The sequence below is a fragment of the Tenebrio molitor genome, chromosome 6, assembly GCF_963966145.1.
Source record: "Tenebrio molitor chromosome 6, icTenMoli1.1, whole genome shotgun sequence".
Taxonomy (NCBI): domain Eukaryota; kingdom Metazoa; phylum Arthropoda; class Insecta; order Coleoptera; family Tenebrionidae; genus Tenebrio; species Tenebrio molitor.
In genome coordinates, this window is record NC_091051.1 from 8,054,554 (window position 1) to 8,179,993 (window position 125,440).

A 125,440-nucleotide genomic window follows, 5' to 3' on the forward strand; every position below is an offset into this window, starting at 1 on the left:
TAATCTTGAATTCGTGCTTCAAGAGTCTTATGAAACATGTCTTTTAATATATCTACTACATATTTCCACATTTCACGAGTACAACGCAGTACCTAAAGTCGGTCTTACACCAAGGCAACAATTGGCAACATGTTGCCGGTCATTACTAAAAAATGTTGCAGGCAACATGTTGCCAATTGTTGCCTTGGTGTAAGGCCGCCTTAATGCTTCCAGCCATATTTGTGAAATTTATACTGTCGATTTTGCTGGCAAAGCAAATTTTTCACTTAGGTATACGTTTGTTGTTATACCCAGGCCCTTTCTATAGAGTTGAATTCGCAATAATATGGCGGGAGTTTTAAAACCTCAACTCCATATTGTTCGAGAAGATTATCAACAACACATTTTTTTCTCTTTGCCTTAGTGGTTTAATTTCTTGCCACAGTTCAATTTTTGTTATTTTGCCTTCAATTTGAATGTCCCTATCGAGTAACCATTCTGTCATTTCCTGCTTCTTTGATAAATAATTCGGAGGCTTATCGATTTCAACAGAATGATAAGGGGCATTTTCCATTGTAACTACTTTTTTGCTTGGTAAATTTTTAAGGGCTGATTCTTAATCCAGCTCGCAAATCGCTCCCCGTTCATGGTTTTATGATAGTCTCTATCGTTGTTCTTTTCATGATAGTCTTTGTTTATTCAATTTTTTTTCGACTGCACTGTATTAATCCGTAATGCAGAAAAACGTTTGTTTATAATGAAAGAAGTATCGTGCGATCAACAATTATTTAGATCAAAGAAGCCTTTGAGATTTTGGACGTACTATGGCGGACAATAAATTTAGGCCAGCAAATTTCTGACATTTCAAAAAAGTCAATGCAAGCGACAATTTATTGTCATTATGACTGATGTGTCAGTTTGTCAAACTGAAGGTTTTCAAGCTGTTTGGCGTTGCCTTCGCCCTTTTCGTAACTTACAGATCATGACGCACTAGCATAACTGATTTGTAGTAGCACTTCTCTAAATTTATTGTCCGCCATAGTACCTACCTATAGTTGACTCAAGTTGCAAAAAACCACTTGTCATTTGCAACAGCATTTTTTCATATTTTTGAACCAAATAAAGGCACAAAGGGATCAGAAAATCATAGTTTGGGTTGAATATTTTCCATGTAAGTACAGTTTAAAAGTAATTTCAAATGACTAATGCCATAAAAGTGCTGTTGCAAATGCAAAGTGGTTTTTTGCAACTTGAATCAACTTTATTTCCAAATCTAGACGTTCAGATGCCCTGGATGCATGGAAGTATTTTTGGTTGCATATACAGTTTAAATTTTTCCCGAAACTCAGCTAAACTTGCATATCGTCCATTCTCCGTTATTGAAAACACCATTACGAAAGTAAGATTCGATGATCTTTTATGTTCTGAAGTATAAACCATTTTTGCGTAAAAATTTGATTAATGGTGACAGTTGTTTGACGTTTATTAGCTGAGTTAGCAAAGATATGAAAAATCGGACACTGTCAGGGTTATAGCCTTCCTTATCCTTATCTAAGTAATTGTTGCTCGCACGGTATATAAGACCTTGAATAATAATTCTTTCAATCACTGGGCCAACAGATAGTGAGACATTCACCAAATTCTATTGTTGACAGTTCTAATATCTTGTATTTCTTTTTTTGTACGCTGCATTAACGAGTAATTCGGATATTTATTGATTATTTATAACTTCAAAATTAAAATATATGTTTTTTTTTATACCAAATTTCAGCTAGCTGGGGAAAAAATTTTAAACTTCAATGCTTTTCAATTACTGTGACTGGACTAGGCGAACAAAGTTAAAACCATGTTAACATTAAAATAATTTTATTGGCATCATTTTCACTCTTGGCATCACTTGTAAAAATACGGAGTACAATGTAAATATCACCAAAAATACATTAAAATAAATTACTTAAGGCATATGCGCAAATTTATACTCCTTTTCAATGGGGCCAATTAAACTGCAAATTTCTTTTTTCAACCTGATCACTTCTTTCTCGTCGTCTACGTGTAGATTCTTCACATTCTTACACACATCTGCACATTTATCATACGCCGCTCTGTACTTCGCTAAAAGGTTTTTATCTTCAAAATTGTACATCGATCTGACGCAATACTTGATCACGTATCCTTTCAATTCAGCGAACTTCGAGAACCGCTGATCTTCCTGTTTATTTTCTGTGGCATCTACAAGGGTATTTTTAATCTCGCCGTCGCTCCTACTTCCTCTCGTGTACACAATCTTTAAGTCTTTTGTTTTATTACTTACAGTTTCGCGAGCCGAAACCTTCAAAATACCGTTCTGGTCTATACTCATAGTCACCTCAATCGTACATTCTCCCGGAGGAGCCGGTGTCAGATCACTTATTTCCAAAACGCCCAAGAAGTGGTTCTTTTTAGCTTCTAAGCGTTCACCTTCGTATATGTCGAAAGTCATACTCGTCTGATTGTTGTAGACAGTGATCCGTCTAGTTTTATTACTGGTGGGTATGGGAGTGTTACGTTTTATTAAAAATGTCATCAGATCGACAAAATTACTTATTCCCAAAGATAAGGCAGTGACATCAGTTATTTTAATATGAGTGATCTCCTGTGACGAGTCTTTCGACAGCATCGCTGCTTGTAATGCTGCACCTTCGGCGACGCATTCATCGGGATTTATAAACTTGTTCAGAGCTTTTCCCTCGAAGTAGTCAGTAATCATTGCTTGTATTTTCGGAATACGAGTCGAACCCCCGCTCAATATAACCTCTTTGATGTCATCGTTGTCCAAATTTGCTTTCTTCAAACACCTATCGACAATATCTATTGTTTTTTTAAACAAGTCTTGCGCCTTGGTCTCGAATTCTTTTCTAGTAATTGGAATTTCGATAGTGTTTGGATCCGTCAAAAATGCGGTAAGTATTATGACTGTTTCTTCACTGACGGATAAAATCTTCTTGGCTTCTTCGCATTCATTGCTCAATCTTCTCATATTCCTTCTATCGTTCTTGGGATTGTAATTGTACTTTTCGATCAGCACTTGGCACACGTGTTCCACTAGCAGATTGTCAAAGTCGTGTCCTCCCAAATGAGTATCTCCATCAACCCCCACGATCTTTATATCTGAGTCGCCCTTTTGCAAAATGGCGACGTCGAAAGTGCCGCCGCCCAAATCGTACACCAAAGAGTAGCTCTCGTCTTCAGTGCTGCGATTGTTTTCGTAGTAGTAACTCAAAGCAGCCGCCGTTGGCTCGTTCAACAACTTGAGCACTGTGAAGCCCGCGCGATTGGCGGCGGCTAAAGTCACCTCTCTTTGGGCAATGTTAAAGTAAGCAGGCACCGTAATCACAGCCTTGTCGATGGGATGACCCAATTTGGCCTCGGCATCGGTTTTGATCTTCTCCAAGATGTAAGTGCACAAATCCTGTGGAGACTTCTTGATTATTTGATTTCTGCACTGGATGACGACTGCTGGTTCGTTTCCAATGTTCTTCACTTGAAAGGGTAAATAGTTTAAGTTGTTCTTAACGTAAGGATCGTCGTATTTGCGCCCCACCAGTCTCTTGATCTCTAAAAAATCAGAATAAAAATCGCGTTTGAGTTTTTGGTGACAGTACCATATATTCCGTATTCTGGTTTAGCATCCGCCATACGCTTGGCGTACTGACCCACGATTACTGCATTTTGATCGGTGAAGAAGACGTACGACGGAGTTATTCTTCCTCCTTCTTTACTCTCTAGGATCTTTAACCTGTTGTTCATGTGCACGTAAACGCACGAATTTGTTGTTCCTAAATCTATACCGATTGCTACTTCACTCATGGTGGAAAGAAATGCGCCTGCAACAATAAATCAATTTCAATTAATCTGAATTACGAAACAAAACAAAAATTCACTGTCCGATGATTTATAAAAACTTTTAGAAAATCTCTACTGTAATACATAATCAAGTGTTCATTTTCCTACTAAAGATTATTTTAGGGCGAAATATAAATTCGTAGCTATTAAAAAAGACGAGAGTACTACCCAAGCCTCCAACGAAAGCTTCAAAGGAACAAATAATAGAAACAAAATCCAAATACATATCTAACTTTGTACTACAATGATTACGTAACAAAGAAATACATATGTACAAAGAAAATGAAACGGCACAATTTTATATGTAATCCTAAATGGGCTCAAATATCCTTTTTAGGCAAATATTAAAGAATTTGACTTTTGCAATGTACATGCACTTGCAATTTTGTTCATTTTATAAATATTGTAATGTTTTACCGAGAAGCCGCACCGTTTGGAAGAGTTACCTATTTAAATGTAATGATATTTCACTTAAATCTTAAAAAAAATATAATGTCTTGGTTCAAACAAAATTTATCAATACATTATTTTTGTTGATTTTTTGACTTAAGTTTTCGTCTTAAGAAAATTTTATTTCTCAGCCAATGAATAAATGAGTTTATAAACATTAAATTTCGCAGTTGAACCTCTCGGTCAAGTTTGGAATAATGTATAATGATGAAATAAATAAAGCTTTCACGTATTAGCACCGATCATAGTCCCCCTAATTATGGCGATGGCTTACACTTTGTGCTCTACGTGGAACATACCTTATTGAGAACAATGAATGGCGGAGCCTCTCAGACTACGAGAGCTCCAAGGATCAAATAATAATTCGTAAATAATCTTTCAAAATTATTTTTGAAGAGGTCGCCTTGGCGAGAACATGTTTCCCCAATTGTTCAATACCAAAGATCACATGTTTCGCTGTAGCGATTTTTTAAATTCATAATTTTAATGATTGAAATTTTACAACACGTGGACACCATGGAGGTACGATTAACAAGAGGGAGCACTATTTGAAAAAGGTGGAAAAGTGGGACTAAATACAGAGCGCCCAGTGGCGTTTTTCACTCACTTTGCAATCCTGCTGAATTACAAAAAGTTGAACAATAACAAACAAATAATAGCAACAAAGACAATAACACGACACCCAAAAACGGAGAAAATTCACGCCGGAACCACTCACACGTAAAGCCGAAACTAAAATGGCTGAAATGCCCAAATTCCCCAATTACCCCCTGTTGACACGCCACTGGAAAGATCCCAACAGAGGGCCAACAGTGTCACTAACGCTGGCGCGTGGTTTGAAAAGAGTCATAAAGTGGTACTATAGAGAGTGGTATAGGGAATGCACCGTTCTGACTAATACTAGGTCCATGGTGGACAACAAAGACTGCGTCCGCTACTGTCGGTCGGTGCAAAATTCGTTCTTTGTGTTTCCATTTTATACACCAAGATTTGAAATTTGAATTTTGTTACGACCAGGCCAAATTTACATTAAATTTACCTACATTTATTAATCCAATATTCTGACTGGAAAAAATAATTGTGCAACAAAAAAAACACACACAAATACCTAATCACTTTTGCAATGTAATTTTATCCATTTCTCAAATCTAAGAATTGTTCTATTGTTGTTTGAATCTCCCGAAACCTGAAAGTTTAAAAAAATTTCACTCATTATTATGAGTTTGAAGTCTTCATTCATTCTCTCACTTTTTGTTTCTACAAATTAAATGATTAATATCACCGTTACCTTTTTTAATTTTCTAACTGATTTCGGCTGAAATTACTAAAAAATGTATTTTCAATTTAGCAAACCAATGTTTCTCTCTATTCCAATTAAAAATTACAAAAGTCCTTTCCCAGGTAATGCCATTTATAAATTATCATTAGATTTTTTTAAACTTTATTTTCACATAATGTACATTTGAATCTAATTATGTAATTACATTTCTTACATTCTTGCAAAGAATAAATTTAGGTTTTTACTTTTTAATGAACACTTCTGCAACCGACAATATAACGGGGAAACCCACATTTTTTTTATCAGAGGTGATTAATATACATATGTACTCATATTAGGATACTTATTAATTTTACTACCTACGTCAATTTTCATTACTGGTTTTAATTTTGAGTTGTACATTTTTAATAATTCAAGACATGCTCTCTTCCGTGGTAACTTTGAGGTTAGGTCCGGCTACTTTGGAAGTTAAATGAATTTTAACAAAAAAACGTATATAACATTTGTAATGTAAATCCCTGCTGGGTAGTTAAATTGGACAATTACTTATCGAAACAAGATAAACACACTTTAAGTTATCATTTTTCGCTAAGGGCGTTCTTGGGACTATAAAATGAAACTCACCTATTTATCAAAAACAACAAACTGGTTAACAAGAATTACGAATTTATACAAAAACAGTAATAAACAATAAAATTATGTATCTAAATAATCACTTCGATAACGAATGATCTGACCATCACCGAATTGCAACAACAACAAGAGCGCGTTCATAAAATATGGGCGAAGGTAGAGTGTGGGGAATATCACGTGACTGCAGTGTCACTCCGGCATTATGAACGGAATCGGGTAAACGCGTGTTTTTTGTTTTTGTAAATGTCAACATTGTCAACTCACATTTAATTGTCATCTATTTACCCACCTACTTAAATGAAGAACAAGAGATTAAAAATGCAATTTGACGAAAGAAAAAGAAAATTAATTATTTCTGGGACAATTTGTTCTGCAAAAAACGTTTTTCCCCTGTAAATTTGTTATCACCGGATTCAATACAGGAAGGGGAAGAAAAGGATATAAGTGTGGTTGCACAAGGAATACCTTTAAGAATTGTTGGATATGTTGAACGGATTGTACCAACAGACAATTTCAAATGCATTTCAGAGTCGGCCGTTCCAGTTTCGAAAATTTTCTCCCCATTATTGAAAACAATTAAAAAATGTATAAAAACACCTTAGAACATATTTTTTTCACGCAGCCGCCGCTTCACTGCCGTGGGATATTTGACAGACGTCAAATCTGACGTATGGGTAATTTCTCCCGCACCGCTAGACATCGGTAACATGGGCACACTCCTTGTGTCACTCTAAACATTTGTGAACGATCTGGGGTAGCGTGATTATTCCCCCAATTTTAATTTGTGAACGGCGTTTGGGTAACCCACGGGTAACCTTTATACCTACCCAGAGTATCTATGAACGCGCTCCAAATGTTATCAATTGTCAAAGTAAGCATTTGACATTTGACGTTGATGTATCGATTGGCAACGCGGGTAGATGTCGCTACTGGCAGAAGTAAAAACAAATAAATGAGAAAACTACACAAATATGTTGAGTACTTGAATGAAAATCAACAAATGACGTGAGCATTGTGTGATAATTAAATAGTCTTGTGTCATTTGATCAGCTGACCCGAATTTGTGAAGTACTAGAAAATCGTTAAAAATGTCTTCAAAGGATAGACTTGCGATTTTCCCCTCAAGAGGGTATGTATTTGCTTAAAACTGAAATAAATCAAACACGACAGAGTGACAAACTGCTTATTTGTAGGGCTCAGATGTTGATGAAAGCAAGATTGAAGGGGGCCCAGAAGGGCCATAGCTTGCTGAAGAAGAAAGCTGATGCTCTACAAATGAGGTTCCGCATGATTCTGAGTAAAATTATTGAGGTCAGTTGAAAAAAATTGATTAAAAACATAACTATTTTGTGATTAAACTGTAGACCAAAACCCTCATGGGTGAAATAATGAGAGAGGCGGCGTTTTCTTTGGCAGAAGCAAAGTATGCAACGGGTGATTTCAATCAAGTTGTCCTGCAGAATGTGACAAAGGCCCAAATTAAGGTCAGAACTAAGAAAGACAATGTGGCAGGTGTCACATTGCCTATATTTGAATTTTACCAAGATGGGTCAGATTCTTATGGATTCACTGGGTTAGCAAGAGGTGGTCAACAAGTCACCAAACTGAAAACAAATTACCAGAATGCTGTGAAACTGCTAGTGGAGTTAGCATCACTGCAAACTTCTTTTGTTACTTTGGATGAGGTGATTAAAGTTACAAACAGAAGAGTGAATGCTATTGAACATGGTAATATATAAATAACTTGTTTCCCACTTCATTACATAATTGTTTCTCAGTTATCATTCCCAGGATTGAGTGCACTGTGGCTTACATTATTTCTGAACTGGATGAACTGGAAAGAGAGGAATTCTATCGCTTGAAGAAAATTCAAGACAAAAAGAAAATTTCTAGAGCTAAAGCAGATGCTGCAAAAGCAATCCTCAAAGAACAGGGACGGTTATTAGAGCTGCAAGAAGAAGAAGAAGAACGTAATATGTTAGATCAAAAGGATGAGGATATTCTGTTTTAACTGCTAACTATTTACTCTGGCTTTATTAGAACAGGTACAATTTGCATGTTGCATTATTATAACAGCTATTTTTTATTGGAATATGTTGTAAAAATTATTGAATTATTGAATGGGTAGTGGCAATTTTAAAACAAGTGTATATTTTGTTACTTTTAAAAAATAATTATATTGTATATTGTGATTTATGTTGTTTAAAAAGTGTCAATAAAAAAATTAACAAAGCTCTATTTTTAATAAGACACCTTGAATATAAATTATTTATTATATCATGATTCCATAACTTAAACTTTTCATGTCACGTCAACTAAAACGACTCAACTTTGTTTATTTAAACAAAATTACAAAGAAATTGTTGTAGTTGCGCTTGAGTGGCAACCGCTAAGCTACTTTAGCAATAAACGAAAACGACTTAACGTTTTCCGTCACTTGAGACAACTTCGTTTTCCTAATTGCCGACGAAAAACGAGAAAAGGAAAATTACCAGAACGAGCATAAATCAGCTTTATTAATATTTCAAGAAAAATCGACGCCGTACTATTTACATTTCTTACTCACAGTGTCAACTCCGTTCCCACATTCAATAATAACACCAATTTATCCGGCATAACTCATCCAATTCCGACATGGTTCTAATTGGACGAAATAAGATTGTGTAAAGCCGTCTGGAAAAGTTTATTCGTTTCTTTTGCACACACACAATCCAATTAGGATTAATCCGGGCCTGGAAACCAATTCCCGGGCGTTGCTAGAAGCAACAGGATCCAAGAGAGAACAGAAAATCACGTTTAGTGAATTTAGTGCCACACGAAAGCTCGTTGATAGTACACGTGAAGCTCAGCATCAAAGGTTAGTATATTAATAATCCTCTCAAACATCTGTAACGTGACTTTTTTTATGAGGACAATTTATTATCTTCGAGCTTGTCGGGCCGAATTATAAATCATTTAGCAAAAATTTTGTTTTTTTTTTTGTAAGACGCTCAAAACATAAATTGTTTGTAATTAATGCTGATGCTGGTAATTAATTTTACAATTGAAATTATTATCGTGTAAATTAAAGACATGAATCATAAGTGCTTATTGGGAAAGTGCGGATTTTATGTTGATCTACCATAAAACGAAATTATTGTTAACTTTACGGCGTTTACAGGATTATTGTTTGTATAGACTGCTTGTAAAATTTATTTTTACGCGTCTGGATGATCGAAGGACATTTATTTTGTTGGGTAACACGTTAAAGTTTAGGTACCAGTTTCAGTTTATTTTTCAATTAGGTATGTCTCACGTGAAATATTTTGCGAATACATAGTGGTATTTACAAGAGATTTAACAACGTTTAAAATGTTTATTTAAGGTTTCAATCCATGTTTGGCAACTACTGTTATAGTGTATTACTTAACAATAAACTGTCATGGAAAACTTTGTTCTATTAACACCAAATCTTTGAAGTTTTTATGAAGGAAAGATCTTAAATTACTCGTCTCGCTGCATGTGTCGAATATTTGTTTAGCTACATCGTGCACATGTAAAAATTTAAAACAAATTGTTATCACATCCTTTTTTATGTTCTATTTTCTCTGGATGCTGAAATATAAAATTTAGAAAAACGAATAAAGACTTAATATCACAATTGCAAACCCCGCGAACCCTTCAGTGTTCTGTGGACCACCCGGTAGAAGTAGTATCTCCAGGTAGTCGGCAACCGCCACTAAAAGTTACATAATAAATTCCATTCAAGGTGAAGGTCGTGGTTGTTTTAAAAATATTTTACGAAGCTGGGGTAAAAATGTTTGAATATTTATAATAGAAAAATAAAAACTGGCAGGAATATTTAAAAGAATTATGTATTGTATTTTTATGTAACAATTAGAAAAGTTACAGATGTTAAAGTGTACTTTTATCTATTCAATTCAAAAGTAGCATTTTAACCGCAAGGGTAGATAAAATGCTACTTTAACAGCAAGGGTAGATAAAGTAATTTTTTTAACCCTAACATCGCTCACACTAACGAGATTTTAAAACCTGACACAATTAGTAATGATTAAAAAAAAAAATTTAATAACAAAATACGAATGTTATAGAAAAAAATTGAATATTATACACGAGGATTTAATTATCTTCTGGAGCGTAATTACCTCTCGCTCTCGACGATATAAAATACAATTTTATCGTCTTGTAATAATAAATAACTAATAATGCTAAAAAAGTAAAAGATTTTTTATTCTATTGTGAATCAAAACTCTTCAATGTTTAAAATAAAATGTAAAAGTTCCACATATTTTTTCCTATCTCGAGTCGATCATGAAGACAAGAAAATTTAAATCGTGTTATTTATCTCTGCTTAGTAAGAAAAACCGCACATCAACTTTTGAAACACTTGTTATGTTATTCAAAAAATCTTGAATAGATTATACAATATTATGGTTGCTTCATCTCACCCTATTTTGGTCCAATTATGAATGTGTAATTTTCAAAGATGAACCAAAAGTGGTGTAAATATTGTAGATGACGAAATGACGAATAACGAAAATAAAAAAGAGTGTGTGCTTAAGACCGCACGACAGAAGTGAAAACTTCTATGATGCTCGTTACTGATTTTAAGTAATATCTATGTACCTATTCTATAAAAAATATATCATTATGGATGATAGTACTTGGGGAGCAATAATGCTATAATGCTGTTTTTAAATAAACATCAAAAATCTGTATTTTTCAATAGACACTGCAAATAAGTCCGCTTTAGAGGTACACTTACACTCTGGCAAAATTTGTGAGGTTAGGTTTGGATGTTAAGTTTTGTTTTCTTGATGATATTGAACACAACACAAGTTTTCATACCAATACCAATACCCTGTAATATGATAATTTGTCCATTTTTCTCTTCACATTTTGCTCCACAAATTTTTCCAATAGATGGATAATTGTTGAAGCCATATAATTGAGAATTAAATTAAATTAAATCCTACATTCATCTGTAAACTTACAAAATTTGTCGTGTCTTTATCGTTTATATTATATAAAACTATACAGGGTATTTCACGAGTGATAATGAGCCTGACGGAATAATAAATTCAACCCACAATACATTTTCAAAAAAAGCCGGACATTTTAGTGACAGTAGCCAGCTTTTTTCGGAAATATAATGTGGGTTGCATTTAAAATTACGTCAGGCTCATTATCACTCGTGAAATATCCTGTATACTATTGGGGACACGGAAAACTGGGCAGATGTGTCATTCAGTTGTCAAAATTTCTAAATCATACCCTAGCTACTCATAACCAAGCTCAAGCTTAAGTTAATTTGACAGTTTTTTTGAAAATATCAATCATAATGACAGTAAAGGTGCATTTACATTGACACTTTTTGAAATGACAATAGCAGACTGCCCAGGATTCCGTCCCCCATTGTACAGTTGCGGCCGTTGAAAACTCAGACACTTTGACAAAGCCAAACTTTTAGCTTTGTAAATGGTATTGAAAGTGACGTTTCTCAAAATGTCACTCAAACATTATCCACATTAATTTCTCTCGCAATGGCTCTTATACTCACACCGTCCCTCAGTCAAACACATTTTTGCAAATCAGATAATTGCGGCATTTCAAAAGTTACGCGCGATTCTGACCTAATATGTCAAATACTGACGATGACTTTATAATCCTTGATGAGATTTCAACGGCCGCAACTGTACATACAGTTACTCCTGCAGCTCTGCACTGAGGTCAGTCAGGTCACAACACAACGTACAATGAAAATTTAAAATTGACAAGTGACGCACAGTTGATTGTTTTTCGCTCGCTCCGCTAAAAAACTCGACTCCCTTGATTTTAGCTTGCCGTGTCGTGCTGCGAACGATTTTCGCTGATCTGCGAACGATTTTACCGTGTCGCATGAAACTAATTCACTGCCCGGGTACAAAATGTATGTGGCGCGCCTAAAGAAGTTTTCGCTTCAAAAAAGAGTTACATCATTTTTCAGTTGGACGTAAATTAAAATAATGTTAAAACCTGGTAAACTGATATAACATACGATCCCAACGGCACCCTAAACTTGACAGTCAAATTTATTGCTGCAACAAAACACATTCCCAACACCGGTAGATTTATTGCGAAGAGCAAAAATATATTTTACTTTTGACCAAGCATGTCACGATTTTGTTCCCCCGATTTGCTGCAGAGGGAAGAGTCTACAGGTTTATTTTTTAATCACGTTAAATCCATACAGAGCCAACATGGAATACGGCCCTATCCCTAGCTCAAAATTCGAAGAGGTGATCCAACATTTACGTCACAATTTCCCAGATGAGCCCCTGAACGCCTCCGTGGGATTATGCGTGCACGGGAAGCCTTGCGAACTTTTAGAACATCACGATTTATTGACTTTGCAAGATGGTCTTTCTGTGATGGCTCAGGATAAAGCGACGGGCGAAGTGAGTTAAATAATTTTCGCATCACAACAAAGCGTTTTATTGAAATTCGCATGTACTGTCGGACTGGAAGCAATAAAACGCGCCGTAGTTCAGCGTCGGAATTCGTCTCGGCTTCCAATTTAATGACATTTTTCAGATAGCTGGGGTAGCGCTGAATGGAATCGCTCGACGGGGAGACGTGGAGAAGGCCTTGGAAGAAATGAAAACCATCGATAACATCAAGTACCAACGAATTTTCGGCCTATTAAACAGCGTTAATAAGACCGCCAATCTCTTCGGCAAGTACAACGTCGACAAAATTTTCGAGCTGAGGATCCTTTCGGTTGACTCGAGATTTAGGGGAAAAGGAATCGCCAGGGAGCTCTTTCTCAGGAGCGAACTCATTGCCGAAGAGCACGGATTTAAAGTAACAGTTTAGCCAATTTAAACCCAACTTGCTTAATTTGTAATTTGTTGCAGTTGGTCAAAGTGGACGCTACCAGTCTCTTCACGCAGAAGGTGGCCGAATGTCTCGGATTCACGGTCGAGAAAAGCGTCAAGTATGGTGACTACAAAGACGAGAACGGCCAGAAAATTTACGACACCAAATCTCCGCATGATTACTACAAAGTGATGATAAAGTTGATCTCCGCCAAGCAAAATGTCGGTTGAAGAAGAACGAACGCGACGGCCTTTCAGTTGTGGTTTGATTTTAATTTTTCCATTCTTTGGAAAATGTTAATGCTGCCACTGCCATGCAGAATTAAACATTTCGTTACGAAAATATAGTGCTGGCCGCTATAAATGTTGTTAATAAATGTGCGACTAGTATCTTAAGAGGCAATCATAGCCGAAAGGGGCTATTTTTTAACAATGATATGACATGAGAAGACGTTAATAAACGCGTACAAACCATACAGAGTTTTAATTAGTGATGGTACTTTACATCCCAATAAGTGACGAGAAATAGGTCGAAGATCATTGAAAATGCTGTAGAACGTTGCCTAGGTTACGGTCAAGGATCTAATAAGCTCTGGAATTTTTCGCGTAAAGCTCAATTAGTGGTAATTATCAAGTTCTGGACAAAAACGCCATCTTAATGAGTTCCGGGAGAACTAATCACGAGGATCAGGTGAACGAAAGTCATCCAATAACAGCAAGTCGATCATTCCTCCTCTTGTGACGGAATTTCGGTCAAACTATTATAACCGTTATTGATTAATCATGAAAATGCAGTTCGAAAGGAACTTGAGCCGTCAAGTAATTATGAAGCGGTATAAGACCTAATGAAAGTGCCATCAAAAGCTTCATAAGGAATTATTAAGAAAGTCTCGACATATCCTGTTCGAAATTACTTTAAGAGCTTTTATTAGTTTTTACCAGAAAAAATATGCACTTGCAATGAATTCTTTTTCGAAATAAAAGTCTTAAAATACACTTGGTTTTATCATCGTTTTATCTTTATCGAGATATAATTCCAAATACAATTTTTCTCTGCAGAAAAGAGAATATTATTTTCTTTTGTTGAAACGTTAACAACCGTCTTTATTAAGAATCACAAAAGAAGCTGTTTCTATGAGAATAAAACTGAAAACTTTTTACGTTAATTAAACTGTGAGTGCAACTGACGGACGTTTTTAACAATAGAACGAAACTTGAAAGTAAGTACATATAATATAATTAATTTTAATTTTTCCGACAGTTTTCTTATTACAAATAAAGTAATTAATTCGTATTTACGCTGATGTAGGTTTATATTATCTAAATACTTTTGTTTGAATTTAAAAAAACACAGGATGTGATGTAAGACAGCGACGACATAATATTCAACGCTTGTTGTCGGCATCGAAATACGTGACTTGAATAGAGATACCTAGATCTGCCTACAATAATTTCTTGAACAAATTCATTTTTATTGTTATATAAATTGATATATGTATTTTCATTCGTAGCTTCATATTTTTTAATGAACTTAATTATATTTCTAAAATAAAAGAACAATTTGGTTTTAAAAACGGAAAACAAACCAAAATATCTTTAAAATAATCCATGAACATTTGTTACATGCGATATTTTTTCAAATAGATAGGTACCTACGATTAAAAATTGTACTTTTGCTGAAAAAAACAATTCAAATAAGAAAAACAAATTTCACTTTCAATTATTATTTATCCATCATTAAAAATTAACAGTAGGTATGCACCTATGACAAACATTGAGTGGGTGACTGGGTGTGTTGGTTTCTATTTGGAAAAACTTTATACACAACTTTGTTTTCTATTTCGTAATATAATTTTTAATAATGTAATGTTAAATGATGCATATGACATTTTTTAGTTCATAGAAGAAATGCACTTAGCATTAATGCCCAATGGGTAGCTCTACTTAGATTATGGTAGAAAAATATTGTAATAAGTTCCCTTTAGCTTTTTTACTTCTTAACTAACAAAGAAAATTACAAATACAGACATTATTGGATGTATCAGAGAGCAAATCAACACTTTTAGGCCTCAATTCATAAAATTCAACTGAACTATTATTCATGTCAGAACACTGCTTAAACTCTATGTATGCTTCATCAAGTGATATTGTCATATGCTGTCCTTGCTGATGTCCTTTATTGTTAGTTTTTGTTAATAATTTTTCACTTTTATTTAAAACTGGATTATTTATTAAGTCACTCTGAAAAACTTTTTTGATAATAGTTTCAATTTCTTCTCCAACAGCTCTGTTATTTTCATTTAGTCCACCAGAACTCTGTAATAAATTGTGTTCAACTGATCTTCCAGATTTTAAAGCTTTGAGTCTTTCTCGACATTTTGTTTGCCTCAATCTGTCATTTTTACGTTTTGCACTCAGCATATCTACATTTTGGTGCAATAACACTTTCATTCTCTCCCTTCTATTCTTGTCTCGAACCTTTTCTTTCTCAAGGTGCTCTTTCCATTTTTCTGGGTCTTGCCTTATTTTTATTCTATACTTTTCCGTTCTGTTCTTATACTTATGTTCCATTGTCTAAAAGCGTACATAAGTATTACATTACAAGACAATCATATCTATAATTGTCACGCCTGTTACGAATTTATTTCATGTAATGTAAAGTTACTAAGAGTATAGAAATATTCATTTTGTAGCTACAATAATTTTTTGTTATCATGTTTGATGTAATATAATAAAGTCATAGGAAATGGATTGATGTGTTGGAAAGTGTTTGTTGTTTTGCCTGTAGATTTTGTAACGGGTGAAGGCTGTCATTCGCTAATGAAAAAAGTACAAAACTTACTCAATGTTTACCACTGTTCTTAGCTCTTGTATAAACTATTTGAATAATTATTTTATTGTTAATAAAATTGTTCGTCGTGAATTTTTGTAAAAAATACCGTAGTGAGCTATTGTCATCATAAGTATGCAACCAGTTATACACACTAAGTTTTTGCACAAATTTCCGCTTTGAAAGTTGTTTACTAATGCAATAAATCAACATAGCGATAGCAGATCATTACTTATTATTTATTTATTTATTTGAGAAAGTGAATGAGTCTTTATCTAGCTTTTCTCAATTGTGCGATTTCGCCAATGTAAGTGACCTTGAGAGTAAAACACGTAAAACAGCTGATCGATTTGATCTGTCAAAGAATGGTTTGTTGTCGACAGCAATGGTTGCTTTAATGACAAAAATATAAATATAAGAAAGAAGTTGAGGTGTTTGTGGTTTAAAAAACCATCTGAGAAAGTTAAAATGTGTGTAATGTAATTGTCAAAGTAGTTGTTGCTGCGCTTGCAATGTTTCTAACCTCAATCATCGCCCTGGTGGTGTTGACGAAAACATCTACTGTCGGTGCTGTAACCAGTGAATTTCCGCTTTGGACAGGAAGAGTGGACAACACCTCAGCTCGAATAAAGTGTCCAGATTTTGGACAAATTGAAAATGGTATTGTTAGAATGAATGTTGAAGCCAATGATCAAACTGTCACAATTGAATGTAATGAGGGATATGATATCGAAGGTACCCAGAAAGTGCAATGTATAGAGGGCAAATGGGAGCTGTTACAGCGTCCTCAATGTAGTAAACGCTGTTATCCTCCTCCTGATTTAAAATATGGATCACTTGAAATTGAAGCACTGAAAGATGAAAAAGGATTGTATCATAAGGGGACCTTGGCCACATACACATGTGGTGAAGGTTTTCATTTGACACCAAAAGAGAGCAAGTATCGGGTTTGTGAAAAAGGAATTTGGACAGGAGCTTATGCTACATGTGAACCAATCAAAAGAATCACAAACTGTCCAGTACCAAAGGATATCACCAATGGATATTTTGTCCATGAGAAGTCAGGGGAGTATGATGGGTATCATGTGGGGCAAAGGCTACATTACAGTTGCAAATCTGGTTATGTTTTGATTGGTACAACTGTGCAACAGTGCTTAGAAGATGGAACTTGGTCACCCAAGATACCACCAATCTGTTCCCTTCAAATTGCAGGTGAGTCCAGCTAGTTCTGACAATTAATTTAAATGCACATTTTGAAATTTACCTCTCAAATGACAACAGATTTCTATAATGTGTAGTCGTTGAACTTGCTACTAGATGGCATAAATCGTTGAAGAATAAGATTTTTGTTTTTACATTAATAAAAATTACTGAAGAGGTTTATAATGCACAGAATTATAATTTTTTGAGTATTAATGTTCGTACCCAACACGTAGTGTTATTTTGTATCGGAAAAATCGCTTTTCGCGGCTGTGTCTAAGATGTCGGTGCGTGTTTTCGATGTTTACCGGTAGGTGTCGGGTGTCCATTTTGTATCTAAACATTTATTGATTCGCCGGCGAGATTTTCACGATCGACCCGTCCTTTTCTGTTGAATCAGTAAGAGAGTTAGTTGAGTTGTTAAATTTTTGTGGAAATCCGTTGTAAATAGTGTGTGATTAGTGCCAGAAGTTGGGAATAAAATGGCGGGTCAAACAATAAACGATCGTTTACTGGCGGCGAAACACAGTTTAGCAGGTCAGGGTCTGGCCAAATCGGTATGTAAAGCCACAACTGAAGAACTCTTAGGCCCTAAGAAAAAACATTTAGATTACTTAGTTCATTGCACAAACGAGCCTAACGTGTCGATACCACAAATGGCCAATTTGCTCATAGAAAGGTCACAGAATACAAGTTGGGTGGTAGTTTATAAAGCTCTAATTACGACACACCACTTGATGTGTTACGGGAACGAAAGATTCACCCAATATTTGGCTTCGAGCAGTGTGTCTTTCCAACTTTCAAATTTCGTAGACAAAACGGGGGTACAGAGTGCAGTAGGGGCCAGGACCGGTTACGACATGTCCCCTTTCATACGTCGATATGCCAGATATTTGAATGAAAAAGCCCTCTCGTACAGAGCTGTAGCTTTCGATTTTTGCAAAGTAAAACGGGGAAAAGAAGAAGGCACTTTACGCACCATGAATTCAGAGAATCTCTTGAAAACCTTGCCAATACTCCAAAATCAGTTAGACGCTCTCTTAGAATTTGACTGTACCGCAAATGATCTCACAAATGGAGTCATAAATATGTGTTTCATGCTCTTATTTCGCGATCTCATAAGATTATTCGCCTGTTATAACGATGGTATTATTAATTTATTAGAGAAATATTTCGAAATGAACAAGAAACAATGCCGAGAGGCACTAGACTTATATAAGAAGTTCCTCATTCGAATGGATCGTGTAGGCGAATTTCTCAAAGTTGCCGAAAATATCGGCATAGATAAAGGCGACATACCGGATCTCACTAGGGCACCAAATAGTCTTTTAGATGCACTGGAACAACATTTAGCCTCCTTGGAAGGCAACACTCCAACGGCCGCAAGCAATCAGAAGAATCTCAAGTCGGGAGTGTCTGTTCTGTCTAATACCAGCAACGCCTTTGGATCTGCCGTTGACGACACTTTTCAGCAGGCTGCTCTGGCAGAAGAAGAAGCCGTGCTGAATCAGTACAAGGCCAGTGTCGGTTCACCAACGGCGGCCAGCACCAATCCGTTCTTGAGCGAAGAACCTGCCATAAAAACCGAACCCATATTGGATCTGTTCGGTTCGGAAACGGTAACAGCAGCACCGCCCCAAGCACAGGCGACAAACGCTTTGGATGACTTACTGTCGTTGGGTAATCCGTTTGCCGACTTTTCAGCTCCGACATCAGTCGCTTCCGCCAACAACGGAAACCTATTCGGAACGGCAACATCAACCGCCCCCCCAGCATCGACGGCTGGAAACATGTGGGCCAACGGTTTTCCTTCGACGGCCCCGTTTCAGTCACCACCGACCCAAACCACTTTTGCCACGAACAATCTAAGCGGTCTATTCAACACTAACGAACCATCTGTCTTTGATCCCATCGCCAGCGCCGATGCGTCAAAGCAACCACAAGTCATGGCCCAATCGGTGGTGCCACCTCAGAGACCATCACAACCTTCCAAAATTTTAACCGGTGATCTAGAATCTAGTCTGACGTCTCTTGTCGAAAATTTAACTATGGATGCCGGGAATCGTACCAATCAATGGAATTCGCCGAAGAATCAACCGAAAAGTGCAGGCGGGTGGCAGCCGCAGCCCATGGGGGCCACCACGGCGGCCTCGTATAGACCAATGGCACAACCGGGACCGCAACAACCCATGATGGGGATGGTGATCGGACAACCTATGCAGTACCCGATGGGTGGCGTTCAAGTTCCCGTACAGGGCAGTCCAAAAATGATGAATCCTCAAACTCAGCCGCCACAGCCCGCCAAACAAGAAGTCAACTTCGATCCATTCGGAGATCTGTAGTAATTTAATGGTCGTAGCGCAATTTTTACTTTATTTTTGTATATACCTACCTAATATGAATTGTATTGTTCTAAATCATTATTTATTGGATTTTTAAAAGTATTATCTAGGTTTTCAACTATTTATTTTGTGAAAATGTGGATAAACTTTGTAAATATTGAAAACCTTATTGTTTTGTTTATGATATTTAGAGAAATCTCATTTTTTATTATTGTGCTAAAGGCAATTATAACGATTATTACATTACATATAGCGAACTTAAAGTGCAATGTCATAGTACTCAAAACTTAACATTAAGTAATATTCCTACTCAAGAATACCGCTGATTCAAAAACAACTGATATTACGATGTCGAGAGAGGTACTTGATTTTTAAACAAATTGTGTTGTTCGGCTTTAATTGTTTTTGTTTTATGGAACTTGTACATTCCCCAGATGAAGATTTGTAATATTTATTATAAGTTTGTAAAATAATGAACATAAATATTATTTTTCTACTTATTAGAGCTAGTCCATTGTCTGTGCATATATTTTTTTTTAATTTTTAAAGTGATATGTCGAATTGTTCCTGGTTTAATTTATTGATATTTGTCTTAAGTTTATGTACATAATATTAAAATGGCTCTACTATGCAGTTATTTAAACTATATAATTTGTATAAGTGTTAAATTGTTATATCAAAAGACTTATGTGATTAGGTTGCATTACAATTATTAGTGAGATTCTTCCAGTGGTAAAAACTCTGATTTCACTCGTGTACTGATTGCAAAAACACTAGAGCATAAGGAGCATTTAATGTCGATTGTTATGTGGCAATGAGCCATGTCGAATAATTCATTTTTACCCAATGCAAGGTATCAAATACCAAATATCAGTAGCCATCATTTAGGTTTAGATGTTTAGTTTTATTTATATTTTAGCAACATCTGTATTATTATTGTAATCAATTGTGACAATATAAAATGAGACAAAAGCTGTTGGATTGAATAAATTATGCTTATGTGTTTGTTGCGTATGTTTTTCAAGCACCCACTCTACCATCGCTAACAGCTGGGACTCGATGAACACACAAATATTGTTTTGGGTTTTTTTTTACACACCACTTCCTACATTTTAATTATTTTTTTTAATGAGTTTGGAACAATGAAAATTCAATTTAATTTTAGTGGAGCACCCACTCGTTTGTCAATTCAGTGTGGCTTTACTGCGCTCGATTGTTCCAACGTGCAGATTAAAATTGCGGCATTTAAAAATTTTAATCAGATTTGAAATGAATGTGTCGTCATACCCACCGTCATCAACTGTCTGCTTGGTCTTATAAATATTTCCAATTCGGTTTAAAAAAATGCGCAAAAAGATACCAATGTACGAAAGTAATGTTTTTCTGTTTAAATAATTTTTAAATTAATTACTGTTAATTTATGTTTATTGTGTCGTGTTAAAATGGGGGTCAAAGCCCTGAATTTATTTTCAATTCTGTATCCAATTTTCCTGAGGTGTTTGTTGGATGTTATTGTGGAATCGCTTGGGGCGAATTTTGAAGGGAGGCCGTCCTGTGCAGTTAAAGTGTTACAGAAAGTCAATTTCGTGCCACAGGATAATGAAAATTTATTGCAAATTTTGTACTTGCAAATTGTAATATCCGGTCTAAAGCTCGATTACCACCGTCAGCTGCCCATAGAATGCGTTAACTTCATGCGCGACGTAATTACAACGCCATACATGAACAAATTGGTAGGAATTAATACAAGATCAACCCTCGTACCCATCTGCGACTACCGAAAAAAAAAAGAACGTCGACAGAGAACAAACTCGAGTGTGTTTGTCGAGGAAACACTTATCAGCTATGCAAAACGTAATTAGAAGTGCCATTCAAGATGTCAATTAAGCTGATGTTAATTGGTACCATCGACTTTTTCTGTCGCCGGAGACGTGCTCGAAAAGTGAAAATCGTATGTTTAACGACAGGTACTATAGGGTCAGCAGACGGACGAATGTGTGTGATGAAGCTGGTCTTTCAGCACGGGTCTGGTTCGTGGTTTTTGAGTAAATAATAACAAAGGTGACCCCGAAAATTCGAGACAATGTGTCTCGCCTCGCTTAATTATTTTTCTTTATGGCCGAACTGGGCGTACTTTGTATTAGAAAATACGATGCGGAGTTTATTGCATGGTGAACATACCGTATGCAAAATGTCCCTCGTGGTAATACGCATTCCTTGCAGTGTTGTAAATTATTCCTTGTTAGCAGTTTTAGCATTATATGCAAATGATTTATTGCATGTCGGGTAATTATAGGTCACACGGTTCAGCGCGGGTACTTTTAATTGATTTTAAGTTGAGTCCTTTTAATTTATATGAAAGGCTTTAATTCTCGATTGCGATCTGTTCGTCCGCGCGTACGAGTATGACAAGTTTTGTAATAAAAGTGAACGCGCATACGACGTGGTTTCAATGTTCGCATCAGAAATTTTGTGTCTTCCATTGATGTCATTCTTTACACAAAGAGCCGTAGTATCGCTTGTTCGGCTCAATAGCGGGTAATACAAAAGGTGCGAGATAATCACCATTCTTTTACACAATGAATTGATTATGTAAGGTCATCATCGAGTCTTGTGGAGTCGCGCGCTAAAAGTTTTTGTCCTCACCTCGATGGCTATCTACAGTGGGAAACATAATTAGACAATGTAACTTGTATGTCATCTATTAAACACTCGAGCGTTATTCTTTCGAAAGGGAACCCATTAATTCGTCGCTTCGAGTGAGACGCATTGAGGATTTAACATTTCGCCGGTGTTCGACAAAAGGACCATTTCTTCTAGCGGAGCACGCTCCAGAGGCGACGGTAATTAACTCGATATCCGTGAAGAGTAAAAAGCCTCATCGCCAAACTCCCACGTCTCTAACTATCCCGTGATCATCAATACGTTATGAAGACGCGCGCCTTAATTAAGTTAGACACCGCATAATTACCACTCATTAGACCAAACATGTCAACGACTAACGAAACAGACTGTATGTCGTGTGATGAAAGGTTTAGGCAGGGCCCTGTTCGTGTCGCCTCTTATTTGTAATCAACGAACCATTGTTTTGCGTTTTCGACGAGGGTCAAGATCGGGGAAGGTCCACCGATACAACTGTCACTTGGTCGGGGATGCGTGCACAATGAGGAGCAAAAATTCAGAACTTGAAAGGAACTTTATGCAAGAAGCGTCTAGACTACAATAAAACAGGCCACGTTCATAATTTATGATCAAGTAATAATTGTAATTATCGTGACTATTGTACTTGATGAAAGGGTTGGAACAAGAGATTTACAATTTTAATTTTTGTTCATATTGACCTGTTAGCTCTAGTGTTAAATTATAAATTTAACACAATATAATTAAAATAAAAATTCCGGACGGGCGAGTCTTTTTAGGGCAAGCAATTTTTTTAAATACTGTAATTTGACATGGTTAATTGGCGTTATTAATTGTTGCGGCAGCATTTTGCACCCGTTCTCTTAAAACTTCAATTGTATTAATTCGGATGGAATATACCAAGTCCTTCCTGTACCCCCACGGAAACTCTCTGGGCTCGAGGGGCACTCCCGCACGCTTCACCATACGCCAACACAACATCTATGTATTCACTATTCGAAAATAAACGCGCCATTTTCACAAAATTTTAGCTTAAATTGCAGAACCAACACGTGCCTTTTGTAGTCGGATAAAAGTAAATAAAAATGTAATCCTCTTGTCTCTACTTCGGCCACGGAGCGTAAAAACTTTACAATGTTTTGCGGTGATTTTACAATTGTATATTAAAAAACGAGTTTCATAAGGAAGTGTTTATTTCATGAGTGCAGGTTTATAAAATGACTCACGGAACGCTAGTTTTATAAAGGACGAATGGAAAAAACGTCTTATGAAACGAGTTTTTTAATATTATTTTTTCTATTTTGCACTTTTGAGTTACTGAAAAAAAGAGGATCATTAAAAAAAATTGACCAGTGTAGTTGCAGTTAAGTAGATTATGAAACAATCGCTACAGAAGGAAAAAATGCATCTTATTAATTAAAAATTATTCAATTTTGTCCAGAAAATGCAGAAATCGTCAAACCAAAAAATTATCAGTTCACGCAAATTTTGTTTGAGATTTTCTGGATAAAATTGAATAATTTTTAATTAATAAGATTTACTTCAATTTCAGATAACATTGAAATGAGATAAATCGTGAGCAATACATTCTCGTATTTCCACCATTTTAAATAAGTTATAAATATTATGTATGTATTTGACACTTTCGTTCTAAATATGTATTTTAAAATTCCACAATACATATTTCTTTATCCAGAGCTGTCAGATGATTGATTTAAGCTTACAAAAATTCAATTTTATAGATAGCTACAGTATTTACATGATGAAAGTGCTTTTACACGAAGAAATAAAGTTTCCAAAACAAAGAATGTCGTGCCACTGGATCAGCATTATTGCATGATATTTCCATGATGTAGAGTTTTTAATCAAATTAAAGTACATACTTTATCAAATTCATTTTCATCCTGATTATGCAAAGAAATAAGTTATTTTTCTGGTGCAACATTTCTGTTTTTTTTTTCGTGTTATGTGCATGAATATTTTTTTTATGTCAACCAATTGAACAGAAGGACAAATTCCCAAAAACTTTAAACCAAAAATGATTCATTTACTGGTTATTTTTGTCGTAAAATATAAAAAAAATAATTGCAGCATTATTCAGTTTTCATTGAACGTATCAAAAGAGATTAAGAGGGATATAAAAAAAACCTACTTTTTTTTGCAATAAAGCATTGTATTTTAACATACGGTAGCAGTATGTTGATCTGATAAGCTCGTGTAAAAATTTGGGAATGTTTACGTGATTGTGATTTATTTGTGTCGGTGTGAGAATTGATTTTTACTCGCAAGTCGTTTACTAACGAACCAATTAGAATTCTTCTGGATGAACGCTATCTGTGTCTGAAATATTAATGTCCAGGTCGGACAAGAAAATAAGAATTGCACGAAGTAGATAACTTTTCGCACCTTTTCAATCTTGATATAAGTTGTTAAAAAGCGTCCGGCCCTTAAATAAAGGATACACGTCCGCCCCCACGGTTCTGCTCTCTAACTTTGCTCGAGTTTGCTTTACAAGCGCCGCCGAGCTCTTTGATACGGCCGCTTGCCTTGCTCATGATACATTTTCAACGTGGGAGGGCCCAAAATATTCATTATTAATATTCCAGTACTGGAAGTGTTCCTGTTTCTTACCTTGTACTTATTGAAATATATGTCGACAGTTTCATAAATTCATGGTTGTGATGGCGGCAAGCTACAGACAGTTTTTGGCGATTTTTTTTAATAAACATCGACTCTCTTATTTAATACCTGTACGCGTCCACTTAAATTACGAACAATAATTATCGTCACATTTTTAATACGAAACCGCATCATTGTTACATTACGTGACTTTATCGAGACAACAGTTTTAATGAAGTGTTGATCATCAATCCCCTTAATGAGATTATAATGAAACCGAAATTCTCATCAAATTCCACAGTGTTTACGCCTGATTAATTCAGTGTTTTTTATTTTCATTATAGAAGATCCCAATGATTATCCATGCTCGGCCTCGCCTACGGTTCCCCATAGTTACACGACCGTCATCCAAGGATACCAATCCGAAAACGTTGCCATACCAGGAACGGTGGTGCAAATCCGATGCTTCAGCAAATACAAAAACACGAAGGCGCCGTGTCAACCCGGCAAACTCCGGTGCATCGGAGGAAGATGGGTGGGAATTGCCCCGGTCTGTGGTAAAATCCCATCACAAAGTATCATTTACAAAAGTGAAATGGCATAATTTCAGTGGCGGCACACGATTGTGACCCACCTCCAGCTGTCTCTTACGCCGTTATCTACAACTTGAATCCAGAGCTTCACGATATCTCATTTACCAACAAGTACCCGATAAAATCTCAAATTTCGTACCAGTGCCTGCCGGGTTACACTCTTCAAGGCAACGAGATCTTCGCCTGTTCACTGGGAGGCTGTTGGTTGCCGGTGGACCCGCCGACCTGCTACCGTGCCCCCAGTAACAATTATTTTCGTAAGTGCCGCACCAAATTCGATACGGTGTCAGAGTTGTCGATTTTTCAACGTTGCAGTGGAGGTGAACAGCGTCAATGCCGTTCTGGTTTCCGGCGCTACAGGAGCCGGGGTTTTGGGTTTGTTGTTGGTGATCTGTTTGATCACGGTGTGCAGACGCCGCAAGCCCTTAACCAGGGCCGTACCGATAACCCCGCCCGTGCAGAGATCGGATCTTGGAGATCACGCCACCCTTCTTCACCATCCGGATCGGCTGGCTCTAATAGCATTCGCTGATGGAATGCAGAGTGAACAGGTATTTACAAAAACAAAAATTCACACAAGCAAGTCGCTAACGTTAGTACCAGAAGGATGTTCAGTTTGTTTTATTGATTAGCTACATTAGTAAGTCCGACTGTGAAACAGAAGGTGATTGTAAATTGACACTGGCAAAAGTTGCACTTCGCTTGGTCGAAGAATTGATGTTCTATTTTATGTACACAGATTTGAGAGAGTCGGGATAGAAGAGACTTAAAAACTTAGCACTTAAGTACGAAATCAGTTTTCTTGGTTACTTTCATTTTTGGCCATGATTTGAGACGTGTTGTTTTTATTTCCCTTTTAATTGATAGGGAACAGGTATTGTGTTACAGTTTGTCGCAGAATTGGGTCACGGTTGTTGGTGTTTTCTACGAACGTGTTATTAATGGGATTAATACATCTTGTGTCGCATAATGTCTTGACGTAATTGTTTAATCACCTTTAAATAATGTAAATCTAAACGCCACCCGACAGCTTTCTTATTTCACGTTGTGTAAGATTTATTATTAAATTAATATTAGCAAGTAGATTCGTCTGGTGTGTTAGGGTGGGGTGTCTGATTTTTCGTCGGGAGTCGCCTCGTTCGATCAACAGAAACAGCTGATAATTGCGTCGGAATTTGCCCTGAATTATCAAGTGCCACCGGTTTCACCTGTCGTTCTATGTTATGAAAGTTGGCGATAACAATTCAATATATAATATATATTATATATCTGATTAGAATTGTGTGGCCGTGGTACAGAAAACTATCGCCATATAGGGAAGACGTTTGCCTAGTTTGCTCCGTCGTAATTATTACCGATAGCCGCTAATATGCATTAAGATCAAGAATTATCATCATTTCACTCCTGCTTTCAGTTCATTCACTGTGAGATCGTACCGTTTAAAAAAAATCCAACTCTTTTTGAAGAACGAGAACATTAAAAAGTCTTTTCTTTCAATTTTGTTAGTTTGGAGGTTATGCCAATTAATTTTTTTATTTAATGTATATACCGTTATGTAAAAAAGGTAATCAGTTGTTTAAATTAAATAACCAAAACTTGGATGGTGCTGAAATTGCGTAATTTTTGTAAAAAAGGACAAACAAGTCTAGACGATTTATCAAAAACATATTTTGTTAACAGTTCAATGAACATATTTTGGGGCACATCTTCAATATTTTATACTTTTACATGAATTCTTTCATAACTGATTAACATTTCTTTATATTTCCAACTGGACTGAATTTTTGACCTTTTATTTAGATGAAAGGTTTCTTACAGTTATCTGTGACATTTTTATGTATTTGTCGATAATGGCTTCTTAAATGGAACTATTTAGCTTATTCTTTAAGGATGAACTACGAGTATCTACGTATGAAGAGAAAGAGTATCCATAAATATCATCCAAAGGTTTTGAACAGTCTTTTGATTGACCTTTCTTTTTCATTAACTTAATGACAATATTATTTCCAAATTTTAGTGTTTTGATATTTCAGTTATGCGTGTTACAGTTAAGTGTGTTATAAGCGATTAGGTACGTCCTCGTAAAAGAAGTTTCCAAAAACGAGACGAATAAGTTTCTTAATTACTTTCATAAGTGTGCCTTTTATGGTCGGTAGCAAAAAAAAAGTATATTCAAAGCTAACAGAATGGAGGCATTTTGAAAATAAACTTGATTTTTTTCGTTTTCTTTTTAATCTCGTTTGCCGAAAAAAATACATAGAAAAATAAAATCTTTACGTAATTCTGGGACTGGCAACAATAGTCAATCGGTACGTAAATCCTTGAATTTATTAAGTTAAGTCACATAAAACGTTTTGTTTTAGCATCACAACTAAAAGAAAATTCTATTACATTAAAAAAACTATTTGAATTTTTTTTTCAGAAACGTAAATACGTGTCTCAGAAATAAGTACTTAGGTACATTAATTTTAACTGGTAATAGAACTTGTTAATAAAAACAATACATGTAAGCATTTAAATATATTTTTTTCCTACACCAGTTATCCAATTAACTGCTAACTTGCAACTTATGCATAGCGGCTAACTGCCTGCACCCGTTACTGTGACATAGAATGATAAGGGTGGAATAGAAAAAAGAGAATCATATACAGCATGATCAACAATGACTGAGTCTGTTGGCAATGAAACAATTGAAAATACTGGTGATTTTTGTCTAGTAATTGGCACTGACAACGCAATGACCGAATTTTTTAACTTGAGATGGCATTAAAAACATTCTTGGTTATGCAGGTTATGTTTATACTATTACAAAAATGAACCTTCGTTGGTAAATTTTAAATTTGCCAAATTTCATTGTTACCAACAGACTCAGTCATTCTTGATCACTCCGTAGTAGATATTAGATGAAAACAATTTTAATAATAAATATTTTAAACTGACTCTAATGAATCGCCCATACTTAAGATAATGACAAAATGTCTCGTAAAATGAGTGTATTAATCCGTAAAAATTCTCATGAAGTAAACAGAGTAATCACTAATCATTACACGAAGTGTTCAAAGTGACCGCCGTTATTGTCAATACAATAATGAAGGCGCCGACGAAATGATTCTTCCACTCTTTCCAACGTACCTCTGTTATTGCGAATTGTTGTGGCAGCATTTTCCACCCGTTCTCTTAAAACTTCAATTGTATCAATTGGAATCGAATATACCAAATCCTTCGTGTACAAGAAGAAGTTCCACGGAAATTCTCTGGGCTCGAAAAGCACTCCCACACGCTTCACCATACACTACACAATATCTATGTATTCACTATTCGAAAATAAACGCGCTATTTTCACAACATTTTAGCTTGAATCACAGAACCAACACGCAAACACCTGCCTTTTGGGGTCGGATAAAACTAACTAAAAATGTAATCCTCTCTACCTCGACCGCAGAGCGAAAAAACTTTATTCTAAAAACACAATGTTTTGCGCCGATTTTACAAAAACTATTATTTCACGGTCACTGTCATTGGCAAATAACTAGAAAATAGACAGCTCATTAATTTGTGGGGGGATAAAACAGTGAAATGAAAATTATATTTCGAAAAAATTGTACATAACAATTTTGTTTTTCTTGACTAGTTAAAATTAATGTATATACTTATTTCTGAGACACGTTGTGTAGTTCATATTTAAAATTTGTCTGGAAATTACTGTTAATATTAGATTAAACGATTTTGACACTGCGTTGCACATTTATAGATAGATAAATAATTAAAATAAGTAAATTCTTCGTTTTCTGATTAATGTTGATCGTTCTTAAGGGTTACAACAAACACTTATGCTTTGTTTGGTCGTTTTTAAACGTTACAACAAACACTTGAACTTTGTTTAGTGTTTTAATTAAATGTTTTACTAACATTAAGTACATTAAGTAACTGTTACAAAACCAAAAATTTTTCTTTCCTTGTGTTGCTTTGGTCCACATTATAAAATATTTTTCTTTTGCAGTAGAGTCTACGTTAGAAATTTTGGGTAGCGATAATGTTTAGATTTACCAACAAAACTAAGATATGTAGTGTCAAATGTCAAATTATGTGTATCGATTTATTTTATCTGAATTTTACATTCACACTATTTTGGATTTAAATTCTTTTTCAGTGTTCAAATTTTCTGATTGAATTTATTGTCAAAGTGAAAAAATAAAATACCTTACAGCGTTTCTTCGCTTCTTTTTATTTTCCCTAAGATCCACTGGAAGAACATTGGAAATAGATTAGATACATTGTGACGTATTAAAAATAATTTTCACTCAACACCCTCCCACGATCGAATCTCCTCGTGTGTGGCAATTTCGGTCACGACTCTCTAATTGTCGCGCATTGTTTTTGGGGAGACAATTGCTTATTAAGATGTCGGCCACACACGGAGCTTTATCGTCGAAGGGATGACATTACTGTGGACTTAATCTCGTCAATCCGGCCCCGAAAAATCACAGTTCGGACATATTGATGTCAGTGCGGATAACAGTAAAATCGCTCGTTTACTTATTTATTAACTGGGAACAGCATTTGCTCGGTCTCGAGCAAGCCCATTGTTTCGGTACCGAAAAGGTAGCTTACATTATTTAATTTCTGAATCGATCACTCAATATCCAGTTTCTTTTTTCGATTAATTTATTATTTCGATATTCGGATCTGGAGGTGTGCCACCGATGTAAGAAACCGGGGACCGCTAATCTCACGTTTATAAACAATCCGGTGTCTCGTTATCGTGCGGTTTATTCACGTTCTGATTCATCGCACTCGTTCGCCGAACAACCGAAACGAAAATTAATGGACAAGTTCGATAATTTCTGGTGGCTCTCCTCGATTGTTAACTCGATGGTTTCGATCTTCTGCATCGGTCGGTCACGCTTCTGACTTACGTAATCGAAAAACGAGTCGAATGTCGTTACGTTCGATTGAACTAATTGCGATTTATTGTTTGGAGGATTTATTTTAATTGAATTTTGCTCATTTGCTGTTATTGTGCGTTTAATTACCTAATTATCATTCATTACGTCGAATCCTACAGATTTACGGCCGATTTTCAATTAGCCTTGATCTAATTTCGTCGCTTCTGCACAAAAAAAAATCGTATCTGCCGACTGATTGAAAATGTTGTTTTTTTTTTCGCCCGGGTGGGGCGAACGGAGCAGCCGCGCCAGTTAAAAATTATTAATTACTGTAATTTGTTTAACGCCTGTAATTTGACTTTAAGTACACACTTACAACAGTTTTACCTAAACATTAAGCTTGACAAATTCATCCGTTCTGAAAAACACGAATAGCTCGGGGTCCCCTCTAGATCACGAAACCGTTTTCAGGATTTAAACACTGATATTATCTAATGGCAGCTTTTAAATGCGGGAATTACGGTTATTAGTCATCCCAACTTATATAAAATACTATCGTTTTATTAAAATACGCACGCAATTATTTTTACCAGCAACTGAAAACCGAGTAATTTAATTAAAACATTAAAGTGAACTTTCAACAGACACATTATTTATTTCACATTATTGTGTAGTGTACTATGTACAGTGTGGAACAAAATGATTGTCATCTAGTTACCTTTGCAGTATGTAAAAATACGATGTGCCGCTCTACAAAAAAAGAAGGCCTAACCTCAAAATAGGTATACAGGGTGTTTCTGAAATACGTGTGTTAATTTTAACTGGTAATAGAACTCGTCAAAAGGAACAACTTTTCTATCTACCATTTTGCCGAAAAACGATGTTTAATTCCAAAAAAAAATTGAGAGAGTTTTCACTAAAATAGATAGCCCTACGCCACTAAATACTGCAATGGCTAATTGAGATCAGCGCTAATATGAAAAAAGCATCCATTTTCATCCAGAAAACGTGTTTTAATGCCGAAATCGAAATTCAAATAAATCTACCCGTATAGCAAAAAATCCACTTCGTAAGAATCTGGTTGTTTCACGTTTTTAGGTAGCTTAGTTTTGGAGATATGAACGGTTTTAGGAAAATCTTTCCTAGTTTTTTAAGCCATTACGCAACGTTTTTCGCAGAGAGAAAAGTTGTTCCTTTTGATGAGTTCTATTACCAGTTAAAATTAACGCACTTATTTCAGAAACACCCTGTATATCCAAATTCCAAATGTGATTTATTGCGAAGGGATGATATGAATGCAAAGTTGAGATTGAAAATTGAAATTGAAAAGGAGAGCTAAGAAAAGCAAGTCACAGCTAGTGTTGAAAGTGGCCACCATTGTTTGTTAATTCAATTTAGTAAATTGTAACAATTGCCAATTCGATTGATGACATTTTTTGACAGAACTAATAGTTAGGCACTCTAAAAAAAAAGTAAAGTGGTGCAGGAATGTGCATGTGCAAAAATTCCAAAGCAAACTAGATGACAATAATTTTGTTCCACGCTGTATTATGAAGGCGTTGTATTTTGTATTATAATCCTATAATGTAAGGTTACTTCTAACTTCTAACAAATATATTTTTTTTCTACAATCTAAAATGTAACAAATAGCCTGCATCTTCTCAATTTAAGAATAATTTTCTGAATTTTTAAATGTATGTAATTAATAATTATTTAATTAATATGACTTTATTCGAAAACAGTGAACTAACTATGTATGTGGTAACTTGGATTTGTATATCTAAATGGTACTTGTACAATAAATAAAATCATAAACATTTTACTGCAGATGTCTAGAGCAAGTACCCTTTTAATGGACACTTTTTAAATATGTAATCTAATACCAAGTGATTAAAAAAGCTGTGTTGGCAATGCAAGCGTGTTTCACAATAGACATAGGCGTACGCGCTAATTAATTAAGATTAAATATCGAAATGACTTTTTTCGGCCTCCGTCTAGAAATTACTGATTTTCCATTCGTCTAAAGCGTCTTGAAAATGGCCTTGGCAAGAAAATCGAAACGGATTTTTAATGAAAGATTTTAGGTTGGGGGCACTGAGTGTCAATGTCATTTGGAATTTTTGTGTTTGAAATATTGATGTTGGGCAGATTTGTATCCTTTATCGCAAGCTGTACATTGTGTATAGCAGAAGTCCAATCAGTAGAGGCCGAGGGGGTTATCAGACTTAAGGGCGGGCGGCCACCAGGTCGACAACCCTCATGGATAACTGGCGTTTCTTGGATCTTTTATGTTGCCAATGGAATTGGATTGATTTAAATAAATTGTCGACTGAAAAAGTTTTGTGTATTACTCGGCTGACGCCTCTGCCCACAAACCGCGCCCGCACTTGCAAAATGCCATTTTCTAGCCTTATTGTAATAAGTACAAATAACTATTGTACATGTCTCGATTTAAACATTAGCGTTACCAAAGCAATATTGCAAAAGTATTACCAACATATCAAAAATAGTCACAACTTTTTATAGTCTGGTGGACTTCAAGCAACAAAACTTTTAAAATTTGTTTTCGAAAACGTTTTCCTTTGGTCTTGGTACATCCCAGTCGCCATCCAAAATAATTTGTATTATGTAGATTGCGGTGGTTTTGGGTGCGTATCAAGTGGTCAATTAATATTTTTTTTCTCCTTCAGGCATCGCTGCCGACTTACGACGAGGCAACGAGAGATCGGGCTCCAAACCTGACGTCCAACAGGTTGCACCGTCCCCACTGGCCGAATCTAGGTGGTCGGAGGTCGAGGAATGCCCCGAACCCAGCGGACATGGTGCACGCTACCCGTCACGGCTCCTTGTGAGTACTCACTTCTTCGTACGTTTACCACGTTTGAACGGAACGCGTTGCCCAACGACCCATTACTAGGATCTATCGTCATGGTTCGGCGTATCAACATACCCACGAGGATGTTTTATGAATCGGACTTATGAAAATTATGATATTGTGAATTAGCACGCAGACCGTGTTCAGCGTTAATTAATAGGGCAATTACGTGGAGCGCGGCAGTAAACAGAACCCTGCGGTACGCCGTTTTGAATATTGATTCCGCCCTACGGAACGTAAATATCCATCGGACGTTGACGATTTCGTTTTGCCAGCAAACGCATTAATATCGGTGTAATTGCGAGGATTTCGTTTAAAATTCCGATTTATCACCGGGTGGTTTTTTAAGGTCGCACTAATTTATGGCAAACATTACCGCGCAGGTAGGCTACTGGATGTGCATTTTCTCTTGGTGGGACTTTCAGAACTAATTGGTTTTAATATTTAAACATAACGCGTTATTTATGTGCCCGTAATAAAACAAGCCAACGATTCGATTAAGTTATTTGCTTTAATGATCGGAATCGTTATTATTTTTATTCAGATACGGCGCGCCACACTGTACCGAAGTACGACCCGTCCGTACAAATTAATGGGTGCTATTGAACATGATGGCGTTATTAATTCTGCACCTTTGCACACCCGATACGACCATTGTCCTACCAACGATTCAGTTCGTTATGATGTGGCATCCTCACAATGACGATCCAACATGAATGTGGGAGCTCGATCGATAAACGTGCGAACAAGACGAAAATCAATAAATATCAGTTGGTGGAACAAAAAAAATTAAATGGAGTATTTAGAAAGTGGCCCGAATTTTTATCATTGTCGCAAAGTGGCGGCTCAAGCGATGCGGTAAAAGGTGTCAAGATTTTTTGGTCACATTTTTGGAGTTTCCACCGTTTTATTATTTTACTACGTCTGGAATAAGATTGACTTGATGAATTATAAAAGTTTAGACATTGTTATAATTAGACGTAAAGGTTAACTTGTCTTAATGCGTTTTTATTGTTCCGAGTAACTTTATAAATATACCTTTAAATTATGATAATTTATACTAATATTATCTATTCATTTTGATTGTGACCACTCCCTAGTAACTTTTCAGTTGCTAGGTTATTTATAGGGAATTTTAGATAACACTAAATCCAGTCGCAGTTGGCAACTCTCGGAGGCGCCATTTTGACAGAAACGTCACGCTCACAGAAGACAGAATGGAGCACGACTTGCGCAAACGTTTTTCGACGTACACTGTGCGCATATCTATAAAATTGAGTTTTGGTACAAAATTTTAGAATTCAAAAAGAAAATGCCACGTCGTCTTCTCAAAGTTGGGACCAAACGGTTAATATTCACTTGTTTCGAGACATTTATTGAAGCCAACGGGAAAACAACTCACAAAGACGAACATCACCAATAAAGTTAACTCTATTTGTGCTTTTTTGTTGTACATTTTGGCTAGTAAGTGTTGTAGTTTGATACCTTCTGCCTTTTCATCCCCTGTAAATCATTTTTTTGAACTTTCTGTCTGATTAGTTTTTATCTGAAAATACTTATTTGTATTAATCAATGCTAATTGATTAGTAATCCCCAGGCATTTTTCGCGTTTGTCTTACTGCCAAATGACCATTTCCTTCGTTCTTCATTAATATCGAGAATTGCATGAGGTGATTTCGAAGTTTTTACGTTAAATAATCTGTACCTGGATATAACCTCACTTTTCAACAGACGTGATCACAGAATCAGACAGACGTTTTTAGTTTCTCCTACTTCAAAGATTGATTTCCGTTATTAATATTGATAAATACATTAAAATCATAGCTTTACTACTGTGGTCAAGTTTTGACAATTCTGACATTTTCACATCATGTTACACCACACAAATATTTAGTGTAAAACGTATGCAGCACACAGCTAAACAGCGCCTACTATGTTTTTCGTTGTGGTCACAATCAAAGTGAATAGATATTATGTATATTTTCAAAGTGTTTTTTTTAGGATTTTCCTAATACGACTTTATTCACTTTTTAACCTTTTACGACAAAAGTTTTATACTGGTTATTTAACTTATTGTAAACTTTATAAGCTCTAGCATTTTTTTTTTGCTTTAATTCGGATTTACATTGTCGTGAATTATTCAATTCAAAGTGAAAATATTTGCATAGCGTGTTCCTTTTTTTTCATTATTTACGGTTTTTCTTGAATTCGAACATGGACATTAATTTAACAATGACATTTTGTTTTTAAAATTTTAATTACATATTTTAGGTACACTTATTAATAATTACAATATCTCACGTATTCCAACTTTTTGTTCGCGAAAACAGGAATTGCCTTACCATTTCTCAGAATTTTCTGCCTTTGTTTTGAATTTAGAAAACAACACTTGGAAAGGTGTAAAGAAATTTTAAACACCGTTCACATTGTTTTGGCATAATGAGAGGTCATGATTTATTTTTTTAACGTTGAACACACTGTTTGATTTTCGTCACGTGCCTGACATGCGGACCTATCAAAATGAACATAACATGTTGCTGAATTTCCCGCGATGTCTGAGTATTCTTCTACTGCAAACTAGTAAAACTGACAACAGTGCACTAGACATTAATGCTATTTATAACCTCAAACCAAGAAAAACATAACCTAATTTAACAGACAGTTTTACTACCAAATAAAATGCAAAATTTCTATTCCCTCTCATTATGCGAAAACAACGTGAACGCATTTTACGGTTTACAGTAATAATATGATCTTTCAGACTTTTACTTTGTAAGTTATATTAGAAATTGTTCCGTAATTAAGTGAATAAAACTTAATTCGTTTAATTTTGCTGGGCTTGACCCAAAGTCGAATATGCAACAAGTCTGTTGTAAGTGGAGAAATGTATTAATTAATTTCGATCAAAACATACAATTGTCAAGTGGACTTGTTACTTTTTCGTCTCAAAGAATTTTTTAAATGAGCTTAATGAACTGAACCGAAAGGTAACAGACTCAACAGGATCATTATTTAGAGACCCGTATTTCCAAATCTGGACTGTTTGAAAAAGATGAAAAATACTGATAAACCTCAATTTTGTTTTTCAACGTAAGTATATTTCATTTTGGTTTGTAAATAAAGATATTAAGCGAGATAGTATCTTTGAGCGAATGCGTTTTTAAGGCGGGGATATTGTCGGTAGCTGGTTAAAAAATTCCATGAGTTGTGTCATTACGGGAGCGCAATCTAGTTTATTAATATTCGGTTAAAATTCGGGAAGAGTGTGAGGTAAGTAAAATGGAGGAGCGAGGCGGCGGAGGACCCGTCCCTGATATCAAAATGCAGACTTGAATACAAAAACCGCATCAGAGCACAGGTAACGGTGGACCTCGGACGACTTATCAACTTTATGATACAGTTTGAATCTGAGCCGATTAAGGCGAATGTTTATTGCCGTATTTTAAATTTCATAAAACGCATCCTCCCCGATAAATTGCAGTCGAATATTTTTATTTGACCGTAACGTCGGCTTTGCGGTAATTGACGCGGCATTTGCGTCGCGCTTTTCCAATAAACGAACCGCGACAAAAACATAATTTTCTTTCGATCTCGGTCCGATCGGGTCGATTAAACTAATGACGAAAAATGCATTCATAAAACCGCTTGTCGTTGGCCTCGTTCGGCGTGCCAAATTGCGTGCAACAATAATTTCGCTCACACAATTACTTGCCGGTTGCGATTTAATTTTTTTGGATTATTTATTTTCGTATAGTTTTATTTTGTCGAATATTTTTGCACCAAGAAAGCGAAGAATTTTAACAAGACCGAGACCCCGAGGCACCGCTATATTGACAGGCCATACACCGGAGACCGTTTAACGACCATTAGTCATTTTACCCATATAATCATTGCCACGTATTCCAGGCGAAACGATCTCTCAATTATTGTAAATGATACGCCTGTTTGAGCTCGAGTAGGTAATCGCTTATGATGAGCGTGTGAAAACTGTAACGAAAAGCACCCACAATCAAAAGACCACCTTTCTATTCATTTCCTTTGCGTTTTGCCGGGTTTCCACCGGCCGATCGTAAATAACGACGCCCCGTTTGGCGTATTTCTCAATAATAGCAATCGATTTACATATTAAGTGTGAGAAACTCGGCCATTTATCTCGAATGAGATCTGCGATGAGATAGGCGAACGCGACCGCGTCTAATGGAAGCCGAACACAGAGGCGGCGAAAGTTGCAAAGAATACCCCATTCAGAAATTTCTAACCGAAAAATGGCAAGTAGAGTGTCATGTAAATCTACAAAACCAAAAAAAAAAAACATATTCATCCTTCTGTGCCTAATATATAAAATTTGATATACAGGGTGTTTCTGAAATACGTGTGTGAATTTTAACCAGTGGAAGAACTCGCCAATTTATGAACCTTTTCTCTATAACATTTCGGAAAATTCGCAAAGGTTCTACAAGAGTTTTCGCCACCCAATTCAAATAGAAAAAAACGTTTCATTTAACAAGCTCCGTTACGTGTTAAAATTAACACACGCATTTTAGATACACCTGTATATGTACTATACTGTATATACTGTATATACTCATTAAAATTCGGCACACTGTTAGAAGTACATACATACTTATTTAAATTCTGTCGTCCGAGATTTTTTTTAACTGAAAACAATTGTTTTCGAGGAGGTCAAATGTTATGTTTTTGAAAAGAGCATTTTTTTTCTGTTTTTACATTTACATACTTCGCCCAGTTGCGACCTCGACTTCGGCTCGGCTTTCAATCTCTGAGCACAAAAAAACGAACTTCTACTCTTAATGATAATATAATTTTATTATTTTTCAGTTCTATTTTTGAATCTTTTCTTTCATTACGAACGAAGGACTGATTCTTCATATTTTGACCAATAAGACATTTTCTTTTGATTGAAATTTCAAAATTAGTAGAAATAAAATTGTGCAAATGGATCCATCATCGGCTGCGGGACAGTGACCCTGGCAGCCTCCTGGCGACGCCCCTGGCCGAACGCATTACGACCGTCTGCAAAAGCGACCGTTTTCCTAAATTATCGTTATTATCCCCGACATGAGCTCCGGACGGACCGCACTGTCCATTTCCCACTGATCGGCAAATTGTTTATAAATCGACGAATTAGCAACAGTTATTGTGATAATTACTCGTGGGTCGACAGCACGATAATTTGTGTGTATTTAATGGCGGTTCTTCTCCACGTTTCCCAATCGAAAATGATGGCTGCAAGTGCAGTCGCCTCGCATTATCGTGTCACACTTCACAAACTCGCCGCTTACGATCACAATAATTAACGAAGGAAGTCCGCGTAAAGCGCGCACGATTTTCTTTCTAATGCGTTACGGCGAAACGACTGTGGAAGTCTCTGTCGTTGCAGCGCTTCCCACACGCCGAGCACCAGGTCGGCAGCCGATTCCATGGGCTCGACCGACACCGTCGCCGTGTCCGAAGGCTCCACCAACGTCACTCTGGACACTGCCTCGTCATACAGCGGCTCCCAGCCGGCCTCCTGCAGAGTGCATTGCGGGAGCTTGGCCTCTTTCGACACCAGTTCCGTTGTCAACACCGAAGGTAAGCAGAAATACCAAAATTGACGTAAATTTCTGTTGGAACTAAAAGTGCAAGTTTTGAACTGGAGTTGCGCGGATGTTGTTTATTTTTTAACAGAAATAACTTGCCAATAGGTAACACGTGTGTCATTCCAGGTGTTCCATTACTCGAGGAAAGCGAATTTGAGGAGATTCAAGGGGGAGATAATGTATCGTTAGTCGTGGACAATCCTTCAATATCTGACAACGCATCATTCAAATTATCCACCAACTCAGCTGACTTGTCTTAATTTCTACTAGTTCAAATGATTCAAAGCTTTAAACGTGACCTTAAAATGTTTATAGTATTTAGAAACGGTATTGATGAAACGTTCAAATGGAGTATAATATTTTTTAAAGGCCAGTGAAATTGTATTCACTTGATGTAGCAGATTTTATTTTAATTTCAGGTGTTATTGTTAGGTACCTGTTAATGTTATTCTCGTATTCTCTCATACGTATTTTTTCTTTTGTTATAGTGGAGGAAAGTTATTTTCGTAACTGTGTATAAAATGACCAAAGTTGAAATGTAACACTAGTGTTAGATGTTATGCTTAATTTATGTTGAACATAACGTGGCATTTCCTCTTGATATTTTCCCGATATTAATGATTTTGGCGAACTTCCAGTCATACTTACGCTGTAAAATTCAGGATTGTTTCGAAACCAACTCGTTTATTTCAACTGTGGATTTCAGGAGAGTGTAAGTGTTGTGATATTATATTTAGTTATATTAACGTGTATAAATAAAATGATTCTATATCTCGAAGAGACTTGTAGATGTGTTTTAGTCCCGTTGTAAAATTTAGACAATAAAATCTGTTCGTCCGACTTGTTGGAAAATAATTACTAGTTCGTTGCGAAATCAATCACAGAGGATGGCTGTTCTTCCTTCGGAAACTAATTAGTGTGTAATACCTGCAAATATTTGTAAACTAATGAATTTAATTAGTAGTTGGAGAGTAGATGTTAGCGGGCCGACCTTGACTTCGGAGGAGTTGGCGGTGTATTTAATTTAAAATAATTACACACTGCAAGCGAGCAGCATTAGCCCAATAATAATTATTAAAGTAATCATTTATCTTGCAGTGCAGATGCTTTGTGCGGCCGTGAAATTATTCAGCGTCTGAAATATTCGGCAGTCCGCTCATTACAGCGAAATCCGCGGAAGAGATGAATGACTGCTGGGGCGATTAGCAGTTCGCAGAAAGGCGCAACTAATAGTCAAAAGGTGGAAGTGTCGCGTTGGGCGATTCTTCAGGCAAATTAATTCCGCATGAGGCTTATTGATATTAAGTGTAATTACGCGGTGGGCTCCCGGTCGCTTTTAATACTGGCTAATAAGAAAAGTCCAACGTATAATTACACGGAGCGAGCGTGAAGAGAAGTTTAAATAACGCGCATTAGTCAATCCCGAAAATTGACGGTAAGAAATCGGCTTCTGTGGACAGCCAGTCGCATTAATCACGGTGAAATTAACGAGAAGAAGCGGGGTGAAAATATTCGCTCGGTCGGCACTCTCACAACTTATAAATAATAAAAGCTATTGCAAAATAGGATAATTGGAATTTATCGTGAAAGCGTGCTTCGCGATGTAATATGATAATGTTTGGTCGCTGCCGAAATCCCGAGCCGTATTTGGTAGCGCCGCACTGGGGGGAAATCTGGCGAAAATTAATCATTTTCGATCGCATAATTCGATTATGTATTCCAATTCATCGCGCATTACGTGAAACATTGTAACAAAAAATGTCTTGCGAGTCTTATGTTAAACGAGATAGTCTAGTCATAAATTTTGTTGCAACAAACAATTCCACAGGATTTTTATATTACAGTAAAAATTTAGCAACAAGGAAATGTTTTAGTATAATTGCAAATCGCTTTAATTGGTCTAACGCAGAATTCTCATTTCTGTGCACAGTATTTATTGCAAATTTTGTTCCAGCTTCAATTAGAAACTCTAGGTTGAAGTGTCGTAGACGCGTCTCTTCTAACAGAGATAATTTATACTTCACTGGATTGAGGAGTGAAGAAAGCTTTGATAAGGTCAAGAACATTTTTTTCGAGTCTTGTTGCATAACGGTTTTCTCCACCATGAAAATCTGTTCGTAGACGTTTTTTTTTTTTCGTTTTATAACTCCTCCGTTTTATTGCGCTGTTTTGAACTGACCAATCTACATGTTTTCAAATCAGGAAACTGATATTTTGAGAACCATCGTTTCTGTCGGTTTCTGTAGTGATTTTGCTGAATTTTTACTTCCATTGCCATAATGGTGTTTTTGATTCAGTTTTGGCATAAATCAGGAAACAAAATTCAGCTTAATGCAAGAAGTGGGGTTTTGTTAAGTTATAAAGTGCAGCAATAGTGGTTCTAATTTTTTCTTTTCTCCATTCCGTGCACCTTTTGCTTTTTTATTAAGTTTGAAACACAGAATTTAAGTAGTGGAGTTTAACAATTAAAAAAAAAACGGTAAAGTAACTTTAAAATTTAGAATTAAGTAAAAGAATAAAATTTTTATAAATCCTTCCACTAGATTGCAATTTTATCTCAGTTTACATCTTATCTATAGATAATTTATTTACAAAATGTTGGATAAATACAGACTGATTTACATAACTTTCCGACCCTGACGAATTTAAATGCAGCCAGTAATACGTTTTTCATTCATAACTTGATCCAAAAACACGAATAATTTTAACCTTTTGTATGGTTTGGACATCCCTCACAAAAGAAACTGACACTCACCATATGTCAGTATCGTGTCGACCCTTTCGTCGATTTTAATTTTAATTAAGAAAAAATATTTCAGAATTAAAAAAAAGAATAATTGTCAATAATGCCAGGAATGTCTAAATTTCATGTATCAAGTTATAACTGAATAACGTATTACTGGCTACATTTAAAATTCGAAAAGTTCGAAAAATTCAGAAAGTTATGTGAGTCTGTATATTATATTAAATAAGCGTTTGGCAAATATTTAATATATTTTTCGTACTAGGTCAATAATGTTTATTAAAATCCAGTAAAAATTGAAAGAATTAAGAAATCAAAAATTTCAAAACACGGCATGTTTTTCATTATTTTATTCACAAAATTGTACGAATATGTGTGTACACAATGTGTTTCCTAGCTTATTGTTATTTAGGTAATTTTGTTAACCGATTGAAACGATTGTTTATTCAATTTACGATAGCAAATGAGTTATTTGTTTGAAATTGACATTTTACTGCAAGCACACTGAAAGTCTTTGCACTAAAATATTTTGAAATAATGTCAATGGGAAAGCTAGCAGCGGTTTTATGATAACCGATAGCGCGATAGCGGTTTTATGATGATAACCGATAGTGGTTTTATGATAACCGATAGCGGTTTTATGATAACCGATAGCGGTTTTATGAGAACCGATAGAGTTTTAAAATATTGTGGGAGGAGTGCTGATTTTGGCAGAATTCGTGGGTATATCGCGAAAGTAATCCTTTCCTCAAAACTTCCAAGTAATATTTTCGTTATTTGCGTGCTTATAATTTAATTACGTTGTTTCCTGTCATGATGTGAAAAGATAAGGTGAACTATATAGTTTCAACCGAGTAAGGAAAAACTTAGCTTTTACGTGGGTATCCCACAATTACCTACATTATTTTTATTATAGCGACGTACTTGTGGTATATTAATATCAGGACATCACATACATTATGCGGTTTTTAAAATGAATTTTAAAATGAAACAAATTATGGAATTGTAATTTTTATTCAAAATAAACAGCGTGTCCCAAAAGTACCGCCTTTCTTTGAAGGTACGTCATTTAGGGATGTGGTAGAATGCTGGAAAAATATTTTTAAAAAATCCTGACCCGCTATTTAGGAAATATACGTAATTTTAAAATATAAAAAAGGCAACGCTGTAACTTGAGAATTACCTCTACTTAGAAATACGTAATATCATTGTATTATTGAATACGTAGGTAATTATTTTGATGAGCTTGAGAGGTAACACAACAATCAAACACTTCAACAATAACAGATTTTTAAAAAATAAATGTTCAAAATTTTGCCCATTTGCGTCTAAACATGCGTTGGCTCTTTTAACGATGTTGCCGTGAACGCGCTCAAGCATACAGGAATGATTGTAGCAGCAGATATTGAATGTTTTAAAGTATTTTTCAGTATTCCAAAACACTTCTAGATGACGCACCTTGAAGGAAAGGCGGTACTTTTGGGACATCCCCTGTATAAATTCCATTATTATTTACTTCTTTCCATTTTCATTTTGAATACCCTCACGAAAAAAGTCTTAGTTCTGAAACACATCGTTCCCACATCATTCTTTCTATTAAAAACCCTTTCTCACAAATATCGTTTTGGAGACTGTAAAACATGATAATCTGTTGGTGCAAGGTTTGGAAAATATGGCGGATAGGCGATAATTTCCGATTTAAACTGCCTCAATTTTTGCAGTAACTGACGTCTTTGCTATTGAAGATGGTGTCTCGTTGCAAATAACCCATGGTTTTCGATGGTTAATATTGTCCCATAAATTGCCATAATTCGTTGCTGCTGTAGCGTTGTTGGCTCGACGAATCTCCCAAAGTAAAACATTCTATTCAAATATTAAGAAAACTGCACACTTTTTAGCAATATCTGCTATTTGTTTTCCACACAATACAATAATAACCATAATAATTCTGACCAATATTGTATGTATAGTCCTACAGAAACTCTAGTGGAATTTGGATGTAAATCTATGTTTGTCACTTAGAAAATAGAATTTTATGCTGCAGCAATAATCCTACTGATAAATGCTAATGAGGGTTGTCAGTTTGGGGTTCGCAATGTTAGCTTCAGGCAGGGATGTTACAGGTAGTGGTAGTTGTATGTGTGACAACGGTTATTACTTGATAATAAAATCTTATTCTTCGGTTGTTGTTGGTAAATTTACAACCAAAGCCGAATTCCACTAGAGTTTCTGTAGGACTATAACACATTGAACAACAACCAAAATATTTCCTGGACGCAATATAATTGCAAAAAATAATTATTAGCTATAGTCTTGAAGGTATCGCGTGTTCATTTAAATTTCCGGCCAAAGTTGGCGTTGGAGAGTCGATTGTGAACGCACCACTCATGTAAAAACATAAACAATGCAAAAACTGAGGTAAGATTTTTAAACAGCTGGAGCGCGTTCATAAAACATGGGCGAAGGTAGAGTGTGGGAAATATCACGTGACTGCAGTGTCACTCCGGCATTATGAACGGAATCGGGTAAACGCGAGTTTTTTGTTTTTGTAAATGTCAACATTGTCAACTCACATTTAATTGTCATCTATTTAACCACCTGCTTAAATGAAGAACAAGAGATTAAAAATGCAATTTGACGAAAGAAATAGAAAATTAATTATTTCTGGGGCATTTGTTTTGCAAAAAAACATTTTTCCCCTGTAAATTTGTTATCACCGGATTCAATACAGGAAGGGGAAGAAAAGAATATAAGTGTGGTTAGACAAGGGATACCTTTAAGAATTGTTGGATAATGTTGAACGGAGTGTACCGGGGTTAACCAACAATTTCAAATGCATTTCAGAGTCAGCCGTTCCAGTTTCGAAAATTTTGTCCCCTTTACTGAAAACATAGGTAATTAAAAAATGTATAAAAACACCTTAGAACATATTTTTTTCACACACCCGCCGCTTCACTGCCGCCAGATATTTGACAGACGTCAAATTTGACGTATGGGTAATTTCTCCCGCACCGCTAGACATCGGTAACATGGGCACACTCCTTGTGTCACTCTAAACATTTGTGAACGATCTGGGGTAGCGTGATTATTCCCCCAATTTTAATTTGTGAACGGCGTTTGGGTGACCCACGAGTAACCTTTATACCTACCCAGAGTATTTATGAACGCGCTCCTGATGCGTTCACAATACACTCTTCAACTTTGACCGGAAATTTAAATGAACACCCGATACAATGTACGAGTGTCCCAAAATTGGCGAGGATGTTTAAATGTTCAAGAAAAAAATATGGGAAAAGATTTTCAGACAAAAAATCAATTATTTTATTATTATTATTAACGGTAATACAATGTAAACAAAGATATACTCGTACATCATTCATTACCTTGCAATGTTACCGTAGTGGATTTAAAATATTTTTTTTGATTTCCAAAGCTTCTAAATTCTCTATTATGCAGGATATTGGTAGTGATTGATCTTGTACTTTATGATAATATGTACGATTAGAGATAGCTGTCATGACAATTTAATACATATATTTCGAAATAATTGACCTGTCGAGTGCCACTTTCAAAGACCGCCAAATCAGCGCAAATAAGTCCAATAGAATTTTTTTAACATTTTTCTGACGTTTACGGTAATCTCTTCTACACTTTTGGGACAACCTGTATGTTACAATCACAATCAGTACAGTTTTGTTCTTTGTATTGGCAAGATTGCAACAATGTATCTGTTACATTAAAAAAGAAAAACAATTACTCCTCCCTGTAGTGAAAAATGTTTAAAATAATCTTTTTTTGTTCGACACTGTCAGAATTTGAGAATTGTCTTTTGTGTGAACGGATTTTGATAAATGTCACATCTTGTCAAAACGAAACGTAAAGGTAATTTTAAAGATTTTAGGTGATTTGGAACTTTTAAGGGGCTCGTCGAACCAAAAAATGTTGTATTCTCGTTCGTGTGTAAATTGGGCTTTTTTTGGCATGACAATACAAATTTGTAACATTTCTGAGTCTTTTGTTCCCGCCATCAAATTTGAAAATATCTCTACCTAGAATTGAGTTCGCTTAACACAAACCCATATTGAGTGCGCTCAACACAAACCCATATTGAGTTAATCTTTAAACAAAGCCCTTCATGTTTGCGAGAATTGCTCAGATGATGGTGGAACATAAATTAATGGAAATTAGTCAGACTAAGAGACTATTTATTTAAGAATTTCTAAAAAATATGTCATAGTTTTTACAAATGTTGTTTAATCCTAGGATTAGAAATTTAATTCTTTTATATTTATCAGCAATTAGTGTATTTGTAGGTATAATGAATAATTTTTTCCTTATATTACGAGGTGGTTTATTTTTATTTTTGGCAAGTGAGTGAGTAGAAAACAAATGTAATAGTAGTTTATTTTTCCTCACAAGTGGGCCATTATTAAACGCGAGTGAAACGAGCGTTTTAAAGGCCCACGAGTGCCAAAAAAGGCACAATTTACACACGAACGAGTTGAATACAACATTTTTTTGTTCGACGAGCCCCTTAAAGGATCCAAATCGCTTAAAATCTTTTAAATTAGCTTGACGCTTCGTTTTGACAAGTTTTGACATTTATCAAAAACCGTTCATACAGGATAAAATTCTCAAATTCTGATAGGGTCGAACAAAAAAGAATTTTATTTCTTAACTTATTCTCCTTCGACCTTAATGTCTGGTGTCTTTTTAAATTTCACCCACCTACTCTTACTACAAAAATCTTACACATCACTGCTTCCTAATTCTCATTTATCATTTGGGACTCGAGGAATTAATAGGAGTACACATTTTGCAATTGAATTCTTTTTAAATTACTCTCGTAGACCACTAATTTTTCGCAAAAAAAATGTTATTATTTCTTATCTTCCAATTGTTATTATTGGGGTAAAAGTACCAACGTAAGATTATGTGTATTAAAAAAAAAAATAAAAAAACGATTGAATCGTGTGTTTAAATTTTAGTAAGTTAAAAGAAAAAGACTAAAACGACGTTGAAACCAAAATATTTGTTGTACAAATATATTTTGTCTGATTTTAATTTCTTGATTAAATCATTTAATAGATAATAAAATAAAGACATTTATTTTTGTACAACATCTCTTTTTTTGGCATGAGTGGGTCTGTTTAAAACTCGAGTGAAACGAGAGTTTTAAAGGTCTACGAGTGCTAAAAAAAAGCCCAAATTACACAAGAACGAATTGAATACAACGTTTTTTTGTTCGACGAGCTCCCCAAAGGCTTCAAATCGCTGAAAATCTTTAAAATTAGCTTGACGTTTCGTTCTGACAAGTTGTCAAATTTATCAAAATCCGTTCACACAGGAGAAAATTGTCAAATTCTGACAGTGTCGATCAAAAAACAAATTTCATTCTCTCAGTTTATCACTTTTTCACTTGTGATTTACGTTAAAAATCTACTGTTGTAAAAATTTCTTAGAGACCGACTTGTTCTATTTAAATCTGTTCCAAAATCCGCTTCAGTACTTGATCTATCGCTACTAATCCTCAGTTAGTTTTTTTTTGGGAGTAAATTATTCCGGGGCCCGGCGTAAGTGTGTTTTAAAAATTAACTATGCATTAGCCGCTCTTAAGTGTAATTAATAATACGAAATACTCGTCTGACTTATCGTATGTCACAACGTTTAGATTTTTATCTGTATGCATATCGATTGGACTTATCCAAGAATTTATCAGACGATCAACGTCAATCAAGCTGGATAGTTTCTGACCCGAGAATAATTATTGCATCCACGAATTTAAATAAATTTACTCGAGAGAAAGGTGTTTTTTCTCTTCGTAACAGGTACTAGTTCAATTTTAACGATTTACGTGACAGAATGGAGATGTCGCTATAATTCAATTAATAAAGTCAATGTTCCAATAATCGGCGGTTCAGAACCAGATTATTGCATTTCATATTGGCTCTAATTAGTCGCGCTGACTTTGGAATGGCGTCCTATAAATGTGCCTGGTATTTGTTAAATATCTCCAATACTAATCTGTTTAGCGTTGACAAGTGTAATTAATGTACAACCTATCTTAAGTACTCGGCGACGTTCATTGAAATTATTTCACTCCAAGTGATTCGTTCAGGTTTGTTAATTACGAACGTGTTAGAAGGGCGTTAATTGTAAATTAAACCGACTTCGGTTCATTTTAACTAGATGTGGGTCGATTCAGTCGTAATGATTTGACTGAAATCAAATCTGATGCATAATACACTTTCCACAAGCAATTTCCCAAGTACTTTGTTGTAACAATACAGATGTTTGGTTACAAAAACACTCGCACAACGTTTCCAATATTTTATTGTATCTACTGATTAGACACAGACTAAAAGTAATTAAAGCATTTTTTGAGAAAATTCGTCGAGATTCACTTGTGCCCTCTTGAGGAATGATAAGCAGAGTTGTTCGAATTCATTTGATTTGAACGGTTGTCGTAATCCTTTTGGGAATAACTGGATTTTGACGAACCTGGAAAGAAATTTTTTTTAAAAACTTGTGACATGTTGTTTACTATTTTCTATTTGAAAACCACGAAAAATAAATGATTTTTTGTGTTATTTGGTATTTACATACATAGCGGCCATCATATAAAAGTTCTTACGATATATTTTATCCAATAAGACGAGGGGTGACAAAGACGACTATATGTTTATCTTATGGAAAAGTAAATTGTATTAACTGTTATCATTCGTGACTTATCAGCTATTGACTTGCCTATTGCGATATGTTTATTTTTAGTGTTCCTTCGGTAATTAATTTTCCTTAAAATTATTTTAACTTCAAAGTTTGGTCAACTGGGAAATTTAAAACGTAAATATCGAGCAACACAAGACAAGACAAGACAAGACAAAAATAAAAAATATCGCTTTAGGGGTGACATTTTAATCCCGATGTATTTTTCAATAAAAAAAAATTAATAATTTACTTAGTGTAAAAATATCAGCAAATGTTGTGTTAGCTCTGTATTTTGAAGAACAATCAATACAGGGTGTTTGAAAATTGCTAGTACAAAAAAAAAACTGTGGCATCTGGAAGCCCTAAGAAATCCAAGAAACCAATTTTTAATTTTTTAAAACAAAATGGATAAAGTAACCCTATCCCTGCATATTCTACGCCTCAGGCGGGGCAATATTTTTTAAACCTTGGTAACCAAGCGTGATAACGAAGGACTATACAACAATATGAAAAATTTCTATTTTTTTGCAAGATCTTGGCAACCACAGATTGACAGTTTAAGAACATCAAATTTTTTATTTCATTATTGCTAAACAACGTGAAGTATCTTTTTAAAATACCTTAACTCAGTGCCGCACTAACAATTTTAACCCAATTTTTAGTCATTTTTATCTCGAAAACTAGAGGATTTTTATTAGAATTTTTTTTTGCCGATGACTTCAACTCACCATCACCAATTACCAGTTTTTTTTTGTACTAGCAATTTTCAAACAGCCTGTATATTGAAATAATCGTATATGATTTAATTAAATTAATTAAAGGTCTTACCAGAATTTGAGCCCCTGCTGCTATGATAAGCTGAATTGTTTGGATTCATTTGATTTGAACGATTATCTCTTCCACTTTTATCCATTTTAGTGGGATGGGTGCGAACTAATTTTTATACAAGCACTAACACCGAAACTTTCCGTGTACTGACTTCTTGCGAACTGTGCCTACTCGTTGCTGCTTTATATACCCAGCACGAATTTCTTTTCTGTAAAAAGGGGATTCCCTGAGAAGTCGCCAGGATTCGGAATTTTTATTCTGGAATATATATTTTTGTTTCTAATTCAAATATAAGATATAAGAGTATTTACAGTTTGTGTTACATCAAGTGGAAAATAAAAAAAAAACCTGCACAGAAAAAGAGAATTTCATTAATTTAAACGGATCATAAAGAAGTCCGAATTATTTAATTATTATTTAATATTAATTCCTTAAGTATTAAAAGAATTTTAATAGATAGGTATTTGATAAATATAGAGTGAAAGAGGAAAATGTGCGTTAAGGAAAATTATATTAATAGAGACACGTCACTGTCACAGGGAAATGTTACTAACGTTTATCATCATATAAGTTTTCCATTTTTACCACAAATTCGACCACAAGTGAGAAAATAATTTACCATAAAATAAATATAAGAAATATATACATAAATATAGAGTGAAAGAGGAAAATGTGCGTTGAGGAAAATTATATTAATAGACACGTAACTGTCACAGGGAAATGTTACTAACGTTTATCATCATATAAACTTACCATTTTTACCACAAATTCGATCACAAGCGAGAAAATAATTTACCATTGCATTACATATTTTTAAACAGTAGAATTTTAGTTGTCAGAGAGAAATTAAACAAATAAATTTTCTGTTTTTGTTATTATTTGGGGACACTGTTCTGCTCAGTGTTAACATAAAATACTCCTATTATATTTATCGCATTGCATATAGAGTGTACCATATAATTATGGTCTCACATTTCAAAATGAGTTTCTCTGCAAAAAATAATCTGTATCCTGATTTTTTTTTAATCCTAGAAAATTATTCCAGTTCAGGATGATTTTAGGATTTTACGATGGGTTTTATATGTGATTTTGCTAAGGGTTGAATTATACGAGACATTTTTAAATTTCCACTATTTGTGTTTTTTTTTTGTAAAACTATCCTATTTAAAATATTTAGAAATTAAACGATGACTAATGATAAATTAATAAAGCAACAATTAGGCAACTGTGAATATGTGTAAAGTTGATTCCTCACAATTCGTACTGTCTATAAAATAGAAATATATAATGTAAAATATGTATCTAAATAAAAAATACATAAGACTGCGTTAATTATCCAAATCCCACAGTCTTGAATTATTGTTTATTTTGAATGAATTTGTGTCGTGTTTGTAGGACCGCAAAAGAATTTATAACAACCACAGAGCATATCATTTCCACCTAAAATTGGAGTCGCCCCTTTTGGCAGCCAGGTCTTCAATGATTAGAAACAAAATATCTGTCTCATCTTTAACAGGAACACCAGTTTTTATAAAACCTATGAAACTTATTTACGAGCTAGAATTACAGGATCCTGTATTCAAGTCGACTGCAACATACATTGCAGGAATAATGTTTTTGGATATGTTATATTTGACATGAAATATTTGGTTATTTGACAAGAAATATCATCAACCAGCATTGAATTAAAAATTAATTAAGTCTCATTTTTGTACGCTAAAATTCAACACGATATCCGATTACCAATTTTTATCTACGTTTTTAATATGTAATAATAGAGACTAAATTTTTAAAATAATTTTCCTCATTATATCATTGGTATGTTTTTAATATAAAATTCGTTCTAATTTGATAAGTTACATAAACATTAGTCATAATAGTTGGTATCATATGTAAATATACAGCTTTAGGGGAATTACCTTTCTTCCTACCTTACTTCCTACTCTTGTGTACAGTAACATGATAGTTCACCTTAATGCCTTACCCTAAACAATTAATGTGGATAATTAAGTCAATGTTTAATAGAGAAATTTTGGTATAATTTATTTTTTATGACAAATGAGAAGATAATAATTTACTCATAATAGTTATTAAATAATACAGTAAGTACTGTAGTTTCAATTTGGTTATAGGTAAAATTTTATTGGATATTATGGGCGATTAACGGGCACAATGGTTGGGTTTGAAAAGGTTGGGAAGCGGCGCGTGCCATTTGCCGTACAATGCAAATATACCAAATGTACAATACAACCCTGCTTAAAATATTACCTGCTAGTGGTAAACTAGGATTTATAAGCCCCGCAAGATCTTTAACTTAAAGTACCATAAAATTTTACGACCTACAACCAAATTGAAACTACAGTATGTTGATTAATCTACATACAACGTGTAACAGAAATAAGTACATTAATTTTAGCCGGTAACAGAACTCGTCATGATGAACAATTTTTCTATGTACCACTTTTTCGAAATCGGCAATTTTTTTTAACATTTTCCCCCCCATAAATTAACGAGCCGTTCAGCCGTTTACGTAAACCTTCTAAGCACAGCGACCAGGTAGCGTGGTCTTCAGTGGCGGGTAGCGAAATTCGTGAAAAATTTTAAACAATTTTAACTCATTAACAAGAACGTTTACAAAAAAATTTTATTTAGAAAAGTTGTTGTTCTTGATGAGTTTTATTACCAGTTAAAATTAATGTACTTATTTCTGTTACACGTTGTATAAATCAGTGTAACTACATTACGTATAAGTATGTATTTTTTAAAATTTGTTTGCACATCCAAAATATAAAATACACCTTAACAAACTAGACTGAATTACCTGATTAGATAACGTTTAAATGCATATTCAAGGAGAAGTTTTGATTTCGTAGATAAACAGGATTGTAATTTTATAAGTTTTAATTTACCTACTTCAAATAAATTTATTAACCTTAATGGATATGAAACATATAACGTGAAAACCTTTCAGTAATGCTTTGTAACGGTTTTGCTTTTTCGTTCATTATGAACACGTAGGTAATTAGTGCAACAAAAATAACACATAATTTTTAGAGTTTCTGTGACTGAAATTTTCGGTAAAGTATTCAAATGAAAAAATTACGTAATAAGCTCAGTAAGCATATTTTTTTCAATTCTTCATGCTTCTACCTGTATCCTGTATGTACATTAGAAACATGTATTCAACTTAAAAATAAGTAAGAGGTAACAACAGAAAATCCAGACAAATTTGACATTCAGTTTATAAGATGCTGTAAGATACTTTGACAATTTAATTTTATTTCAATGAAAGATATTTTTAACCACCAGTAAAATATTTTGAATGTTAAAATAGTAACAAAGGGAAAGAGAAGGCATGGTACACTTTCCGATTACTTCAAAATAGACGTAATAATCCGTGGTAGAATACTTTTACAAAAGGAGGGTTTGTTATAAACAAATCCAAGAAAATAGCTGCGGCATAAGATGTTATCACGCATGGACTCAAGAAGGCCGTGAACACAGGACTAGGGGCACCGGACGTCGTAGGATGAGAACAGAGCTTGATTCTCTGATCTTGATCAATAAAGGGGTGTTTACCTTTCTTTGTCACTTAGTATAATTAGCAGGAGACATAATTCTCTATCATTTTGTAGAAAGATAGGTTTTTTGCTTTTTGTTTTATTTTTTTATGCTTTTATATTTAAGAAAGCCTGGCAATTTCAAAATACCTGTAACACTAGTCAACAAATGTTAACTTTGAATTTGCTTCTTCGAGGGAAGTACTGATTCTAACCCTACTTTGAATTGATTGACGTCGTCATTAAGTATTGTAGGTTGTAGGGAATGATTGTAAGTAAGCACGTAGTGAATATTTATTTAATGCAAAGTCCCAATCAAAATTAACTTTTATCAAAAGAAGAGGACATTTGGAAAAGGAAAATAGGAGTACAAAATAAATTTTTAAACTGTCAGCTAGAATAGTGTCAAAAAATGACAATAAAGCTTGAACTACATCCAATTTTTCAAAACTGACAGAAATTTGATGTCCCACTTTTTATGCTACCAATAGTACAAATTTTATTCCTAATCTTCATTAGTTCTAGTGTAGAATTTACACAGTACTTATGTATTATATTTTTTAGCAACTGACTTAATAAAGAACTTTCAGAATATGGTTTTGCCTTGTGTGCAAGGGAGGTAAAGTTTGTCCAGCGAGAGATTGGTTGACATAAAAAGCACTGAATTCTACGTAGAGGAAGTATAGTATGATCAAAAAGTCTTTGGATCAAAGTAGTCGTGGAATTAACAAGCTATCTAGGAAATTATTTATTTCAATGATTTTTGACATTTATTTGACAACTTTCAAGTTAGCAGGTTATAATTCAAAATGTTTCAAAGAGAACATACAATTTTGATTATTAAATCATACTACAGTAATAGAAATCGTGGTGAAAATGGTGATTGGATTTATTCGCCTCGTTTATGTTTAAACGAGTTCCGTGAGAGATTAGCACTATTTTGAACTACGAGTACACATAAAAACTACGGACAGTAGAAGTAAATAATTCTATAGATGGTTTTTACATTTAATGTCTACCGCGATCCAAAGACTTTTTGATCATACGATAGTACTATGGCGGACAATAAATTTAGGCCGGCCTGTCATTGAGTTGACATCAAAATGTGAACTGACATTATGTTCAACTAACCCCATTTTCGATTTTTGTCATTCTTGTCATCGTGACAGCGATAATCAAAATTAAAATTGGGAAAAGAAGCGTGCACCAGAGAGAAGAGCTTCTACAAATCATTTGTGCTAGTGCGTCATGATCCGTAACTTACGAAAAAGGCGAAGGAAACGCCAAACAGCTTGAAACCCTTCAGTCTGACAAACTGACACATCAGTCATAATGACAGTAAATGGTCGCTAGCATTGACTTTTTTGAAATGTCAGAAATTTGCCGGCCTAAATTTATTGTCCGCCATAGTACTATGGCGGCCAACAAATTTTGGCCGTCACTTTCTTGACATTCAAGTAAAGTGTAAATAAACCTTTAGGAATCGTAACCCCACTTTCGATTCTTGTCATTTTGACAATCAATTTAAACTGTTTGAAGCTCAGATATTCCAAAAATCCGACCTGAATGAACAAAATTAACCTGAGGGAAACGTTCTGTGTAGTAGAAATGACAAAATAATTTTGAGTTTTGAAATTTACCACCCAAAAAATAACGTTCATAATCAAGACGGTAATCATGACAATAAAGTACGGATTACAATTATTTTTTTTTGAATTGACACAATGACGGCCAAAATACTTTGGTCGTCACTTTTTGACACTTCAAATGTAAATCAAGTATTAATGTCAATATACATGACACTTTCAAATTATTGTTGTCAAAAATATGGCACCTTCAGTTTTTGATAAATATAGAATCGTCTTACTTGCTTCTGAAGGTTGTCTAAACCGCTACCATGTTGATCTTTTGCTTTTGAACCCTGCCTCCGCGGCTGGGATTTACCCCACCCGTATGACACTGACACATTAAAATAATTTTGACACTAGTAAAAAATAAGGTTAAACTTCCTAAAGTTTGCTTTACAATTGAATGTCATTTATGTCACGTTGACGACCAAAGTATTTTGGCCGCGATAGTACTATTGGGGACAAATTACTTTGGTCGTCAAAGTCAGTTGACTGACATAAAGTTGTAAAGCAAGCATTAGGACGGTTAACCTTATTTTTTACTACTGTCAACCACTGTCACTGTCAAACTTTCATTGCAAAATGTTAAATACCGAAAAATGGACAACTGAAGGAGATATTCCAAGGAGGAAAAATTGAAAAGGTTTCCACAAGGCAATTTGGCCCATGGACAACCCCCAGAATCAAGCGAGATGATTCTAAATTTTTTAATGGTGGATGGTGCCATATTTTTGACAAGAGAAAAGTCAATAATTTGAAATTGTCATCACTATTGACTTGACGTTAATGCTTGGTTTACATTAATTTGTTTTGAAGTGACAGAAAAATGACAACCAAAGTATTTTGTCCCCAATAGTACCTAGCTCACGTAAAATTTGAAATATATCCTTCGACCAGTAACATTTTTTGCCCTGAAATTATGCTCTAATTAATGTATTCTGGTGCATTTTGTAGTGTTGAGTTAATTTAATACAATTTAAAATCTGCCAATCTCTTGCTGGACAAAGTATAACATAATTTTTCTAGGTTCAAATAAAGGAATGTTTTGATATTTTAAAGACAGAAGTGGTTGTCTTTTCTAATGGAATACACAATATAGTGTAACGATAAAATCTTATTTATACCAAACGGAAAGTACTGATTCTGTGTGGTACTTGGCGGGATCCAATTTGGGGATGCCGTTGGCCACTTTGTTAGGTTTGGTTTAGTGGACTGTATTTTGGATTTGAATGAAAACTATAGCTTTTAACACACTGCTATATTAATTTTAACCTATAACAACTTACACTATTGCAAACAACATTTAAAACGAATATCTGTGAAGTAAATCGAGTAACTTGTGCAAAACAAAATGGCAAAGAGGCCGAGGCCTGGGTTGCGGTGCTATTTATATTGTCGAGGGCGCATTTTGCATAGGCGACTTCGAGAAACTGTAGGGTGATGTGGACATCTGATAAGGGTAGTTACAGTTGCTCGAAACCGCCAAGATTCAAACGAGACGCTACAGATTGTGAGTGTACTTTTTAAAAGTATAACTATACTCAAAATATTGTAAGAAGTCCCACGGCAAAAATATATAGTAATGAACATTTATGGTAACAACTTAAAAAATTTAAAGTAAACTCGGTACAGGTTGCAAAGACACACTTGTCATTTGCAACAGCATTTTTTTCATATTTCTGAACCAAATAAAAGCACAAAGGGACCAGAAAATCATAGTTTGGGTTGAATATTTTCCATATAACTACAGTTTTAAAGTAATCTCAAATGACTAATGCCATAAAAGTGCTGTTGCAAATGACAAGTGTGTCTTTGCAACCTGTACCGAGTTTAGGAACATTCAAAACTACTTTATTTGACATCCACTTTCCATTTCTGTTGCAAATAGAAACTTTTATTAGCTCAAAATTTTTATTCTTAATGCATTAGCATTAGCTAATGCTCATGCATTAGCACCACTGTCACGTTTGATATGGGACTTCTTATATTATTTAGAGTATAATAATTTTTTGCTATTATCACTATCAGTCACCTATTAACCTAAGTTATCTTACTGCGTTTAGAAAACATTTCCTAACTCCCGGTAACCATAAACTGTTTCTTTTTCCCTTATTCTGACAGCAGTCAGGATTTTTTACTATCATTTTTATAATTGTTATGATATCGCCTCGAATTATTTTATTTTTTTTTACCTACTATTCATTTGTCGTTGTGCTGATCATTATTATCAAAAGAAGAATTTAAATCAACGTAAACTTAGATGAAATGCTGCAAATACAAATCGCAAAGATTTGTTGTCAAGTGCAACATGGTATTTGATGAAATTTTTTTCTTGTAGAAAACGCTTGTCAGTAATGTTCTTTGTCGAATTGTACCTCACCTTGACCTTTTCCTTTTACTAAAATATATAAAATTAAACACTAGTTTAGAAGGACCGTTTAAATTATTGTCTTGTTGACCCTAAAAACATGTAGGGGAAATTAATAAACAAGTTAGTCAATACGATACATTCGGTTTTTGGACATGCAGTTTATAGACGTCGTTTTAATTAATTGTCAGTTTCTTATTCTTAGTACATAGATTGTATTTGATTTTTGTTATTTATTTACCATTGCAGTACTTACTGTAAAGTCGTCATTTACGGAAAAAAGCTTTTACTAAATATTAATTGATAATTACCTAGTAATGACCTTAGACTAAAGAGCAAAAATCATTACATAACCAACACTGACCAAATCCACGTTTATCTGTTGCACACGTATGACATAAACTAAATATTAAGCATGCTCATATAGGTTAATAGTTACTTTTGTACGAGTAAAATGGGCTGGGTTTGATAATGCTGTAACCCTATCTACTGGCGAACACGTTGTAGATTCCGACGTACCTCTGATAAAAAGACATCGTGCCCTTTTACGTGTGTTGAATACATTTTCTAGTGCAACGGAAAAATCTAATGCAACAAGATATTCTTTCTTTACAATTGGGTATGTGGTTGAAGTGAAAATTTATTTTATGGTTATTTTGTGGTTAGAAAACCGCGATATTTTGGCGTAATTAATTAAATTAGTCAACGGAGACTAGACTTCCATGTGTTGCAAACGGCTTGAAGATATTGTTTTTTTAATATTGCAAAGTATGTAACAAAAAAAAACACCGATAACTGCATTTTAGTAATAGAGAAATGTATTTATACATAACAACGAAGTACAGGTTAGGTTTATTTTTTAAGACTCCGTCACGGTTATATCTACAGCTGGGCTTCAATTTTGCTTCTAAACGTTTAAAAATATTTAATTAACACTGTAGCTTTCTAGTTACAGATTTTGTTGTTGAAGTCTGTGGGCGTCACTCAACAAAAAGCGTTGAAGCAGGAAACAGCTGGATTCGAAATACTGCACAAAACAAATAATTACGGAAGAACATATTTTTATAATAAAGCATTTGAAAACGTTTTTGGTTTTGAGAGTTTTGACCTTGACTTTTTACCGTCAAGATTTTGACAAACGAGTGGGCTCCCATAGATATTTTTCCACCGAGAGTCTTCTGACCTTTTGGGAATTCCTCTATATTGACCATAAAGTAGGTGTATTTGTTGACCAGTGTAAGTGTTATGACAAAACATAAATTATCTAATGACAAAACCCACTTGCCTATTAGTTAGTGGAAGAAAATAAATTAGTTCTTTTTTCTACATCTTTTGAAGTGAAACGCTTTGTTATTTCATTTCTTTTTATCTACCGAGAACTATCGAATCTTGGTAAATAACTATTATTATCCTGTCACATTTTGAACAGCAATCGAACGATTTTCGGCAAAACAAATTATGCTACCTTTCGAGACCTTCATCTTTTAGACAAGAAAATGTATATATAGTGAGATTTAAAAATTTTATTGCAGAAAATACGGTCAAAGTAATGTGATATAACTGATATATCTATTTTTTAATCTTAACATTTGCTAAGAAATTAGGGACTTTCCCTAATTTTTTTAATGGTCTCCAAGTTCCTTAAGCGATTGATTTTATTTTATGGTTGCAAAAAAGAATGATTTTTTTTTAAACAAACAAAAAATTGAATGGGTTTTAAACAACACAAGAAGATTTATATTTATCAATAAATAAATGTATTTACATTTTTGGTAATTGTTCACTTTAACTACTTCTGGAATTTTCGCGTTTTTTCTGGCTAGACAGCCTCAGGGCGTCCTCCGAGATCGTGTCCCACCATTCAAACCTTGCGCAAATGCCTTTTTTTTCTCTCTTGTTGTGTTTCAAGGTCGCGTCAAGGTCGCGCCAAGTCTTAGTATAACTAAAGGGTAAGGAAAATTTTCATTTGCACAAGGTTTGACTGGTGGGAAACGATGTAGGAGGACGTCCTGAGGCTGCCTAGCTAGAAAAAACGCGAAAATTACAGAAGTAGTTAAAGTGAACAATTACCACTTTTTTTTCTCATATCTCGCCAGCCAAATTTTACGTTTGGCAAAGGACTATTGTTACGAACATTAAAATTCATTTTTAATGACATAGATGATTTTATTTAACTCCAAAACGTTATTGTTTGTATCAAAAACTGGCACAGATCATTAACTTACTAAATCTAAAGTTCATAATGAAACAAATTGATAACTTCTCCTAAATGATGGTGCAACTGGATTGCTGACTCGCGCTCGCACCTCTGGAACTCCAATACGCCGGATTGTTGGGATTTAGTTGGTTGGCTCTATTGTCGAGGTAGGCCTTTTGGGAAGTGTATCCACGTGTAACAGCTAAAACAATTCGTGCAAATTAACACATTCAACCAACACGTCCAGAAAGTTTACTCACTTCCACCTCGATACGCAGGATGATTGGGGTTTTTCTGATTGGCCCTGTTATCCATGATGTTTCTTTAAGCAACTGTAACTCGCAACCACGAGAAATTTGATTTCACCGAGTGTTTATATAAACCTGTGTTTGTAGGAAATTAGGGATTTCACCGGATAACCCTCTTATTGACGTTGAGCACTTGACGGAGCACGACAAGAACTTGCGCAAAACGAAAGATTTCGGGTTTGCTCGGAAACCGATATCGTCAATCGACTACGATTTAAGTGCGGGTGCGACATCTTTTGGTGCCGATTGCAATTGTATAGCGAAAGATTAGGTTATCTATAATTGTCCGTTTTGTGAAAGTCATGACAGTTTGTAAAAATAGTTGATTTTAGTTTTGCAACAATAACCTGTTTTTGTTGTATAAAGAGATGTTTAAATGTAATTTCCATGCATATTCTTATATGAATTAATTTTTGAATAACAGAATAGGTATTAATAATTATGAATACATATGGTGGCGTGGTATTTTTTTTTTTTTGGTTTATTCTTCGTAAGTGTATAAATTAATAATCCATAAATATTAACTCGATTTTTTTTTTAATCCTTAAAATTGCGTGTTTCACAACATCATACGAAAAGAAAGAGTATAATGTTTTACGAACATAATATACAATGACCGCAACGACAATTCAAAAGAATTTATTCCCGAGACCCAAGAGATAAGAAGCAAATGATAATAATGATAATAAATAATTAACATTTTTTTAAACGATCATTTATTCAAAATGTTTAACAAATGTAAACAAATAGGACGTTTATCAGTAAGATTTTACCAATTTTATCTGTCTCATGATAAAATATGTGTTTTCCTTTTCTGTTAACTCTTTTACTCTCTCTTATACTCAGTTAGGTTTTAATTCAACAAAACTTAGATACTTATTCTTGGTTTATTAGTCACCATCATTAAGTTTACCAATGAGATACTACATTATCCATCAACTCTAATTGGTAAACGTCATTAAATTAAAATTTGCCTGTTTAGGACTTTTTTGTAATAAATATTTTGGTATAATATGGCTGGAAGATATAATAATAATAACTTGTCCAAATAATAATAATTATTATTATTATTTGGACAAGTTGACCAACAGAATGTCCCAATTACAGGTCAACCAAGTAAAAGAAAAGACAAAAACAAAAACAAAAGAAACAAAACGATTAAACCACCAAACAGTCATGCTAATCTATTGAAAACTGAAGAAAATAATGCATTTGCATAAATAATTCTCTCCATTTTTATTTTATATTAGTGTTATACATATTTCTTTTTGCGAATTTTTTTATTTATCGTAAACTATCTGCCTCCACATCATGTTCATTCATAAAGAAAATATTAAAATCAAGGACAGCATTTTATTTATGCGACTGCTACCTGTGTTTTGAAAGTCAAGAACAACAAAGTCATGGATATTTCACAATCAGAAGCCGCAACTTATTAAAATATATCTGTTGATCGGGAATGACTACCAAGCAATTCATCATCTTAAATTGTGCAATCCAAGACGAAAACATTCATATTTTGTTAATTAATAACGATATGTATTTTCGAATGTGAGGTAATTTACTTATTTCTGAGGATGACGATTACTGATTTTGTGAAGGAGGTAAAATACATAACTACAACCACATTTATTGGCTACAGTTATCAATAATTGTCATCATCATCTCATCATCTCTCGTTGTCAGCTTACTTAACAACTAATTATTCGCTGCTGTTTAATTTAATTCTTGAATTGTGTCAAACGATTTTGTTTATCAGTATTTTCGATAAAACCTTTTGTTGCCTTCGTTGTTTAAATGTGTAGAGTAAAAAATAACTTTTGAAAATCGCACGTTTCCAATAAACGCCTCGCATCTTGCATTTGCTTCAGTTTTCATAGCATATCTGCAACTTTTGCCATCAAAGAAGTGGAATTTTTTTCATGTGTGTCATTAACAAAAATATGCTTATAATTACTGTTACCATGAAAACTCGCATATTGCAGATTTAAGGTTTCAAATAAAATCATCTCTTCCTGTAATTACTTAGTGTTGGCGTGCAATTTTCTTGTAAAATCTCCCACGTGCATATAAATTATTTTAGTAAAATTTTCCGTATCCTTTTGTAGTTGCGGAAATAAGCACGAGTTACAGACGTGATATCGAAAAAGTTTTCACCCACTAGGGAAATTACAACCGAAAATTTTTTAAATGTATTTAAAAGTTTTTTCCACAATTTACTTATCCAACCGTTTGGAGTAGTACTTAATTTTCTTGTTTTCAAGGTCACATGCTATACATACATATCTGCATTCTAACAACTGTACAGTTGACTTACAATAACCTAAATATCGCACCAAGGAATGATTTAATACTATACATGTTTGTTTTCTACTGAATCATCAAGTGTTTTTTCTCTTGGAAAACGAACAATATTTCAAGCTAGTCTTCATTATTTAATTTTGCTACTTGTTAAATTTTCTGATTGTTAAGTAGATTTATGAGCGATAAATCGTCCTAGTTGTGTGCGTCGAGATTTCCTCGTTACGTCTCGTAGTACCGTCACGCATAGCTCTTCCGCGAGTGTTTGATCTGGAGGCCGCTCTTTGAAAATTAGCGAAAATTGTCAGTAGCCATATGAAGAAATTGAATGATGGCAGCAGTGTAGCAATCATCATGTCGATGTCGGATCGCTTAGGGATCAGGAAGGCGAGCGGGCCCTCCCGTAGCGTGATGATCGTCTCACGGTTTGTCAGCGTAGTTGTGCGCGGAACTGGTACTACGAACCAGAAGGTCCATATGCGGCAACAGGTACCTGTTCAGGTGCGATCTGTCCGGTACGAGATGTTCCGCGTATATGTCGCATACCGCAACTCTTCATTTTACAACGTTCCGAATCGAGGGAAAACCTCATTCCGATCTAAAAACGACCGCGACTGGTTTGCACTTCCCAGAACTCACCCGTACCTCCTCGGGTTCACACCACCGATCGTCTAGCACGATCGAAACAAGATTTTCGCATGAACCGATCAAAAATCGGAGAGTTTCTGCACACGTTACCACTTGGTGGAAAAAATGATGTAGGTTTGAAAATTGTTTTCAAGATTGGTACCACAAGTGCCACTCTATGAAAAACAAGATTTAAGAGACTACAATGTTTGGGGTATTCTAGGAGAGATCTGGTTTGTCCATATTTTGACGTGACATTTTTTGAACGGACAAAACCTTTGGAGTTTGGGACAAGGATTATTTAAATGGACTAATAAGCGCTGACGTTTTTATAACTCTTCAAAGTATTATATATTAAACCGCTTTCACGTAAGTATTTAATATACTTACCCATAAATTTATTTAAAAATATTGTCATGGAGAAATGTCAGGCTGGACGTATTTAAAAATCTAGCTGTTTTGTTTTTGGAAAGTACTGGATGCTTTATTATTCGACATGTAAAATTAATAATCTAGAGATATTTTTCAAGCGGATTGAGGAAAAGACGTCCCTTGAGGTAGTACCAAGCAAGTACTGAAATACAGATTGTGTTTGAATCATTAGATAATAAGTAATAACAATGAGTGCACATTAAGAATAAAGATGTACTACATGTCTTCATCCTTTCTCAAAACTTCAAAATCAGTATTTTTAGCAACCTTTGAATTGATATGAAGGTTTTGACAACCTCATATTATCAATAAATATCATTTACAATTTGTGTAAATTCATGAAAATCATTCTTTATGATATGAATGCTCTTAATACTTGTTTGCGCAACCGTACGCGATACGAGCACTTCGCGTCCCTAAAACAGGCCGCGAAATCCAAAAAATGGTACTTTGAGATCATCCGGTTATCGGTACCAAAAATCTAATTCTTAGTTTTTTGTTGAAAGTTGGTTGATCATTAGTAGATCATTAACTATATTTTGTAACCAGTAGCATAATTAAGAATGTTTTTTGCAATATTGACAGGAAGTTTTGTTCGTTGATTTATTGGTATCTGTCCAGCCAGTTATACTTTATGGACTATCTGTACTGTTAAAAGATATAAGGTATGAAATTTTGTAGTGTTTTTTTCCGTAGATTTTGGAGCACATTTTGACGTAAGTTTTTACATATTCTTTGGAGTAAAAATAATTTTAGTAAATTATTAATATTGGTTTGTAAATAAGACCTATTGAAGTATATTCTGGTTTAGTGAGGGAACTTGGCTGGTTTTTGCGAGTTTCGGGTTCGCCTTGGGGTTTACACGGTTTAACGGCGATTTATTAAACCAGAATTCCGATTCGATATAAACAGAACCGGCACAGGTTCTGACTTATGCATGGTGGTCAATTTATTATCTTGTACTACTCGTATTTCAGTTCTAGTGTCGACAAGTAATTACTGTGACTATTATCAACGAAAATAATTTAATGGACTTAATGAATTTAAATTGACACGGAGAAAATTAGAAATTGCGAAGGAAGATATAGATGCAAAGAATTTTTCAGGTGATGACATAATTTTCAATATTAAATTAGCAGTGGCAGCTTTTGCCACGCACTTAATAACGTCTCATGAAAAAGCGCACTTCTAGGAAGTCCTATTAAAATTTTTAGTGAATAAAAAATCTTGGAATTCTTATCATAATTGATCAGCAGGTGAAAACAAGTTCTTTATTAATTGAAATAATGGACATTTAAAAAGAAACTCGTCATCGCTGACTTTAAAATTTCTGTATCAATAAATCAATCATTCTGTAATATAGTCAAAATTGTGACAGAGATGATTGACAGTCAAACTGTAAAAAAAGTCTGATCGTCGAAATTCATCAAAATTTCCAAGTGACAGGACGAACATGCTGAACTGAATCTTGTGAAAAACTGAAACCACAATTGTGGAAAAACTTACCGTTTTTAATTGGACATTAAAAGTACTGAAGATGTTTTTATAAATACAAAATGTATCTTACAAGAATGTATACAATAAAAATGCGTCTTCTGATAAGAAATTATAAAAATGTAAATTACAGAAAGTTGTACAGTGGCGAGCAAAAAAAGTGAAACATCAAATTCAAAGTGAGGTTAGGACCATGCATTGGTTAGTTCACGCCAAACGTCATGATAATGACTTTGATGTTTCACTGTTTTTGCTCGCAATAGTACATTTATTTATTTATTTAAAAAAATAATTACTAGTCACTTTGTTAACTAAGTAGACATTTTCTACAATTTAATTTTTATTACTATGGACTAATACAGGGAGATTCTGAAATAATTTTGGAAAAAAATGTGGAATATCCTTGACACATAATTATTCTGCCTATATGAAATTTGGAGGTGAAATCAAAAGGAAGGAAATTACCCTATATCCTTGTATTTTCAACGCCCATGAATAGGGAAAACTTGTCCGAATTTGTTCACTTCATTAGCAACCATTGTTACATCAACTCCACAATAAAGGCGTAGGTGCAAGCACAATGTTTTGTAAATGTTTCTATGGAAATGATTGAGAGGAGTAAAGTTACGTTTGTGACTGACGGATACCTTAGATTATTATTGTTGCTAAAGTACCAAGATAATCAGGTAATCATCTTTAACTCAGCAGCGTACTAGCAATTTTGACCAAATTTTCAATCATTTGTATCTCGAAAACGAAAAAACTTTTATAAGAAAATTTTTTTGTCTATTACTTCTTCTCATCACCACCAATTAGCGGTTTTTTTTCCAAACTTATTTCAGAATCACCTTGTATATCAGGTGTTCATTTAAATGTATCTTCAAAGTAGGCGTTGAAGAGTTGATTGTGATCGCACCACAAATTACGGATCACGAATCAGCTGTTTAAATCTAACGTCACGTTTTGCGTTGTTCATGTTTTTATTCTGCAGACAGTTCTGTCATTGCTACGTAATTGTTGAAACGTTTGATGACGAGTATCTAGTTTTCATTTTGTGGTAAAACTCCTGAACAGACAGAGTCCTGATGAAGTAAATTCAATTATCTCGGATAATTGTCGCCTGTGGCGGCGCCTGAACGCGGCCTTGGTGCCGCAGCCGCACGAGACGACCTAATCCGCCCCTGATTCACGTGAATACCATCCAGTCCGGTGGAGTGAGCGACCTTTAAAAAATCAAAACAATAAACCGCCAGCCTGACATAAATTTTGATATATTGGAACGTTAATAAAAATGGCATTTCAATTTTAATTCGCATTACACACATACGCAGATAAATATCGTTCCGCGAGGCATTTCGACCAAAAGCAATTAAAAACGAAGTGCGTTCGACTGCACCGTCAGTGATAAAGTAAAAGGTGCAAAAATTGAAAATGGTCGTAAACGTCTTTTTTCTAGATTTGATGACGAGATTCGGTCGGTGGATTTTTTCTGTCACCACATGGCCGGCTCGTATTTTATTAAATACATCAACGCGGAGAGACTCGTAAAACATAACAAGCTAAAAATTCGAGGCACACTCTGGAATAATAAAAGATAAAGTTTGATAGGCGGTCATAATTTCACCCAATTACAGGATATTCCAGACTTATCATCCGGCATCTTTACGAGCCGCGTGCTAAGTACCCCGAGTACTTAACACAATTTTTTCCACCGGCAGAAAAGAGATTTCACTTGGACGTGACGCAACCCGAAAAGAACCACCAGATAGTGATGTCGCCGCTTCACTTTTTATTATGATTGAAATTGCTTCGGTACGACTTCCTGTGCCCGGCCATCAGATGGAAACAAATTGATTTAATTAAAGAATATGGCCGGCACGGCCGCGACTTTATAGTCAATTAAATTATTCCAAATTAATTATAGAATTTTATAATGGTTGAAAAGCAACGTTTTAATTAATTTTTTATCTCGCCGTGAACTGTCAATTTGTTCGGTGCAGCTTCGGTCGTGATCCCCGATCGTCTCGATTCGATTCGGTATTAGAATTTAAAAGTGTCCGAGTTTATGATGAATCGTCGATTAAAATTTTACGATTGAGTCGCATCATGTCAAAACTGACGATTTAATTTAAAATATCACAAATATATCGCCGGCCCAATCTAAATGGCCCATTTGTCGCGGATGTTTTGACGTCCAAAAATAATGATTAAGCCGAGACGCCCATAAATCATTTTGTTCCAACACAACCTTTTTGTCTATTAGTGGCGATTTTATCTGTAACAGTAATTCGATGGATGGACCTCTTCTTCTTCCCCCGACCTCAGCTCTAGCCGCCACTTCATTCATCAACGCGGAAAGATGAAATTCGTCCACAAAAAATACAACACGAGCTCTTCATACAAGGAACCAATAACAAAAAGTCATCTGCTAAACGGAAACTGTTAACATGTTGATGAGTAGAACTGTTCAAAAAACAAACGAGGCTTAGAAGGGAAATTGGAATGTCAAAATTACATCGAAAAAATTTGATCCAATCCTATCAATAATGAATAACACAAATATATTCTTTACAAGAAAATTATTTTTGTTGTGAGTCTGTATCCATAGTTAGGTACCAGTCGGTGAAGGTTTCTCTTTCGTTCACTTCACTTTCGCTCACTGTCTTTCACTCACTATTTTTCAGTTTAACCTACGTATTTAAGCACTTTGTACGATACACTTCTTACTCTATCTTGTACAGCTCTTGCAAAAATAGAACTAAAACTTGTGGTGTCTGTTATAGATTTAAATCTTCCTCGTTCATTCATTCATTAAATAGAAACTCATGATATGACTCGTGAAACAAGAGCAGCACATTCAACTCGTTGAATCTGCAGCTCAGTTTCCCTCGTAGATATCGTCGATGGTAATCATAGCACTTTATTATTATAGATAAAATTTCTCACATTTATTTATGTATTATTTTTATTAATGTGAAAAATACTTCTTAATTCTTTCAAAAGATTCTGTGGATTGGAAAAACCAGTTAAGTAAGCAGTACTTACTGAATATGTTTCAAGAGCAACACAACACACATTTTACTTGGACTTTTTTTTGTAATGTTTTTAACCCATTCAGTTTCACATTATTTCTCTTCGATTCTTCTGTTTTCAGTATCGAATTGGTAAACACCATTGTTGTGAGAGTGTTTTTTCAATAGTTTGTCAAATTTCTTGCTGGAAATTCAGTCCGAATTGGAGATTCAGCGAAGCAATTTTATTTTTCAGCTGAACGGTAAACTTCAGATCGGACATCCAATTAATCGTTCTCCAATGTGGTATTGTTTGCTTTTTTTGAAACATAGCCGCAGTCCGCCCCTGGTCTTAATGTATGTGTGAGCCTGCAAGAAGTCTACAAGACTGCCGGTCTTGTCTTGGACAGTGACCGCTGTCTTTGGGACGCCGTCCACGTATTGGAAGGTCGGTTGGACAATTCTTTAACGTTTTGTCTTCTTATTTTCGACCAATATCGAAGTCCAGTAGGCGAACATCACGATCGGCTGCATTTCTTTGGGAACAATCCGAAACGCTCCGCTCTCTTGTCACTTAATTATACAATAATTATGCAATTAAACGGTGTATTATGTGTTATGAATTGGTGTTGTGGTGAAAAGTGAGCAATTATAAGCGATTTGTTGAATGGCGGCGCGCTAATAGCAATCAATCGGTCGATCAAACGAAGCTCCTAACGTTTCCGGTTCTCAGGATTAATATTCGAAAATGACGTATTAATAGTCAACAATTAATAACCGTCAGGATTTCTCTTTAGTACTCCGTCCAATTACATCTTATCCTTTCAGATCGGCGATTTACATCCGAAACGTCTTTTTTATTGCCGTCGGTCTCGTGGTGTAAAACGTCGAATATTAATGCGTCTTCAGGAGCAACGTATTCAGGACAGATCCGGGCCGGTGTCAGATTACGATCGTAGGGGGCTTGTTCCAGAGCCCGCCTCCTCCGGGGGTGGTACGTGACAGCACGTGCCCGTCACCCACACGGTGAAATCCGACCCTGGCATTGCCGGGGCTTTATTTCATGTAAATGTTTGCATTTTCTCACGGAGCGTCCGTCAAAAAAGAGATTCGGAGCGCGCGTTTTCGGAGGCCGATCACGAACACGGAGAATGCAGCCGCCGAGCAACACTACCGAACGCAGTACCAGACTGATTTATCGTATTGCATTTTTAATTTAAATCGAAATTTGCTGCGCTGACCGCGATGCCTAATGTACCGTAAAAATGCATTTCAAAACGAGGCGAGCCTGATTTTCTCGTCCCTGCTCGTACGCGAAGAAAATGTCGCGAACCTGTTTTTTGGGTTGTCTATTTGTAGCTTTCAATTGTACTATCGGTGCGGGTTGAACAATGAACAATATAAATAGTAAGTGCGTAAGTGAACTTTTTTGGCAAGGAGGTAGTTCAAGACCCGAGGCGGCAGCCGAGGGCCGTGAAACCTCCGCGGTTAAAGAAGAAACTTACGCATCGTGTATTGTATTAAATTTTTCCTACTACGAAGCATCAACATTTTATAATGTTAAAAAAAATAGCAAAAATCGTGCCGTATCGTGACCGTCCTTGGATCTTGGAAGCAAAAACCGTAGCAACAGTTTTTACAAACATTTTATTTTTCGTCTTCAAACGGTGTGAATTGTGTAAGTGCGTGTAATCGGTAATAATGTTAGTTTGATAGTTTGTGGTTATTGGTATTTATGCAACAAGCCTTCCCGCAAAATATGGAATGTGACGGAATTGAAAGAGCCGCTGGAATTACGTTGGGCTCATTGTCGCCTGTCAAGTCGAGTGACCGATATAACCTAACTTTCCAATAATTCATAAATCACAATAAATGTGAATAAGTAGATTAATTTTCCTTTGTTGTATTCAATTGAACTAATTAAACTACATATTATTATAAAATGTGTTGCTGTTTCCCATTTGATGATTTGGGTACCTTAATCGAAATTGTCACAAAATAAAATATAAATCCTCGTCCCGTAAGGAATCTCCTAGTCGCGTAGCTAGGCAACCACACGCAAGATAGTATTCACTTTCGAAAAGTGCAAAGAAGGAAAAAAATATTTCATTAATGGGGCGTGTTATTCACAATGGTAGGTATGGCCATCTGCCCTCCATATCCTGGATGAGATGGCCAATCAAAGATTTTTTCAATTACATTCTTTCGTAATTGCACAAGAATACATTCTTTGTAAGATTCTTGATTACTTATCTGGAGTGTAATAAATTCTCTTCATTATTTATAAAAGAGTTTTTTTTACTTTACGTGTCTAAAGCAAAATGATGATCACTTCCACTTCCAAAATGATGATCACTTCCACTTCCCCACTGCCTTTAGTTTTACCATAATACAACAAAACTTACCACAACGGCGTCGATGTCAAATTCCAACTCTGATAAATTCATCATACAGCGTGTTTTCGAAGTTGAGGCGTTCCTTTTAACATGTGATAGTATGCGTTGTTCTAAAGAATTTTTGCCAAAATCACCTTAGTAAAATGTGTACGGCAATGAAGATACAATAAGTTAATTTTTTTGAAATTTTTGAAACTGGTCCTGCTGAAATTTGCGCTGATTTGTTAAAAATTGGAATTGACAAAAAAAAAAAATCAAATGAGCATGGACGATAATCAAAACTATTATCTATTCACTTTGATTGTGACCACAACGAAAAACATAGTAGGCGCTGTTTAGCTGTGTGCTGTATACGTTTTACACTAAATATTTGTGTGGTGTGAACATGACGTGAAAATGTCAGAATTGTCAAAACTTGACCATTGTAGTAAAGCAAGGATTTTAGTGTATTTATCAATATTAATAACGGAAATCAATATTTGAAGTAGGAGAAACTAAAAACGTCTGTCTGATTAATGATTATGTGATCACGTCTGTTGAAAAGTAATCAGAACTTTCAATTAGCATTGATTAATACAAATACATATTTTCAGATAAAAACTAATCAGACAGAAAGTTCAAAAAAATGATTTACACTTTACAGGGGATGAAAAGGCAGAAGGTATCAAACTACAACACTTACTAGCCAAAATGTACAACAAAAAAGCACAAATAGAGTTAACTTTATTGGTGATGTTCGTCTTTGTGAGTTGTCTTCCCGTCAGCTTCAATAAATGTCTCGAAACAAGTCAATATTAACCATTTGGTCCCAACTTTGAGAAGACGACTTGGCATTTTCTTTTTGAATTCTAAAATTTTGTACCAAAACTCAATTTTATAGTTGTGCGCACAGTGTACGTCGAAAAACGTTTGCGCAAGTCGTTTTCCGCTCTGTGATGGTGACGTTTCTGTCAAAATGGCGCCTCCGAGAGTTGCCAACTGCGACTGGATTTAGTGTTATCTAAAATTCCCTATCAATAACCTAGCAACTGAAAAGTTACTACGGAGTGGTCACAATCAAAATGAATAGATTATACTGTCAGAGTTGTCATTTAATTAGTCGAAATGGCTTTATTATTAGGAAAATAATGAGCTCACAGATATGTTGTAAATGCATGGGCAATGTTATCACGTTATCAGAATGCATCTGCAGCGTCCAGAGAGTATTGCAAAGCGATTTCCGGAAAGACACCATTCTAGGCCAGGTTAGTTATTAATCTAGTACAGCGGAGAAATGGACAGGACCGGACTTAAAATTTTAGAAAACAATAAAAATATACAATCAATTATCTCCGTTAATACAAACATTTTACTAAGAAGATTTAGGCTAAAAATTTTTAAGAATAATGTGTAGTACCTCGTGTTACAAGGAACGCGTCAACTTCGAGAACACCCTGTATAGTGAATTCCAAAAAACATCAGAACTATCAAAGTTCCCTCAAGTTGTCACATTGATTATTGATAATTTGACAAAGCTGGTCTAGTATTTTTCAATGTATTGACCACCCTGCAGCTATACAAACCCCGACAAATTTTTATGACAATTATGACAATTTGTCAACAATTCGAAAAAATGGAAAAACAAAAGAGAACAGTATTTAAAGCCAGAGAAGAGCAAGCAATTGACTGTTCCAATGAGATTTTCTGGTTTTTCTATTTAATGTTGCATGTCTTTTTTAAATTTAAACCCAACAACAGTCAAAATAAATTTTGATCTACTGAAATTTGACAGAAACTTCCAAATCATACATAACCTCACAAAAAATAAAGCAGAGTACACTTTCAATCAAAAGTTATGTTTCAATTTTCATCCGGGTATGTACTATCGCGGCCATCCAAAAGTGAACGTTTTTTTTTATAGTTTGATTTTTACTTTAAATCATAGGCGTCCTAAAATGTCAAAGTTTGACACTAGCGATAAAAAAATTATGAAAACTATTTTTTTTAAATGCTACATCAGCCACATCTCACTCCGATGCAGACAGCTAGGGCTATTGCAAAGCTAAAAGAAAATTGGTCGTTGGCTGCTGTGGCGAGAGAATTACACTGCAGTAAGACTTGCATCTTCAATAAAAAGAGGGGTTGGCAAGAAAACAGGCTTGAGAGGCCAATGCGAATAGGTGTTGGAAAGGTTTCTTTACTAAAGTTTACTTTCACTTTAATAATGTATTAATTACTTCTCAGTGTCATTTTTATTATTACAACTTTTTATTATTAAAATAGTAACGCCTGCTGCACGAACGCTAATGAATACAGCCTGATTTAATCTAACGAAAAATACGGAAATTTTCGCAAGGTATCGTTCACTTTTGGATGGCCGCGATTGTACATTGCGAATAATAAGTTTTCACAAATTGTGACAAATGACAGCACGGATGATTTTGGAATACACTATACATTTGTATTTTCTCAATAAAAATCAATTTTGGAAAATTTTGAAATCATATTAAGATCAAACTGTCTCTCTGAACCAAAATAACTTATCACTATCAACTACCTCTCTCTGTTGAGTGTTTAAATTTTTTTTCACAGTTAAAAAATAAATTGTTTGACGAGCCTCTTAAAGGCTCCAAATCGCTTAAAATCTTTAAAATTAACTTGACGTTTCGTTTTGACAGGTTGTGACATTTATCAAAATCCGTTCACACAGGAGAAAATTCTTAAATTCTGAGAGTGTCGAACAAAAAAATAAATTATTTAAAGCGACTGCTGTATTTTTTTATTTATTATGTTGAGACTGATTCAACAGTTCCATTTTGATCGTAACTACTCTCGTGTCAAAAATAAATTACTCGCTAGAATTCAAACTTTTAGGGAAATAACGTTTTTCATGTTGTGTGCAACTAGAATTTTCAAAAGTAATTTTGAATGCTTAAGGTTGGTTACTATGAATTGACAGATTAAATCCAACTAAATATGCAGCCAGAAACCAAAATTGATTGTGCAACAAAAAACATCTATCACTTAGCGAGAAACAGACCCATATGCAACTATTACAAGAAATTCGCTGCCTTACAGTTACGATATCTTTTGTTTTTCACCAGAAACTACATAGCCTCCAACCTAACCAAATTTATTGCAACCTAGTAACGAATATCCCTAAATCATAGGGAGTAATTTATTTTTGACAAGATTATATACTCCGTAATAAAAGACAGAGAGCTCGTTCGTATCAACAAGGTTTCGTCACGTTTATTTCAGTGAAACGTGCGGTGCCAGTGTTGCCATTGTCAGTACATTATTTGCTGAATTGATTCATAATGGAATTATCTCCAATTGACAAGCGACCATGAAACACGGAACCATTTTCAAAGCTTTTTAATTACTATCAAAATCATCGTCCCCAAATTTGTATTGTGAATTTTAGAATATCGTACGTTACGCCACTGAAGTCTGTTTCTTAGGCGACTCACAATGAGAGTCGGAGCCTCTTCAGTAGCTGATCACGCAGCGATTGCATGCTGTACACGTGATTATTCTATTGCTCAAGTGAACGAAGTATAGACTCGATAAAAATAAAACCGTTTGGTGACGAAGTTTAGGATATCTTCTTTACCAAGTGCACTTCTTATATTTTATTTAATAATTATGAATCTCAAACAATTAATAATTGTTGAAACTAGATGTTCTGAGTAGTTCTGGATTGTCCTGGATGCCCTTGTTCTGACAGTAGCTTAACGCAGCTTCTGGACCTATGATAATTACATGTAAAGAAAAAATATTGTGTTGTTGATGGTTCTCTTATCTTTTGGAAAGTAGAACAGCAAGGAACGATTTATTCAAATTAGATAAGAAGATGATTGTTGCTGGTGTAGGTACTAAATGATTCGAGTCCCTGACAGATTGCTAAAAACTTGGATGTGCTTCTCATGATTTAATTTAGATTTTTGAGAAGGAAGGAGTATTTATAGGTTCAGAAGGTAAAGCAGAAGACGCAGAATAATATTTGTGGATACATTTTCAATTTTTTTACAGAATATTTTAGCTATTTATGGATGTTTAACGTATATTTTGATTTTGAGTTAAGAATCAATCGCGACAATATGATAAATCTGTTGTGATTTAGAAACTGGAATATTTTAGGAATAGGTGTTTTGGTTGCGAAACTTGAGATGGGGGCAGTTGTTTTTTTTTTGTGTGGGTCGAGTTCTACGTACATTCTACATGAATTTATTTATCAGGAAATGAATCGAATTCTTCTTAGAAAATTTCTTGCGAAGGTTGTATTAATATTTTTTTATTATGTATTATTATTTTTTATCTTTGGTGTGCTTTTTTTTCCTTAACGATACATAAATTACCAACAGTTTATGATCGTCTTAAATAGAATGGGGTTTCAAAACCATAGATAATGTTTGTTGTGGGTGTATAATTTTTTTACGTGGGAAGGATACATCTGTATTTTAGAATAAATAACTACATATTTTGTAATTGTTGTAAGAATTTTGACAAAAAAACTGGAAATGTTTTCAACTACATACTGTTATATTGTTACCAAATTTGTTTAGTAATGATCGTTTTCGTTTGAAGAATAAAAAACATCAAGTTCATTAGTTGATCGCACGTTGAAATCTCCATCAGAAAATTTCCGAGAGCCTCCCAAGTAGAGTCCAAGCCATCATTATTCAGATCGACGTTTTCAGTTCCTCCAACCTAATAAAACGAATAATCGGAATTAACCGAATCGATTACCATTAACCGCAAATACCGACAAAAACAATTGTAAGAAAGCTATCGGAGGAATGTCGGTAAGTATTATAGTACCAATGGTACTAGCGGGTTGACCACACACCGACTGTCAATCGTGGCATTCCTGCGACGGTCCTGAGGTGAGGGCCGAAAGGTGAATTGTGTAGAGTGCGGCTCTGGACCGCAAGGCGAAACACGTTTTGGAATCGATCCCAACAAAAGTAAACTGCACCGACCGTTTAATCGCTGCCGATCTAAATTAAAAAAGTTTGTTGTTACAGTTTGGGTCGGGCTCGGTGTACAAAAACAAACAAATTTTTATTTATTTAGTAGCAATTGTGCGTCCGAAAGCTCGACGTAAAAACCTGATAGAAAAGTGTGTTGTTTAAGGGTATATTGTATGCAAATAGAACAACATTCTTGCTACCAATACGCAGTCTCAAAGTCGCACGATTTAAAAATAACCGGAATTACTCGCATTATGCCGGCTCGTGAGGAGATGACAAGATGGAGGACCGGCAAACTGTAATTAGAAATACAAATATTGCGTGCCAGCACCAGATATATCTTCATTCATTAAGTTGTATTTGGGAGTGATATCGTCGTCTTTTAAATTATCTCTCCTTAAATAAACCGATAAGATATCGTTAAAGTGGTCATCATCCGGAGTAACCTGTCGAAGAGAGCGTTTCGACCCGTTGAAGATTGAACATTTTTAGATAAACTTTAATTATATCGATAAGAAGGCGATTTGAAATTGCACTCAAACAACTCCTGCGAGCTCTTTCTTAATCAAAGAGCGTTTAAGCTATTTAAGTTTTTTCGTCGTGTCTTGCGTGAAGGCCCATAGCCATTAACTGCAATTTAAATTCTCACAAAGAGCGGAGCCGCGCGCTTAGTTTGAACACTCCAGATTGATTCATCTCCGGGTGCAATTAATAACATTTTAAATGTCAAATGCGTGTTGCCGCCCCGGCAATTTAACTATTATCCAGGCGATAATGAGAAAACGCGATAACAAGTCGATAAACGAATTGAGACGTCGAGATTTCGAATCGGATAATCAAATCAACGGCTAATTAAAAGTCTCCGGTGTTTATCTGAACGCAGGGGAAACCGTCCATGCACGCTCTGCTTATTTATTGGCGAAAATCGAACGGAGGTTGTTAGATTAATGTGGAGATTACGGATGGGCGCAAAAGCGCGTATAAAGACCCCGTTTTTACTGTAACTACAAGACGGCGCATTACAACAAGGGAAAAAATTCTTATCCTACCACATTCTTTTACACTTGCGCGCTTAGTATGTGCGACAAATTGCGCGATATCGTGTGAAATTTTCTTCTAGATTATATCTCTCTTCCGATGTAGGTATTCTCGAAACCGATAACGACAGGACCGAACTCGCTCCAAACTGACACCATTATTTTTCAACTTCGTCGTCTCTCTACGAAACACTACGAAGAAATCATCCGATCAAGAAATCATCTTCTAATGTGTTTTGAAGATCTAAGGAGTTTTTATAAAGATTTCACTCCACACTCTCTCCCCCTTCATATTTTCAGTGGTCAGCGTGCCCTGGTGGGCAAGTACCAAGAAAGAAAAGTTTTCACGCTTCACGCTATAATATACCTATAGGTATATACAGGGTGTATCTGAAATACGTGTGTTAATTTTAACCAGTGAAAGAACTCACCAATCTATGAAACTTTTCTCTATAACATTTAGCGAAATGGCAAAAGATTTCCAAAATTGATTTTTTTGCCAAACGAGTCGTTTTGTATGATTTTTTTTTTATCATGAGAATTTTAATTATTTATTTTTTTCTACAACAATGTAACTTTTTTGACAAAGCTCCATTTCTATCACAACAGAAAATTTTCGCCCTTCCCATTGGCGGCTAGGTATACATTTATAATTTTAAATCAATTTGTAACGTTGTTTCGTAAAAAATTCAAATTAAAAAAACCTTGCATCTAACAAGCTCTGCTGCATATTAAAATTAACACATGGATACATCCTGCATATCGTGTGATCAAATAAATTTCAGATCAAGAGTACTTGGATGAAAGATATAAATTTATTATCATTATGTAGATTTTTAATTTGTAGTGGTTATATATAGGTATTATAAAGGTGATTTTCTGTCGCTGAAGAATTCTGAAGAATGTAAAAGACAAGAAGGACATTAGACTTTTTCAAAACATAAGCAACGTGTTTACGACCGGTTAAAGAACTACCCATGATTATGTACACAACACTGTATGTGTCATTAAAGAGATTCTTCTCTTTACTGGCACATTAGTAAACCGTATTAATTACTCAGCGTTAGACTGAGTTTAATAAACCATATGGTTTATATCTGAAGTCGTCCATAAACAACATATGTTGTTAGTAGTCTACTAAAAGGTAGGGGTATTTTACAGCGCTCCAGCTAATCGGGAACTCGGCTTCACCTCGTGCCTGAAACCTAGTTTTCGCGCTGTAAAATACCCCTACCGTACTCCAAAGTAAATAGCTATTGCAGTAGTACAATTTTTTAAGTACCTGTATCTTCTAATGCCTCAATAAAAAATATATCACACCATAGCGCTTTTATATAAAAGCTGCAGTAATTGTGCTCTGAGAAAATTGTCGTCTGCAAAAATGTAGGTCTTGCTGACAAATCGCCACGCTTTCTGTAAAATTAGCTTAAATCCGCAAATTCGGCCCGCTTCCATATACGGTCTCCAGGTGTCATGTTGACAATCCCCTCGACATATTTCTGAACATTTCTCTGATTAAGTGCGTATTGTTAATTTAGGATTTCTGGTGCCATTAATTCAGTTTCAAGACTTCGAGTGTGTCGGATGGGTGCATATTTCATTCACGTGACAACCACAAAAAGACATTCGCTGACTGAAATACCCGGAATGCCAACTCGTGAACAGATCCTGAAAATTTCAATTAACCGGATTACGTAATTACGTAGAAATTCCGGGGTTGTCTCCCGATTATTAATATCCGCGCGTGACGAACGCTCGGGGAAGTATTCGTTGAAAGCTCGCGTTAGCGGAAGAGTCGTCAAAGCTTCCCGCCTCGGGATGTCCTGCTGAGAGCGGCTTCTCAGTCTCCCAAAGAGACGTACAGCTACCTCTGCTACTACCATAAATACATACTTGTCACCTCCCCACAGACCTAGAAGGGGTCACAGGTGCTAATAGGTTACGGCTGTAAGTAATGACAGGTGTCGCCACCTGCAAAACCTCCTAAATCAAACGGTTTGTACACTTGCATCGGCTTCTTGACACACACCCGCAGCTTTGATTAATGAGTGGAAAGGCGAAATCGAAAAAACCCCTAGTGCTTTGCCCACCAGATGAGATAAGGATTTAGAAATGGATGGGCGAGTGTTTAAGTCGTAAAGCCCAGTATCCAGTATATCACAAAGCCAACAATATTATCAGAATCTAATAACTCTTAGCCAACGCGATACGTCCACTCGAGCGGTCCAGACAAGTGAAATGTCTTCGGAAGACGTGTCTAACGTGGACGCTGCACCTGGTCGACCAGTCTGCGTAAAGGATTTCTTTCGTCGGCGTAATATTGTGACAGGATAGGTGATAAAGCATAATCAAGTAGCCGCTTACAAAAAGAGTTTTAATGTATTTTTCCGAGACACATAAATTTCGATAAAAAGGTGTTCGTCTGTATAATTTTATGAAATGTAGCCAACCACTTCAATAATTTATTTCTGTAAAAAGCTCGCGCTCGCCGCCTTTAATCCCCATCGATTTTGATTCATTGATAATGTTTTTTTCTGAGAGCCACACAATTATGCAACATCAAAATTTTTATCTAGGAATTTCAACTCTACGAGGCCCGATAAACGTTATCTGTGATATTCCATTCCCAATCGCGTCCACCGAGATTATTTATCTCGTCTTGGAGACACGTGTTGAAATTTATTGTAATATTTATCGAGGACACTTCGACTTTTTTATTTTGGCCTCGCGCTGTGTCACATTTGTTATCAAAACTTTTGCAATGTGATCGATACAAGGGTTGGTGGCCCTCGCTATCTGGAGACTTCAATGGGCGATCAAGATATCAACTGTGATATTTCCGCACTCGATTTATTTTTAATATCTGATGAAAATGGCGCATGGAAACAAGATCAGTGAGAGTTAAGAATGTAAAAAAGAACGATAAGATACTGGATCACTTCTGAAACCATGTGATCAGTCTTCGTCGTTATGCCACTTGGAGAAACGTGCTCTACCTACTAATTAATTTCTGATAAATTGTTTCAAATATAATAAAGTGAGTACATATACATATACATATTTACAAGAGACGTCAACGAGAGATTAGGATGCAAGCTGTAACCAATATAGACTAGCTTTTGTTATTATTTTGTTATGAAAAAGCAGATGTAAAGCTCATCTATTGTAGACCTGAACTGTCAAAGTGCTGTTAAGTTGGCACCAATGAAGAATAAGGATAACATTAAAGTTACCCCTTGAAAAATGATTTACACAGCTAAGAAGACAATTTTAATACTTATTAGCAGTAGTCAGCTTTGTTCCGCTCTGCATTGACGCTTATTCAGAAACGAAGAATGATTGATGTTTCTTAACACACAGAGGATCGTGTTGATCAGATAGATGTCTGACGGAATTACTCGGATGTTTTTTAAAAATTATTGGTTGGGGAATAATATTTTGGAAAATTTGTAAACCTTTTAGCAGTAACATTACTGGATGAAAGTCGGAGCAACTGAAGCGAGACCACTGAAAGTCGAGAATGATAAGAAAGAAGGACGACGTCCTGGGGTGACACTTGAAATAATGGCAGTCGTCCCCGTCGGTTATCCCGGTTCGAGAAATACGCGTCTACCAATTAATAATAAATTGTTTTAAATACTTTCAGTTATGGTAATCTCGCCACTGAGACAAAGTGAGTTATTAACAACCGAGCCACTACAAAGCGGCAATTACTTTTTTTGTCCATTCTTTTAATTAGCAGAAGGCAAAAGCATAATTTACGTTGTCTAGAAGGGGTTTTACTTGTTGTGTTTATTGGGCAGTAACTCTCGGTGTTAATATCTGTTGGTGGGGGCTTCCGCGTGCATCACCGACTTAATATTGATGATTAGTTGCGTGTATTTCCATTATTTAAAAAGCTGACCGTCAATCGAGATCCATTATGCCCGATACATATCAATTGACTCGATGGCGTCTTATTGAAACGGCCGCCTAGATGATTTCACTGGAATATCTGATTGTCCGCCATAGCCCACTTTGATTTCCTATGACAGCTCTGATTACGCGCACAGAAGAGATTGTTCGTTGATTGCTACCGAGGAATGTGTCTAACATAATGGTGCGAGGGATAGAAAAAACTCTCGCTTCAGTAGCTTCCGATGATCAGGCATTTTTTACCCAATCCCTGCAAAATAATAAAAATAACAACGGACGTAATGCCCAAATACTGTCTAGTGGATCTATTATAATAATGCCCTACGGGCTTTCGAGTTTCTGAGTACACTTTTATCCAAAATAAAAATTACAATTCCAAAAAAAAAAATCTTTCTATCACCCACCCCTTTCTTTTTCCATTTTGTCCCTCCTGTTTCAAATCTCTTTCATTCATCCTATCTCCCTTCCGTCTTCATCCAGTGTTTCTCCTCGTTCCTTTCTCTCCCTCTCTCTCATTTCGCTACATCCATTCCACATGTGCTCGATTGTCTCTCTCTCTCTCCTCATTGCACATTTTGCACCTTCTTTCCCCTCCTTCCGTCCCATACCTGTTTTCTCTCTCCTCGTTTTCACATCTAAATCTTTTTTTTCTCTTGCACTCTCTCCCCAAGTACTCCGGAATTTCCTGCGTCATACACTTATCTTTCCCTTTCTTTCCCTTCTTTCTTGCTTTTTGTGTCTTTGTCCCTTTCACTCAGCTCTACATTCATCCATCTTCCTTTTGCTCTTAATCTTTCCACTTCTTCACTGGCATGCCCGTTTTTTTCTTCTCCGTGTTCTTTTTCTTTTCTCTTCAGCATTCCGTCAGTATCCTGCACTCTTCCCTTCCACCTATTTTGTCCTCAAACTTTGTTGCTCTCTTTCCCGCTTACACTCTTCCCTCACTATCTAACTTGCCGTTTCTCTGTCCACCCTTCTCAATTTTTTTTTGCCTTTTCTCTACCTCTACTTATTCCTTCCATTCCCAGATCTGTGCCCCGTACATTAATATACTCTCTATCATGCTCTCAAATGTCAACATTGTCCTCCTTAAATCACCTCCCTACTTTCTTTCTCCTATTCGCCAAACGCATTCCATGTGCCTTTTCGTGGCTTTTTCCAGTCTACCGGGAATCCCTCGCTCCTCTATACTCCGTTCTCTCTACTATTCCTTCGACCCCATACTTCCAGCATCATTCTGCACTCCTCCCCTCCCCGGTGCCTTTCTCTTTTTCAATCCCCTTATTTGTCTCTCTACTGTAATTCCTGTTTCCTCTGGGGCCGTCTGCTTCTTCTTCATTTCTGTTTCTGCCTTTCTTTTTTTTTCTTTATTCCAGAAGTTTCATTCAGTAATCTTCTCATTATTTCCTTACTACATTTAGATGTTTTTAAAAATAACATTTATTTGAAGCACCTTTTAAGATATCTCTTACCAATTTTTTTTAATCCCAAAAAACACAAATTAATTATTTTTGAATTTCTTGAAGAGATGGAAGGTACAGTTTTAGGAGTAGAAGTAATTTAATGATTCCAGATTTCACATTTATTTGATTTCTTCTTTTTTCAGCTTGTCAAGCAAATACGCAGAGACAATTTTGCACATTCTGTCCGGAATGTAAAAATTTCGCTATTTACTATGTGCGCCACCACACATGACTGGATGCCATTGTGAATATTAGATTACTTGGGCAACTCGACGCATTTTTCCTTTTGTCGGCAGGCGCGTTGTCCTCAATTTCCTACCTGATGATTTTTACAATTCACTCTCCATTCATGCGACGATAATTTTCCGGCAAACGCATAAAAATCCGTTAAAAACGCTCTTGCATAAGATCACGTCACCTCAATTTGAGCTGACCTGCAAATAAATATTTTTCGAAAACTTGTCCCCGTGCTACTCCAAACGCAATAAAAATTCTGTAACACTGAAAGCGTGGGTGACTCATATGTTTGTACAATCAGTGGCCTTTCAACATAAATACAAATCAGGGGAAAGTCGCGCGTGTAATGACGCGAATTATTGCTGAAATATATCAATCAATTGTCGGCGGCGGGATTTTTTCTCGGGTGAATTTCAGCCGCCTGAAAAAAACTGATTAGATGTGAATAAACAATGTAATGCCAGCCTAATTGACTCATTACTATCGTTAGCCTTACAAGGAGCGTAGCGCTAGTTAAGCTTCCACACGTATAATTGCGAATTATGCAAATTGTTTACTTGTGAGTTTTATTAATAAGCTCGCGCACTGTGTGTTTACCTATTTGTGACCAATTTGCGCACAAATATGGCCTGGACGTTATCCTTTTGCCTATTAACGATTTGATTTTGCGTATTCATCTCGTGCATCTCGTTGTTCGTTTAAGAGTCGGGCGGCGCTCCTCAGTGATCAATCAAAAATTCATTAAAATTTTCGGAGACGGTTTAATGATTTTTCGAAAATTGCCTCAGACAGGTGTTTCGTTAAACACCATCAACCTTTCAACACCTCCAAAAGTGACCGTTTTAATGGTCACAGGAATATTTTAATTTCGAAAACAGTCCGCCTCGTCCAAATTCATGCGTCATTCTCTGGTAGAAAATTACCAAGAAATCTCTTTAATTTGTAGGTGGTTCCCGACCGTAAACTTGCATTTACTTAATTGAGTCCTCAATTTATAACTAAAATATCATTTGGAAAGGGGGCGTCAGCGCTCAAAAATTATTATTACAACTAACAAATTGCCGGTTGTGGTAATGCGTTTTTAATGAGTCGCACCATACACCAGACATTACTTCTGGTAGGGTACCAGATTTGGGTCGGGATTTGGAAGTTTTGCGATAAGGTGATCACTAATACAAGGTGGGAATGTCATCGATAAGCCACGTGTTTAATTGTGGACAGGTAGCAGTCTAGATAGGCCAGAAGACACTAATACTTTGCCGGCGCCTCGTCCAGGATAAGCAACATTAATAAAACTCTCCGGATCGGTAATTAATTGAAGATATATTATTATTAAAAGCATTTTTATCGGGTGGCTTGAATACACTTAAGCCTCGTCGCCCCTTTTTGTTTATTTATTCCTTCCCGCAATGACAGCGAGAAATATCGGGCATAGGAATTCCTTAATTAGTTTACAGGTGTTTAAAATACTTCTGACATAAATTTTTAAGCTAATATCATTAAACTGGAACGGAAAAACTTCATATCTTGATTTCACCGAGTTTTAAATTTAACGAGGGTATTTATTATGCGCATTATCTCTACACAGAAAAATTCTTCGCTTTCAAATATAACTGTTCTCGTATCTCAAATCCAATCGTTCCGCGTGCACTCTTTGCACACAAATTTCCAAAGACAAAAATCGAGACTTGTTAACGGGGTCTGGATCGATCGAGTCTTTTATTTAATTGCGGCGACAGGAGCCGAAACGTTAATTGAACTTAATGAAAAAGCTCGCCACCTGAAAGTGTCGCTCTCGAACTAAAAGAAAACAAATCATCCGGTAATCTAATCCGGGGAAACGAGTTTTGATGTGGATGGGCTTTTTGACGGTTTAATTGTGCCCTCAACCCAGTACCAGAAGTGATTTCCGCCATTTCACTGATGGCACTTTTGACCAGACCCCACAACAAGACCACCTACACAACGCGAACGGAACATTATGGTAATGTTGATTGAGAGTCTGGACGCGTGCGAGCAAAGAAAACCGCATTATAGAGATGCACATCCATCATTCTCTTTTAACCGGGAGGATATTTTCGATCTGTGCCATTAAACACTCCAAAAAAACAAACATTACCATTTCCTGATTGGACGTACTTTTCCAGCTAATGAGCCCAAATGGGTCTCCTACACAACGCACGGTCGCAGAATGGTGTACGTTGCAAAATTTAAATAGCAAATAAGTGCGGTACTAGAAGAACCCTGCGTTACACCCATACAAAACCACTGTACCAATAATTTACTGACAAATTTTCTATTTTGCTAAGAATGATTTAACATCTGTCACTTCTGTAGATTCTGCTGTTGGATTAGAAAAATAACATGGGCAGAATTTTTGACAGTACAAAATTGGGGGTGTCCCCTTGGGCGGGACCGAGATCCACGGCGAGATAACGAGTTTTATTATCATTGTTGTTATTGTTATTGTTGGCTGCTTCTGCATTGTGGAGCCTCGACAATAAAATAGGCTGTCTATTGTTGGATCTGTCACTTGAGGACCTCCACGAGAACTCCTACGCCCAAATTATACAAATATTAAACTCTGATACTCTCGATGTTCACTGTTGCTTCATTATTTATTTTTGTTTTGGATCCGGTGTGGGCATCACACTTACCACGATCGTCTAAAAACAATCACGACCAATAACGCACGAGAACACCCCCGCTCCATAAAGTGGAAACTTATTTGTGTTGTAGGTGTCTCTTCATGTTTATGGCATTCACTAGTCGCCAATAGTCACTTAACCTAAGAGGGGTCTAATTTCCTTATTGACTCTTACAATAGACAGAGGTGGACGAACGCAAATAAATCATCTTAACTGTCAGTTTCCATAATGTAAGATAATTCAAAATTTTGCTACTTCTTTTCAAATACGAGACAAGCGGTTATTCAATTACTTCGTTTCATAAATCCGTGTTAAAGAATTTATACACGCAATGAAAACCTGATTTACTCATTATCCCAGTGTTCGTAAAGCTTTTCTCGAATGTAACGGAAGACGTAATCCAGAACAACATTATGTATTTCCTAGCACTGCATGGTAATAACGGCGAATTTATGTTGGCTGCAACGTAATGCAACGCAAAGTTTTGTGCTTGCAACAAATATATTTTTATCTTGAAAGAGAAATCTGAGATAACTTCAATATACTAGAATATCTTTTCAAATCTTTCTGTTATTTCCCCAGATGAAATTAATATTTTTGTAACTTATAATATCCCAAACAGACGGCTATACTCAACGTTTTTTCTTTAACTATGCTAAGAAAAATCAAAATCTGCACTATTACTCATGCGCAATGAGTCTTCAGGTTGTTGTCCTACGTAGGTTTCCAAATTTACTGTGAGCATATCCTGTTGTCACGCCAACAAGCGCAAACATTTTTATTCCGTAATTTGCTCGTTTTTTCTTTTGGTTTGTTTGGGCATTCGGTGCTGAAGGATGTAGCAGGTGTTCATTTCTGTGGCAAACTGAAGCAGTAAAATGTAACTGGAAAATTTAGATAATCTGAAGCGTTATCTTTGTGGACGACGATAATAATCGTGAAAAACTTTCCAAAAAGTAAAAATGTATCAGTTTTATACACTCATGTATGATGCTGGTCATCCACTCGCAGTGTGGATTTATCCTCAAAAGGTGGCGTTGAAGAGTCGATTGTGAACGCACCACTCGTCAGTTTGCAGAGTAAAAACACAAACAACGCAAAAAGTGAGGTTAGATTTAAACTACCGATCCGTGATCTGAAATCCATGGTGCGTTCACAATCGACTCTTCAACGCTTACTTTGAGGACAAATTTAAATGAACACCCTATATTAGTGTCAGTTCACGTTCAAAGCTGAACTAAATTTAAATTAATTTTCTGAATAATTAATGAAGAAAAAAATCAATTTTACATTTTTTTGCCTTCTGAACAAATGTCACTATTTTCATATATAATATACCAAGGGACAGATATAGGTATTGCCGGAAATTTTTTCGAGCAGTCCTGACACATGAGTGTTTGTAGCAAGAAAATTACACGAGGGCGCCAGCCCGAGGGTAATTTTGAGCGACAAATACGAGTGTTGGACTGCAAGAAAAAATTTCTAGCGATATATATCTGTCCCGAGATATATTCGGAAGAGAATCGCCCGAAAAAGCTTTTCCCTAGGTAAATTATATCGGAAATTTTCCCTAGGGAAAATTTCCGCTTAATTAAATTGTGATTGGTTGCTATTCAAACAATTCGGAGTTGTGATTTGTCAATATAAATCATGTGACATTTGAGGGCGATTCTCACTGTAATTGATTCAAATCTGGCCATTTTTGGACAACTTTCAGGAATTTCTCTTTGATTCCCTTTTGTTCGCTATGTTTATTGATGATATAACCAACTTGTCCCATTAAATTACGTTAACTGAAGATTGTAAACAAATATAAAATCATTTTAACACCAATAATAAGTGGTATGCAAATAAATCACATCTTTCCGACTATTCTGTTATGAAGTTTTAGAGAAAAATAAGTGAAGTTGATCCAAAGGAAATACTATATTTTTCTACATGTCCAGAAATCTAAAATTTCGTCTAGCAAAATAGTGAGGAAAGTTGGTTTTTCTCTCTAGAAAAGAAAAAATTGCAGTATTGCTGAATATTGTTTCATAAAAAATGTTCCAAAAACAATAAGAAAATTCATTATTTTGTTAAAAAAATTTATTTAATGGTGAAATATTTTAAATTGACTTTGCAACATGTAGAAAAAAATTTCCAACATGTAGAAAAAATGTTGTGCCCAACACGAGAGGAAAGTTCTTTTTCTACTCTCGCTTGAATGGAAAAAAGAACCACTTTCCTCTCTAGTTTGACAATAGTTATTTACGAACCGAGTGCGAAAAGACATTTTTCACGCATGAGCGCGATTGTGCGGAATACGTTTCCCGCATCGAAGTGCAATATTTTTTGAAACGAACATTATGTCTGATTTGTTGTGTACCCTTTGTGAATAGATGACGCTTGCCCATGTGCTTGCCAAAGTGTCAATCGAATTAATAGCGATTTATGTATTCTCACTCTTTCGAAATTTTCAACATCCAAATCGGAGAAATGGCGTTCTGTAAACCAAATTTTACTATTATCAAGTCAAATTATTTTCAGAATGCTCAAAAAAGCGAGTACTTTTTGGATGATTTTGAAGCACGAGTGCGCGAAATCGACGTTCGCGCACTACTACGCGGTCGCGAAATGTCATTTTGAAGGTAGTGAGTTCAAAAATAACTAATTCGGTATTAATAGTGCACCATTTTGAAAACTGAGACACGGAAATTAAGCATAAAATACTTACTAAATGAAACATTTTTGATATTTCTGATTTCTGGTTGTAAATTTGTCAACTGAAGGGACAGAATGTGAGTGCATTGCTGAAAAATAAATGCTTTTAGCATTTTAGAGTTTGAGCAGTGACTTTCTATAAATAAAAAACCGTTGAGTGGAGCGTTTCGGTGGAGAAGGCCGTCGCTTTGTGCTTTAAAAGTGTTTGGGCATAATTTATTGTCGAAAAGCACGTAGGAAGTATTTAATTATCGTGTTTTTGTTAAAACCTCAAAACGCGAAATTTATTCAGCCGGCAAACAAAATTGATTGAGTTGTAAACAAAATATAAAGTGAACTGTTTCGAAAGTAAATTCCGTTAATTACTCAGCGCATTAACCGGTCCGTGTTAAAAAATTTGTAATAAGTTGGCAATAAAAGAACGCCCAATATAATATTGGCAAGATGTATTGTTGTTTTTGTGTAGTGGGAGTAGTAGGAGGAGTGTGTGGGCTCGCACATCGTGAATGCATTAGTTTGCATACGGGGCATTAAAGAAATGAGACTTCTCAATAAAATTATTTATATTTTCTAATTTATTTGAGGTAAATTGCATCATTACCTTGCAAATAAATCGGAGTGGCTGCAAACAGGTTGCGCCGCGAATACCACCGTGCTATCGGCGACGATAATTGTCCTGTGAGGACGGGGATTATTTTCGTACGGTTTTGACATTTCGGATTATTACACAATTGAGTTATCCGGACTTATAGAGCCATCATTCAGAATAATAATTTCGAAACGCGATACCTCGAAAAAAGGACATTCGTAATCGAACGTTCGAATCTAATACCGAATCTAACGGCCGTAAATAATGATCAGTATTGACGGGACGACGCAATAAAATGTCCTACAAACTAAATATTTGTCGACCTGAACGTCCCTATTGTTTAACACGCGTCCAACAAAAGCCTTAACGAACGACAGACGAATCCAGACTCCCCAAGTTGACACACCAAGATCTTTTGTTACCGGCGATAAAGCACGTAGGAGAGTTTTTATTAATCCGAATAAATTTCGATTGTCAGTGCGGGCTTATGACTATGAGTAACGCGCCAGAAATTTCTGAAAGTCGTAAATCGGCGAGGCCCATGTCCAACACCTAATTTAGATAAGGGACGCCATTAAAAATTGCCCATTATCAACGACGTCCCTCGTTTGACGGCATAATCACACCGAGAGTTATACACTTATTGCGGCGCAAGATACGGCGATAAGGCCGCTCGTAGCGACATTATTTTTGCATTATACACGGGGTGGCGCGCGCAACACGTTGACATTTCGGTGAAAGCTGCGATAAATCCGAATAAGGTGCCACAATTATTTTTTATTGCGAAACCCTGAAAATCGGCGCTGTTATCAACGTTTCGCAAAAAACGCATTATTTACGACAATAATTATTATGAAAGTGAAACTCGCCCGACTATAAATTCTCGCAACTTTTATAAAAGAGCAAACGCATGCACACACCAGCCGATAAATAAAGCCGTACCGTACGACTGAAAATAAATCGTTAGTCGTAATGATTGGAAATATTGTATGGCATTTTAGCGCTAATAATGCGAAAATAAATTTCCAGTAAGTTATGGCGGCCGACCGGACTATTTGTCATTTCGATTATTTATCGCCACCAGGAACCGGAAAGTTGGCGACAACTCAATCGGAATCCAGTTTTGAACGGTCAACCTCAAAAATCGGTAACGATCACAAACGGTGCCTCAAAGCTCTCGCGGTCGTTACGCTGCGGGGCGAGCTTTCGCAATGATCGTTAATAGTCTAATAATATGTTTTTATTTCGCCGTAAACGTTAGAAGCGCTTTTTAAGAACTGGAATCATTAGCACATGTTTACCCACACTGGCTGCAACTTTATAATTATTATTAAATCGCCGGTGTAGCTGGGTTCGCCTTTTCAGGCGACAGGTGTCGCTGCCAGTATTTATAGATTTGGTTTCGCCGACACACTTAAATTAATTCCGATAATTTATTGTAACTAATTGTATTCTAAACGCGTATCTCCTGTAATAATTGATGAAGGTTCATTTCTCTCGTTTTGAATTTTCATCGAGAGCAGTTTAGAAAACTGGTTCAGGTGTAGTTTTTTTCAGTAGTCCCGTAAATAATTCAACGTCGGCGAAGAAAATCTCGAAATTTTACTTACCTCGAGGATACACATGTTTCTGGTGTAATTAAGATCGGTACAAGATTATCGCAAGAACACGGCTACTTTAGCCATTAATACTTGACACATTTTTAGGAGCAATTAATTCAATAATTCCAGGTCCTGTTCGGGCGGGTTCCAATGAACCCGCAGTGGTTCCACACGGCCTATCTGGTACCATCTCTCTCTGCAAGTCTTCTTTTTTCCAGTCGCACTTTAAAGATCACGTATTGAATTTCTGGTTTTCTTTTAAACGACTTGTCACAGAACTTTAAGCAAGCAATTTATTTCAACGTATTTATTATTTTATATAATATGAAAAAAAAAACATTGAAAACATGGCGTACAAATATAAATCATATAGAAAATAATCTATAGGTAACAATAATACAGTGTTTTTTTTTTATACAAGACTTACGTACTATGAGGCAAGACGTTTCAGTTCGTTTTATTTACAGAATTACTTAAATTAGAGCTCAGGCCTCGTGCTTGACCGTCACGTCGGCGAAAAAGAACTCACTGAAGTCTGCAGGCTCAAGCGCGTGTTCCGTGAAGTCTGTGTGCAAGAGCGCCGGGAGACACGGATCGCTGAAATCTACCGGACTCAGCGACGGCTCCGGAAAATCCGGCGACGCCAGCAGCGAGTGGTCGGACAGTTGCAACGATTCTCCGTCAGACTCCAACAACAAACAGTCCAAATCACTGTAATCCGACGTTTCCGGTGTCGAAGAGGTGCTCGCTTCCGAGCCGTTCAGGGCCGCACTCAGGGCCGAGATGTACTTCATGGCGAGGCGCAACGTGGTGATCTTGGTCAGCTTCTCGTTGGCACCGGCCACTTGCGGCGCCTGCATGTGTGGGATCACGCGCCGCAAGGTTTCGAAAGCTTGGTTTATCTCCCTCATGCGGTTCCTCTCCCTCGCGTTGGCCGTCTTGCGGCGGTACTTGCTGAGCGGCGCCGGTTTCTGTTTCTGCTTGTGGGGTTTGTTCTGTCTGGTGGCGGGGTCGGTCCTGGACAGTTCCGTGGCCTGCTCGGTCGCCCTCCTCATCGAGCGCGGCCTCAGCGAGTACTTGTCCTTGATGGGCGAAGCATCGCTGTTGTTGTTGGGGTCCGTGTAGGACATCTCCGAGAGGCGGTCGGTGATGCCGTCGAACTGCAAGAGCGAATCCATCCTGGCACTGCACTCGGCGCACTTAACCGAATTTCAGTTTGTTCCTGTTTTTCGGGAGCTTTGCGGCGGCTCGTTGCGACATGTCGTGCGCGTTTGTCGCCTGCTCGCCCGTCGAAGTCTCCGAGCTCGTGCGTGGGACGTGTCCGTGATGTGAACTGTTGGACTTCGACTTGGTCACTGGTTCTTGGCGGAGTCTGTGCTCAGAGGTACTGCCGGCTTCCCCACCTGAACACGCGAGATCGCCCGCATTACAATACGTGCGTCAGCCGCACAGAAATGATGAATTGGAAGATCATTGTGAAGGAGGAATAAATGATGATAAAGATCTTTAGCGTAAATGATTAAGAGCTCGGATTATTGTGAAATGCTTTAGACGTATCATTAGCACTTTAGCGTCGCAGGAATTCTACGAATCAAGCTCAATACCCGCCGATTTGTATCGTTTAATTTTGGTGACGATGCGATTTCATTATCGTGAAAGCGTGCCAGGATTGTGAAAAAGTTTCACGTTTTTTTGCACATGCTGGACGAGAAGATACGGACGTTAAGGGTGACAGTATCGACTTGATTTAATGCCACTTCATCACAGCCTCCTGACAGCCGTTGTACCGCGATTTGCTCAACTCCAACTTTATTATAACTAAACTTAGTTACTTTAGAGGTTTTAAACGTCCTCACTTTCAATAGAGAATGCCAGCAAATTATTGCCTGGAAATTGAAATTTCTTACGGCATAAAGGAAAACTGCCGTCGTAACTTAGACGAATATAAACAACTTTATTGGTGAACAAGGGAGGTGTTGTTTCTTAAGTACAATGTTTGTCTATCGGCGTCATTAAAGCAAGCGACACGATATTACTGCGTTAATATCGCGCCACAATAATTTTCAGCTTTCTTCAATAACTCACGAGACTCCTGATGTTATCTGAATTTTAATTTCAGGTTTGTAATTAATTACAGGGACGCATGCGCTCGTTCGTCCTTTTGTGTTGTGATTTTCGCGAAGTGTGTGGGCGCCACGTAGCCGTGATATATGAACACTCAATTTACGAATGGGGTTATTTATGGGGAAATTCAATTCCGAATCGAAGGTAAATAGGAAGTGTCGATGATTGATGAGGCGTGGGTGTCGCGGTGTCAACTCGAATTACTAATTGGCGTGGTGGGCGAGGACTCCCCGGAGCCACGCGAGTTCCTCGTTTGCTACATATAAATACGTCAAGGATATTGTCCTGTTGTCAGCGTGCCGTGTCCGAATAGATCACCGCACGACGAAATCCGCGCCAGACAAATCGTCCGAGGTGTTTTGTCAAAGCACAATTTACATACGGGCATTCTTCATGCCGGGATGTATCTGGAATCGGCGTGGTCGTGGAATTAAAACGATAAATTTTCCGCGGTGCAAATTATTTATCGCGGTGATAAGTTCAGGGGTCAGGTGTGTTCAAAAATGAAATTGCCAGGCCGGCCAAAATAAATAATAAATGCATCATGTGTTGTGCACGTGAAATTTTGCCAGCGCCGCGATAATAATTTTTTAATGTGCACCGTAATGAAAATAAATGACGGGTTGTCAAAGAACATCATCTTCCCGTGGAAATTCGCCTTTTTTTCCCCGGTTTTATTTTATTTTAATTACAGGCTTCGCTCGTGCGTTGGGTGGAGATAACCCATATAGCCGCGAGCCGACAATCACAGCCTGATTATATATTCAGATATCGAGATAAAAAATATCTTCTTTATTGTTCTTTGGGTGTTTCATGCTCGGTAATTGAACGGCGTCCAAAAAAAAAACAGCCGCGCGACACAATGGCGTGGCGAAAGCGACCCTAAAACGCACCCCAACCCCTTGAATTTAGTGCGGCCTAGATTCCTCCCACCGCTAACTTAAATGTCAAAATCCTGCCGGGCTAATTTTCAATTTGGCCGAATTAAGTATCTCCCAAACGTATATTTAAATTGTTCGGAACGGTATAATTATAAAATTACAAGAATTAATGTGATGAATGGGACCACCTGGATGCATTAATAGAATTTCGAAAAACCACGTCGGATGTGACACATTAATATTACTGGGACGTAATTAAATGCTAATCAGAAGTCTCGCGGTCGAGACAGATGATGATCTGTCAAATTATCCCGCGATTTCCATCGATTAAATAGAAAAATGAGCGGCGCTAAAATTCGAATTAGCTTTCGAGGTGGTAGATATAGAAATACCCGAACAAATTGATATGACAATTCAATTTCACTAGGCCTGAGGGGGCCACCTACGCAATAGACAGGGCCGTATTCGGATCGAATAGATTGAACGCTTTACACCATATCTTGTAAAACGAAATTTAAATAATTTTTTAACGAAGAAAGTCATATAATCCGAAACCACGTGCAATTATGCAGGGTGTTGGAAAATTGCTAGTACAAAAAAATACTGGTAATTGGTGATGGTGAGTTAAAATCATCGGCAAATTTTTTTTTTAATAAAAGTCCTCTAGTTTTCGAGATAAAAATTACTAAAAATTGGGTTAAAATTGTTAGTACCATTGTCAGTTGCCAAAATCTTGCAAAAAAATATTTATTTTTCATATTGTTGTATAGTCCTTCATTATCACGCTTGGTTACCAAGGTTTAAAAAATACTGCCCCGCCTGAGGCGTAAAATATGCTGGGATAGGGTTACTTTATCCCTTTTGTTTAAAAAAATTAAAAATTTTTTTTTGGATTTCTTAGGGCTTCTAGATGCCACAGTTTTTTTTTGTACTAGCAATTTTCAAACACCCTGTATAACAACATCATTTTATTCAGTATACCCGAAATGCTTCGATTCGAAAATAATCAGTTGTACTACGATGAGTAGTCAATGTTATGCCGATTATATTTTGGGTGGTGGTTTGGACATTTTATAAAGATTTCCAATTAACAAAAGAATTCCAGTTCTTCAAGTTTTGCGGTTCCTCAATTACAGAATCGAATTTAAATTATTGAGAAATAAACTTACTTTGAGATTTACTAACAGTGACAGTAAAAATTCATCTTCAGAAATAACATCTCATTTTGCATCTCAAAATTGTCATCATGGCGCACCGCTGTAATACACATAAAGGCAGTTTTATCGATTAGTAAAAAATGTATGTCAGGTAACTGTAGTCGATTAAAAGCAACAGAAGGAAATTCTGCTACTGCAATATTGCATCTCGAATTCCACTGCTTCAATTTGAGCTAATTATGAGCCAGCAGAGCCAATAAAAATTCTTGGTAGGTAAGTACAAGTCAAACTTGAGAAGAACTGCGATCTGGTAATGTGCGACAAAAAGAAATGAAACGAAAAGGGTTCGGCGGTGTCCGTGTAAATACTAAATGTGTTATTTGATTTATTCTGCGACATTTTAAACTGCCTAGATGTAAATTGCATTTTTGTGGAAAGCTATGACTCGACAAGGACCCCTCCAGTCGTTCGCGAAATCACTTTCCCTAGAGCCTTACGCATTGGTCGCTATGATCGAGAGAGTCCTCATTGGAGGACCTACTTACGCAAAATGCTTGGTGGGACTAATTTCGCACTTGATCTTCTATTACACTATTGGCGCGCCATAATGATTCGGCACCCCATTCCTGCAACCTCAGCAGATGATATACTGATCACACCTCAGCAGGGCCGAGGAGCGCCTACCAGTATTTGGCATTTTCGCAGGCGCACATCGACATGTTCCTGCTGGGAATAAGAAAAAACAATAAATCTTTCAACATCGTTTCACCGATGCAGACTTATCTCTCGCATAATCAAATCAAAAGTTATTGAACTGTCACTTAAGTATTGGGAAAAGAATAATTCATAAAGTCAGCGAGCAGCGGGCCGTGTTGCTGCCAATTATTTAAGCTGACGGACGATTTTTCTCTGGAATCAACACAAGAAGCTGCGATTTCAAAATTGTTGCGGCTCAAAAAAGATGTAAATTGTCAGGTCGGACGCTCCGAGTGGCGGTAATTAAAGGCCCCATTACTATTGGCGTAATCAATCTCTTATGAAACAATTTAAACGAATAATTACCGACTTAAAATATAAACGTGCGGTGTAGTGTATACCCACTGGTACGCAATCAATGTCTTAATACCTGTAATTATTCTCACATTAACACTAAATGGTTCGCGAACGCCATACATCATATTCGGTTACGTTTAATTACTTGGGTTTTTTGCCCTGAATGCGGCGTAATTACAGCGAGCGACACGGTCCACAGGGCAAACACTACTCCAGTGGAAAATGAAGAGAGGAAGAAAAAATGTGCTCTGACCGGCCATCGAAGTCTCCACCTTTAACCCGACGAATTGGCCCACCGGTGCGAAAAATGCTGTGAGGTGTGGTGCACGTCATAATTAGGACACTGCGGTGGGATCTAATTCGCAATGGTAATTGAGCAATCAGCAATTCTGCGTCGAATAATTAATTATGGCCGACGTTATCGGAGTTGCATTTTTGCCCCCGGTATACGATTCAATTAACATCGGCATAATTGCCTGAGGCCGTGCAGTGTCGGCGCTTGTTTTATTTCCCTTAATTGATAATTATTGGGCGATTTCGTCTAATTGGCCTACAGGGTGGCCTCTGCTGACTTTTTGTTCACTTTTCCTCTAACGTGCATAAGTTAGCAGTTATCGCCGCTGCAAAACGCAACTTCTTCAGATTTCCACTCAACGTGTTATTAACTCCGCGCAACGGGTCTGTATGACCCCAAATGAAATTTTATTTTTCGTAATTAATTTGTATTTTATTATTCGTCCATAACACATGAATTCTGAATTTATACTAGAATCAATGTACAACACGCTCAAATAAAAATGCATCTACAGAAGATTTGCGCCGAGTAAAAATGTTTCAAATTGGTTTTGTTAACGAAAAGCAAAGAAAACAATTAATATTTTAATAGTAATATCTTAATACATATCTCAAGATATTAAAAATGCTTTTCTATGTAATTTTGTGCTTTTAAGTAAAAAAGTTAAAGAGAATAAAAAGGAAACTTACGAGTATGTTGTTCTTTTGTACGACAAGAAAAATAAAATAACAATTCCAAAAAATAACATTTTTATTTCTATCCCCCATCCCTTTTTCTATCCTTTCCCTCCTCTTCCATACCTCTTTCAGCCATCTTATCTTTCTTCCGTCTTCATTCAATATTGCTCTCTGTTCCTTTCTCTCCCTCTCTCTCATTTCGCTACATCCATTCCACATGTGCTCGATTGTTTCTCTCTCCTCATAGCACATTCTGCGTCTTCTTTTCCTCCTTCCATCCACTGGATTCTTTCTCCTCGTTTCCACATTTAAATCTCGTCATAATTTTTTTGCACTCTCTCTCACCAAATACACCTCTCATATTTCCTGTTGTATCTGAGTTCTTTGATTCTTTCCCTTCTTTCTTGGTTTTCTGAGTCTTTGTCCCCTTTACTCAGCTCCATCTTCCTTTTGCTCTGAATCTTTCCACTTCTTCACTGGCAAACTCGTTTCTCTGATAGTATTTCAGCCTTCTTCTCCGTGTTTTTTTATTTTCTCTCCAGGATTCCGTTAGTGTCCTGCACTCTTCCCTTCCATCTATTTTGTCTTCAAACTTTGCCGCTCTCTTTCCAGCTTTCACTCTCAACTTATTCCTCTTATACTCTTCCTTCACTGTGTAACTTGGCGTTTCTCTGTCCACTCCTAGCACCTCTCTCAAATATTTTTCTTGCACTTTCTCTACCTCTTCTTGTTCCGTCCATCCCTAGATCTCTACCCCGTACATCAATATACTCTGCACACATCCCACTGCCTTATTTGCTTTCCTCACAATTTCTCTGATCCGTGGCTCTTTCATTGAATGTGTAACCTAAGTATTTGAACTCGTTTACTTCTTCTGTTTTGGTTCCTTCTCGTTTCCACTCACTCTCTTCATTCTTCCTCTGTCTTTTATTGAACATTTTTTGTTTAGTAGGTAACTTTTGTCCTAAGAAAATTTCTTCGCACATTTGTTTCATTTTGAAACCTTGGTCCCCAAAAATAATGGCACTGTGCTTTGAGTTGTCTCGGAGGAGATACATTTTCCACTGTTTTTTTTTTTTGGATAAGGACGTTCTGCTCATATTATTAATTATTATTATTTCCAGCTTTCTCCCTTCTATCAGTAACATTCTGTTCTTGGTCTCTGTGTGGAAATAAGGACACTTGAAATTCTGTTGGTTGAAGTTCACCAAAGAGTTATGGCTCAGATGATTTGCTTAATTTGCTTATTGCTAGGTTTTGTTGGTTTTGTGCTGTCACATCAGGAGCCCATGTTATGATGGCAATCATCAACTTTACGTGAAGCCGAAGCACCTTCATCATTGGTCATATTTTATGATTAGTCTTTTGTTTATACAGATAGTTTGCGCGTTGTTTTCTGCAAGCGAAGGAACGTCTAATTGGTTACACGAGTAGGTATGTTGTTTTAGTTTTGTACATCAGGTCAACATAACCTGTAAGAGGTCAGTAAGTCGGCAGCGTGAAACGTCCGACCATCTCGTAAGTGAAAAATTCCACGATGGCGTTTATTAAAAATGCACGCCTTGTCCTCGCATGAGTCTCTCGAAATTTCCGCCACTTCTTTTATTTGTGCGTGTCAAAAGTCTCGCCGGTTTAATCACATTGTCAGATGCGACGGGAATGCGTGCGGCAATCGGAAGAGTGACAGGGCCAGGATGCAAATGGGTCTCTTATGTTCATAAGAATAACTAAGTGGAGTCCGCGAAGTGCAGCAAGACCGACAAGACCACCATTGCGGCTACTAAATCAGGTTAACCCCGCGAACTGCAAAGTCGAAGCAAATCGCCCACTATCTGACAGATATGGGCCCGACAACTCGTCAAAATTGCAATTTTTATTTCCCTTTGCAACTGTTGATGTAATCCGGTCATGTTTATTCACGAGTTGGCGGCTTCGGTATGTCCGACACGTGTTTCTCGGAAAATCTGAAGGAACCTTGCAGGATTTCGTTTGTGCTTTTTTAATAAACGACTGATTGTGGACGGCGGCGTTCCCGGGAAGAGACGCACATTACAGCAGAATCGTTTTCATCAGCAGGTGCCTCGTATGGGGTGGCATTATGTGAAATACAAGCTGCGTTAATTGAATTTATATTATGGGCGTTCGCAACTTACCAACCTGCATGCCCTCGGACTCGATCTTTACTTGTAAGATACGTGACGCAATGTCAGCCAGCATCGTCCACTCGACAAGATGCCAATCCTAATAAACACAAACCGACACAGAAATTTACAAACACCATCAACATCTTTTAAGCACACGCGTTATAACCTGCACGCTCTCAAGTGATCCTTTAAACCGCATTAAATATTCATTCAGTTTTTATTAAAATATCAAGTAACAATACTTAAACCTGTTGGACAGTACTCACCCAGGTACGTACCGAGCGATCTATCATCCTCGTTTTTGTCTTTTTTTGGAAAAGATTCATCTGACACGGAGCTGTGCGGAATATTTACTATAAATTTTAGGCGGTTATGGCTTAAGATCTGCCTTGCAAGTTTATAGACGATCTGATTAACGATGCGTCTGAAATCTTATAAGTTATTGCCACGAAGAAGTAACGATTTATTTGGACGCGCACATGTTTTATTTGAGAAGTGCATGTAATGCTTGTGTTTAGATGTAACACAATAGATCAAATATTTCGTAATTATTGTTCAAAGTGCTCTCGAGTTTTGTCCAATCACCTACCCAGCTGACAAGTGTAACGGAAATGAGTCAATCAGGTGCAGGGATTAATTGTACTCAGATGGCGCACCATTACAAAGAAGTGCTTTCATTTTTTAGAACTAGTTTTTAAAGCTGTGTCACAAAATATCTGCTAGTTGCAGATTCAGATCCTTGCCGACTTTTTCAAGAAGGAAGCGAAGACGGCTGCAAATGTGTTTTATTTACAAAAGAGTTGAAGTTATGTCATTTTTTATAAAATATATGCGTATAATAGTCGAACAAGTGTTTAAACGTTGTAATTATGTTGTAGATATTTTCTATAGCAGCAATTAATATTTAGTAATAATTTTTCGTGTAACACATAGCGAAACTTCAGCTGTAATAGAACGATCTCTCCTAATGTTGGAATTTAGAGTGCTTTTAGAAGCTGTAAAGAGCTCTTCTACGTCCTTCAGTTGTAATAATTGTGGACAACATTTGGATGAAACTTAAAATGACATTAATAAACGTTAAATATGTATTAATATTTAGCGCTGTTGAACATTTTACAATATTTGAGTCTACTTAAGTCATTATTTCTCACTGCTGCAATTTCCAGGATTTGTACAGCAACTGGTAAACACACCTTTACCTTTCACTCGGTAGCTGCGATTTACCGACGGATGTTTCTCTTCTTACAGTGACTTTAAAATTAAAGTCTTAATACGTTACTTTAATTTAGTGTAAAAAAACACATTTACATGTATTATTTTTCCGATAAATTTAATTTTTATTGGCTAATAAATAATCGTAATCATAATAGGGAAAATACAACCTATCGGGTTGGCAGCTCTGTATGTCAAAAATTTGACATTTGTTATTTCAAAGTCTAATACAAATGTGGTACGGTAGATATTTTCCAGCGCGACAACTAGTTCCAGGCTCGAGGCAAAGCCGAGTGGTATGTCCCAGAAATTGTTCAAGGACACAAATACATACCTACAAAAAATCACCCTCACTCTTACAATTACATAATTATCAATGTCAGAAATTCAGCATATTCTTAGAATTTCTCGAACCTTTTTCAAACCAGCGCCCATCACAGTTTTTATAATCTCTTTTCTTTTCAAATTATACGAGTCGCTGTCTACATTTCTAGGTAAAACAATCAAAATCTCCTCAGTTTGTTGAAAAAGATCAACATATCTCACGGAAGAGGAATTGTGTTCGATTCCCACAAGAAGATTATTTTGTTGATACCTGCTATAATTGCATAATTTCCCTGACAACTGGTCGACGAAGGTAAAACCTGCAAATTTCGCCGGGACGGCAGCTTCTCCTTTTTAAATTTTAAATTACACCTCGCTAATTATCTACAAGCATTTTATATATTGTAATTGAATCATTACCGAAGGATTCGTGTAAAAATCCCGAAAAACCCGCTCCGTCAAAAAACGCGCATAAAAAACTGACGAATTTCAGTGCGCCATCAGGATAATTAGGGCTTCATTATCGGTCCAGGATTGAAATTTCCTGGCATAGATATCGCCGGCTGAATTAATTCCGTCTGGTGAGTTGACTGTAAATAACGACTTTTAATAATAAAAGATCCGCCCAACTCTCTCCAAACATTGTCCGCGGCAATTAGTCTGCATGGAAATGAATAAAAATCCCCATTTGGTTGTATTAATTAAAATTTTGCAAGAGTCCGGCTTTCGGGTCAGCTTTTTGTGTGTCTGGATAATATTTCAATTAATAACGCGCAAGTGATTTTATTATGCAGAGGGGGGGCGACTTAACGGGCCGTGATTTATCGTATTTTTTTTTCAGCCAAGATAAAGGAATTTCTTTACACGAGCGTGAAAGCCTGCTGCGCCCTGGACGTTTCTGAAGTCGAAATACATGGACGCGACACACATGACGATTTGTTTGAATTTACAATTTAATTATATTTTCGGTTGTCTGGTATCATTCAGTGCTGGCTGACGTATAATTCGGTAATTTATCACTTGTTCCGCCATATTTTGTGCTTATGGTGGCACTTAATCGCCTGGTAAGGACTGTCGAGTTGTGGCGGAAAGAATTTTTTCTTGGTGAAAAAGTGGGTTATATTGTGTAAAACCGACATTCTCCGGATCGGTACAAATATAGAAATTGATTAAGAAATATAAATAATACATGGAAAGGCCTCACGCATTGCGGACGACGTTGGTAGAGGGTTTAAAAAATTGATATGTGACATTATTTGTACTGCAACAATGCCATCATTATACATGCACACGCCGAATGTATGCCGCTCACGTTCCCTAGTTAGCCGCACATCCTTATGAATACTGCCGATGCTGATGTTAACAATAGCCTAGTCAGCTTAAAAGCGCCAGTTATCATGTGCCTACTTTTTGCCGCTTTTTATTCTGAAACCAGCGCTCCTCAAACTGTTTTCAGCGGCACAAACTAATGTCACAACTAACCAAATTAAATCAATTTAATATAGTTTATAATAAATAATTTGCAGTAATATAGAAAAATGTCAAACGTTGATCTAACAAAAACACTACTATGAGCTTTCAAATGGAGGAGCATATTGTCCGGGTCCATATCCAGGGTTGCTTTGCAAATGTATTGTGGGTTGCATTTTCAATTCCGTCGGGCTCATTATCACTCGTGAATTATCCTGTATACAAGAAATTCACTTTTTTGAAACTTTTTTGTAAAGAATAGGATTTCCAAAAATGTGTCTCGAGAACTCTATCCAAAATGTACAAATTTATATTATTTTTCTCGAAACTGTGTTTTTTAAAAGGTCTACCATATTATTTCAAAGTTTACTTAATTGATTGACTTCAAAATTGATTCTTATTATCCTCGATATCAGAATAACGTCAAAAGTTGAAAAAATGAAATATCAAAAAAATCAAATTCTTCAAAATTTCCATATTCTTTTGATTTTTAATATATTTTTTTCTTTTTAGTACATACTTGCTATAGGCACACGTTTATACCAGTTAAGAAGCTTATTCCTTTTTTTTGAGATGAGTAGAACTGCTGCAACCGTGGAGACATTTGGGAATTTTTTTGGGCACCTAATTTCTTGTGACAAGCTTAATTGTAATTTTATTTGTTTGAAATGACTTGTCAAAACATTAATAAAGATGTCCACAAAAATTAGCAGTAAAAAAATTGTAGCTTGAAAATCGCCAAAATGTTCTTCACCAGAATAGCATCTTTAAGGATTTTTTTTTTTCATTTTAGACGTAAGTCTGTCAATTTAAATAATTTTTGAATGATGTGATAATGTGGTGGTGAAAAGGGGTATCCCTATTAGAGATAACCATAGATAAAGATCCACAAATAGGATTAACAAGGAAACATTTCTGTCTAATTTTTCATATAATTATTATAAAAATTCCTTTATTTAATTCTTATTTTATTTAAATCGATAGAGTTTGCCTTGAGTACATTTAATCATTGTAACTGAAAGAAATTGGCCTTAAGTCTTCAAAGGGTAAAACTAATTTAGGACAATTCCCCAACAGCATTACCATATTCTGAGGGAAACAAGTCAGATTGCAGTTTAAGGTTTTGTGATTTATTTCTCCTATAATTATCTTCTCTTCGTTGGTTCAGTTTGTGACATTTGCTGAGATTTTTTGGGGTATTCGAAAATAAAACAACTTGCCAAAATAAATTATACTGAAAGAAGTAGATTACTGAATTAGAAGAAAAACGTAAATTGTGAAAAAACTATGAAATGAAATGAAGAAAGCCAAATTGAAACAACACAGAGAAAAAAGTTAGATGAAACACGATCAAACAAAATAATATATCAAGGAATGAAATAAACGTGAAACAGAGAAATTGGGAGTTAGAACTTAATGCACAAGTGAAACAAGAGCAAGTAATACTTACTTATCATTGAAGTAGAAAAAAATTTTGTAAAAATTGAGAGTGTATGAACAAAAAGAGAACAAGTGCAGAATGAAAATGGAAACCAAGATTCTAAGAATGGAAGAAATAGAAAAATAAAATCGGTCCTTCGAGCCGGATACTAGGTTTACCCAGAATTATAAACTATTGTGTGAGGGTAGGGGGTGGGGAATAGTCCCCACAGTAATGAGTCGTTTGTGCATTAGCCTTAATGACAGCTTCAAAAGCTTTGGTATTCCTGTTACAAGTACTATTTCGCTTGTCAAAGTTTTTATTATAATTTTGTGGATCGTTTTTGTTCCTCTAGTATCTAGTTGGATTCAGTTCAAGAGTTTCAAATTGTCTTTCCTAAAATGGAACACATGTTTTGAAACATTTCTAGTGTCGCGAGTATCTGAAAATCACTAAAACCATAAGAATATTGCCTTAAGAAAAACCACATGAGCAATTTGTTAATGTTATTTTGTCATATTTTAGTGTCAGCTGTAGGCGAAATTTTCAGTACTTCTGGTGTTCTAATGGAACAAAGCTGCCGTAAAATGAAAATTTTATGCTGGCAAGGGAGTCGAGTCAAAAACAGTATGCAGGTGAGTAACGATTCTCCCACTAATGAACATGTCAATGTATTTTATACGCATTGCGTTGAAAAGCGTGGTGAATCAAGCAAACGACCAAAGGATCGTTTTTATTGTCACACTCGATTTGGTCCAGTCGTATCGCCGGCGCTATTCCACTGCCCCTCATTAATACCGTTGAAATTACAACGTTATGACGTAATAAATTCGGGATTATTATTTAAGTATTTTAACGGATTAGCGGTCGTTAATGGTATCTTTATTAGCCGAGAACGTCGTCGCTATTGTGTCCTGGAACTTTATCGTTTCGTTTATTAAACGTATTTTTTTCGGATTCCATTATCGCTTCTTTTGTTGGAGTACTGTACGTTAAGTATGAACTATGACGGTGGTGTTTCAGTTGACGAAAGTGGATGGTATGCAGATTTGTCTCTTTGTGGCGCGCACCGTCTGTCAAAGGTCAGTTGGGCGCGACACGCACACATCTCTACGTGACGCTTTGATGATGCCGAGGGGGCAGCCGATGACGAGACCCCGCAATTTTTAAATTTCTGTACCAGAAACGTGCTCGAAAACGACGCCAACCGCCACCGGTATTCGAAATGAACGGCCACTTACGGCCACTTTAAATAACACCACTCATTTTAATTCCGGAGATTTTGGACCACTCCCCGGACAGGACCGAACTGGAACTAATGCGACTCCGGTGTTTGGCCGCTGCAAAGAGTGGTACAAGCAAAAAAAATTAAATGTTTGCGGAAACAGTTGCGTAATTGAATCGATCAATAACAATTCAAAATATGCCACTAAGGAAATAATCGAGAGATTGTGCCTTGTACGAATAATGGAATTGCGAAGAAATATTACCTTGAGACCTTTTTCGATTTAACTGAACCTTTAACTTGAACTGAGCAGTTAGAGAACTTAAGGCAGTTATGAATGAGACTCGCCCAGAAATGAAACAAAACCTGTGTTTTTGAAGTAAAGATTTCTTTAAGCGCACTGCGACATTATTCCCGGGCAGTGATTTAGTTTCACCGTCACGCGTCACGCGTCAAGTCACACGCTCCGACGTGAAAGGCTCGTTCGAGTCAGATTTTGAGTGGAGATCCAAAGTATTTATTGCCCATTGTTCCTGATTCCCCTATCTCATTTTCCCGATTTATCCAGTTTTTGATGTTTTGGAATATTCCAGAGATTATTTCCAGACGTTGAAAAGTTGTTGTCACTTTTTCGTTTTCTTATTCACGTGTCCTGTCCGGTTTTCATTTAGTTCTCCGGTACTAAATCACAGCAGACCGGCCGATAATCGAAGACGCCATAATTACAAGGGTGTCCCCTTGAAAAACGCGCATGGCGCAATCACGTCATGATTTATCGATTATTAGATTTGAATACAGAAAATTGATTCTAATTGTGTCCGATTAAATATAATGAGCTGCCTTATATTTCACATGGTGCAGAGCAGATAACGAAAATTTAATTTCGGACTGAGCCATTATCTTTAATTTATTGCCTGATTAATATGCAAAGAAAACTCCCCTATTACCAAAGAAAATATTATTTTAGCCCCGACGCGACAACACTCCGGACCCGGCGTTGACCCAAATTAGACAATGTTTTGACGGGCTTAATTACACGTTAAGAAACCGTTTCCAATTATTTTGACGGGCATCAGTTTTTTCTCACAACCACATTCTAGCATCTAATAACAACAGATCGGGTATAAATCTGATTTAACACCTCAATTAATCGTCGAACGGATCAATAATGTGTGTTTAAGTGCGCGTAGAAAACGTTATGAGCTTTCACAAAAAAATGATTTATCGACAATTTCGCGATCCAGTTAGTCTCAAAATGGCACCGAGATTTATTTCTAAAATCTAATTTAATCGGTCGCCTAATTTGGAAGTATAATAAGGCTCGCAGAAAGCCATGTCGAATATGGTCCTTTTGAATTTAATAATGCTCGACTTATGGATAATTATTAGGAAATGGCTAGTTATCAGTGGGACTAGAAAGTCGCCCGCCAATAAGACAATCATCGGAATCAATTATGATAAATCAGGCTAAAATCGAATTAAATGTTGACTTCCTGTCAGGTAGCGGCCTAAAAGCCCCGATAAATCATAGCGAACGAGTCCGGGAGAAAAATGACAGAGTGTCGCCATCACTCCCGTGTGAAATATATCGCCCTAATTAGTATTTTAGAAAGTGCCATTAAGACCGTAAAAACACATATATCAATTTAAACAATCAAATTAGTCGTGGACATTTAAAATTTAAATACGCCGATAAAATCCAGAAGCGTGACTGAGTCTTATAAATCGTCATCGAAGGGAGGTCGATAACTTATGGGGTTGTTCCAGGATCGAGTGGGAATTTTGAGTGTTTTATCGAGTTGGCTGTTTTTCGCTCGACGTGTCGTACAATGTCTTGATTGGCCTTTAGATCGTGTTAATTGATAAAAACTCATTACTTATCGTTAATTAATTGAATATATTCAAATATCTCTCGGATCAAACACGAAATACGGCTTTTGTCCCCAAAGTCAACGCCCAGAGATTAGATAACAACTTAATTTAGACGTATAATTGTGCGTCTTTAATTGCGTCTGATATCTTTTTGATTAACTAGTCCACACGTTATCGATTCAAATTATACCAGTATCAGACCAACACTAATTTCCTCTGCCGTGCTTCACTTTAATCGAACTACTATTATAATTTAACTGATCTGCGTAAATAAAAGCTTAAAAGTAGATTAGATAAGGTGATAGGATCTAAGTTGATCCAGAGTTAAAACCGAAGGAGTTTTTTTCGGTCAGTCTAATTTTAACCACCATCAAATTGGAACTAAAGTCCATTCAAAAATTAAAAATCCACCACTTGTTGCTTTCTGTTGGTAATACATACTTAAAAAACCCTAGGTACTTATTTTTTCATACTATGTTGGTAACTAACTAACTATAAATTATGACATTTATTTGATTCATAATAAAATTCAATTGGTTTGAATTTCGTTGAAATTGGTTTATTATTGCTTAGCACGTTTCATTTATCTATTAATTCATATTATTTTTAATTAAACATACCCAGGAAAACAAGACACTCAATAAAGACAACCTCAAAATTACAATTCTCACCAAATTTTACACTAGACAGCGTTGTCGATAGCAATTATCGAGGAAAATGCGACGTTGGTGGTTTTTTGATTTTTGAATGGACTATAGCTATACCAAATTTTCTAAAAAAATGTAACTGGAATTTTTGTAACCGCAACTTTAGCAAAAAGCACTTGGGATAAGGTTCTTGTGTTAATCATCGTCTTCGCTCTCCAATAATTTGACTGTTTCGAACATTCCAGGTAGGCCTAGGCGCCATTTTGTTGCTGCTCAGATTTTTTATTTAGATACATTATTTTCTGTTATTTACTGAAATCTTAGTCGGTAAACGAAGAGAATGAATTTAAGAACTTAAGCAAAAAAAATTTCGTTTGTCTTAAATTTGTTTCCACTTTGTATTGACCAAGACCAACAAGCAAATTGGTTCTTAATCCTAGTATCCAAATTGATATTTTATTAGATTTTATAATCGTGGCTGTAGAACACCTCCTTTGGGATTTTTGAAGATCGAAATTATTCGTCATTATAAAATTTTGTCTGAAAGACACCTAGCCAAGCAAAATCTTCTCTTGTCTAAACAGTCAAATTTGTAAATAGATTTTTTGAGAAATCGGAACTTTTTCGAAATTGCAAAAGAATAATTTTTGGTAGGTAGGTGCTCGTATCGAAATTAATGATTGCCCCACATAAGTTATGCTGATTGCTTCCCGTTGTTATCGTTCAGACCGGACCAAAAAGCAATATCGTATATCTCGTTTATAGATAGATCGGGTTTTGGGTCGGTCTGTTTTTCGTAAATGGATTATTTTATGGGCATCTTTACGCTTATTAGTGTTAAAATTGCGGCCTGATTTAAATAAGGTGTTTAATGGGCGTTATTTGCTCGTGGCGCTTGTAACGATGGTCCGGACTCAGGACGTACGGTACCACCTAGTCATAATTCAGCCAATAATTGAAAAGCCTAATGTGAGAATTGTAACGATCGCCTCATATATCACATCAGTTAGATTATGGCCGACTCTAATGACTAGTCCTGATCGATGGATGGCTCAACGCACTTCACACACCAAGCCGTAATTGTGTCTTTAATCATGCCGGATCACCCTCGGGCCTTACGTTGCCCTGCACTTTTACCATAACATAAATCGCCGTAAATACGCGGATTTATATCGCTCCATCATTCTTACGATAAATACGGTATTCGAACACGTCATAAATTTTGATGGGTTATAAGAGATTTTTTCTTCTCTATTGGAGATTGCATATCGACACTTAATTTTACTCCAAAAGCAAGGCGATGATTTTTGAAAAGTTATCTTGTCAGATTTTATTGGGATTCGTGCCGTTATAATACTAATAATAATAATAATAATAAATTTATCTTTCCACGAGAAAATTCAGTATCGAGTTACACAAAATAAATATTTTACAACCATGAATATAAAAGTTGATATAGTAGACGAATTTAAATATTCACCCACCAGGACTAACTAAGGAGTCATTATCTTTCAAAGTAAATTCCTTCTCGGAATCGTGGAACGAATACAACAAGCTCGCATAGTGACTCCCAATAATAAAGGGTACTTATCACAAACTAAAATCATTCTTGCTCAAGATAAAAACTTGATTGTATTGAAAAACTTTTGCGCAATTTACAAACAAAGAGAAGTTACTCGAACAATGAACAAAAATCAAAGTAGTAAAAAGTAAACCGTACAAAGACTAGTTAAAGAAAAAGATTTAATTAAAAATGAAAAGGACGAATTGACAAAGGTCGTAAAATGCATGTTTGATCGAGGATTTCGTCACAAGAGTTATGCTTCAATCGTGTATCAAAGAACACTTATGTCCCAAGAAAAAATAATCTGATTGATTTCTCTCTGAAAGCTTTGAATGGGGATTTTATAAAACGAGCTTCAGATGTACAATAACAAAGAAAATAAGCGGTTCGTGATATTTTTAATTTGTTGGTATTATGTCTTCTTGTTTGGTAAAAATTTGCAGAATAGTAAGGAGCAGATAGCAAAGAGAAGTGAAGACTGAAGAAATGAAGATCATTAATTTTTAAATAAAAGCAGTTACCCTCTCATTGTCAGCATATATAATCTATTTTTTAAAATTAACTGTCAGTGTGAAAACTTATTTATAAAAAAGCAGACACTGTTACCCTAAAACCTGTACTTACCGACCAACTGTATAACAGTTTCCCTATTTCAGAATTGAGGTTATGTCTGTCTAACGTAATTGAAACGTGGTTTTCTTACTCAATTTGGGTTTGTCACTTTTCAACTCTTCGCAGTACCGAATCAGGGCCATTTTTTCACGCATACTTCCTGTTGTATCTGGATTCTTTGATTCTCTTTCTTCTTTCTTGCTTGTCTGTGTTTTGTCCCTTTCACTCAGCTCTACATTCATCCATCTTCCTTTTGCTCTTAATCTTTCAATTTCTTCACTGGCATACTCGTTTCTCTGGTAGTATTCCTTTCTCTCCTTCTTCTCCATTTTCTTTTTCCTTTTTTTCCAACATTCCATTAATATCCTGCACTCTTCCTTTCCATCCATTTTCTCTTCAAACTTTGGCGTTCTCTTTACCTCTTTCACTCTCAGTCTATCCCTCTTAGTCTTCCCTCACTGGCGTTTCTCTGTGTACTACTAGCACCTCTCTCAAATATTTTTCTTGCACATTCTCTACCTATTCTTGTTCCTTCTATCCCCAGATCTCTGCCGCGTACATTAATATACTCTCTATCATGGTCTCAAATATCATCATTCTCCTCCGGAAATCACCTCCCCACGTTCTCTCTCCTATTCCCCAAACACGTCCCACTGCCTCTCATTGTAAGCTTCATTAATATTAACAGTAAATAAAAAAAAATAAGAGTTATCAACAATTTATTTAAAAAATTATTTTTCGTATATCAACTAAGAAGGATGTTTTAAAGAAGAATATTTATTTTGATGGTGAAGTAATACTTTTTCAAAGGTATTCGTGTTCCATCATGAGAGCCTGAACTAGAGTAATCAATTTAGTAATTTAAGAAACGAAATCATGAAAGAAAAATCTCTCCAAGAGACTCATATGAAAGCTTTCTTAAAGAAAAATATCAAATGTTATGTACTTACTCGTAGATGAATTGTTACAGTTGTTTCGATAATAATTTAGAAGTCAGTAAAGTTTTTCCTGTTTTTTGTTAAAGCCGAGTGAATAGCTATTTTCAGGTCCAAAGTTACTGCAGAAAAAAATGATAACCTATCAAAATAAAAATCTAGAAATTCGGAATAAGAACATGTTGACAAAGGCTGTGTAAGAATATAGATTCAAATATTTCAATTAATTGAGTACTTTATCTGAAAAGTAATTAGAAAGTGCAACATGGAATTTAGTGGAACATGTAAAAAAACACCATAATGTTTTGTGATTTTTTTAGAATAGATATTTTTAGAATCTTGAGAAATATCCGGGTTACTATACTGGAACCAGATTCCGGTTTGTTTGATCCCATCGTACAAGAAAATCAAATAAAATATCGAACTAATCTTGTTCACCATTGAAGGATTGTTTAATAAATAAACTCCAGAAAGCTTGAAGTCACTTCAAGGACAATTAATTCGGAATTATCTCGTAAAACCTCCTCTTTCTAAGAAAAATACTATTATTCGACAGTATTGATTGTAACAAGCGTGGGTGACGAACATCACTGCGTGGGCAATGGGTGACAATTACCAATTCATGGAATTTGTGCCGAGACATTATACAGAAGTTTTATGAGCGAAAATATATCACACAAAACGGTTTCTTTTTTTATATATGTTTAAGCATTTCTAAAATTTTGGGTCTAATTGTGCATAATTTTTCAGATAAAATTGGTCAAAAAATTCTTATGTTATGACTATGAGTTGATACAACGGTACCTGTGAGAAAACTTTATGTTGTGTAATAAAAAAATTTAGAAAAAAGCTTACCTTCCTCAAGTATTATTAAATATACGTATTATTTATTGACAATGCACTAAATTTTTTATTTTTAAATTTTAGAAAAAATGCTTTTCTTGTTCTAAACAAACTACATAGTATCTGTGTCAAGTGTTCTAAAACACGGAATACAAGACGAAAGATATTTTATGACGTATGAGAATAGGGATCCTACGTAACGATTTATTTTTCTGCGGTCCGCTAATCAAGACTTAACGTAACGCATTTCAAAACGCAACAGTATCAGATAGTGACGTCAGCCATTCAGCAATCAGCGCGAGGTTATCCTGTCGGATTTTATCAGGACTCGAGCTGCGTTTTCCACTATTTTGCGTGGCACCTTTCACTAGTGATGTACAACATGGATATGTGAACATGGAAGTCGTGAGTCTATTCGAATTCTTGGACTTTTCTTCCCCGGCGTCCATGTTTTATTACCCTTCCACTAATATATTCATTTCGAGACCAATTCTGCGGACCGCATGTTGCCTCAAATATTGCCAAGACCTTACCCGCTGTTTAACAGTTCCGACTACTGTAAAGCAATTTAAGCTCTCGGCTTTTTAAGTCGAAAGCTCCCCGTAAATATTCCTCTAATACCATTTGCATAATGACCGTTTCGATAATAATGAAACCACCTAAGTTACGGCACGGCTCGTATCTTTACCCATAACATAACGAAAATATTAAAATAAAATCTGCGGTTAGTTTTGTTGTGATAAGTGTGATGGTGGGATTTTTAGTGGCGCGGTGCGAAGCGAACGGAAGCCACTGACTTTAATCTAGTTTATTTACTTGAACAATTTCGCTTCAGTTAATCTAAACAAGCCACTTTGTCGCAAGATATTGGGAAAATATGCAAATCGGAGACGGTTTGGAAAAATCGCGCCGTAGATATATGTCGAGGAAGTTCAACGTCAGAGGAAAATGGGGGTTCGGGACAAACGCAACATAAATCGTCACTATCTTGCACAGATGACAATAATTTAAGAAAATGGGTGATAAATCATCCGGACAAAGGGCAGGCGTAATTTACACCGTAAAATGCTCCGTGCGAACTTGACGAAGATTAAAAACGCGCACATTGTATACTATACTCTCATTAAGTGACGCCATGTTGAGGCCCACTCACTATTAAACCTTCCTCGGCTCTATAAAACATCGTTCCAGTCGACTTTATAGTTTGGTTAATTTATCTAAGCGAGGCACTAAACGGTGCATTAAATTGATAATTATTAATAACTGGCGACTGTTTGCACTGTAATTAATTCGGAACCATCCATTGTTGTGGTGGCAGTATAGCTGGAGGTAATTTCTTGGCGGAGATAAACTCCATTTAAAGCTCATTAAATCTGTATTGTGCATAATGGAATGTGCTCTTCGTAAAAGTCTAATCTACGGGTTGGTAAAGCGACGATCTATAAAACGTTTCGAAACAAATATCTTTCATCTAGCGGAATAAATTTCTGTTGGTAGACCTGCTACCAGATTGAGTCTACATATCAAGCTGACACGGGCGTTCTTCGGATATATTTATTCACGCCACATTCTAATGCCCGATATTATAAATATAGTTAACACTCATTCAATTTTTCATTTGATTACTTATCTAGTCCACTTCTCTTAATTTTTTGTCGCGTCAGTGCGACAGGTCCGGTCTCAAATCTATCTATAACTAGTTCCAGTGTTCTTGCTCACTCTTGCATGAGTGTCTGAGAGATGTTTTTCTGTTTGATGATATATTGTTTACTTAACGGTAATTGTTGTTGAAAAATTTGCTTTTAAAAGCGCTGCCAGGTGATTACGCTTATATTTCATAACATCTCTAGTCGACAGAAATGTAGACGTTACCAAATCATATTTTTTTAACAGAGGAAGCACATTCCTCGAAGCGTTGGAGAAGCGCCGAAGAGACGAGAAAAAAATTGAATTGTTCGAAGCTGTGAATGGTGTTGAAGTAAAAAGGTAAGGTGAGGTTATAAAAAATGTAATACATACTTTGTAAGTGATACCAAATATAACATATTACGTAAAGTGGGTCAGAATAAGTGCTAAATAAACATTTAATTATTGATCTTTCGCTGAAAGTAGAGCCCAGATTTGTTTGAAATTATTATATAAATATTTTTTAATCATGTTCGACGCATTCATTGCCTTAATCCTTTGAATTTCATAACGTAAATATTTTGCAACAGCACTTTTCACCTTGTTCACTACTTTTATCAATTTCTTGTAGATTTCATTGTAGATATTTGAAAGAGAGCCAATTGATTCAAGGTAATTTCTCAATAGACGTGTTCCCAGTGGGTTCCCAGTCGTTCACTTCACTTTTGCTCATCGGTTTCGCTCGCTGTCTTTCCCTCACTGGTTTTCATCCACTTGTAAATTCTCCCAATTCTTTCTGATATGTAATTTTGATTTTATAGGCAACATTTGGTACCTCGCGGTACTTGCAGGACATCATGAGAAACATATAATAGCTCTTCATCATCCATTTCCACAATTTGTTTATTTTATATTTTATTTTTTCCAAAGCAACAGATCCGTCCAAAAATGTTATTTATTTTTATTTAAAATTTTGAATACAAAGTTACAGACTCACTTCCTAAGAAGGTATTGAACAAAACCAAATATGTACAGCACTCCAGAGTAAGGCTGCTTTCGTTCACTTGACGAACACGCAATTCGCGTGAACGAAAGCTTTACCTTCCCCACTCTTACTGTAAATAACTATTAAATGAGTAGTTCTTTGGTTTATTACTTTTAAATTATTTAAATTTAAATTATTAATTTCTAAATGTATCTAAATAATATTTTAACAATGTTTTTATACATTAAAATTATTCAAAACACTAACGCTGCACAAATTACTGTAATTTGGTTTTATAAAAATATATTTTTCTTTCACTCAAAAAATACAAAGACGCAGAACAATATAAATGAAATTTAATGATCACTTGGAGTTTACAACTATAAACTATACCTAATACTTTATTGTTTGTTTCCTTCACATTAAATAATACCTATGCTTTCGACAGCAAAGTTGTCATCGTCAAAGCGACGATATAAAAAAATTGAAAAAATAGCGTGGATAAGACTTGTTCTTTTTGGTTAGTGATGTTAAACCACCACTAACAAAACATAAATTGTCTGTTCCTCATAACAGTGAGTTAATTAAGACATTTGAATTAATTTAATGTGGTGTAAAGTGTCAGAAATTTGTAAAATCTGTCAAATATACAGTGTGTCCAAAAAGTCTGGAAACACCCCAATAATAAATAAAAACGCAAAAACAGGTGAACTAGCGTTTTCAAAAAGCTTTCTGTTGATGGTATCTGTTTGCTGTTTTTGATTACTTTGAAAGAGTGATGTGCTCTGAAATTTTTTTAAGTGGCAACGTCGTATTTTTATTACCGTTTTTAATAGATCTTTTAATTGTCTACCCGACTGTCAAAAAATTTTTCGATTTACATAAGAAATTTCCTGAAAAAACCTAATTTTTTTTTAATAACATAATAACCTTTTTCAAGGTCATAGAAAAGACCAAACAGACACTATCAGCAGAAAACTTTTTTAAAACACTAATTGACTTGTCTTCAGATTTTTTCAAAAATTATGCGTTACGTTTTCATTTGGGTGTTTCCAGACTTTTTGGACACACTGTATGTTATTATTCGATCTAAAAACATTTCTAACTCGAGGCCGATGATCCAAGAAAACCAAGGGAAATTCCAAAATAATTAAAAGTCGGAGCTTTCAAGCCTCAAGAATTGTTAACTCTCTAAAAATATATCTAGATACATGAAAATAATTCAACAGTTCATTCCGAGCAAAGTAAGAATATACAGTGGAAGTGTAAAGTAGGGAATAAAATTCTTTGAAATTCCCCAGCCAGTTCAATTTGTCATCTTTTGGCGTAAATTACAAGTTTCTATTCCAGCCAGTGGCGGCGCAAGGGGACAACTCAAAAAACAGTAACAGGGGCCAAGTCTTATACTTTTCGAAAGTACTTATCCAATAGTGAAAGAATTTTTTCGTAAAATTTTTCAAAATAGTCTACCAGATTTATGTTTAGACATCCAATATGTAGTGTAACGGCTTTTTGGCAAATTGTTCTAAAACTTTTCCCGTTAACAATGATTTGGAAAAATTGATTTTGAGACATGCAAGTCACGTTTGGTTCTCCACACACCGACATTTTACTGTTGTAATAAACTAATATATTACATCGTCAAGAGCTCCACCTGTTATTTTTAATTTAGTACCTTTTGTATTTTTATCAGAAAAGTAATCTACATAATGATACTTTTAGTTGATTATCGAATGGTGGCCCGCATTTACCCGATGGATAATTTAATAATTCCCAATAAAATTTGTTAGGTTGTGTAGGTTCGCCTTAAAAGACCGTCTTGTTGTTAGCGCTTAAACCGCCGTCTGTTGGGCCGTTACTGTTGGATTTATTAATATCTGATATTGATTTGATTTACATAGCGCGTCCATAAAGAGAGACGAAGAGTTCGACGAGAAGCGTATCGGTAAGCGAGGAGCATCACTACCGCTATCGCTTTACAATGCCGATGATTTAACACGGACATTTAAAGTAATTGCACTTTCCATTCATATTTATTGTAATTATAAAACACGGCTTTATGACGCTGATGACCGCTTGTCTTGTTCCATCCATGCGATAATCCTTTCATCTAGTGCACTACCCGCTGGAATGCCGCCGCCGATAAATCGCCGCTTCAGCTTTCCGGATTCTATTATCACAAATAAATAAAATCGGTACGATCGGTTTTCAGTACGAATTCTTTCGTCAAGATCGAGGCCGAAACATTCACCCGTCAATCATCATTTTGATATCTTCTTCTACGAGCCATGAATCATACCGAACAACACATATAAAATACATCTTTGTGGCATTTGGTTTGACATTTCGCTTTTGATTTACAGCCGTGTTATCGAAACGACGATATGTGGTTCTGACCCAGTTAGGTTTTTGAAGAGCGATCGTTATCGTCCGGTCATAATAATTGTTTTTCTCGGAGTTTATCCGCTCCAAAATGCTAAATGGAACCGGACTTATCTTGACAAGAGTGTGAACACGGGTTTTATCTTGTGATTGAACCGAGATTTGCTTCGTTATCTTAATGGACTTGTCGCGATAAGATAGAGTAGATACTGAAATTTAATGGACCCGCTTGATGTGTATTGTTTTTTCAGGCTAATTTGTTTACGTCCGTGCACAAATCGAGTTCAGATCGTCTTACTAATGGTTTCAGCAAGCTGCTCACAACGAAACATAACTGGTCTCAAATTTCAAAATGACTCGAATTCTACAACTAGAAAGCTCAGCGAGAGGCCATAAAAAGTCTAACGTATTGATATAACCCACACCGACAACTAAATTACGAACAAAAGCCAAGAACAAAGATATAATTTCTTAAATTTTAATGTTGCCGTATTTCAGTTTAACAGCGTGAAGAAATTAATATGCAAGGAAAATATGTAAATTGTTAATTTATGCTAAAGCTCGTAATTGAATAATTAACAGATGAACAGTAATTTTCTCCGAAATCTCCCGAATTTTGACCATAAATCATAATAAAAATGCCAACACATTCGAGATTCAGGTTACACCTTAGTCGGTCATTGAAATCTCTCGTGTCGCAATTGCCGCCCGATTTGATTTAAAAACAGTGAGACTATTTACGGTTATCTGAAGTGGTCTATGTTGTTGGCGCCGCAACTTCACAGGTTCATAGGTCAGATGAGTCACAATTAACAAGAAGAACGCCGCTATACGTACCAACAACACACTCAAATAAAACATCATCATTACGTTCGAGATCTATGCGATAAACACACCGCGTTCGTTTAGGAGAAAGGTGTTTTGAGGTGTCGAACTCGATTGTCGAGGTTTTCAGCAAGCTGAAAAAAATTGCGAAAGGCGTGGTTTTTATTAGTATATTATTTATTTATATTAAGTATTTCATTATGATCCCCAGTTGAGTCGATATTTTTTTCCTAGCTTCTCTCTAATATTCCGAACATAATGCCTCACATTTCGGCCAACATTTTAATTAACAAAAAATATTTCAGAATTATACAAAAAAGAATTGTCAAGTGATTGTCAATAATGCCAGGAGTGTCCAAATTTCATAGTAAATAAAAGTACATATCAAGTTATAACTGAATAATGTATTACTGGCTGCATTTAAAATTCGTTAGGGTCGGAAAGTTATGTGAATCAGTCTGTATGAATTTAAAAAAAATATATCATTTATTGTTTTTTCTTTAATTACATTTATAAAAATACTCCTTTCCTTTCTGAAGAATACATTTTACGCTAGTGATTCTGCCTGCAATTCATTTATCTTCTTAAATGCGGTTCTAATAAATGGAGAAAATATTCCTTAATCCTTACTAATTGCAACAACTTACTCATTTGTTAATTTTTTTTGCAGCTAATAAATATCTCACTTAAGTAAAGAAAAAATTATGAAACAAGACTTTTTCTTCGCCATCTCGCACTCTCTGTGGTGATGATCCATTTCCCATAAGACTTAGGTATTGTATTTTGAGCAAAAAATTCATTTTTCATCAGCTGTAGTTAACGCTCTTAAAAAATCTGTCGAATCCTTCATAACCATTCTGAATTATCAAAAATGCATTCACGTTGTTTTGCATTTAATTTGGTAGTAAAGCTGTCTGTTGAATTAGGTTAGGTTTTTCTAAATTTGAGGTTATACATAAATAGCGGCAATGTCCAGTGCATTGTTGTCAGTTTTACTAGTTTGCAATAGAAGAATACTCAGAGATCGCGGGAAATTCAGCAACATGTTATGTTCATTTTAACAGGTCCGCGTGTCAGGCACTTTAGCGACGGAAATCAAACAGTGTGTCCAACGTTAAAAAAATAAATCGTGGCCTCCCATTATGCAAAAACAACGTGAACGGTTTCTGTTGGAAATTGGAATTATGGTCCTTTTAAATAAATATTTTATAATGATTGCATCCTCCTATTTATTATCGCGCCGTTATCGACAAACTTTACCAGACTCTTTTAACAACTTTTTGTCAATATATTTAAAATTTAGAATAAACTAAAACGATTGAAACGTCGTATATTGGTCACACAACGAATTTTTTTTACTCCATTCGAACACTTTTTATTTAAAATCCTTAATCAAATCTCAAATTACGAATACCATTCTGTATTGTCATTAATTATACCTATCTGTTTGCAACAACCTGTTGCACTCAATTAATCAAGCCGATAACATGTTTCAATACACTCATCGGTGACAGTGCCGCTCTTAAATAATTTACCACAGCAAAATTGATGAACCTGTTCTTTAACAATACACTCGAAGAAATAATTCTTAAGTTACTTCATCCTTCTAATGATGCCAATGTTATGAAGATTGGTATTTTTGAGAATAAAATATTGTTTCAATTAATTGTAAAAGATTAAACAAAACTTAAACCTCAGTTAGGGTTTTTGAAGAACTTTTCAATCCATCGGAAAGTTGAATAATATACATTTGCTATTCCAACCCTCATACTGGTGCGACTATTCTTTTTTTTTTTAATTATTTTCTTCCTTTTAATACTTGCAGAACAATCTACAAAATACCGTGCGATCGAAAATAAAAAAAAATTGAGATGGCAATGATTAATACACTTCAGTTGCAAATAATTAATGCAAATAATTACTGATAACTGCAATTTAATTGATGTCCCGACTTTACTCTAGTTCGTAAATACGATTGGAGCTCCTCATGATTCTTTTACAACCGACAGATCACAGTGATCACACATAATGCACACCTTTATGAAAATCAAGATTTCAACGTTCTCAAAATCAATAACCTAACTTTTAAGACTGACATCTGATAATTGAAATTTTAACTCCCAACTGAAATTTTTGGTCACAGCCAACTCTATTTTTTTTCGATCTCACGGTAGCAAGAAAATCGTGTTCTTTTCCTAAACATTATTTTTTTTGGACGAGCGGTAGAACACAGTGAGAAACATTTAAAATATTCATATGGTAGATCTAAATCGGTATGCATCACAGTTAACTGGGTATTTTTTGTACATATTAAAATCAAGGTCTTTAAAACGCATTAATTAAGTTGCCAAAGAATACCGTTTTAATAATATGACGTACTTACATAATTTGTTAGAATTATTTAGTACTTAATAATAGAGTGCCGTTGCTTTTAAATTGATCTGATTAAATGTATTAGTCTGCTGTTTAATTCCATCAGTAGCGCTAGAATGTGTAACATGAAATATGAATGAAGACGTATTAATACAAAATGATTATATCTAATGTTGAAGAAGAATACATTTCGTGAGGGACAAGGAAAATTATTTGGTCTAACATCCGAATGAAAATAAAATGAAATGTATTAAATTTACTAGACGCGATTTAGTTTTGTGGATTTATTTGTGAAATTAGCAGCCATACAACTTTATGTACCGGAACGCAAACAACACATTTAATTAAGAGTACAAAATGGGGGTGTAGTAATCCTCACAAAGGAGCTTATTTTGGATTGTTTTAGACAATTATACAAAAGCCCACATTGTATGGTAATTTCGGCTAATCCAGGTTTATAGATTTATTACTTACAAAGTTTATTGGCGTGGCTGAGCGTGGTTGCTCAATATTCAACTGAGCGATTATCATTAAACGCCTAAGTATGAATAATTATGTAGTCCGACGGAATATAAAAAAAATCTTGTAATGATGATGAGTTCACAATATCTGGTCGATTATAAATTACTCGACTTAACAGCTTACCTACTAAAAATAAATCAGCGGAATATATAACAGCACTCGATTATAAATCATTTGAGTAGCATCGACGTGGAAAATCAAATCGACCAATTTGCGCCCTCGTTCTAATCGAGCGTTGAAATCTCCAGATCCGAACCGATTCAGCGTCCTGTTGCGAAACGAGAAATAGTGAAGGCTTTGGGGTATGCGTCCTCCGGAGCGGCTCCGGGCCCCCGCAGGGCTCCAACACGGAACACGAGTCTGACATACGATCGCATCACGGCGCACTCCGCACCACTCTTTAACGATTATTGCTGCGGTGCAGGAACACACCGGCTTTGTTTAGTGCGCCACAAGTCGCCGTCGGAATTTTTATTGGCCTTTTATTTCGATTTTACCTCTATATTGTTTTGTACTGAGAAAGAGTCTGATGCCTTTACGGTCCTAATGTTTATTGGTTTCAACTTTATTTTGAATACGTCTTATTTATTGCCGCTTGTATAACACGACTTCGAACAAAATAAAAACAACTTCTTCTCCTATGCGCAAGAACAATGCGACCACTCATAAATACCTAATAATGACATTAACTGCTTTACCACTTCTACTATACACTACCCGCCATATTATTCCGGACACCTTTTACACTCCACCAAATAACTTTATGAAATTCCAAAAACACCTCACTATGTCTAAATGTTTGCCTGAAATATCACCACCCAGCAAGATATTTGACAGCACGATCTTGGATTGACCTTGTATTACGCTTTACCGCACTAATACGGTAAAGTGTCATTTTACTAAACGAGTGCGGTAATGTACATGAATTCTGAGATTACATAGGAAAAATTCAAATAGCTAAAGTTGATGTTTTTTGGTGTTCGATTTATCTGTCAAGCAGTGTATTGCGACGGTTTTACAATCTGAGAAGTACGTTTGAACGGGGGCAGCTCCGGCACGATTACCGCCTGAAAACTACCAAAACCGTAAACCGATTAGAGCTGTAATAAACTTGTTATTACACAGGCGGATGATTTATTAAATAAGAAAAACGCGCGCGCCGTTTTGTTATTACACGTCTCGGTAAAGTGTTATTGAAGAGTATTTTTTCATGGTCGACGACCGTCCAGGTGATTAAATTTAAAATTAATACGCTTCAATATTTCAGCGTGTAAATACATGGTGCGCCTTTTACCATCGAACAAAAAACATATTTGAAGAAAGATTAATGGTAAAAATGTAATGATAAGATAATAGCGGGTAACAACACCTTGGTCAGCAACAAAATAATTGGTTCACGCACTTCATACTAATGAAATCGGCGCATCACTTAATCTGGAGGGCGGAGGGGACAAAAAAGCCGCTAATTGTAGGCCACTTAACCAGCTACTGCTGTAAAATGATGTCGTTAATCGTGCCGCCATCATTCAAGGGCCCCAGGGCCGCGTTTATACCATACAGCTAACCCAAATTATCTATAATAGAGAGTAATAGATTCGTAATTAATTGAAATTATATGCTTAACTTTGTTGCACAAAAAATTACAGTTTTTCCAAACTGTTTCTATCTAATAAATTCAAGATTTATGAGGACTAATTACAAAATTGGCCCTTGCAAAAATTGGAAATCAAATTGCGAGGACCTGTCATTTCGCTATTTTTTCTCACAGGGTTTTCGAGATTTTTCAAAAATGCACCTGGAAAGAATGAACAAACGCATTAATTCTCAACTAGTGTAAATAACAAACAATAACAAAAATGGCTGTTATTACCATATCTGGTTTGGAATCAATAGCTTTGTTCAACAAATGTTATGATAGGATAATTTCTTTAGAACAAGATTCGTGAGAGAATATTTTTGTAATCATGAGAAGAATAACACTTAGTGATTTTTACAACGGCTCTGGTATTTCTAGTAGTAGTCAGAAGTAAGTATTTATTTCTACAAACAAATACACAGATAGTGTAAGACATACCTACGTGAGAACTCGTGAGTAATCCAATTTCGAATTTCCTATAGAATTTTATTACTAAACTAGTTTTTGTCAGCGACTTCGCTCGTGTATATTAAGGAATGTCAGAACATCAATCAATATCAAGCAGAATTTTTATTTGAAAGTTTGTTGAAAAGTTGGCATAAGTGACTGCTTGAACTGTCTTCCATCAACCATTGAAGCGATGTGAAGGAAACCTAAGTAGCTGTGACAGCGTGTAAAAAATTTATCAAACCTGACAAATTAGAGTAAGAATTTAATTACTTTTGACACTTAGGTTTGCTACGTAGAAAAAACATAATATGAGATGCGAGGTGACGAAACAGAAATAAGTGAAGCGGGCTTGCTACACCGCGCCAAAATGTATTGCGCAGATTTCTCACGTTATATCGTAATAAAATATTAATATTGGAAATTTATTATACATACATACTTTTAAATATGTGTCAGTGTTACTTTGATACTACTCAAAATTGAAAAAAAAATACTTCGCGGATAATGGCTATTACTCGCTCGGATGAATTACGCCACTCGCCTGCGGCTCGTGACACAAAATCGTCCTCACGAGTAATAGCCATCATTATCCGTTCATTGAATAATATACATATTATTATTCTGCTAGATAAGTGCATAGCGTATAGTTATTAAATTTAAAAAAATCCTCGAAATACGATAAGAAATCACATTTACTGCTAATTCGTTGACATTTAAGTTCACGCCATGAAAGTACTGTTAACTTGGTGATAGCAATAAAACGTACCTAAATGGTTTATCGTTATGTAGATTTGTATAGTTAAACTTTGGATATCTGTAAAAATGTTGAAAACCGTTTGATATCAAACAAGAAAGATCAGAGTTTGTGAGATTTACAAATTTCCAAAAAAAAAAATAGGTGTAATGACGTCGGCAGGTTGGATGCAAGATTGAAATAAGAGATAAAGGGAGGATTAAACGTATGAATTTGTATTCTGTACGAGAGCCAATCAATGTTTACAACATGAATCATCTAATAATCAAATCGTAGCTGGAGCGCTATTAGAATTACAATAAAATTTTCTATATAATTTATAACCACACGGTGATTGATCTGCAGCATAAAGCACAAGATGTAGTGATATCGGTTTGATTACAATCGATTCCAACAGTTGATATGTGATTGATTTTTAAATCTGGACTGGTACGAGTAATTTCTTTCGCAGCGTGAGTACCTAGACGTAATCTCTTGGTCGAAGTTGAAACTCATTCTAGTAATGAATTTGTTATATTACATTATACATGAACGAAATGTGAAGGAGAGATCGCAACAACGTCTCGAGATTTAATTTTAAAATTAATAAAGTTTTAGATAACACGGACACGGGGTCGGAGGTCGCCTCGGCCCCGAGGCGGTTCATGGGCCGGTATCGTTCTAGGAAATCTCACTAGGGTTATGTCGTTCCGGCTATCCTTTGTATATCTAGCTTCATCCCGGAGGCGGAGGCAATTTTTTTTAATAATATCTTTTTGTAAATATTACCCCGCGGTACCCATTTCCCAGCTATCAAATAATAGGTTTTGTTTGTGTATATTATTTCTTAATAATAGGCAGTCGCTTATTCACCCATAATTATCCGATATTCTATTGATTTATCGCGATTGGGGACAAAACTGAACCGCACCACTCGGGAGTACAACGAAAGCTTATCTGGACCGGAATCGGGACGCGTTTTGCCCGAGATTTATGACAAAGTAAGTGGTATCGAGTTACATATTATTAGGCCCATCCTTCAGTATTTGTTTAGGAATAAATTTAAATACTTTAAACGCGCATTCTTTATTTAAAGGCGCTTCTCCAATACGCTTTATTGTTGAATAAATCTAGTCAATGACATAACACCGTAATTTATCGTCGACTAACAACACTAAATCGTTTTTATTATGCATGCATATGAATTTACTCGGCGTGTCGCGTGTCAAAACTTTCAATATTTTAACTCGGATAAATTTTATATTGTTGTAATTAAGTATTAGACATAAATTTACAAATTGATGGTGTCTTCATGAAGACGCGACGATTTTATATCTGTCGGCTCCGCTGTTCGCCGTTGCTTTATTAAAATTTTATGTCAACAATGAACAACTTAAATGTTACCCATTGTGTCTCCGCTAGACCCTACAAACGAATCCTTAATGGCCAAACACCGCACGCAAGTAAATTAATAAAATGTTAAATGTAAATTCGACACTCCCACTTCTCACAATTAACACACCAGTTACTTAAACCTTCCACCAGTACTATCAACGAATTCCGTTTTTTTGTAAACCAAATTGTTCTACGAGTTTTTGTATGACTCTGTAAATGTTTGCCTTTGCCTATCACATTATAATTAAAATTAAATGTAACATATAGTGTGGCCAGGTAGCTTAGTGGTGAGAGTCTCTGACTGAAAAGTGGAGGACCGGGGTTCGATTCCCGGCCAGGTCCGTCACATTTTTCTTTGTAGTCAGACTTCCAGTGTGAGGTATGACTACGTCAGGTGTCGGAGGGTTAAATAAGCTAGCCTTGGTGGTGTTACCCTATAAGGTTTGGAGAGTGAGCGGGGTATAGCCGGGGGCGGCTGTGTTATCACAGCAGCCGGGGTGTAGTAGAATGTGCGTTTGTTGATGGTTGGGGATCATCTACCCTGGACTCGATTTACTGAACCTTTTTCTTCAACTTTTACAAAATGTCCGAATCTGTTGCGACGAAGATATTCCCAAAGCTCAAGATGCTTCCATCGTATTTCATAGAAAATACAACAATATGAAGACATTCTCTTTAGATCTAAAATTTTTATTTGACTGGTCTTCTTTGAATTCCTCGCTCTCGTGAGTGTTTTTATAATATAACAATAATGACCTTTTTGTACAACAATTCAACGCTTTGATTAGATTTAAAACAAATTTTATTCTTATTTATTAATAAAATGTGTTAGCTTCACGTTTCTTTGTGTTTATCTGCCACATTTTCCTGACCACACTTCCTGTACACCTGTACATTCCAGTACTGATAAGAAAATCTTGTGAAAAATTACTCAGCTGATTTCCTGCAACATTAGTGAGATATCTTGAGAGACTCGTAAGAGTTTGATTTTTAACTTCCACTATTTTCTTGGTTGTAGCTTCAGAAATTTTGAGTAGCAAATTTAATTTTCATTGTGAACATCTTGAGCTGTAACTTCCAGCGTTGCATCGAGAAGAATTGAAATTTTGTGGGTGTGTGGTGGACACTCAAGTGTACACGTCAGACTTCCATGTACCATAAAATCGACCCCATCTTTACGATTTATTGGAAACGACTCATGGAATGAATTACGAACGAATCGCCTCCAAACGCTTTCTTTGCCGATATATCAAGTTCTCGTAAGCGATTACCATAACAATTAAAGGGCAGGCTTGGTCGTTATGGCAAGTTGCACACACGCATATCACCATGTTACAGGCACATTAGTGCACTCGTACATACTTGCAGATTTCTCCTGTCTGCAACACGCGTGTACTTAAAATAATATTTATTAGGTAACATTACACGTAGCGTTTGATTTATCATTATAGCGCGTCGAAGCGATTTTGCAAATTCACCGAAAGGCGGAATTCACCTTTTTTATACCTTGGGCTCTTTGTTTAATAAAAATCTCATCGGAAGAAAAAAAACGCGAACAGAACGCCGCCATGGCATTGACTAATCGTCAGCGATCGTGAACACAGTTTGTTGCGTGTTGATTTTATTTCACAACAAGTACACACCGGTGGTTTATGAATTTAGATGATGAATTGAGTACGAATGTTAAAAAAAAAGTGTTAAATACCGACACTGCCGAAACAACGATCAGATCTGTCGTAAATTATGAACCATTTCCCGGTAACGAACGGTACCATAAATCTGTGGTACACCTGCGTCTAAGCGTCAGTTCGTAGATTTGTAAACAAGTCCACAGGTCTGCAAATTATTTCGATACTCATGTGGGAACTGGAGCGAAGGCCAGGAAATCTCGCTGCAGAGAAGCTTTCTTGCTGCGATAAAATATTATCCGGTAGTAGATTTTGCTAAACAAATTTCCACCAGGACTCGTATTTTACGCCAGGTGTTGCCTTCCTGTGGTACGTGAACTTAGTTTATCGGTGATAGCTTCTATGCGAGAGAAACTTGTTCGATAAGAAAAAAGAGCAGCTTTAGGAAAGAAGTGAACTAAGACTTTTGAAATTAGAGTAGCGAATTTGATATTTCACTTCCTCCGCCAAAAATCAATTAGTTTAGGTAATTTCCTGCACCTATTTAGATCAAATTAATTTGATCTCTTCTTAATTGTCTGTAATTTCGACACACTTCTAATTGTGAGAATTTATAATCCTATTAAGTGGTAACATGTGATCGATACTTTCTCTAAAATTTTTAACAAAAGAAATTTAAATATGTACAAGGGAAAATTAATTTTTACTAATTACGTTTTGGTTAATCTTCGAATTACTTCAATTTGCTTAATTGCATCAGTTCCTCCTAGACAAAAACCACAATGTCCATTTTATCAAAGCATACCTTGATATCAAAAAATTAATTTGAAATTAATCAAATTCAAAATTGCACAAATTGTATTGAAAGAACTTGTTACCAATGTATTTAATGATTGGCGCTTGGAAAGTAAACTAGACTCGTTCCCATACTTAGCTATACTTGACAAACTGACTTTCCAGTTAATTTTTTCATTTTTAGTTATTTTATTACGAGTCATGAAAGGTTACCTGAAACAAGAGCGACAACAGAACAGCTGAATTAAATGTATTGGCCCATTAGAAGATAATCTATTCGTGTTCTATCGGGTGTTCATTTACATTTATCCTCAAAGTAGGCGTTGAAGAGTCGATTGTGAACGCATCACGGATTGAAAAACATGGATCAGCTGTTTAAGTCTAACCTCACTTTTTGCGTTGTTTGTGTTTTTATTTTGCAGACTGGTGAGTGGTGCGTTCACAATCAATCAACTCTGCAACGCCTACTTTGAGGATAAATTTAAATGAACACAATACAATCTATAATATGTTATGATTATAATTATGATTACGATTTGCTGCCACAGATTGTTTTCTAAAAATATTTACAACAAAAGAAAATGAACAGAACTTTCTGACAGTCACCGTGAAAATTCTTTTTCTCAGTGTTCATAAAAGCAACAATTACACAATAAATAGTGAACTTGAGTTTGTTGTTTTTGGAGACTATGACATTCTACATTTGCTGATTTTCTTCAACATTATTATTTAATGTATTTTATAATATTTTTACACCGTGGCCAAATTTGAAATACAACACATTTAACATTCTAAAGATTTCAGTATCTAAGAAAGTTGATTAGCGAGGGTGGTACACATTTGGCATTCGCCTTCTACGGTTGAACGTACATAATTTTTGAAATGTCAGTTACATTGTTGAGACGTTGATGCGACTTTCACATTTGCAAATGGTATATTTATTGAGCACTAAAACCAAAAATTAAATATCATCATGTTTACTAATGATTTGGTGGACCAGAAATTTTGATTTTGTAAAGTTCAAACCGCCTATTTCATTTTCACCACACGAGTTTTGTTGATGCAGATCTTCAGTCGTAATTATGATAATTGATATTTTTGATTAATTGCAACAAGGAGTCGTGTGTTATAATTAAAATGTAAATGAGTCCAATCAAAATTAGGCGAAATCGTTAATAATTTATTTTCTACAAGTTTTTATAGAGTGGACGTTGGCGA

The 125,440-nt window shown here is 35.7% G+C and overlaps 6 protein-coding genes and 4 long non-coding RNA genes across 14 annotated transcripts; 5 read left to right on the forward strand and 5 right to left on the reverse strand.

The window, feature by feature from the left end:
* Positions 1 to 1,828: 1,828 nt before the first annotated feature.
* Positions 1,829 to 8,927, reverse strand: LOC138132656 (heat shock 70 kDa protein cognate 4-like). 2 transcript variants are annotated; one of them, XM_069050249.1, is made up of 3 exons: positions 8,790 to 8,927; positions 3,621 to 3,842; positions 1,829 to 3,573 (listed from the first exon to the last, which is right to left on the reverse strand). In XM_069050249.1, the coding sequence occupies exons 2-3, from the start codon at positions 3,823 to 3,825 to the stop codon at positions 1,934 to 1,936; spliced, it is 1,845 nt and encodes a 614-aa protein (XP_068906350.1). In that variant the 5' UTR covers positions 3,826 to 3,842; positions 8,790 to 8,927; the 3' UTR covers positions 1,829 to 1,933. The 2 variants fall into 2 exon arrangements, with proteins under 2 accessions (XP_068906350.1, XP_068906349.1); XM_069050248.1 differs by lacking the exon at positions 8,790 to 8,927 and adding an exon at positions 6,215 to 6,511.
* LOC138132658 (V-type proton ATPase subunit D-like) lies at positions 7,174 to 8,456 on the forward strand. Its single transcript, XM_069050250.1, has 4 exons — positions 7,174 to 7,352; positions 7,417 to 7,534; positions 7,588 to 7,951; positions 8,002 to 8,456. Exons 1-4 carry the CDS (start codon positions 7,312 to 7,314, stop codon positions 8,232 to 8,234), a joined length of 756 nt encoding a protein of 251 aa, XP_068906351.1. The 5' UTR covers positions 7,174 to 7,311; the 3' UTR covers positions 8,235 to 8,456.
* A 17-nt stretch (positions 8,928 to 8,944) lies between the features above and the next one.
* Positions 8,945 to 13,554, forward strand: LOC138132659 (arylalkylamine N-acetyltransferase 1-like). Its single transcript, XM_069050251.1, has 4 exons — positions 8,945 to 9,080; positions 12,456 to 12,660; positions 12,797 to 13,066; positions 13,120 to 13,554. The coding sequence occupies exons 2-4, from the start codon at positions 12,463 to 12,465 to the stop codon at positions 13,309 to 13,311; spliced, it is 660 nt and encodes a 219-aa protein (XP_068906352.1). The 5' UTR covers positions 8,945 to 9,080; positions 12,456 to 12,462; the 3' UTR covers positions 13,312 to 13,554.
* LOC138132660 (uncharacterized) lies at positions 9,565 to 9,944 on the reverse strand. The gene is made up of 2 exons (XR_011160145.1): positions 9,872 to 9,944; positions 9,565 to 9,817 (listed from the first exon to the last, which is right to left on the reverse strand). It is a non-coding gene; the product is annotated as an uncharacterized lncRNA (long non-coding RNA).
* Positions 13,555 to 16,235: 2,681 nt separating the features above from the next.
* LOC138132582 (P-selectin-like) lies at positions 16,236 to 39,508 on the forward strand. Its single transcript, XM_069050141.1, has 7 exons — positions 16,236 to 17,122; positions 25,056 to 25,268; positions 25,322 to 25,561; positions 25,620 to 25,855; positions 32,881 to 33,038; positions 38,467 to 38,660; positions 38,795 to 39,508. Exons 1-7 carry the CDS (start codon positions 16,423 to 16,425, stop codon positions 38,926 to 38,928), a joined length of 1,875 nt encoding a protein of 624 aa, XP_068906242.1. The 5' UTR covers positions 16,236 to 16,422; the 3' UTR covers positions 38,929 to 39,508.
* On the forward strand, positions 17,179 to 20,457 carry LOC138132583 (phosphatidylinositol-binding clathrin assembly protein LAP-like). Its single transcript, XM_069050142.1, has one exon. The coding sequence runs from the start codon at positions 17,593 to 17,595 to the stop codon at positions 19,450 to 19,452; it is 1,860 nt and encodes a 619-aa protein (XP_068906243.1). The 5' UTR covers positions 17,179 to 17,592; the 3' UTR covers positions 19,453 to 20,457.
* An 8,218-nt stretch (positions 39,509 to 47,726) lies between the features above and the next one.
* On the reverse strand, positions 47,727 to 56,933 carry LOC138132422 (uncharacterized). 3 transcript variants are annotated; one of them, XR_011160074.1, is made up of 4 exons: positions 56,815 to 56,884; positions 49,259 to 49,295; positions 48,948 to 49,205; positions 47,727 to 47,912 (listed from the first exon to the last, which is right to left on the reverse strand). It is a non-coding gene; the product is annotated as an uncharacterized lncRNA (long non-coding RNA). The 3 variants fall into 3 exon arrangements; XR_011160073.1 differs by lacking the exon at positions 49,259 to 49,295 and having other exon boundaries at positions 56,815 to 56,933; XR_011160075.1 differs by lacking the exon at positions 49,259 to 49,295 and having other exon boundaries at positions 48,948 to 49,155; positions 56,815 to 56,830.
* A 19-nt stretch (positions 56,934 to 56,952) lies between these two features.
* On the forward strand, positions 56,953 to 57,590 carry LOC138132424 (uncharacterized). Of its 2 annotated transcripts, none has more exons than XR_011160077.1 (2): positions 56,953 to 57,122; positions 57,453 to 57,590. It is a non-coding gene; the product is annotated as an uncharacterized lncRNA (long non-coding RNA). The 2 variants fall into 2 exon arrangements; XR_011160078.1 differs by having other exon boundaries at positions 56,964 to 57,122; positions 57,474 to 57,590.
* A 1,058-nt stretch (positions 57,591 to 58,648) lies between these two features.
* LOC138132423 (uncharacterized) lies at positions 58,649 to 59,289 on the reverse strand. The gene is made up of 2 exons (XR_011160076.1): positions 58,961 to 59,289; positions 58,649 to 58,902 (listed from the first exon to the last, which is right to left on the reverse strand). It is a non-coding gene; the product is annotated as an uncharacterized lncRNA (long non-coding RNA).
* Positions 59,290 to 88,696: 29,407 nt separating this feature from the next.
* Positions 88,697 to 89,795, reverse strand: LOC138133569 (helix-loop-helix protein delilah-like). Its single transcript, XM_069051513.1, has one exon. The coding sequence runs from the start codon at positions 89,593 to 89,595 to the stop codon at positions 88,903 to 88,905; it is 693 nt and encodes a 230-aa protein (XP_068907614.1). The 5' UTR covers positions 89,596 to 89,795; the 3' UTR covers positions 88,697 to 88,902.
* Positions 89,796 to 125,440: the final 35,645 nt, after the last annotated feature.

Bases quoted from the DNA above. Each gene is read 5' to 3' on its own strand.
- LOC138132656 (XM_069050249.1), bottom strand. From the start codon at position 3,825: ATGAGTGAAGTAGCAATCGGTATAGATTTAGGAACAACAAATTCGTGC. The intron at 3,574-3,620 runs GTACTGTCACCA...CTGATTTTTTAG, and splicing joins ACCAGAATACGGAATATATG to AGATCAAGAGACTGGTGGGG.
- LOC138132658 (XM_069050250.1), top strand. From the start codon at position 7,312: ATGTCTTCAAAGGATAGACTTGCGATTTTCCCCTCAAGAGG. The intron at 7,353-7,416 runs GTATGTATTTGC...GCTTATTTGTAG, and splicing joins GCGATTTTCCCCTCAAGAGG to GGCTCAGATGTTGATGAAAG. The intron at 7,952-8,001 runs GTAATATATAAA...ATTGTTTCTCAG, and splicing joins AGTGAATGCTATTGAACATG to TTATCATTCCCAGGATTGAG.
- LOC138132659 (XM_069050251.1), top strand. From the start codon at position 12,463: ATGGAATACGGCCCTATCCCTAGCTCAAAATTCGAAGAGGTGATCCAA. The intron at 12,661-12,796 runs GTGAGTTAAATA...GACATTTTTCAG, and splicing joins AGGATAAAGCGACGGGCGAA to ATAGCTGGGGTAGCGCTGAA. The intron at 13,067-13,119 runs GTAACAGTTTAG...AATTTGTTGCAG, and splicing joins CCGAAGAGCACGGATTTAAA to TTGGTCAAAGTGGACGCTAC.
- LOC138132582 (XM_069050141.1), top strand. From the start codon at position 16,423: ATGTTTCTAACCTCAATCATCGCCCTGGTGGTGTTGACGAAAACATCT. The intron at 25,269-25,321 runs GTAAAATCCCAT...GCATAATTTCAG, and splicing joins GGGAATTGCCCCGGTCTGTG to TGGCGGCACACGATTGTGAC. The intron at 25,856-32,880 runs GTATTTACAAAA...TTTCTCCTTCAG, and splicing joins ATGGAATGCAGAGTGAACAG to GCATCGCTGCCGACTTACGA.
- LOC138132583 (XM_069050142.1), top strand. From the start codon at position 17,593: ATGGCGGGTCAAACAATAAACGATCGTTTACTGGCGGCGAAACACAGT.
- LOC138133569 (XM_069051513.1), bottom strand. From the start codon at position 89,595: ATGGATTCGCTCTTGCAGTTCGACGGCATCACCGACCGCCTCTCGGAG.